The sequence below is a fragment of the Marmota monax genome, unplaced genomic scaffold (assembly GCF_021218885.2).
Source record: "Marmota monax isolate L192 unplaced genomic scaffold, Marmota_monax_Labrador192_F-V1.1 WCK01_AAM20220418_F8-fsc00017, whole genome shotgun sequence".
Classification (NCBI taxonomy): domain Eukaryota; kingdom Metazoa; phylum Chordata; class Mammalia; order Rodentia; family Sciuridae; genus Marmota; species Marmota monax.
Genome location: NW_026695241.1, coordinates 23,979,078 through 24,123,256, shown reverse-complemented (window position 1 = coordinate 24,123,256; position 144,179 = coordinate 23,979,078). Strand labels below are relative to the sequence as shown.

Below are 144,179 nucleotides of genomic sequence, written 5' to 3'. Positions count from 1 at the left end.
TACAAAATATTTGGAATTCCTCAAATTATAATTTACAAAGGAGATCTATAGAAAGCCATATAATACGATAAAAGATAAAAGTAGTAAGAGACACAGAGCATGGATTTAATATAAAATTCAACAGGAATTTGTAGCAATGTAATAAATAGCTCCAAAATATAGAAAACCAATCTTGAGAGACAAAAGACATAGAAAATTCCAGAAGTCACTTGCAGGTATTAAGATACTTCTCTGGGTATTGATAAAAATCAGATAAAAACATATGGGAAAAGGTTTTGGTAATCTATTTGAATTAACCCTCCCTTCCCTTCTTAATGGGCAATTCTGGTGGGAGGTCAGAAGATCAGAATGCCAATAGGAATGTAGACAATAAGGACTGTCCTTGAATTTTTAGAAGGGAAAGGATTCTATTGGGAATTGTACTAGAGGTCATTAGCGTTACATTCTGGCCACAAAGTTTTGCCCATGACTTGAGACTTTCTGTGAGCCTAAATTAAAGGCGATGGACTAATTAAACTGGCAGAAAAATTTCAAGGCAACACAGTATTCAGATGGTGGCATGAGTATTACTAGCCGCTTTTTGCCAGGTTTACTGTGATAATTGGGAACAGAGAACAGAAGAGATTTTTTTAAACTTGGATTTTGGCATGAAAAGCACATGTAAGATTAGAGTCAAAGAAGCTGTAGATGTTGAAGAGATTACCACCGCTAAAGAGAAGCTATGTACTTGGCACAAAAACTAGGAAAGGTATCTTTCAAGGTATGTCAGAATACACAAAACCACACCCATAACAGGCTCATGGGGATAAAAATGAAAATTCATTTAGTAAAAATTGGGGCACTGTGCTCAAATAGGGTTGCCTAGAAAATTCCTTCCTCAGGATTCATTTCACCATGCTAGATTACCCAGGCACCCAGAGACTGCTGTGGCCATGGTCAAGGAGGCCTAAATACTGCTCGAGCTGGTGGCTGACCTAAGTATCATCCATGTGGTGCTGGTTCTGCAGGAATGCAGGATACTAGAGTGAGGGGCTCATGGAGGCTTCCACCAAGATTTCTTTTATTATTATTATTATTACTATTATTATTATTATTATTTAGTTGTAGATGGACACAATACCTTTATGGTATTTATTTTATTTTTATGTGGTGCTGAGGATTGAACCCAGGGCCTCATGCATGCTAGGCAAGCACTCTAGCACTAAGCTATACCCTCAACTCCTTCCACCAAGATTTCAAAGAAAGGCCTGAGAAGCCAGGCAGGCAGAGAAGGGTTAGAATCTCTGTGGCAGTCCCTGAGAAGGTGATATATGAAGCTGTGAGAAAGAAGCCCAATCTACAGTAGTAAATCCTTATTTATCATTAATTTACCTTGAATGTAAGTGAATTGAATTTCTCCAATTTAAGGACAAAGTCACTGAATGGATTTTAAAAAACATATATCCAGATATATGCTGCCTAAAAGAAACTCACTTCACCTACAGAGACATACATACGATGACAGAAGAGATGATAGAAAAAACAGTTCCATGTAAATGGAAACTGAAAATGAGCAAGAGTAGAGTAGTAGCTTAATGGTAGAACATTGGCCTGGCAGGCATGACCCTAGGGTAAATCCCCAGCACCCCCCCCCAAAAAAAAAATAACAGAAATAGCTCTCGTTATATCAGACAAAATAGACTAACCAAAAACCGTGAAGGAAATAAATAATAATATTGTATAATGATAAGGGGGTTAATATAGCAAGAAGACAATTGTAAATATATAGGCACCTAATATGGTGCACATTAATATATAAAGCAAATACTAAAACATCTAAAAGGAGAGATAATCTACAATACAAAAGTAGTAGGGGACTTTGGGCTGAGGCTGTAGCTTAGTGGCAGAGCACTTGCCTAGCATGTGTGCGGCACTGGGTTTGATTCTTAGAACCATATAAAAATAAACAAATAAGGGCATTCTATCAATCTACAAAAAAAAATTTAAAAATAGTAGGGGATTTTAACAGATGAACAGGTATGGAAAATGTGGCATATATACACAATAGACTATTTTTCAGCCATGAAAAAGTACAAAATCTTGTCATTTCCTGCCAACATGGATGAAACTAGAGAGCATGTTAAGTAAAACAAGCTAGACAGAGAAAGATCATGTGATCTCACTCATAATGTGAAATCTTAAAAAGCTGAGCTTACAGAATACTAAACAGAATAATGTTTGCCTGAGGTCATGAAAGGAAGAGAAAAGAGATACAGGATGTGGAGAAAGATTGCTTAATGGGTACAAACTCATAGCCAGAAAGGAATAAAGTGTTGATGTTGTATGCATAGAGGATGATTATATCTGTTTTAGTCAGCTTTTTCACCACTGTGATGAACGGACCCAACCACAACAACCATAAAGGAGGAAAACTTATATAAGGGATCATGGTTTCAGAGGTTTTAGTCCATAGAAGGCTGGCGCCACTCCTTGGGGCTCAAAGTGAGGCTGAACATCATGGTAGGAAAATTTGGTAGAAGGAAGCAGCTCACATGATGATCAGAAAGCAGAGAGAAAAGTCTCCACTTGCCAGATAAAAAATACATACCCTATAGTCACACCCCACCTGCCCCTAGTGCCACTCAATTAATCCCATCAGGGATTAGTTCACTGATTATGTTAAGGTTATGGCCCAGTCATTAATGTCTCCTCCAAACCTTCTTGAATTGTCTCACACGTGAGCTTTTGGGGGGACAGCTCACATCCAAACCCTAACAATACCTAACACTACAGTGTTATATAATCCAAAGGAGCTAGAAGAAATATCCTAAATACTGTTATCACAAAGAAACGAGAAATGTTTGAGACAATGGATAATCTAATTAACTTGAGTTAATCAACACATGTATAAAGATATCAAAATATCATAGTGTACCCATACAGATGTACAATATTATCAGTCAATTAAAAAATTCACTTATATGAAGTACCTAATATAGTTTCAGAAAATTGATTGGTGGTTGGCAGGAATGCGGGGGGGGGGGGGGGGGAGATGAGAAAAGGGGAGTTTAATGACCATAGCACTTCAGTTTGAAATGACTAAAAAGTTTTGGAGATGGATGGTGGTACTAGTTGCATAACAATTTCTATTTAATGCCCATGAATGTAAAAAATTGTTAAGATAGTAAATTATTATGTATATTTTACCACAATTTAAGAGATACATACAGATTGAAAAGAAGTAAAACATTTTAGTCAAAACTATCATGATCATAAATGTAGAAAATCCTAAGGAATGTACAAACTAGGCAATTAGAATAACTGAATTTAGCAAGTCAGTAAGATATAGGCCCATTACACAAAAACCAAGTGTATGTCTATGTACTAGATACAAACCAAAATTAATTTTAAACACCTTTCACAATAGCATTAAAAATAAATTATGCAAAGGGATAAATTTCACAAAATGTGTACAAGAGATGTACTTTAAAAATGCAAAGTTTTCCTGAGAAAAATTAAGCGCTAAACCAACTGAGAAATATATCACATCTGTGATTAAACTATTCAAATGTCAGTTCTCCAAACTGATCTATAGGTAAATCCCAAGCAAATAGAGGACCACAATCCTTAATATACAAGATTACCTTCATAAACTTAGTATAGAAAAATTCAAATAAAACAAAAGTATTAACAATAAAGGAAAAGATGGCTGAACTGAACTACATTAAAATTAAGAACTTCTGTTCACTTTTAGGTCACAATTAATAAAAAAGGCAAGCCAGAGTAGGAAAAGACATTTGAACATGTCTACCCAAAATATACAAAGAACTTTTGGCGCTCTAAAAGAAAAAAGATGAAGCAACTGAAAAAAAAAAAAAATGTGCAGAAGACTTGAACACCTGTCACAAAAATGGATATCCTAATGGCTATTACATAAATCATATAAAAAGATTCTCAACATCAATAATTACCAGAAAATATAAATTGCAACCTCAATAAGAAACCACAAATCACCCATGGAGATTACTAAATTTTCTCTGACAGTATAGTCAACATTGCTGTGGTTATATGTAACTCTTATACTTTTGCTAGTTGAAGCATAAACTAGTATAAAACTTTGAAAAACATTTTGATATCATCAGCTAAAGTTTAATAAATGTATGCTTATGGTCCTACAATTTCAATAAAAAAATAAAATGAGCACATGTAAAATACATTTGTTTCCTACAGATATTGTTATGGTTTGGATGTGAGGTGTCCCCCAAAAGCTCATGTGTGAGACAATGCAAGGTTTAGAGGAGAAATGAGTGGGTTATGAGAGTCTTGACCCAATGGTGAATTAATCCTCCCATGGGATTAACTAAGTGAAGGTAGGCAGTGTGTGGCTAGAAGAGGTGGATCCCTTTTGGATATAGATTTTGTATCTGGCCAGTAAAGTCTTTCTCTGCTTCTGATCATCATGTGAGCTGCTTCCCTCTGCCACACTCTTCTGTCATGAAGTTCTGCCTCACCTGGAGGCCCAGGGAATGGAGACGTCTGAAACCTTGAGTCCCCAAATAAATTTTTTCTCCTCTAAAGTTGATTTTGTCAGGTCTTTTAGTCACAGCAGTGAAAAAGTTGACTTAAACAGCTCCATACCATAACATAACAAAGTACAACAAACTGAGTGATTGCCTTAAAAACAACAAGTTTGTCATCTCAAAGTTTTGGAGGCAGGAAGTTCAAACTTAAGGTGTCAGTGGGCCAGGCTTCTTCTGAAACCTGTAGGAGAATCCTTCTTTGCTTTTTTAGCTTTTGGTGATTTGCAAGCAATCTTAGGCATTTCTTGGCTAGTAGATGTATAATTCCAATATTCCATCTACTCATGGCAACTTCCTTTTGGCTCTTCACAAGGCGTTCTTTTCATAAAGGCAACAGTAATATCAGATTAGGAGCCTACCATAACTCTAGCATTACCTCTTCTTAACATGTAAGATTTGCAACAATCATACTTCCAAATAAAGCCATATTCTGAGATACTGGGAGTTAGGAATTTTACATCATCTTGGAGTATACAATTCAGTCCATAACATACACCAAAAAGTATATACAATTTTCATGAGTTAAGAATATTCTTGTATGTCATGTTAGAAGTTCATAAAAGAGACTATTCATAAAAGCAATTTTAGTAACAGCCATAGCTAAACAGTTCAAATATCCATCATCATCAGATTCTAAAAGTTATATTTAAGCAATGGATTATTTCACAGATATTAAACAACTACAATATGGAACAATTTTGTTGAACTTCACAAGCATACTGTTGAACCAAAGCCATACATGAAATGCACATGCTGATTCCATTTACATTAAATACAAAATAGACAATCAAAACATTTACTTGCATTGCATGGTTACAAAAGAAAACTGTAAAACCAAATGGTTCCCAAAAAGGTGTCCTCTTATGGAAGGACAAGTATTGTGATTAGAAAGGAACATAAAGGAGATCTAGGGTGCTGGCAATGTTCAATTTCTGTACCCACATAACTCACCATAAGTACAGTGAATTTTACTCCATTATTTTGGGCATTTTTCACATTTCTGTATCTGCTATTTTACTATAGTGTATTTGAAAGGAGTTTTGCTAGAAAAAGTTGGAAAAACACTTAAATCAAGACAAACAGGAAGAGATAAAGACAGCGGAATCACATTTTTGGCAGCTCCGTGGCATGAAACTAAGAAAGCAGACAGGCAGCTTCTCTGCAAGGTGTGTGAACAAAAAACGGGGCAGTATTTTTCTGGAACCTAAAACTGGACACTCAAAGCAGACTGGGGATACAGGAGCTTGGATATAAAAACTTAAGGAAAAAATCCCCAATAGCACAGCTGCTGCCACAACCGGGCTGGAAGCTCCAGCCAGAGAAGTCCCGCCATGAGCACAGAAGAGAGATAAGGTAATTAAAGGAAACCATATTTTGGGGACATCCGAAGCATGTCTGGGTATACAGCATTTAGAGACAAGGACACTGCCCAACAAACCTGAAGGACTCACTGCATGATATCTATGTGTGGGGGAAAAAGCCATCATCTCTCCAAGCAGCGTGCAGAGGACAAAGGAATCATTTTGCAGCTGCAGTGAGGAGGGCTGATTCCTGAAGAAGCTGATTCCTGGCAAACCTGTTTGGCACCAAATACAGGCCCAGTAAACACATGCTGCACAACACAGAGTGTGCTTGATTAACCAGAAGAAAATCAAACCTGGAGAGAAGTTTACAGAGGGGACAACTGGTCCTGGAAACCCACCCAGCTCTACCCTTCCCCCTCCAATCTAATAGCTAGTGGGACTGGCTGGAATAAACACATTTAGCCAGGAACTCAGAAGGGCAGGGACAGGACAAATTGTTTGGAGACTGAACCAGAGACCAGGAAACATGGAGTCTGCAGGTAACACAGGGGACTAAGAATTGGCTACCCTACCACACAAATGGAACCCAGGGGAGATCCCTCAGGTAAAGTCTTCCAACTTGGACCAGCAAGTACTGGGCACTGGTGGTAAACTGATTTAAAATCTCCAGACCAATTAGCAATCAGCAAAGAGCCTGGAACCCGACTAAACCTAAACTCCACCTCTAGGAACTCTACCTACAGGATTACCACTCTCACTCTAAAAATACAGAAAGTGGAGCATCACACTCCAGAAGACCCCACCTAAAACTGTTGAGAAGCTGAGGATATTTTGATCTCCAATGGAAAGAATTCTTTAACTTTCATCAAGATTTTTTTTTCTTTTTTCCTAGTTCTTTTTCACTGTTTAATTGTGACCTTAATGGTACATGGACATTTATACAGTTTCCTATTTTTTTTCTTCTCATCTCTAGCATTTTTGAAGCCAGTTATTTTACATAGATGAGCTTTTTCTGAACTAGCAAGTTTGATTAGTATATTTTAGTTTTGTTTGTATTCTCTTATTTTTAACTTTTTAACATTATATATATATATAGATTAATACATATATAGATTAATATATATATATATACACATTTCTGCTATTTCCCTTGATTCTTTTTGTCTGTTAACAGCCAATTTCTTTTGTTCTCTTTCACTCTTCCTTTAAATCTTTTTTTACTTCTGTCTTCTCTCCTCCTCCCTCATAATCATCACATATTATATCCCTTCTGTTTTCTTCCTGTCTACTAATATAAACCCTTTTGTAAACTTGCTGTTTTTATTAAAAGGCAATAACTAATCATATAATTTGTTTATTGTAAGAATTAATATTGAAGACATCATAGTAAGAATTATTTGGTTTAATGCTGTAAATTGTTTGCATTGGTTGTTTTTATTATATGTCACCCCCTAACATTGAGGTACTAAAAACCTTCAGGGAGATTGTAAGTACACAGGGTAGAAACTCTACTGCCTCAGATCCATACTGTTAGATGGGTAGACACACAACTAATATGAAAAAGCAAGGGAACAAGTCACCCCCAAGCACACCAAGATACTCCAATAACATAATTCATCAACACCAAAGTGAAAGAAATGTCAGGAGTTTAGAATGTAAATACACTGATCTGCAAAGTAAAGGATGATGGAAAAGAGCAAATAAAGCTGGCAAAAGATCACTTCAGTAAAGAGATACAGTCTCTGGGAAAAAAAAAAAAGAAAAGAAATCCTTGAAATGAAGGAAAGATGATGTTAAGATAGGAAAGGCAGCAGAACACATCAGACACTAGTATGGCAATATGTAAAACAGTGGATGTGTAACCAATGTGATTCTACAATCTGTATACGGGGTAAAAATGAGAGTTCATAACCCACTTGAATCAAATGTATGAAATATGATATGTCAAGAACTATGTAATGTTTTGAACAACCAATAATAAAAATTTAAAAATAAATAAATAAATAAATAAAAAGAAACCATGAACAGAACTTCCCAGAATTATGGGATAATATACAAAGACCAAATTTAAGATTTATTAGGATAGATGAAGGCACAAAAGGAACGCACAATCTTTTTTCTTCTTCTTCTTCTTTTAAAATTTTTAGTTGTAGATGGACATAATACCTTTATCTATTTATTTTTTTAATGTGGTGCGGAGGATCGAACTCAGGGCCTCACACACACTAGGCGAGCACTCTACCACTGAGCCACAACCCCAGCCAGGAATGCACAATCTTTTCAATGAAATAATATCAGAAAATTTCCCAGATCTAAAGAATGAAATGGAAAATAATATACAAGAGGCTTACAGAACCCCAGATGTGCAAAATTACAACAGACCTACATCAAGGCACATTATAATGAAAATGCCTTACACAAAGAATAAGCATAGAATTTTAAAGGCTATAAGAGAAAAATATCAGATTACATATGGGGGAAACCAATATGAATCTCAGCTAATTTCTCAACCCAGACCCTCAAAGCTGGAGGGTCCTAGAATAACATGAAAGAAAATGGACGCCAACCAAGAATCCTATATCCAGCAAAATTAAGCTTCAGATTTGAAGATGAAATAAAAACCTTCCATGATAAACAAAAGAATTTGCACCCAGAAAGCCTGCATTTGAGAATATTCTCAACAAAATATGCCAAAAAAAAGTGAAAACCAGTGAAGGAGGAACTACACTAAAAGAAGGAGAAATTAATTCAAATTAAAACTAGAAATGAGCCAAAATGACCATGAACACAAATCATATCTCAATAATAACCTTGAATATAATAGCCTAAACTCATCAATCAAAAGACGTAGACTGACAGATTGGATTAAAAAACAAGACCCAACAATATGCTGTCTCCAAGAGATTCACCTCATAGACAAAGACACCCACAGACTGAAGGTTAAATGATGGGACAAAAACCATATCATTCATATGGATCACATAAACAAGCAGGCGTTCTCATCTTCATATTAGATAAAGTAGACTTCAAGCCAAAGTTAATCAGAAGGAACAAAGAAGGACATTTCATATTACTTAAGAGAATTATACATCAACAAAACATAATAATCATAAATATGTATGCCCCAAACCATAGAGCATGTATGTACATCAAACAAACCCTTCTCAGGTTCAAGAATGAAATAGACTACAACACAATAATACTGGGTAATTTTAACATGCCTCTATCACCACTGGATAGATAGATCCTCCAAGCAAAAACTAAATAAGCCATAGAAGTAAAAAAAAAAATTCAATTGACAATAACAGACTTAACAGATATATATATATAGAATATTTCATCCATGAGTAACTGAATACTTTCTTCTCAGCAGCATACAGATCCTTCTCTAATATAGACCATGTTATATAAGGTATCACATACATTGGCATACAACTACAATATTACCTTAATATTTTCAGTATCAGTAGGGTTATTTTGAGAGTTCCCTTTCCATTAATTTTTTTTGTCCTTGTTTTTTTCTTGATTAGACATCTTTGATTTTTATCAAATTTTAGCTGTATATTCTGTATTAGCTATATTATCTTCCCTATTTCTTGTTTCTGCTCCCACTTATTTTTAATTCGTATCACATAATTTGAAAATAATTTATTAATTCTAGCTTCTTTCTGTAAAAGTACTTTAAGTTATAAATGTTCACCTAAGTACTCTTTCATTCCAAAGATCCCAATATTTTAAGCTTTTATTATAACTTAGTACAAAGCACTTTTTATTTATTTTTATTGTGCCTTCTTCCTTGACCTCTGAGATATTTATAAGTGTGCCATTTAATTTTGAAATTGTTGATGTGTGGGGATGAGGTTTTATAAATCTTAAGGTGATTGATTTCTAATGTAATAAATTATGAAGGAAACAGTCTGCATGATTTCAAATTTTAAAAAGTAATGGAAAAAAAGAAAGAATGACAAATAAGGAGTTAATATCTTTATGTTAAAAGTTCACACCTAAGTAGAAAATAAACAAAATGAAAGTTTATATAACATGCTGCCTTTCATGTAAGGGAAATAAGAAAATATCTACTCATTTGTGCAAATAGAAATACAGTAGACACTTGTTAGGTTGTCAGCTATGAGTCACAGTAATGAAATCCATGATAAAAGCTACTTGTGATATAAAAAGGAATTAATTTTGAGGCTGGGCGTGGTGGCACATGCCTGTAATCCCAGTGGCTCGATAGGCAGAGGCAGGAAAATAGCAGTTCAAAGCCAGCCTCAGCAAAAGTGAGGCACTAAGCAACTCAGTGAGACCCTGTCTCTGATACAAGTCCAAGATTGGGAAGTCCCAATGGTTTGGGTTTCTGTCGAGGGGGGCATATCATAGTGGGATCACGTTTCAAAATGGGTACTCACGCCTCAAGCCAGGTAACAGAGAGAAAGAAGAGACCAGCATCCCACAATCTCTTTCAAGGGTAAGCCAATGACTTAAGGACCTTCTACTATACTTCACCTGTTAAGGGCCCACAGTACTTCCCAATACAGTTACCTTGAAGACCAAGCCTTTATGTATGGCCCTTTGGAGAACATACTTTCAAACCACAGCAGTTACCTTGAGACTGTAAGTGGGAATGAGTTGGAAAAGATAGAAGATGTAAAGAAAAGGGTATATATATAAAATGTTTTGGACAGTTCTGACATTTAAAACTACAGTAACATTTCACACATCCCAAAACAATACAACAAGACAAAAAAAATCAGAATAAAGGGAGAAAAAAATCTAAAATAAGATTCAAAACAAAAAACTGAACTGAACCATCTAATAAATGAAGACCACAACCAAACACTGACAAGGAAAAAGGAATCTAAGTAATTTTTTAACACAGAACAGAACCGTATCTTCAGAATAAAGGACAAAAAAAAAAACCCACTAAGCCCATGTTTAACTCTCATTAATGGCTCTTTTTGCAGTGCAGACATATAAATTAGCAATTCTAAAATTACTGTGCAATTCTAGGATTAAGCAATTAAACATACTGTAGATAATGGTAGCCAGAATTCTTATCAATGTGGCAGAAGCTTACTAATATAAAAGAGAACAGAGTGAACCTCATGATTATGGATCAGAAGTACAGGCATCAGTGTGAAGTGATGATGGCTTTTAATCTAGACAGAAGAGACATGATGTGGATATACGTGTATATGTATATTCTCTTACACATGTGTGTATTTGTGTGTGCTTTTCCCCCCTTCCTGTCAGATGAGAGGGCCTAGAAGCAATGAAAACCCAATGGCAAAAAGCACACCTAGCTCACATCATGATTTCCAAATGCCATTCTCTAAAAGGAACAGGAACCCTCAAAGAAATGTCTGATTTCAAGGTTGGGATCAACCAGGAATATCTTACTATGATAAAAAGCAAAGAAAACAATCAATGAATGATAAGGTCATATCAAAAGGACACAGGAATTGACTTAAAGGGGCTCTTATTAGCCCAATCTGGGACAATTTGCGCATGAATATAAATAATGAATATAAAGTAATATATTCCATTGAATAAATAAATATCCAGAAGTCCATAATGAAATTAATAAGTAGTGAAGAAATTAGAGCTCTTACTTATGGCAGAAAGACAATAAACGTAAATAAAAATGAAATTAGAAAATTATTTGGGCACCATAACAGTAACAAATGACACAGGCAAGAACTATCAGTGGAGGCTAATTAAAGGATAGAAGTTTGAAGAATAACAATTACAGAGCCTTAAAAAAAATTCCCCACAAGATACCTACAACTTACATAAGGAAGAATAATTTTAAAGTAACTTGATAGGCACTACTACCTTAACCGAGTGATCAACAATAAAATGATCAGAAATAGGACAAATTGACAGCATTTGCTCCCATAAGCATCTGAGGTAAATTTAATTATGAAGAATATATTACACAAACCCAGAGAAATATCCAACAAAATAATTGGCCTGAATTCTTAAATATCAAGGCCATGAAAAATAAGGAAGATAAAAGAACTATTCCAGATTAAAGGAAACTAACAACTAAAGAGACATGACAACTAAATCCAATGCACAATTCAGGATTCTGTTTTAGTATAAATGGCATTACTGGCACCACTGACAAGATGTGGTAAGATTGACAGACCACTTTTACTTTGACAACTATACTTGATAAATGTCTTTGATTTGACAAAATGCATACTAAAGTACTTAGGCATGACTAAGTACTTAGGAAAATGGCATGACTGCTACTGAATCTAAAAAAAAGTATGTGTATATAATACATATTACACACACACTCAGAGTAGCAAGTGAAAACAAGAGTTAGAGCTAGGGAATGAAAGGAAAGGATAAAATATGGAAAATGTTATCATAAGGGGATTTGGGGTACATGGTATATATAGGAATTCTTTGTACTATTCTCACAACTTCCCTGTACATCTAAAATTTTACCAAAATAAAAAGCTAAAAAAACAAAAACCTCACAGAAAACCAGACATTCATAAAAGTAGAAAACAAAGAAGAGAAATTTTTCCATAACTTTAGATAATAAAACAGTATTTGCTGCTTATTGAGCACTAAAAATATAAGTAACAATTCTCAGTGGTAGGGGATTAACCTGATACTTTCATAGTTTGCTTCTTGATTACTCCAGACCTTTTGAGAAAAACAACTTGGTGAGGGCAGGTGACTGGAAATAGCTATTCACACGCTGGAAGCATGTTGGCTCTGACTCATCTGGCACCTTTCACTGATGGAGGAGGCCACCTCTTCAGAGGCTGCCCCATGGGGGCGGCCGCTGGAGGCAACAGAGTTGGACAAGTCATTTTGCATATCTAGATCCCTCCCAGTAGACAGATGAAGAATGAGATATCCCTAAGATAATTAAGACAGAAAGCATAGACTCAACTCTTCACAAGAGCAAGGTGAGAATTTCAAGAAATTACAGACTTCATAGTACATTAAAAGTTATACATTAAAGTGATTTGGAAAAAAAAAAAGTGATATGGCCAAGTAGGAGGGAGATTTGGCAATATAGATTTAGAGCAATAAAAATATAGAGTCGAGTGATATTTAGAACATCCAATAATTTGATATTGAAATTTTTCCTAAAAATATAAATGTAAACATTGAGAAGGCATTATACGCAAATATAATCACTAAAGTATCCCAATAGAACACAAGAAAAGTGTAAGAAACCTGAGACACAATCACTAAGAGGAATTATTCAGTCACTAAAATAGATGTTGTGGAGCTGAGGTTGTGGCTCAATGGTAGCGTGCTTGCCTAGCATGCATGAGGCACTGGGTTCAATTCTCAGTACCACATACAAAAAAATAAATAAATAAATAAAGGCCCATTAACAACTAAAAAATAACTTTTTTAATATTGTTGTAGTTGGACACAATACCTTTGTTTCACTGATTTTTTTTTTTTTATGTGGTGCTGAGGATTGAACCCAGGGCCTCACATGTGCTAGGTGACCGTGCTACCGCTGAGCCACAACCCCAGCCCAACTAAACAATAATTTTAAAAAATAGATGTTATATAAAAACTAAGTAAACATAAGGAAATTCTTAGAACAGGCATAATAACATGATAAAGTAAATATATGAACAGAATAATTACAAACTGGTTTAAAAAGTTATCTATGTATAGAGAAAGGAGTCAAAATTCAGAAGACTCTTGTAGCAGCTATAGTATGATGATATCAATTAAATTTTTCCTTTCTTTTATCTCCCAAATTACTTTAATACTGAGGAATATGCAACTAATACAAGAAAATTTAACATTAATCCTTTATGTCCTCAAAAGTGCAGCTGAAAATTTTCACAAATAGCTAAGAAGGAAAAAGCCATGAACAAACAAATACCTTTATTTTGTCTTTAAAGGTGTATACTCCAGTACACATGAGAGTAAGCAGGCTGCTTAAGTCCAGATCATAAAAGGTTACAAAAGATACTTAGGAAATAGTCATATAGAAAGCAAGATGGGGATAACATCCTTTCTTAAACAAGTACATTCCACACTAATCAGAGAGCTGTGGACCAAGTATCTTAAAGCTCAAGAGCCTACCATAGTACTGAGGTATAATAATTGATACGAGGAGTCTTGCAAGCTTCCCTTTTGTCCAATTCTCATTGAAGTCTCATCCGTTTCTCAGGGGGACCTTTTGTGGTCACTGTCTGTTGGACATTCTTTGTGGTTTCCTTCTCCTCTGATTTTACAGTTTCTGGTATAGGTTCTGCCTCTTTCTTTGTTTGATCCACTGGACATCAAATGCAGATTTTTTTTTTTTAGAGGAATGAAGATGAAAGAATGAGATAAATTTAGACAATGGTTAATATGAACACTCTTTCAAATTCACTTTATTAAAAAATATTTTCTTTAGTTGTAGATTAACACAATGTTTATTTTTCATTTATTTTGATGTGGTGCTGAGAATTGAACCCAGTACCTCACACATGCCAGACAAGCACTCTACCCCTGAGCCACAACCCCAGTCCTCAAATTCACTTTTAACTGCATATCTCAATTTCCACATTTACCTGTTTCCTCAGGCAGCTGTACTGAATAAGCTCCGGTTATAAACCTAATAACCTATTATTAACTCAAGGAAATGTACAAAACTAGAGAAGAATACATGGCATTTAAATCAGATATCATGTATGTATGAGATATAATTAAGATACATAATTATTCCATCAGTTCCACTGATAGTTTAATTCCTGTTTTCAGTGAAAAAACCACCTCAAATAACCTCAACTTCTTCATACCTCCTCAATATCTACTCCTTCCACTTAATTCATCTTTTAAATACTAGTATTGCTATCACAGATACAATATCTACTGGCAATTCAGCAGATCTTAAACGTTAGGAGTGAAAAACTACAATGGGAGAGTCTAAGAAAAAATAACCATGGCACATTTCACATGCATTAAACACGTTGTTTGGTCTATTTCAAGTTTAGTAAGAGTATCAGATGACCCATACCTGGAACAGGCTTTTCTCCAGACTTTTGCTATAATTTAAAAAACAGGGAGGGGGAGAAAAGAAAGAAGAAACAGAATAGTAAGGTTAGCAAAGTTTTCTTCTTGACTTTACAAATCTTATTAAAATGACACCTCCATCCAAATTTGCATTATAAATGATTTCATGAAGAAATATTGCTGTTCGTGTTCCATAAAAAATAAATCTGTCATTTTCTACTTCTCGAGAATACCCCATTCCAGAAAAGACAAATATAAAACTAAAACAGAATAAAACAACCATAAAAACCCTTGAACATCTAACAAAGCCCTCTGCTTCCACTTGCAGGTTACAATGCTTTACAATAGTAGTTAAGTAGAATCCAATGAGAAAAATAATGGAGACTTCAAGACTCCAGAGGCTTATTTGCTTGGAGGACATAAACTATAAAAAGAATAAAGTTTGGATGCAAGCATGGGAACTAAGGAGAGAAAAGAGGTATTTTCCTATGAGTGTAAGGCATGCAGCAAGTGATCCATTAAAAAATCAAAGTGCATAGCAAGGGCCTAAGCAACTCAGCAAGACCCTGTCTCTAAATAAAATATATAAAAGGGTTAGGGATGTGGCTTACAGATTAAGCACCCCTGGGCTCAATCCCCAGTACCAAAACAAAAACAAAAACAACTGAAGTGCAGGGAAAAGTGATGGGGACATCAGAGGTCAGGAACAAGAAATTCTTTAACTTGATTAGGTTCCATTGTCCAATACACAAATTAAATGCTCTAAAATACCTTCTTCCTCTTCAAGGCTCACAGCTTACTACTCCCTCTAAGCCAGTGACACTTACATCCTATGTTTAAAAGCAAAATGCCAAAACAATAAAGTGCCAACACTACTTCCAATCTCCTTGCAAACTTACACCTTTCATTCACACATGCATATGCACATACACATTTAAAGTATCTCAAAAGAAAAAAATAATTTCTTCATTTCTAAAGTTAATACCTTCATCTGTTTTCCAGATTTCTTTCTGAATTTAGATATCCTCCTACCTATTCCCATGACTCATATTCTGGTGTCACATGCTCTAGATTCATGATGTCAACTACCAAAATGCCCACTCCAATGGAAAATACTGTGAACATCTACACTCGACAAGACCAAAAGCTGAGCTCTATATTTTTACTCACTATGCAGAAAAGGGTTACTATGGAAAGCCTGAAACTGCCATCCTGAGAAAACCCTGATTTGCAAGGTTGGCCCTTGGCTAGTATATCTAGGAACTTTAATTTTGGGAGGGTTCCCACCATCCTCTACCTGTTAACAGTAGCTGGCTGTGCCTAGACTATTTGTATAATGTAATTTATGCTGAATATCTACTTTCCTTCAGAAACTGTGGAATTTTGGTATGTGCTATACAAAGGGAATGTCCATGCTGAACTCATCTCCTTCCCTACCACAAAACAACAAAAAAACCTCAGGTGCTGAGTCTCTAATGGATTTCCCAGGGCAGAAATATACATTTTGCTGCATTTTTATTGTTGAAAAAGGAGTACATTTTGCATAACCTCTCATGGGAAGGAAAAAGTACAAGGAAGCCTATACATGGAATCCTATACACTCTACCTATGTCTTTTTCCTTTGTGATCTGGCTGTATATCCTTACCATATCACAGTAATAAATATCAGCCATTGAATACAACTATATGACAAGTCCTGTGAATCATTCTAGCAAATCTCCAAAATAAGGGAGTGAGCAGAGGAATCCCACACACAGCCACATATCACCTATCTTGTGAATATATGAAGACTTAAACATTGCTCAAGTACTTTGGGGAAAAAATAATTTTTATCACTTTAAATGTATAGAAGGAAATGTTTAGAGTAACACTGAAAGGAGTGAAAAAAATTGAGATGGGAAAATTTTCATATAGCTACTCTGAAGCATCTGAACACTACAAGACATTGAAATAACATCATCACTCACCCAACTTACACTGACTAATGTTTTCTAGTGAATACTGCTGGACAAACTAGAAGAATATGTTGAGGTGAGCAAAAAAGATGGGAGTGCCTTTCTTATCAAATGTAATGAGGACTTGGGATAAACCTCAATGAAGTAAGATCCTATTGTGTTCTAGCAGACTCTCAAAAAAAATTACTGAAAATATATTCAGTACTATTCTAACTCCAGCAATAACAATAATTCAAATTCAGAAAAAGGAGACAGCAAAGAAGCAGTCCAGGCTTCAATATTCTCCTGTTCACCCCCTGATAAATCAATATCCCTGGGTACCAGAAACCCAGCTGTTAAAAACAATGGATAAGGAGAAGTTAAATTCTGAGCTACAAGTATTTTAGAAAAGACACTGTGTAGAGAATCAGATGTGACTGCGAGCTTGAAAACATAACGCTTACTGTCCTTGATGGAGCCTGCCTGCAAACGGGATGTTCTGTCAAGGTCTAGATAAGGTAATGGCAAGCATACTTGCACACAAGATGTTTGCTGTCTTTGATGGAGCCTGCCCACAAAAGGGATGTTCCATCAGGTTTAGATAAGGTAACAGCAAAAATGCTTGAAAATGAGATGTTTGCTGTCCTTGGCAGGGCTTTCCCGAAAACGGGATGTTCTGTCAAGTGAGCTAGGAGGGTGCTAAGAAAATTTTTATCTATTCTTAACAAAGAGCAGAGCTCAGAATGCTCTGGCCCAAGAGTAGATTAAGCCATTAAGCAAGTCACTTCTGATTAGAAAGTTACTTCTGTATACTATGTTTAGCTAGCCTAAAGACCTGATTTATTGCTGTTGGAAGGCTGCCTTCTTTGTTCACAATACTATAAAAAGACTGCTGTATAAAATAAAGGAGATTTTTTTTCTTCTGCTTCTTCTGCTTGTTTTTCTTTGCTCATGCTGACCTGCGAGTGAGTTATTTGAGGCAACACTGTGGGTAAACAGGAGTTCAAATGAGCTAAAAGTGGTCCTAGGATTATTTGCATCTCTAGGTTTAAGCAAGAAAGTTTTTGGTAGTTCTAGAGATAGCCATCATTTTCCTATTTTTGTTACATATTCTTTTGGGGGGAGTTAGCCATTGACCCCTGCATAGTTAAAAGAAATGTGGGGTTCAAGAAAATGACAACATAGTGTGTATGCTGTCAAACCTTTTAAAAGAAAAATGTAATGTAAATAACTTACTGAAATAATATGAGGACTGGAGTTTGCTTGAAAATAACTGGGAAGAAGTGGAAAAAAATGAACCATGTTTGATAAATGTTGAAGCAAGGCAATAGGTACATGGGAATTTCTATCCCCCCCCCCCCCACCTTTTTTTATGGTACCAGGGATTGAAGCTAAGGCCTCATGCATGCTAGGCAAACACTCTACCACTGAGCAATATCCCCAGTTCCTTGCTTTTCATTATTCTATTTTTGTATATTTTTGAAATTTTCATGTTCTATAAGATTATGCTTTTTTTGTTTGAAGAGCTAAGTCTATGTCTAGCTCATCAGGACAGAATAGCATAAATGATTCAAGGCAGGACTCTCAGCCAGAAAAATAGAGTATTCACTCATCAGAGTACCTCAGAACCCAAACACAGAAGTTGCTGAATATTCTGAAGGTTATTCAATGTAAACAAAATCCTAACAACTATATTTCAACAAAAATCTACTGTTTTTCCTATATTCTGAATTCTGGTTAACAAGCAATACCTAGTCTAATTCTAGGCCTCAAACACCAGAATCATCTTTAATGCCAATCTTACCAAACCCACCCTCCAAATTTAAGATATCCTAACTGAAATATCTCTTGAATCTGTCTCTTCTCTATCCCATGTCCACAGAATAAATTTAGACTTTCTTCAATCTAAATTCCCTGACTCCAAACTTCAGCCTCCTAAGCATCCCCTACATTGTTATTAGTTATCTTTCTATAATACAAAGTGAAGATGATCATCCTCTTATCCTTGGAGGAAATACTTGCCAAGAACCTCAGTGGGTGCCTGAAACTATAGTAGTACCAAACCTATATATACTATGTTTTCCCTACAAATACCTATGATAAAGTTTAACTTAATAAGAGATTAACAACAATAAGTAATAATAAAATAGAACAATTAAAACAATATATTATAATAAAAGTTACATGAATGTGGCTTCTTTCTAAAAATCTTACTGTACCATACTCACAATTCTTTGATGTGAGATGATGCCTATATTATATGAAGTGAGGTGAATGACATAAACAATTTAACATAGTATTAGACTACTATTGGCCTTCTCATGATATGTCTCCTTAAATCAGGTTAAATACTGCTGTAATCAAGTTCTTCACTAGCAAACAGCCTCTCCAATAATTTTTATATTCTTTAATCCAAATTCCTAAATCTGTGTAAACATCCCTTACTTCCAGTAAATGGCTAAGTATCACTAATTTCAGGAGATCCTTTGCTGAAGTCTTCATATAGACTCAGTGCTTTCTTGTGCAACACAATGTTCATCAGAATGTGTTTAGTGTTCTAATGTTCCACTTACAAATTTAATGGCTTTTGCATCTTAATTAAGCACTTAAACACTGCTGTTTTAATTACAGTTGGAGTTTTGACAGCAAATCTAACATAAATTTCTCTTTTCCTTCCTCACATTATCACAGATAGAAGATCTATTATTACCATACATCTTAGCAATCACAGCATATAATTATCTTTAAGTTGAGAACTTTTATCTTTTCGCTTGAAGTAAGCACTTTACAGCTTACTTTAGTATATGCAAACTATCAGCATAACTATTCTTGTGCTTTGGAGACATTAAGTAAAATAAGGGTTACATTAACACAAGCACTGTGATGAAACAACTGATAACCAAGTCAGCTACTAAGTGACTAATGGGTAAGTAGCACACACAGTGTGTATCTACTGGACAAAGGAATGATCATTTACCAGGAGGGACACAGCAGAATGGCATAAGATTTCATCACACTACTCAGCACAGGATGCAATTTAAAACTTGCAAATTATTTATCTGTATAATTTTCCACTTAATATTTTCAGACCATGGTTGAAATAGCTGAAACTGCAGAAAGCAAAATCATATATACGGGGACTACTATATATTACTCTCCTGTAACTACTTTTAAAAATTCCATTAGGTATCTATTGCCGTAATAGGAATATTAGCTGGTCACTAAAAGTGACCTTGAAGATAGGGAAGAGAAATATTCTAATACACTAGTACTTTGGAGTATGCACTTAAAATGTATACATTAAAGGGCTTGGGATGCAACTGAGTTAGAGTGCATGTATACACAAGGCTCTGACTTTGATGTACAGAACTATCAATATGTATTTGTGTATATAAACGTATATATGTGTGTTTGCATATGTATACACACACACAATATTTAACACTGATTTGACTTATCTCCAATGATAATAGCTATTATTTTAATACTTCAAGTACCTCTGAATGCAGCTGGAAGCCTGCTATGTTTATGGAGGTGGTAATGAGTTATAGGTTTAAAATAGTGAATCCTGTTCTTCAGGAATAAACCCAAATTTCTTTGCATGGCATACAAAATCATTCTCAATTTTACCTTCATTTTTGATGTCTCATCTTCCATTATTATTCCCTTTCTTCCTCAAAGCATTTTTCAGTTTCTCAGCACATGTTTACTAATACTCTTCACCTTTCTGTTTTTCTATTACTATTTTTTAGATCAGCATTACTCAAAAGAAATGAGGGAAACATCAGTGTTCACAGCAGCTCAATTCACAATAGCTAAACTATGAAACCAATCTAGGTGCTTTTCAACAGATGAATGGTTAAAGAAATTGTGGAATATATGCACAACAGAATAGTATTCATCTTTAAAGAAGAATGAAATTATGGCATTTGCCAGTAAATGGATAGAACTGGAGAATATCATACTAAGCAAAACCACCCAAAGAATCAAAAGCTGAATATTTCTCTGTTATATAGATGTTAATTCACAATAAGGGGGAGCAGGGGAAATAGAGGTATTTTGGACTAGATAGAGAGGAGTGAAGGGAGGGAAGGGGGCACAAGGGTAGGATTGATAGAATAAATTGGACATTATTACCCTATGTGCACATATGATTACATGACCTGTGTAACTTTACATCTGTAAACCAGATGAATGAGAAGTTATACTACATTTATGTATGATGTATCAAAATATATTCTAGTGTCATGTATAACTAATTAGATCAAAAGAAATGAGTTACAAATGCAAGTTATATCTGTAATTTTAAATTTCTTTTTAATATATATACTGTTTTAGTTGTAGATGGGCACAATACCTTTATTTTATTATTTGTGTGGTGCTGAGGATCGCCTAGTGCCTCATACATGCTAGGCAAGCATTCTACCATGGGGTCACAATCCCAGCCCAATTTTAAATTTCTTAGTCACATTTTTAAAAAGAAACAAGATTATTATATTTCATTTGATGAAATACATCTAAAAAATTTGTTTTGGTTTGTCTTTAAAATCTAGTACATTTTACATTTATATCACAATTCAATCTGGACTAGCTGTGTTTCCAATGCTCAATACATGTGCCCAGTGGCTACTGTACTGAACACTGAACATCCAGGTGTTCCTCCCTCAGTCTATTTGGCAAATACTCACTGAATAAATGGCCAACCACAACTAACCTCTTAAATCCTATAGTGGTTGCTCATCACCTGGCATACAGCTATAATTCATTCATTTACTTCCTCAACAAACATTGTTCCATTTTCAAATATAATTCACCAGATTTTTCTAAACAGGCTTTCTTGTCCTATATTCCAATTTGCATCCTCTGCTCCCTTCACTACCACATAACCATTCCAATAACACATGTTTCTCACTATAAAAGGTCTGCAAAAGAGGAAGGGGAGATCTACTCTAAAGTCATCCCATAGTATGAAACACTTCATTTAATTTAAAACTACCTTTGAAAATCCTTTAAATAGCTTCAAGGAACAACAGTATACACTATCGTAGATATACACAATCCTATAAAGTTCCATAAGAACAAAGACTAACCATGAAAATGACATATTCATATAATCCATCTCTTAACCACTTCATTTTAAAAGTTCATTTAGTGGGACGGCAGATGGATTTACTATTGTAACCACAATAGTAATATATATACCACACTGTGGAATTCATATAACTTAAATACCAATATGGTGTAACTCAGTTAGTATTCCCACTTACCCCTTTACTAGACCAAACCCTCTATCACAAACGTTCTATTAGTTTTGGGGGAATATCAAGGATTGAACTCAGGGGCACTCAACCACTGAGCCACATCCCCAGCCCTATTTTGTATTTCAGTTAGAGACAGGATCTCACTGAGTTGCTTAGCACCTGGCTTTATTTTTTTTTTAAATATTTTTTTAGTTGGTGGTGAACCTTTAATTTATTTATTTCTATATGGTGCTGAGAATCGAACCAAGGGCCTCACACATGCTAGGCAAGCACTCTGTCACTGAGCCACAACCCTAGCCCTAACACTTTTTTGTTTGTTTGTTTGTTTTCAGTTGTAGATGGACACAATACCTTTATTTATTTATCTTTATATGGTGCTGAGGATCGAACCCAGGGCCTCACACATGCTAGGCAAGCGCTATACCACTGAGCCACAACTCCAGTCCTGCACTTTGCTTTTTCTGAGGATGACTTTGAACTCAAAATCCTCCTGTCTCAGCCTCCCAAGCTGCTGGGATTACAAGTGTGCACCACCTTGCCCCACCTATTATTTTTTGTTACAAAAGAATTCCATCATTTAAGGAGCTTAATATCTACTATAACAGGCTAGAAAGTCAGCTTGTAGAGTGAAAAGAATATGAGTTTTATATTCTAATTTTGTCACTTTTTGAATTAGAGTATTATCTACATGCCAGCCTCATAGTTTGCAAGATTTAGTAAGGAACACAACTCCTTTTATTCATTTCTTCCATTTAGTCTTCTGATACCTTCCCTTTGATTCAGAGGTAATTTTTTAACTACTCAGGAAAACCAGTCATTTTAGGTCATACTTGAAACAGTTGTCAATTTAAAATAAACATGTATGTCACCAAAAAAAATGTCAAATTAAAATTAGCCACACATAGTCATTACCTGCACAAACTTGGGTGGAAATTTCTGTCTAAGATCTACAAGTAAAGCATCCACACGCTGTCTCTGAAAAATAGAGCTTGGTTCTTCTTTCCTTTTGGCTTTAGGCTTGACTTTATCTATTAAAATATGAAATCCAAATCAAAACATTGCCTAATCAGTTTGTTGTGTCATCTTACAAATCTTGACCCACTTAGAAATATTTGAACTTCATTGTTGTGGTGGGGGAGGGGTATTAGAGATTAAACCCAGGACTGCTTCACCCATCCCCAACCCTTTTTATTTTTTATTCTGAGACAGAGGCTCAATAGGTTGCTTAGGCCCTTGCTAAATTGCTGAGATTGCCCTGACACTTGTGATCCTCCTGCCTCAGCCTCCTGAGTGACTGGGATTATAGGCATCCACCACCACACAAGGCTCAAACATCATTATTTTCAATGGCTGCTATACCAACACAATTCCCCATATATGCTAAACACAGCACATAATAATGAATTTTTCTTCTTTTTTGGCAAAAATACTGAGGATATTGAACCCAGGTGTGTTCTTCCTCTGAGCTGCATTCCCAGTTGTTTTAGTCAGTATGTATGTATGTATATATGTATGTACTTATTTATTGCTGCTGTAACTAAAGGACCTGACCATCAAAACTGTAGAGGAGGAACAGTTTATTTGAGGGCTCACAGTGTTAGAGGCCTTAGTCCATAGAAGGCCAGTTCCATTCCTGGGGGCTTGATAAAATGCAGAACATCATGGTGGAAGAGTGTGGCAGGGGGAAGCAACTCACATGATGATCAGAAAGCAGAGAAAGAGTTCTCCACTTGCCAGATACAAATGTATATCCCAAAGCCACACCCCAATTCCCCCTTCCTCCAGCCTCACCCTACCACTCAATCCCTATCAATTTGATTGGGTTAAGACTCTCAAATCCAATCATTTCTCCTTGGAACCTTCTTGCACTGTCTTTTATGTAAGCTTTTGGGGGACACCTGATATCCAAACCATAATACCAGTCCTTTTATTTTTCCATTTTGAGACAGGGTCTTACAAAGATGGCAAGGCTTACCTTAAATTTGCTATCCTCCTGCCTCAGTATTCCAAGTAACTAGGATTACTGGAGTTCATCACCATGCCTAGCAAATGATGTTCAATTCTAAAACTTAAGAAGCTGACATACATATCTTTTAAAGATACGCAGTTTCAGTATATAAACATGGGTAGACTGTTTTAAGCTTTAATTACCTAAATTACAATCCAGATTATTGGTCTGAAATTGTTTTTGTATATTGTTAGCATATTGTGTGATCTTTTTCCAAAAAATCTTCTAGCAGCAAATGGAATAAGCATGTTTCACAAACTTAAGTTACCATGCTCAATTATAAAGACTGTGATCCACTGAACAAAACAAAAACAGATCACAAAAACAAGGAGAAAAAAAAAAAAGAACCTAAGAGAAATTGTAAAGTTATTCACATATGAGATTTGCACTGGTAGCAGGAAGGATATTGGGGAACTATCTCTTAATGAAGGATTCCAGATAAGTATTAGTCCAAACTTTCTTAAGGTAAGGTAAAATAGCCCATGGGACAACTAAGACAAACTTTCCAACATCAAATGTTGTTGCCTACAGCTACTATTAGGAATTAAAATAACTATATCTGAAAACCATTCCAAAGGTCTGAATTCTATATAATGGCTACCTTTCCCATAGTAATGTATTATGAGTTGTCATGCTCAGAGAAGGAAAAGCCAGATATAAAAACACATTTCTGGGAATAGGTTTTCCTGGTAAAATATGGTGGAAAAGTGTTATAGTTTGAATATGAGATGTCCCCAACAGCTCCTGGGTTAATGCAGGAATATTCTGAGATAAAATGATTAGATTATGAAAGCTATAACCTAACTGGTCCATCATAGTTTGAGTAGACTAACCTTGTGTTAACTGTAGGCTGATAGGACTTGACTTGAGGAGGTGGGTCACTGAGGGAGTACTCTAGAAAGGTTCATCTTCCTTGCAGCTCCTCTCCACTCTTTGCTTCTCTGCAGCCATGAGGTAAACAATTATCCTCCGCTACTGCCCTCCAGCCATAATATTCTGCCCCACATTGGGTCTGGAGTAATGAAGTCTGCTGACCATGGCCTAAATCTCTAAAACTGTGAGCTAAAAATAAAGTTTTCCTCCCGTAAGTTGTTCTTGTTGGGTATTTTGGTCACAGCAACACAAAGCTGACTAACACAAGAACAGTAATAGGTAAGCAACCATGGGAACTAGGGAACCTAATACTATGACAGATGATAACATAGAATCATCAGAAAACAGCCTGGTCATCTGGAAATAGAGATCTAAAGGCAACACCTCTATTCCCCACTTTGAAGAGTGGAAGATAAAGGGTTCCAAATTCCAAGATGACTCAATAGTTAGGTAAGTAGGAAACATCTTTGCTTTCCTTCATCACTGTTTCTCCTCTTTATGCTCCAAATATTTCAAAACCTTGAATCACCTTCACAAAGATTATCAGCTATCTATCAGAATAAATTATGTTTCTATATGAAACTTTTTATTACCACATGTAGTATATGAATCACAACTGTAACAATGTCACTACCCTTTAAGTAAAGCACACCTGAAAAACGTTAATAGTCATCATCCTAAAGAAAACAGCTTCTGTATTTCCAGAGACTCTGAAGGTTGAGGCTAGAGAATCACAAGTTCAAAACCAGCTTCAGCAATTTAGACCCTGTCTCAAGATAAAAATAAAAAGGGCTAGGGATGTAGCTCAGTTGTAGAACACCCCTGGGTTCAAACCTAGCACCACACACAAAAAAAAAAAAAAGTTTCATCCTTAGAGGCTCAAAAACCATTTTAGAAGGACTTAGGTGTTCTACGTACCTTGCTCTTCATGATCTTTGAAGTGCCACCAATATCCTTTAGAAGGATGATATCGACAGTATGACATAGCTTCATCAAAAGCTGACTGGATGCCATGCACTGCAGTAAGCTTGTAATAAGAAAACAAATTCTAAATTTCTTACTAGGTCAACCAAATTTCCAAAAGTAAATAGTCACAAAATGTTACATATGCAAAGATAGCAACTGTGTACTTTTTAGAACTTAATTAAATTAGTATATAACTAGAGCTATACTGTATTGGTTCCAGGACTTCTCAGATACCAAATTCATATATACTCAAATTCTTTATATAAAATGAATTATAACCTACATACACATTCCTATATACTTTAACTCATTTTTAGAATACTTATCAGAATGTTATAATGTTATGTAAATAGTTATTATAATGTATTATTAGGGAAATAATGACAAGAAAATAATCTGTATGTGTTCAGCACAGGTGTATTTCTTTTTTTTTAATGTATTTTCATTGTACAGTGGTTAAATCCATGGATGTGAAACTGTGAATACAGAAGGCCAACTGTGTGTATTAGTATTGATTTGGCCTAAAGTAAACAATGTTCAAGACATTCCAATAGTACTTTATACCACTTACACAAAAGAGCTCCTACTTGATTCTTAGAAACAGGGCAGCTAAACTGAAAGTTTTCTTTTGTGTTAAGAACACTTACCACTCTGGAGTTTATAACTGATCCCAAGTCTGGTGCCTGATAGATCACTCCAGCAATGATATAGTAATCAGCTAGTGGGATAACTAAAGCATAAGGGAAAAAAAAATGTTTATGAACCAGCTATGAGCACAAACTGCTAGATTTTCACAAAAAAGAACAACTAAAATTTGACATTTGCCATATTGCATCTTAAGCAAGGTTTGGCAATTCCTGTTTTTGTAAATAAAGTGGTACTGGAAAACAGACATAACCATTCATTACATATTACCTATGGCTGCTTTGGCAATAGCTGCAAATCTGGCTGGGCGTGGTGGCGCATACCTGTGATCCCAGTGGCTCAGGAGGCTGAAACAGGACTACCATGAGTTCAGAGCCAGCCTCAGCAACAGCGAGGCGCTAAGCAACTCAGTGAGAGCCTATCTCTAAATAAAATACAAAATAGGGATGGAGATGTGGCTCACTGGTTGAGTTCCCCTGAGTTCAATCCCCAGTTCAAAAAAAAAAAAGTTGAAAATCTGTCAGAGTCTAAGGCCTACAAAGCCTAAAAAAGTTACTCTTGGCCAGGTAGTATAGGCCTATAATCATAGCAACTCAAGCGACAGAGGCAGAAAGATTTTAAGTTTAAGGCCAGCCTTGACAACTCAGACTCTGTCTCAAAATAAAAAAGGCCAAGGATGTAATTTCAGTGGTAAAGCGCTCTTGGGTTCAATCCCCAGTACAAAATAAAAAATAATTTACTCTCTGGCTCTTCACAGAAAAAAAATATGTCGACTCTTACACAACAGCAGTGCTTGTCAAATAAATACATCTGAATCACATTAAATCAGTTTAATGTGCATCTGGATCTCTTTAAAATGAGATGCTGATTTGGTAGGCATATTGCATTTCTAACAAGTTTCCAAGTACTGCTGATGCTCTGGTCATTCAACCTAACTTTTGGGAGTAAAACCTTTAAAGCAAAAGATTACCCCAGGGCTGAGTCCTAAGGAATATGACAGCTGCTATTTAGCCAGATGCCATTCTATGCAGCTTCTATATTCTGAATTCTTTCATATGGTCTTGACTTTCTTCCAAGGTTCTCTGATTCTCTGTAACGCCTGCATTTTGAAACTAAATTGGATTCTGGAACCACAACCTCTTTAGCAAGTCATTCTCTGAAATCAATACTAAGAGTTATTTCTAAATGTCTTGATGAGGGTATCTAATTGGGAGTTATAGCTGAGACAGCACTACCTGGCCTCTTATTCGATTAGTGTCCTTGGGCATGTTGCAAAAGCCCCAGCATGGCTTTTTAAACATTTCCTAAAAGAGAGTTATGCCTGCTTTACCAGCCTACTCAGAAAAAATGTACAGTGAGTATGCAGGCACCTGATTTCCTTCTGGGAGTCTGGAATTCTGTAGAGGATGCCTATTTGATGAATCCTCAAAAAAATATTCTGGGTCCAGAGTCTCAAATGGGTTTCTCTGAGCAGACACAAACATGTGACTACATCTCACTGGTGAATGGAGAGCACACTTAGTGTGGTTCCTCACAAGAGGGAAAGCACAGAAAATTTGCACACAGATTCATATAGACTCTCCCTTATCTTTTTTCATTACTAATCTGGTTGTGCATTCTTATTTATGTTTATATATATATATATACACACACACACACATATATATTCATATATAATATGAATATATATTCATATTCTTATGTTATGACTGTGTAGTCATAACAAATCTTAGCCATGAGTACAATCACAAGCTGAGTCTGATGGGTCTACCTAGCAACATACTGAAAATTATGTGATCCTGGGGACTCAGCAAACAGAACTCAATCCAAAAAATAAGAAATAAATAATGGTATTTTTAAAGAAAACAATGCCTGAAGTTTACATATCTTACCTTGAGCAGGGGACTGCCGCTGTTGCTTCCGAATGATGAAAAGAATGGGCTCCTGAGCATGTAAAAGGATATACTCGACTCCAACCATCTGACTAAAACAGAGAGAAACCCAGAGATCTCTGAATGCCTACAATTTTGTAGAACAATCTAAAAGTGCAGCAACATTTTAAATAGGATTAAAACTGCCTATGTTTGATGTTAAAACCTGGCAGTCAAATAGAACTGGCTGCTTTTCCAGAGAGGTGATATAAAGTTAGATTGTTTTGTTTTGTTTTGTTTTTGGTACCAGGGATTGAACGCAAGGGTGCTTAACCTCTGAGCCACATCCCTAGTCCTTTCTAATTTTTTGAGACAGGGTCTCACTGAGTTGCTTAGGGCCTTGCTAAGTTGCTGAAGCTGGCTTTGAAATTGCAATCTTCCTGCCTCAGCCCTGATCCCAAGACCGACTACAGGCATGTGCCACTACACCTGGCAAGATTTATTTTTAAGCAACAAAATTTTTCTACAAAAAATCACCATAAGGGACTGGGGTTGTGGCTCAGTGGTAGAGTGCTTGAGGCACTGAGTTTGATCCTCAGCACCACATAAACGTAAAATAAAGATACTGTGTCCACTTAAAAAAAAACTAAAAATAAATATTTTTTTAAAAATCAGCATGAATTTAAATCTGAGTAATTCAGGCAGAAAAGTGAGCTGAAAGTATCTTTTTCAAAAAGGCATTCAAAATACTATGGTGCTTCCTAATCAAGAACTATAAATATATATAAAAAATAAACATGAAGACCCAACTGTACATTTTATCCAAAACACCAAAGATCTTATCCTCACCCCAACACATTTTTTTGACCTGCAACAAAAAGCCATTCAAAATGCCATAGAAATTAATTTCCTAAAACCTACCCCCACCGTATTTTGGGGACAAATGCAGAATTATTATATATAGTTTCAGAAATGTTTTAATAGCAATAAATTCTTGATTATTTTGCATCCTAAGACTAAAGAATCTTGCTTGTGTTTAACTAAAATTATATTTTTATTTGTCATACAGAGAAAAAACTATTACAAACCAGAAAACATTAAATTAGATTTAAAGGGGACAATAATCACAATTGTATGATTGAGAAGAAGCTGCATTGCTAAAAACACTCAGAGCAACATTTAAACTTGTTATTATTTTAAGTAAACATTATGTTATTTAGAAGAGTTATAAGTTACAAGAGACTTCTAATAATTTCCTTGAATGTCATATTTATAACAAACGCACACAAAATTTCAGTTTCTTTACCAAATCTTGTACTTCATGATCCACAACTTAAAAGAATGTGTACTACAAAAATCTCTAGTCCGCAAAGATGTTACCTTCTTAAAATAACTTACTTCAGGTGTTCTAATGTTAGCCTCTGCATTTTGACCACTTCATTATTACATGTCCTGTCATAAAAAGGATTACTTCTTTCTGAAAAGTAATCCAGGACACTACCACTGTTCAAAATGGGGATCCAAGAGCTGTCAACCCAAGAGATTCCCAGGAGATTATCTACAGGGGGGAAAAAAATAATAATAAAGAATTAGAAAAGCAGAAGAATCTAATCCGAGACATCCTTATGCATCTAATATAGCAGGCACCATGAATAAAAGAATAACATGAATACTAATCTATGTACTAAACAGAAGAGAGAAATATGCAAGAAAACAATGACAACACAAAATAAAGTGTTAGAATATCTAAGTATTAGAATTAGGGTATGAATAATTTGAAAGCACCAAGGAAGGATAAGAATACCTAGGGAATACCTAGATTTTTCATTGAGGGGAGGTGGGTTTTAGCTCTTTTATATTAAAGAACAGAGAATCACATGGAGGAAAAGGTACAAGCAAAGAACACAGGAAGGTATGAAAATATATGCATATGTTTAATATATTTTTACTTTACATAGTATATACATGAATACGTAAAATATGTTTAAAGAGTAATTTGATTAAGTGAGGGAATATTAAGATTAGAGATCCAGAAAGTTCTTTTAAAATTGGAAATCCTGGGGCTGGGGTTGTAGCTCAGTGATAGAGTGCTTGCCTAGAATGTGTGAGGCCCTGTATTTGTTCCTCAACACTACATAAAAATAAATAAAAGTTATTGTGACCATCTACAACTAAAATATATATTTTTTAAAAAGAGAGAGAGAGAGAGAGAATTTTTTAATATTTATTTTTTAGTTTTCAGTGGACATAACATCTTTGTTTCTATGTGGTGCTAAGGATTGAACCCGGGCCGCACGCATGCCAGGCGAGCGTGCTACCACTTGAGCCACATCCCCAGTCCCTATATATATATTTTAATTGGAAATCCTGCCAGGCACGGTGGCATATCCCTGTAATCCCAGTTTTACTCGGAATGCTGAGGTAAGAGGATCACAAGTTTTGAGGCCTAGGTAACCTAGATCCTGTCTCAAAGTGAAAAACGAAAAAAAAAAAAAAAAAAAAGGGCTGGGCATGCAGCTCAGTGGTAAAGCACCCCCAGGTTCAACCTCCAATACCCTCCCCTCCAAAAGGTAAATTTTGAGTTTTTATTTGTTGGCATATAATTCAAAAATTTCAAACACATTCACAGCCAACAGTTTGAGATCTCTCAATAGGAACAAATAAGTTTAGGAGCTATTATTATAGACAAGATGATAACGTGTCAAAATTAGGGGGCAAATGATTAGGTAAAATTCCCTTCTTATAATCACATCGTTTCATATTTCAGAGTAGAATTAATTAAATTTTAAAAAGACATAGTAAATAGACACCTTGAATGAATGACTTTTTATTGTCTACTGACTATGATAAATAGGCCTAAATCGTGAATATCAAAATACCTATATAACCTGGGTATGGTGGCACACACCTGTAATCCCAGCGCTTGGAGGCTGAGGCAGGAGGATCCCAAGTTCAAAGTCAGCCTCAGCAACTTAGCGAGGCCCTAAGCAACTCGGTGAGACCCTATCTCAAAATAAAATATAAAAAGGGCTGGAGATGTGGCTCAGTGGTTAAGTACCCATGGGTTCAATCCCTGGTACCAAAAAAAAAAAAAAAAAAAATCTATATAATACTAGTTGAAAAACTTCAGCATCCCCTATATTGCAATTGCTTCTGGTATCTTTAAAGAAGTCAGAAGAAATTCAAGGTGACAAGCAATGCTGAGCAAAATAAATCAAATGAAAAAAAGTTCAAATATTTATTTTAAGTAAAAATGTAAACTATGCTTTGTGTGATCTAAAACATAGGTGGAGACAAACAGATGAAGTATGCTGATGACCAAATAATTAGTATGTTCATCATCAATATATCATGCCATAACTAAATATACAACAGAACAAGAAATAACATTTTCTGAAAATGATGTTTTTTCTAATGCAAGGCAATTTAGGATAATCATTAGCTTTAAATTCAATGGTTCAATTATTAAGTTTATTTATAACAAAATTACTTACACATTTCTTTTAATTTCCAAGGAAAATTGTCTCTTTTTCTCCCTAAAAATGTTTCTTGTGTGTCTTTACTTTTCTAAGCATTGCCACTGTCTTCTCTACCAGGCTCTCATCATTTTAAATCCTTACCTATTAATTCTCCATAATTGTTGGTAGGTAGGATCTATAATTATACATACTAGACTATATATGTAAAACACTTAGCACACTGTAATAGCCCAATAAATTTCAAATATGTTGATGGTGGTGGCAGCTTTTTCTCTGTCCTTAACAGCAATTTTTGCACGTTTTTGTTATTAATACCTGTAACTCGGAAATACAAATGTGCTTCCATTAAACTCTTTTGAGTTTTTACTCATCAGCAACTTTCACAGGACCTGATTCACAGTAATGAGCAAATGCTTATTAGTTCACGACTGAGGGCCAAGGACAAGTATGATGTGCTTTAGTAATCATACATCTTTTTCAACTCATTAACACAGACTCCAATATTCAAGAATGTTTATCTTCAAAATGGTTGATATTAAGAATACGGGCTACAGCTAGAAAACCACATAATTATCTATTTCTACTTGGAAAGTATCTGTGACTACAGCCTTATAAAGACTGCAACCACTTCTTACTACCTTCATTGTTACACTCTACTTTAAAACTACCTCCTAATTGCCACATATTGCAGAAGTGGCCTACTAACGGATTTCTCTAATTCTACTCTTGACCTCCTTCAATGCTTTCAGCAGCCAAAGTGATTTTTTTTAGGAGAAAGAAAAAAAAAGAAGAAGTCGTTAGAACAGGTCATCCCTCTAGTGAAACCCTTCCATGACTCTCCATTTCACTCAGAGGAAAAGCCAAAGACCTTACCCCAGTCTGACACCCCTCTAATCCAATCTCCTTCCCACATCATCTCTATTTCACCCCTAGCTATACCAACCTTCTTGCTGTTCCTCTAATACACGATACACTTCTATCTTAGAGCCTTTACTATGACCCTAACAAATCTAAATAAAAAGTAAAACATCACAAAAGCCAAACATCTGAATATAGTCGTATGGAATAAACGTTTCTCTCATCAGCAAAACAGCCTTTTGACATAGCTCAAGTACAGCATTCTAACAAACTGAAAGTAACCAAAGTAGGCATTTGAAATGATCACTTACAATGAAAGACAAACAGGTAAAAAACATGATCCAGAAATGCTGACGATCACTAAAGAACTATCAGTAAGTCTTCTAGACCTCAATTTGATTAACATAGAAAAAGGCGCCTCTCAGCCTCACAAGCATTTCAAAAATCAAGTATAAACCAAAAAAAAAAAAAAAAAAGTCTTCCTGCTACCCAAGATCAAGGAAGCAATTAAGAGGTCACATCTCCATATGTTTACTCACTAATAGAACAAATATTTGAATGCCTCTACTGTTCAGCTGTGAAAAAGAAACAACCCTGCCCTCAATAACTAGTGGGTGTTCAATGGAAGGTATTACAAACCCAAAAATAAAATTTACCACAGAAACACTTCCCATCCAGACACACATGGGGTATGACCTAAAGAATAAAGTGGCCCAACAAAAACGTACATGAGAGAAAAGACAGTCATTTTAACAAATGGTGCTGGGAAATCTGGTTATCCATATGTAGAAGAATAAGACTAAACCTTTATCTCTCACCGAGCACAAAAATCAACCCAAAATGGATCAAAGACCTAGGAAGTAGACCAGAAACCATGCCGCTTCTAGAAGAAAACACAGGGTCAATAACTCAGCATACAGGAACAGGCAACAACTTTCCCATAGGAAAAATAATGCTAAGAGTTAATAAGTGGGATGGCATCAAATTAAAACACTTTCACAGCAAAAGAAACAATTATGAATGTTAATAGAGAACCTACAGAATGGGAAAGTCTTTTCTAGCTACTTTTCTGATAGAGGATTAACATCTAGAATATATAAAGACCTCAACACCAAAAAAAAAAAAAAAAAATTACTAAATGGGCAAATAAAAATTTCTCAAAAGAAACATAAATGGCCAACAAATATATGAGAAAATGTTCAATCTCATTAGCAATTTGGGAAATGTAAATCAAAATTACATTGAGATTTAACTTCACACCAGTCGGAAGGGCAGTCATCAAGAATACAAATAATAAATGCTGGAGAGTATGTGGAGGAAAAGGGACACATTTATACTGTTGGTGGGACTGTAAATTAGTACAACCACTATAAAAATCAGTACGGAGATTCCTGAAAACACTAGACAGGGAACCACCAAATGACCCAGCTATACCACTCCTGGATATTTATTCTAAAGAGTTAAAGTCATTCTACTATAGTGCTACACGCATACCCATGTTATAGCAGCACAATTCATAATAGCTATAAACTCTAGAACCATGCTATATGTCCGTCGATAGATAAATGCATAAAGAAAACGTGGTTTGTATACACAGTGGAGTTTTATTCAGCCATAAATGGTGAAGGCGATCCCCCACTCACTGTCTTGACAGGGTCACAGTGAGAAAAAGAGCTAGCAAAGTGGCTCTCCCACTGTCTTGTCAGGGTCACAGTGAGGATGAATGCTGACAAAGCCGCGCTGGTTGGTGGGAAACCAAAACCATGAGACCCTTTTTTTTTTTTTTTTTTTTTTAATGTAACTGGGACTTTTCATTTTCATGCTTATGTTCCTGACAGGAGGCATGAGCATGTTAAATGCCAAACAAATTAAATTTCAGATGGCTGAAAAATAACAGGTAGTTCATGCCTTGGAGGCTGTTCTACTACCCCTCAGCATATCAAGGACAAAGTAGAAGGCTGTTCTTCTATCTCAGTACATTGAGGACAAATCTGATAATGGACAACAATCATCCTCTGAAAGGTCATGAGAATTTTAGGCATCACATTGATTATATCAACTAGAACCCAAGCCCATATTTCCGGCCTCTTAGAAAACCTAATCATTATGCTTATTTTACAAAGCTCACCACATGTAGTCTCATTTTTGATTAAGGAAAGTTATATTATACACTTAGGAAAGTTAAAACATATAAAGATATATTCTTCTCTTTTTATAAACCTTTTTTTTACTTTACATAAGGATTTATGATGAGCACAGTTAATATTGGTGGAAAGTGGATTGATGTTTAGAACTTACTTTCTATTGAGAAAGATTATAAAGATATGAGAACTGGTGCACCTTGACTGAGAAACAAAGAAACTCTTTGAGAAAGCAGCTCAACCAGTTTTATGAGAATAAATTTAGGAATTAAAATAGCTTTATAAGACACAGTTTCAGAATAATGATAGAAATATTATTTTATTTAGATTCTTAAGTTTAGAAATTCTTAAGTTTTTAGTTGTATGGGTTTCTGATATGTTTTAAAAAATGATTTATAAACTTTAGGATGTTTTAAGTATAAGATTTAAGGGGACTTCTTTAGATGGGAATTTTAGATAAAGTACAAGTGTACTTTAAACTTAAAGGTTAATGATTGGTTAGGAGACTTAGAGTCTGGTTGAGTAGTTTGGCATTAGTTAATAAGAAAATAGCATATCTTGGGGAAAATAGTAAATCTTGGGAAAATCTGAAAAATGTAAATTAGTGACGTATTTTATTAATGATTCTGTACTTTTAATAATTAAATAACTAAAGATCATATCCTGGAAAAATGTAAATTAATGTTACATTTTTCTTGTACTCCCAATCATGGTTAAGGAAATGTCATGTCTTGGCAAAGTTTTAAATTATATAATCAATGACGTATTCTGAATCTATAATGATGAGAAAAATTGTAATAAAAGATGACCCAGAGAAAGCTGCATTAGAGCTCTCTCTCTGGAGATTGCTCCAATGGAACGACTCCTGTCTCATCTTTTCGCGGACGCCACTCATCCTTCAGGACTCCCTGGACCCCACTAGGACAGGACCCCAGCACATAAAGAAAAATAAAATTATGTCATTTGCAGGAAAATAGATGGAACTAAATATCATCATGTTAAGCCAAATAAGGTGAAGGGGTCGTATGTTCTCTCTCATATGTGGAAGCAAAAGAGGAAAAAGGAAAAGAGGGGAGAGAATCTCATGAAAATCGGGAGATCAGTAGAACAGAGGAAGTTAACAAGAGAGTAAGAGGCGGGGAGGCAGGAGGAAGTGTCGAGGAGTCATATTAGCCAAATTATATTGTTATAATCTGTGCATAACGAATATGTAACAACAAATCCCACCATTATGTACAATTATAATGCACCGATAAAAAGAACTGGGGGGAAAATAAGGTGACCTCAGGACAAGCCCCCAAGATATCAATCATATCAAGTCGGCTGATTATACCATTCCCCTCTGCCCAGAGGCCACCTCTTCGCCCCGATATAACAGCCCCAGTATTGCTGCAGAGATAGAAGTGTAGAACAGTACAGCAGTTCTGAAGGCTCAAAGCCTACGGTTGCTTCAAATTCCTCCCCTTCAACGCTTTTAAGAGACTCGTCAAGAACTGAGGGAAAACTCTTGTTATCTTTTCGCCAGATTAGAGCCTTGGGTCGTCCATAAAAATGATCCAAAAGAACCTGAGGGACCTGACCAAGGAATCTAAACTTTCCCTGCGAGCTACAAACCCCCAAATCAGTCCACAATCAGGGAAAAAAGTATAACGGGATAAATCACCTCGGATATCCACCGCCGCCATACTAGCAAAAGCACTCCAACGCTCCTTCCGGCGCAGAGTAAGCGTAAGAACTGTTACGACAAAATGTGAGGGTTGAATATTTTACGGATGGTGAGGAGGGACTTAAGACTAGGAGCGCGAAGCCGAGAAGAGAGGGCAAAGCAGCGACTAGGCCAGGAGATAGGCGGGGTTGGAAGGTGGGAGCCGGGCTGGGAGGAAGGGGGCGTGGCTCAGTGGTAGTAGCCGCGAGCCCAGAGCAAGGGGCGGTAGAAGGTTAGGTAGGAGCCGGCGGTCGGAGGGGACCGGGAACTGAGGGGCGGGGCTGGGAGCCGGGAGCAGGCCGGGTAAAGGGCGCCTAAAGGCTGGCAGGCAGCTGCAGCAGCGACAAACTGGAAGGTGAGGGCAAGGCCAAAGGAAGGAGACCAAGAAGGGGGGACTGACTACTGGAAAAATAATTGGGAGACTTTCATGGAAAAGGAGGTTGAAGCGGGGCCAGCCCCAGGTTCATCAGCGAGAAATTCGAAAATTTACTCTTGATCTCCCATGACTGTCAAAAAGACAAATTCTGATGCTGCAGAGTTAGAAGTGGGAGCCACTCTAGTTTCAAAAGCTCCTGACATATATCCAATGAGCTATTAGATTTAAGAGCTACTGGACGTTCTCTTTTTAACCATGCTCCAAATATGGAGCTGGTACTGGATTTAGGATTTGAGAGTCGTCGGCTTTTATGTGACTAAACCCCCTAAACCAATCTGAGACCAAAACCACAGGGTCGGAAGTCAACCATTAAGATTAAGAAGGAATACCCAGAGCAATGGTGCAATGCCTGTGTTTCAAGTTTCCTGAAACAGGTCGCAAGATTTCAGACAGGGAAATATTCTGTGGTATGAGGAAAGCCTCCGAAAAGACTCAAGCTCCAGTGTGGCTCTGTGAAAGCAAAATGATGGAGATGCAAAAGGCACAGAGACTGAGAAGAGGATCCCAAAATCTGAAGGAGGGATCTGGGATGAGTGCCTATATCTTCAAAACAGGGATTGTGAAAGATCCTTCATAACCCAAGGAGAGGCCCATGAATTTAATTGGGATTTTCTACCTAATAGACGGGGAATTCAATTTTTTTAAAATAGTTTTTTTTTATTTCTCGAAACACATTTATTCAGGCAGAGCCTTAATTTTCTACCAACTCACATTATAAACTCAAGATTCATTATGTTCTTTCTGTTACTGCTAAAATACTTTAAGTTTCAGTCAGTGAAAGACACTATATCTACAATATATATTGCTTCGAATATCTACATATATCAAATATAACATGCATAGGTTATGGAAACAATGCTATATAAATGAATGTCTCAATTTTATACAGACACAATGAGAGACATGTGGGACATATGCTAACATTTTTATCTAAAATATTCATCGTATACCACATTTTGGTTTTAGATTTGCACGTTACAGGGAAACAAAATAAAAGCGACAAATCTGGAATGAAAAAAAAAGGGAGGGTGGATTCCATTCTCCATGAATCGAAGAGAAAAAATTTTTTAAAAAATGTGGTATAATATTATTTGTTCATTCTAATTAAATTTAATAGTAAAATATACAAAACATAATCACAGACAAAAATGCATAATTACTTGTTTTCTGAACTACAAAAGGAAACATTGCTTTGCAATACAAACCTATGTGGAAAGAACATCCTCAGTAAAAATAAACCCTTACCAGAGATTACCTGTGGGCAGAAAGAAAAAGTAATAGAACTGGGCAGAAGTACACTAGTGGTCCCAGTTTTATCTTCAGTGTTTCCTTGGTTGATCTCAGTGATGCTTACATGGCTATACTATCATCTTTGCTTTTCATATTACTGAAAATTTAATCAACTTTAAGTAAAAGTACAAAATGTATTTTATTTAAGAAAAAGTACAAACATGAGCATATTTAATATGTATGTCAAATATTATTATAATATTTTACATAATACATATCATGATCATTTATGTTCACTCCAAACCTTTGAACACTTCTTACTCATTTATCTTTCATCCTTTTAAATTTGTATCAAAATATTTTTTTTAACTAGAAGAAAATAGAAATAAATCTTAATCTAATTTTGGGTTAATGAAAGCTTTTTTAAAATTTTTTTTAATCCTAATTTGTTATATGTGACAGAAGAATGCTTTACAATTCACATTACACATATAGAACACATTTTTTCATATCTCTAATTGTATATAAAGTATATTCACACCAACCGTGTCTTCATACATATGCTTAGGGAAATGATGTCCATTTTATTCCTCCATATTTTTTACACCCCTTGCCCCCTTCATTCCCCTCCCTCCCCTTTGCCCTATCTAGAGTTCACCTAATCTTCACATGCTTCCCCTCCCAACCCCATTATGAATCAGCCTCCTTATATCAGAGAAAACATTCAGCATTTGGTTTGGAGGGATTGGCTAACTTCATTTAGCATTATATTCTCCAACTCCATCCATTAACTGCAAATGCCATGATTTTATTCTCTTTTAATGATGAGTAATGTTCCATTGTGTGTTAATACCAAAGTTTTCCTATCCATTTATCTACTGACAGGCATCTAGTTTGGTTCCACAGTTTAGCTATTGTGAATTGTGCGGCAGTAAACAATGATGTGGCCATGTCCCTGTAGTATGCTGTTTTTAAGTCCTTTGGATATAGACCAAGGAGTGGTATAGCTGGGTCAAATGGTGATGCCATTCCAAATTTTCCAAGGAATCTCCATACTGCTTTCCAGATTGGCTACACCATTCTGCAGTCCCATCCGCAATTTGTGAATGTGCCTTTTCCCTCACATCCTCACCAACATTTATTGTTTGTATTCTTAAGAGCTGCCATTCTTACTGAAGTGAGATGAAATCTTAGGGTAGTTTTGACTTGCATTTCTCTAATGGCTAGAGATGTCGAACATTTTTTTCATATATATGTTAATTGATTGTAATATCACCTTCTGAGAAGTGTCTGTTCAGTTCCTTGGCCCATTTATTGATTGAGTTATTTGTTTTTTTGGTATTTAGCTTTTTGAGTTCTTTATATACCCTAGAAATTAGTGCTCTTTCTGATGTGCAAGTGGTAAAAATTTGCTCCCAAGATGTAGGCTCTCTAGTCACCTCACTGATTGTTTCTTTCGCTGAGAAGAAACTTTTCAGTTTGAATCCATCCTGTTTATTAATTCTTGCCTTTTAATTCTTGCACTATAGGAGTCTTATTAAGGAAATAGGGACCTAATCCGACATGATGGAGATTGGGGCCTACTTTTTCTTCTATTAGACACAGGGTCTCTGGTTTAATTCCTAGGTCCTGGATCGACTTTGAACTGAGTTTTGTACATGGTGAGAGATAGGGGTTTAATTTCATTTTGTTGCATACAGACTTCCAGTTCTCCCAGCACCATTTGTTGAAGGGCCTATCTTTTCTCCAATGTATGTTTTTGGCACCTGCTGGGAGCCATTAGCCAAGTAGGTATGACAATTTCTTTGCCAGCGTACCCCATGTTGCTTAGTGGAAGGACTCGTGGAAATAGGACATTTTGCAGTGACATTGCATATCTTAGGTCCTGGTTCTTGGTACTTCCTGGTGGAAAACATTGTTAGTCTTTGTCTTTGCCATCATACTCATTGGCATGTAGGTGACCTTGCTCAAGGACCAGGGCGGATTAGGGTGTTCCCGGTTTAGGATAATTGGGTTTAGGGCGTTCCAGGTTTAAGATTATTCCTGCTGGGAATAGGGCGTATCCTGCTGCCTGAGTTCCCCTTGAGTTCTCACGGGATTCAGACAGTATTTTTTGGGAGATAGAAGCCCAGTGGAGGTGGATTTGGGCAGAGAACGTGGATTTCCCCAGAACATGATTGTAGACGGCTGGTGTGAGTTCGGGAATAAAGAGTGGCTGTTTGAATCTACAAGCTGTGTGGTGGCTCGTGATTGTGTGCCCAGCCAGACTGCGGCATTTGTGCCCAGCCAGACTGTGGCAGGCACCTTTGTCTAATATAAGATAACTGTAATTATGTGGGTTTGTCTCTGTGACCTCTATTCTGTACCATTGGTCTACCAGTCTATGTTGCTGCAATACCATGCTGTTTTTGTTACTATTCCTCTGTAATATAGTTAAAGTCTGGTATACTGATGCCACCTGCTTGATTCTTCTTGCTAAGGATTGCTTTGGCTATTCCATGTCTTTTATTTTTCCAGATGAATTTCATGATGGCTTTTTCTATTTCTATGAGGAATGTCATTGGAATTTTAATTGGACTTGCATTAAATATGTATAGTGCTTTTGGTAGTATGGTCATTTTGATAATATTAATTCTGCCTATCCGAGAACAAAGGAGATCTTTCTATCTTCTAAGGTCTTCTTTAACTTCTTTCTTTAGTGTTCTGTAGTTTTTATTGTAGAAGTCTTTCACCTCTTTCATTAGATTGATTTCCAAGCATTTTTTTTTTTGAGGCTGTTGTAAATGGGGGGTAGTTTTCCTTGTTTCCCTGTCAGAGGATTTGTCACTGATGTACAGAAATGCCTTTAATTTATGGGAGTTGATTTTGTATCTTGCTACTTTGCTGATTTCGTTTATTAGTTCTAGAAGTTTTCTGATGGAATTTTTTGGGTCTTCTAGGTATAGATTCATATCATTGGCAAATAGTGGTAATTTGAGTTCCTCTTTTCCTATCTGTATCCCTTTAATTTCTCTCATCTTTCTAATTGCTCTGGCCAGTGTTTCAAGAACTATGTTAAATAGAAGTGGTGAAAGAGGTAATCCCTGTTTTGTTCCAGTTTTAAGAAAGGAATGCTTTCAGTTTTTCTCTGTTTAGAATGATGTAAGCCTGGGGCTTAGCATGGATAGCTTTTACAATGTTGCGATATGTTCTTGTCTTCCCTAGTTTTTCTAGTGTTTTGTACATGAAGGGTGCTGTATTTTATCGAATGCTTTTTCTTCGTCTATTGAGATGATCATACGGTTCTTATCTTTAAGTCTATTGATGTGATGAATTACATTTATTGATTTCCTTATGTTGAACTAACCTTGCATCCCTGGGATGAACCCCAGTTGATCATGGTGCACTATCTTTTTTATATGTTTTGGTATTTGATTTGCAAGAATTTTATTGAGAATTTTTGCATCTATGTTCATTAGAGATATTCATCTGATGATTTATTTCTTTGATGTGTCTTTGCTTGGTTTTGGAATCAGGGTGACATTGGCCTCATAGAATGAGTTTGGAAGTGCTCCCTCATTTTCTATTTCCTGAAATAAATTGAAGAGTATTGGTATTATTTCTTCTTTAGAGGTCTTTTAGAACTTGGCACTCAGCTGTGTATTCATCTGGTCCTGTGCTTTTCTTGGTTGGTCAGCTTTTGATGGTGTCTTCTATTCTGTCACTTGAAATTGATGTGTTTAAATTGTGTATGTCATCCTGATCAATTTGGGCAAATCATATGACTCTAGAAATTTGTCAATGCCTTTGATATTTTCTATTTTATTGGAGTACAAGTTTTCAGAATAATTTCTAATTATCTTCTGTATTTCTGTAGTGTATGTCGTGATGTTTCCTTTTTCATCATGGATGTTAGTAATTTGAGTTTTCTCTCTCCTTCCCTTTGTTAGCATAGCTAAGGGTCTGTCAATTTTATTTATTTATTCAAAGAACCAACTTTTTGTTCTGTCAATTTTTTTAATTATTTCAATTTCATTGATTTCAGTTTTAATTTTAATTATTTCCTGTCTTCTGCTGCTTTTGTTGTTAATTATTCTTCTTTTTCTAGGGCTTTGAGATGTAATGTTAAGTCATTTATTTGTTGGCTTTTTCTTCTTTTAAGGAAGGAACTCCATGCAATGAACTTTCCTCTTAGAACTGCCTTCATAATGTTCTGGAGATTTTAATACATTTTATCTGTGTTCTCATTCACCTCTAAGAATCTTTTAATCTCTTTGATGTCTTTTGCAACCCATTGTTCATTCAGTAGAATATTATTTAGTCTCTGGGTGTTGGAGTAGCTTTTATTTTTTATTTTATCATTGATTTCTAATTTCATTCCCTTACAATCTGGTAGAATCCAGGGTAATATCTCTACTTTTTGTATTTGCTAAGAGTAGATTTGTGACATAATATATGGTCTATTATAGAGAAGGATCCATGTGCTGCTGAGAAGAAAGTATATTAGTTCATTGAAGGATGAAATATTCTGTATATGTCAGTTAAGTCTAAGTTGTTGATTGTATTATTGAGATCCATAGTTTCTTTGTTCAGCTTTTGTTTGGACAATCTATCCAGTGGTGAAAGAGATGTGTTAAAGTCACCCAGAATTGTTGTGTTGTGGTCTATTTGATTCTTGAACCTGAGAAGAGTATGTTTGGTGAACGTAGATGCTCTGTTGTTTGGGGCATAGAAGTTTATTATTGTTATGTCTTGTTGATGAATTGTTCCCTTAAGCAGTATGAAATATCTTTCTTTATCATTTTTAATTAACTTTGGCTTGAAGTCTAGTTTGATATGAGGATGGAAACCCCTGCTTTCTTCTGCAGTCCATATGAGTGGTATGAGTTTTTCTCAATCTTTCACCTTCATATTGTTTGGTCTTTTTTTTAAATCAAATTTGCCAGCCTATGTATTTTGATTGGTGAGTTTAGGCCATTAACATTCAGGGTTATTATTGAGACAGATTTGTATTTCCACCCATTTTGTTTATTTTTATTATTTAACTTGATTTGGTTTGTCCTTTGATTCATTTCATTTTTCCTTCAGTGTAAAACCCCCTTTGCTAATTTCATTGTTGTTTTTCAATTCCTCTTCATGGAATATTTTGCTGAGGATGTTCTGTAGTGCAGGCTTTTGAGTTGTAAAATCTTTTAACTTCTATTTATCATGGAAGGTTTTAATTTCATCATCAAATCTAAAGCTTAATTTTTCTGGATATAAGATTCTTGGTTGGCATCCATTTTCTTTAAGAACTTGATATATGTTGTTCCAGGACCTTCTAGCTTTTAGGGTCTGGATTGAAAAATCTGAACATACTCTAATCAGTTTCTCACATATGTAATCTGATTCCTTTCTCTTGTGGCTTTTAATAGTCTCTCCTTATTCTGTATGTTAGGCATTTTCATTATAATGTGCCTGGGTGTGGTTCTGTTGTGATTTTGTACATTTGGTGTCCTGTAAGCTTCTTGAATTTGGTTTTCCAATTCATTCTTCATGTTTGGAAATTTTTCTGATATTATTTCACTGAATAGATTGCTCATTCCTTTTGTTTGGAAATCTATTCCTTCTTCTATCCCAATAACTCTTAAATTTGGTCTTTTTATACTGTCCCATATTTCTTGTATGTTTTGCTCATGGTTTCTTACCATTTTCATTGTGTGGTCTACATTATTTTCAAGATTATATATTTTGTCCTCATTGTCTGAGGTCCTGTCTTCCAAGCAGTCTAATTTGATGGTGATGTGTTCAATTGAACTTTTAATTGGGTTTATTGTTTCTTTCATTTCAAGGATTTCTTTTTAAAAAAAAAAAAAACCTTATCTCCCTATTGAAGTAATTTTTTTCTTCGTGTATTTGTTTATGTAGCTCTTTGTCAATATGATCTTTTGTTGCCTGTATTTACTCTCTTATATCATCTTTTTTTGCAGAACATTTTAATTCTGTACATCTTGAATTCCTTCTCTGTCATATCTTCGGCTATGCTGGCCATGGATTCTAATAATGTGATATCTTGATTTGTTTGGAGCATTTATTCCCTTGTCTTTCATATTGCTTGTGTGTCTTCTTTTCTAGCACTGTGGATCCTAGGCATACCAATTTTACCCTATAGGCTTATTGTGCCCCTGTAGGAATCTAATACCTCTCCTTTGAGGTGAAGGACAATGTTATCAGATCCCAATATAAACAATATACACCCTAAAAGGACAAATGTTTGCTAATAAGATGTTTACAGTTTGTTCACAATGTACAGAAATGGTGAATTCAATTATTATCTCATGGTAGACAAAGAACCAGGGTTGAGGAGTAGGATGATATGCTGAGGAGGTAGGAGGTGAGGACATAGATTTGTTACACCTTAGAAAGTGTGAAAGAGAAATCTAAAGAGGAAGATTAGTAGCAGGAGAAAGGAGAGAAGTACTTTTGGGTAGACAAGTGAGTGGGAAGACAGTAGGGTACATAAAACAAACACATACATCAAGAAAAATTAAAATGTTAAAAATAGCAGAAATTGGTAGGAAAAAAGAAAAAGAAAAAAAATTTTAAAAAAATAAAAAAGAATGTACAACACAACATAATACACTATTCAGTCATCCCAGATCTCAGAATCCTAATTCATGCAAAGTATTTAGTTTTACATATGTTGGGGATGTGAGGGTGGGAGAAATTAGAGGGAAAGGGAAAAAAAGAGAGAGAAAGAAATCTTCAAGGAAGACCCAGGGCTTGTTTTGGTTGGTTATCAGTATCTTTCCTGCTTCCCTTCTCATCCAATAGGTGGGGATATGTTGTTAGCTGGTTTCTCCACCCTCAGGATGATGAACGTAACCAGAGTGTTACTTTCCAGGTTAGCGGCTATTGGGGAGAGTGTGAGTTAGAAACTGGGTACCTGGAAGATGGTGATGAAGGTGATCCAAGATGGAGGCTCCTGCTTTCAGCAGTAGGTGTCAGGTCAGGTGGGGGGAACTTGGCGATGGTGTTGGACAATGAGTTCAGCAGCGAGCTCTGTGGTTTGCAGTGTCGACTGACTTCAGAGCCTATGTGAAGTTCCTGGGCACCAACAGGCTACTGCCCATAGGGGACTATGTCTGCTATTGCAGAGTCCCAAGATGGCGGTGACCAGGGGATGCCCCATGTTGGTAGATGGGGGTCCACACCCAGGGGTGGCAGCAAGAGTTCTTACTTGCAGGAAGATACTGGATGTCCTTCGTGGGAGCGGTGTCTGTGGGAGCGTTGTCTGTGATTTCTGCTCGAGTGAGTGGCCTATAGTTCACAGGTGCTACTGCCACCACCTCTGGTCTCACTTGGGTATCCAGTAGTCCTGTGTGGGTGAGTAGTTGGGATATCTACTCTGCCACTGAGGCCTGGAGCCCTGGATGGGCCCGGTGTTTCCTGCATGGGGGGCAGGAATATTGCTGGCAGAGAAGCCATTCTCACAATTTGAACCCACGGTCACGAAGCGTTGCAGAATGTTGCCTCCCTCTAGCCCGCCATCTTGGAACCTCCTCAATTTTAAAAAATCTTAATGTAATAAAAGTATATTGCTTATATACTTCAATTTTTGTGGGGGAGAGGCATATCAGGGATTGAACTAAGGGGCACTCAACCACGGAGCCACATCCCCAACCCTATTTTGTATTTTATTTAGACACAGGGTCTCACTGAGTTGATTAGTGCCTCACTGTTTGTGAGGCTGGCTTTGAACTCATGATTCTTCTGCCTCAGCATCCTGAGCTGCTGGGATCACAGTCATGCACCACTTCGCCCAGCTTTTATATATATATATAGTAATTGGACACAATAGCTTTATTTATTTATTTTTATGTGGTGCTGAGGATTGAACTCAGGGCCTCACACGTGCTATGTGAGCGCTCTGCCCCTGAACCACAACCACAGCCCACCTCAATTTTTTACCTAGGGTTTTATACCTGAGATTGTATGTATAAAACAGTGCCTTAATGGAAGTATATATATATATATAAAACATAGTTTTGACAGATGGAATTTTCCAGAAGGAAATATCAAGTTTTTTGTTTTGATTTGGTTTCCTTATATTTATATCAGGAGAGAAGGAGATTAGGAAGAAGTGTGACAGAATGTACATCTGTAGATAATAGAATAATCGGTTAACATGATAGCCAAGCCTGATTGCTCAACCATTATCTTGTAGGCCATAGGAGATATGTAATTGAGCTTCAGTTTAGAAATTATGGAGAGCAAGCTGTGCCCTGTTTTGAGTTACCCCATAATTTTCAGGCTGTGGCTAACTCTGAGTTACTCCATTTTGTAAAGCAGTAGTTTGCCACTTTGAGTCTCATTGCCAAGGTAAAATGATGCTACACCTTGTATATACAAGTAAGCAATCATATCTGCCCAGCACAACCATAGACACAATTTGAAAAATATTTTCTTTGTACCAACTTATTAAACTAAATCAGGAGCATGTGGACATGTGGGTGTCCACAATCATATCAGAAACTCTAGACATGAACCTGTCACCAAACACAATGCCTTCACCTAAGACCCATAAAAGGAAAAGCTCCCCTAAGACTGGACACAGAGCACCATGACCCCATCACTTGGTTACTCTTCTCAAGCCTTGCCCAGGAAACTCTCCCCCAATTCTCTGTCTGCTGGCTTCAGCTCGTCATTGTTTCTCCCGCCTGGACCAATGACAAATGAGTAACCCACTCAAAGCAGACACTTTGAAATAGCTATCAGTCCAGACCTTCACCTGATAACTCTGGGGAACTAGTTCATTAAAACCCTTTTCTGGGCCTGGGGGTGTGATTCAGTGGTATAGCGCTTGCCTAGCATGTGTGAGGCACTGGGTTTGATTCTCAGCACTGCATATAAATAAATAAAGTCTATTGACAACTAAAAAAATATTTTAAAAAAGAAACCTTTATTTGCTTTCTGCCCGTGGGCGCCACTGAGAAAGCATCATTAAAGTCTCCCTTCCTACAGCTTCATGTCTGAATCAGACTCCCCTAATGATCCTGAACAGCTGCAGAAGCTATTCAGAGAACTGAACTTTGAAACAACTGATGAGAGTCTGAGAAGCCATTTGGAGCAATGTGGAACACTCACGGGCTGTGTGGTAACAAGAGACCTAAACACCAAGTGCTCCAAGGCCTTTGGTTTGTCATTTGTGCCACTGTGAAGGAAGTGGATGCAGCCATGAATTCAAGACCACACAACGTGGTTGGAAGAGTTGTGGAACCAGAGAGAGCTGTCTCAAGAGAAGATTCTCAAAGACCTGGGGCCCATTTAACTGTGAAAAAAAATCTTTGTTGGTGGCATTAAAGAAGACACTGAAGAACATCACTACAAGATTGTTTTGAACAATATGAGAAAAGCGAAGTTATTGAAATCATGATTGACTGAGACAGTGGAAAGAAGAGGGGCTTTGCTTTTGTAACTTTTGACAACCATGACTCCATGGATAAGGTTGTCATCAGAAATACCATACTGTGAATGGCTACAACAGTGAAGTGAGGAAAGCCCTGTCAAAGCAAGAAATGGCTAATGCTTCATTTAGCCAAAGAAGTCAAAGAAATTCTGGAAACTTTGATGTTGATCGTGGAGGTGGTTTTAGTGGAAATGACAATTTTGGTCGTGGAGAAAACGAGTGGTCATGGTGGCTTTTTTGGTAGCTTGGTAGTGATGGACATGATGGCAGCGGGAATGGCTATAATGGATTTAGTAATAATGAAAGCAATTTTGGAGGTGGTGGAGGCTACAATGATTCGAGCAATTAAAATAGTCATCAAATTTTGGACCCATGAGTGGTGGAAACTTTGGAGACAGAAGCTCTGGACCTTATGGTGGTGGAGGCCAATAACTTGCCAACTGTGAAACCAAGGTGACTGTGGCGTTTCCAGCAGCAGCAATAGCTCTGGCAGTGGCAGAGGTCTTCATACTGCCAGTAAATGAAGCTTAGCAGGAGAGGAGAGCCAGAGAAGTGACAGGGAAGCTACAGGTTACAATAGATTTGTGAATTCAGCCAAGCACAGTAGTGGCAGGGCCAAACTGCTACAAAGAAGATATGGTTTAGACAAAACTCATGTGTATGGGCAAAAAAAAAAAAAAAAAAAAAAAAACTCGAGGATGGTATTTGTGACTTATTGAATAACAGATTATTTTAGTTTCTGTTCTGTGGAAAGTGTGAAGCATTCCAACAAAGGGTTTTAATGTAGAGGATGACTTCTCCTTCTCCTTCTCCTTCTCCTTCTCCTTCTCCTTCTTCTTCTTCTTCTTCTTCTTCTTCTTCCCCTCCTCCTCCCCCCCTCCTCCTCCTTCTCCTCCTCCTCCTTCTTCCCCATGCTGTTTATTGCTAAATGTCTGATCATGATGCTGAATATTTCTTAAAAAACAAAAACCTTATCTGACCACCTACAGTAACTCTTTGCATTCCTGTCTGCTCTCTGCCTTTGCTTTTGGCATAGCATCCTTTAACCAGTTGTTCTCCTTAACACTTTCTTAGTTTTTCTGTAACATTGTGTGAAGTATGACTTCAGTGTTTTTTGAACTTAAGATGGGATAAAAGAACTTGAGATTGCCAGGCTTATGACTATCAAGTGACCTACAAGTTCTAGGTGAATAGCAACTGATTAAAGTGGTATAGCTTGTGAATTTATCATTTAATAAATTCTGACATTGTGGAAAGACACAAATGTGATTGGTCTATGTTAATGGCATAGCTCGCTCATGACAGGAAGATTATTTGAGGAGGATGAATTAGAGGTGTTTATAAGACTCAAAATGGGTAGTCCATTTAGGAAGTTCTTACAAACTAAAGGATGTCTACACTAATTCATAGGGAGAGGAGAGAAAGGGTTTAAAATGTTTATGTGGTAGAAACAAAGAGACAACTAGTGACTAGTAGACAACAATTAATACAGCCAGATGAGAGAGAGGAATTAAAAATGAATCCCAAGAGCCGAGCGCAGTGGCGCACACATGTGATCCCAGTGGCTCAGGAGGCTGAGGCAGGAAGATTGTGAGTTCAAAGCCAGCCTCATCAACTTAGGGAGGCCCTAAGCAACTCAGTGAGACCCTGTCTCTAATTTAAAAAAATACAAGAAGGGACTAGGGATGTGACTCAGTGGTTAAGCACCCCTGAGTTCAATCCTAGTACCAAAAAAATAAATAAATAAAAATAAAAGTTTATCTTTTTGTTATTAGCTTCTAATCATTGGCATTATTTTCAGAGATTATGTTCTATATGATACATATTCTTTGCTATTTATTTATATTTGCTGCATGCCTTATATGAATACATATGCTTAAGGAGTAAATACACTCTTTATGTGTCAGACACAGGATTTGGAAGCATCTGTATTTTCCTGGTCTATAGAATAGTACCCCACAACTGCTCTGTTACCTCCCTGGCTATTCTTATTCTATTTAGGATACTGGCTCCTTTTCCTCTCTTTTATTTACAAATTCAGCAATCCTAAATTCCATGCCTCATCTTTGCCATCTTCCTGCTTTTTACTCTCCAGATGGTCTCATTCACACAGTAGCTACAATGTCCATCTTAGGTTAATATACTTGCAAAGGAGCCTACTCCAGACCGCCCTTCTAAACTCTAGGGAGTTTATGCAAATGCCCATGGGATAGCCCCAGCCTACTATTCTCTTTTATTTTTTTTCAGTTTACTATTCTATGTCTCAGATTGAAGATTTTCACTCCTCCTTGTATTCTTGATCTTAAGTAAGAAACCTTTCCTCTCCCTCTTCCTTACTGACCACATTCTATCCAATGCCAAATCTTACCATCTTTCTCATGCACCTTTCTTGAATTAAGAGTCATCTTTGCATTTCCAAGGCTACTCTTTTAATCCTAACACCCATTCTGTCTTGCCTGACTAGAACATATTGCTAAAGGGTTTTGATTTGGTTTTTTTTCCCCTGGTACTGAGGGTTGAACCCAGAACCTTGTGCATGCTAGGCAAGCACTCTACCATGGAGCTACATCCTCAGCCCCCACCACAGACTTTTTTTTTCTTTTTTTCATTTTATTTTGAGACAGGATTTCACTGAGTTTCCCAGGCTAGCCTATAACTGTATCTGGGATTACAGGTGTACGCCACGATACCCAGTTTAGGATAATGTTTTTTTAGATACTGTTTTCTTGCTCTAAAATGCTACTGACTTTACCTTTTGCTCATAGGATGAATTGTAAGTCAGCTTTACCCCAAACTGAGACAGTTAGGGACCACCATGGAGACTGAAGACAAAAAAGAAGCAGCCTTAGCCCTTGGTCTGTCATCAGTTAAAAGAATTGTATGCAGAAAAACATCTGAGGCCTAACCTATCATTCCTTAAAATTGGCATGTATTTTTTCCTTTTCTTTCCATTTTCCATTCCACATTTTTCAACAATCTTATCACAAGGTTCAGGATGGCCATAAAGCCAGGTGCCCCATAAAAGTGAGAACACTGGAGCCATACTCCAAGAATAAACCAAATAACTACAGATCCATATCTTCCTCAAGGAAGAAATTCCTTGAAAAAAATACCACACTCATGACCAGTGGAAAATTACCAGACCCTATCCTACCTCAGCAACCCAATACAAACACTTGTTCCTTTCCTTGTTTGGGAAGCAGCCTGATCTCTATATATTGGTGCTATCTCCTTTCTCCTTGAGATAAACCCTCCTCCTCCTCCTCAATTAAGCCTTTGCCTGTGTGTTCTTACTTTGAGGCTCTATTTCAATTTTTCTCTTCGTAATTTTATAGGCAATATTTTAAAAACATATTCTATTTCATTTCTATTGGAATCAGTCAAAGGCTCCTGTCTCTGGCATCAAAACGACCACCCTGCACTCTGAACCCCTACAACATCAAGGGTCCCACAGCTTCCAGCCTGCATGAAATGTTTGTGTCTTCAGGCCTGTGGAAATGGTTCTACCTGGAAATTTTAAATGCTGTCCTCTCCCTTTCCTCACTCACAATCTCAGCCTAGTACACAGACAGTGAGTATGCATACACACACATACATGTACACACATTTACCTGGAAAATTCTACTCATATGTAAGGAAGATCAGGATGAGGGGAAAAACTTTAAAAGACTTATTACTTTGCAGATACTGACAATTCATAATTAATGTGATTTTAGTTGGAGAGGAATATGTGAGTAGGGAGAAGGTAGAAAATAGTTCATGTCTGTGGGCAGTCCTCATCATCCTCTCTCTTTTGACTTGTTAAGGAAATTTTCTTAAACCCCCACAACATTATAACATGCTAATTTCCACTTCTTCTCAGACACTTAATTGCCCAGGCATTTAGATGATTTTATCTCCCAATCCACATTCATATTACTTTCTCCTGGGATTAGTTGCCTGGTAACCCTGATCCTAGGCTTTCCTTTCTAGTAATTAAGGTATTTTTTTTTTTTTGTATTCTCCAATCATTATCTCCAGCTGAGTTTTCCTGCAGTGTACACTTATTTATTTCTAAATCTAGGATAGGTAGACATAAAGAAATAATTCTATTTTGTTAGAGTAATATACAGAGTGTGTTTATATAAGACCATTAACTAAGTATTTATTGGTAGAAGAATATTTCTAGGTTTTTGTCCTGTTTCCTGCTAGATGAAAGTGACCTTTTCCTCGAGAATCTCTGTCTTTATGAGAATGACTTTATGTGAATCTGATGTACAATGTGAGCTGATTCTGGACTTTCTTGTGACTGTCAAAAGTAAAATTCAGTGTCATCTTACAGATCAGGATTTTAAAAAGATAAAAAAATTCAGTAACAGCCAAATAAAACTTGATAAAAAAAAATGTTTGAAATGACAGACTTTGTACAATTTCTTTTCTTATGCCATCAGTCTATATCTAAGTTATTCCCAAATTATGTGTAAATGAAGAACATTCATATAATTTTTGTTCGTATACTATACATACATAAAACGTAAAACCATATCATATATGTGCTAGCTTTTTGGCATTTTTAAAAAGATGCTATTTATAAATGTGAAAATATCTTTCTGATTTATGGGCAGATCACTTAAAAAAAACCCAATTTGTTGTCTTTGTCTTCATTTATTTATTCACTCAGCTTTTTGTTTTGATTGGGAACAGAATGGCCATGTAAATCAGTATGGTAATGCAAAGTGAAAAATTATGTAATAGGTGTTATAGATTTAGAGAAGGCTAATCAACTGAAAAGTCCCAGTGAAAGAATGAAATTATGCTTTAAAATACAAATTTAACATGCTTAAATTTGTATTTTAGATGAATGAGACATATTTGTACATGTGTGTACAAAGATTAAAAATTTATATTTTTGCTGTTAATGTATTGCCCCTCTTACAAGAAAACTGAAAACACAAGAGTTTGTCAAATCTCAAAAGCAAGATTAGAAATCACAGTGATATCTGTGATATTTTAATACAGAATGAAAATTTAATTAATTTATTATTATTATTATTATTATTATTATTTTGGTACTGGGGATTGAACCCAGGGGCGCTTAACCACTGAGCCACATCCCCAGCCCTTTTCTTAATATTTTACTTAGAGACAGGGGTCTCACTGAGTTGCTTAGGGTCTTGCTAAGTTGCTGAGGCTGGCTTTGAACTTGCAGTTCTCCTGCCTCAGCCTCTGAGCTGCTGGGATTACAGGCGGGTGTGCACCACTGCACCCAGCTCAGAATGAAAATAAATTCGACTTTGATGTGTGGTTGAAATTAAAATAAGTTAAAATTGAAATTAGTATGAATAAATCCAAAGTGGTATTAAAAATTGTCCTTGCATGTACACAGTCTATAAAGTTTTTTTTTTCTCTATGTAGAAATAGAAAGCCTAAGTAGAGAGATTTTACAAAGTTAAAGTCTCTATCTGGGAATATTAGAATTGCTTATTATTAAAGGAAAGTACTCAAAATACCTGAGTGGATGCTAAGAATTCTTGAAATACAAAAGCTTGACCTGGCCTAATAGTTCCTGATTGAGTAAGACTTAAGGGATCCCTGCCACATGGCACATCAGTATAGCTTGCCCAGGCATACCTCTTGACATAACAGCTGTAAGCAATATAAAGGAATTGACAAACTAGAATTGATGATGCCGTTATCTCAGTTATTAATTTCCCCTGAACTAATATAATACTAGGCATAAAACATCAGTTAAGTTAAAATAATAGCAAAGTTAAAATACAACTGGGTTGAAGACAATATCTGTAAAAATAAAAATTTAAGAGTTAACATTGACATATTAAATACTTAACGATATACCAAGCCCAGTCCTGGGCACCGTAGAAAACGGTTGCATTTGATCCTCCCAACAACCTGATGAGGTATTTATTGTTAAATCATCAACTTACATGCAAAGAAATAGAAGCTTAGGGAAATTAAACTAGTCATGATGACAAACGTGATCCAGGGGACCTTACTCTCCAGAACCTTTACTCTTTCCCATTTTGCTGTTCTGCCTTTAACATTGAACACAACCAAAGTCTGAACTTAGTATTGAAAGCTAAGTGTGATTTTCCTTGGAAAGGAAATGGGTACATTGCTTTGGATGGGGGAATAGCTGTGACAGTCATAAAAGTGGGAGGGATTTGATTCAGAGAAGATGAGTATATTGTGCCATGAGCATACATTGTGACAGTGCTGCAAGTTGATATTGAAGGAGCACATGGGCCCAGCTGGTTACAGATATTATTTGCTTAGAAATTCTGACTTTATCCAGAAGGCATTAGCTAGTCGATAGAGGCCTGCATGGGAGAATGAGAATTCACATGTCAATAAGAAGGGTCGCGAGGAAGCAGTATATTAAGCAACAGTCTCCGACAATCCAGATAAAAGACAAAGTACAATTAAACTAAGGTGGGAACTATCAAAGTAAAGTAACCAAGATATAGTCCTTGGTCCTCCAAATAAAAGAAATTTGCTCTCCACTCACTCAGGCCCACAGGTGGGAACACTTCAGTTTGAACTTGTCTGTCGGGTATGGTGAGTGGTGGAAAAGCAGTGTGGAGATTCCTCAAAATACTCAAAGTGGACCCACAATACGACCCAGCTATCTCATTCCTTGGTATTCATCCAAAAGAACTAAAATCAGCATTCTACAGTGATGCAGGTATACCAACATTTATAGCACTATTCACAATAGCCAAATTATTAAAACTGCTAGGTGTCCCTCAATAGACAAACAGACAAAGAAAAATATATACACACAATAGAGTTTTACTCAGCCATAAAGAAGAATGATTATGTCGCTTGCTGATAAATGAATGGAACCAGAGAATATCATACTGAGTGAAATAAGCCACCTTCAGAAAGTCAAGGGTTGAATATTTTCTCTCAAAAATGTGGAAGCTGAAATCAAATAAGGAATTTAAAAATGGTCAGGGGGAGATCTCATGAAAATAGTAGGAAGAACTGTGGAATAGAAGGGGATCAAGCGGGGAGGGAGAAGGGATAGGAAAGGGGAGGAAACACAGAATGAAACTGACCAAACTATGCTAGGTACATGTATGAATATATCACAGTGAATTCCACTTGCATGTGTAACTATAATGCCCCAATTACAAATATAAATTAATAGAAGAAAGACCAATGAAGTAGAAAAAGCAGACAAGGGAAGAGAGGAGAAGGGGCTATTTCTAAACATTGAAATGGATATGACGTATTCATTTATGAATAAATCAAAATGAACCCTAAAATTATGCATAACTGTAATGCACTAATAAAATTTTAATTGAAAAAGAGGGGGTAACAGGTCAGCAAAAAAAATCTGCCTTGAATTTTTCACATATCACTATTTTCTGCTGTGGGATTTTTAAAATTAATTTAAATAAGAAATCATCACTTGTGACTTTAGAGGAAAGAGTAATTGCAAAGTCATTAGGTTTCCTGAATGAAAAAGTATAATGTATTCTAAGAAAATAAGTGAACCACCATAGGGCCAGTGTATAATTTAAAGCTGTGAAGTGGGTCATTGCTTAGTGTCCCAAATCTAGTCTACATGTAGCACATTCATAATCACACTCCATCTGGCTAAAACTCGTCATGTTATTCTGTATGCCAAGAAAAAATTATTTTAGAAAAGAAGGAAAGGAAAAAGGAGGGTTTTAAAAATATTTGACCTTCCTCAATCCTACGAGGATTCACTGCATCAACTTTCACCACAGGAGACCTAAGTATCAGCACATAGTGTTTAATTTGAGAGCACTGGAAAGTCTCCCCTTGTCTGGCTGGGATGCAGGTTATATCAGAAATCTCTTCAATGTGTCCCCCCAGTCTCCATTCTCATTACCTCTCACTTCGATTTTGTAATAGACTGTCCCTGATAACTGTCCCTGGCTCTGGTTTACTTGCCCCACTGGAATAATAAACAATAAGAGGAAATAAAAGGAGCTTCTTTGGAAGTCAGATGTGTCGAATTGGTAATTGAACCCATGGGAATGCACAAGATCTCCTAGATGCAGTGTAGCCTTTAAAAAAACAACAATCTTTTTTACTACTGACCTAGGGAGAGAGCACATATTGTTCTTTTATTCAATAAATAAGTATGATGAATACTATTATACAGTTACTATAGGATTAAAATATTCTACCTGGGAACTAATGGGGGTAATGGGGTAGAGATTTCAGTAATGACTTCATACAGGAGATCACATTTTAATGGACATGAAAGTGAAGAGGTATTTCCCAGATGTGATGGGGAAGAGACAGAAGAGAGAAGATGGGAGGAGAAAGAAAGAAAGGACAAAGTATGTTGGCACAAAGCATCTTGACATATTCCAAGTTTTGCAAGCATTTCCTGTGTCTGGAAATTAGGAGTAACAGAGAACGATAACGTGAAAGACTCATATGAGATATATAACATGAAGCAAACTAAGCCCAGTAACTGGAGGCCTTGTATTCTTCCATGTAACTATTTTGGACTTTATCCTACAAGCAATGGGTTAAGCATTGGGAAGTTTTACCTAAAAGGTAATAAGACCTTTTTTTTTTGTCATAGGAAGCCCAATCTGGCAGTTTTATAAAGAATGGATCAAAGGGTACAAGTGAATACAGGCACAACTATCTATAGTCAAAGCAAAGAAAGAATTTGGACCTGAATTGGGAAAACAGCAATGAAATGAAGAGGAAAGAGTAGATGTGATGGTTATCAAGGAATTAGAATTTAAAGAACTCGGTGACTGAATGAACATGGGAGTGAGTGAGAAAGTCTAGGATGACTCCCAGTTATTTGGCTTGAGTGAAGGGCAAATCGTATTCACTGAAATAGAGAGCAAGGGAGAAGAGGGGAAGTTGTGAACCTATGAAGGTGAGATAACTATTGAACCTACAAACAGTGAGATCCAGAGGGTAGTTGGAATAAGAACAGATTTTAGGGAAAGCTGTGGACTAGAGTTATGCACAGAAAAAAAAGAAAAAAATCACCTTTCATCTCTGTAGTCCTGCCAATGACTTCACTCATGATCTTGTGATCTCTACATTTGTCCATTAAAATTACCTCCATAGTGATCTTTCCAGTTCATTCTTCACATTTTTCACATTCCAATCAAGGTGATAGTTCTAATATATACTAGAATATATATATATATATATATATATATATATATCTCACATATATTCTAATATATATTATATAATATATACTCATACTCTCTCACTTTAAAACTCTAGTGGCTGCCTACAAGTCTGCAAAACAAAATCTCTACTTCTTGCTTTGGGATGTTTGACAGAGAATAGGGTAGCCTCACTAAAAATGTCTGGTTTTTATTTGATGTCTTACAAGGATTTCACTCTATGATTATTCCAAGGAAATCTTGTTCCTACCCCACATGTCTGTGATCACACCATAGAAAGACATGGATCCTGTGCCTCCAGATTCTTAAAAACTTATTCTCTACTGCCACCGTAAGTCTCAGAAATGCCAGCTACATCTTTGGCCTCCAACCCCAACTGGAGATTCAGGGCCTGTGGCATCTAGATGTGAGCCACCCAGAATAGGTAGTTTTAAGAACTCTAAATGAAATGCAGATAGAGGAAATTCCTTGGCCTCTCACTCCTAGACCTTTTCCTTAAGTCATTACTTCAAATCTTTATTACCTTAGTGATAATTTCAATAGCTAAAAATGACTCAAGTGAATAATGGCTAGCCAGAGTTCTAGGATATGAACCAGAGTTCAGACTGTCAACTGCTAGACCAAACTGTACTTGCAAACATCTTTTTGTTAGGCAACACTTAGATTCTCTGAGAAATTTTTTGTTGTGGTGGTGGCATTAGGTATTGAACCCAAGGGCTCTCTACCACTGAGCTCCATCCCAGCCCTGTTGACTTTTCATTTTTGAGACAGCATCTTGCCAAGTTGCCCAGGAGGGCCTCAAACTTGTGATCTTCCTGCCTTAGCTTTACTGGGATTACAAGTGTGTGCCACCATGCCCAGCTAGACAAAGTTTTTTTTAAAAAAAATCTTTATTCCTTTCCTACTGTTAAAATGTGAAAAATAAATCTGCTTTAGAGATGTGGGTAAATCTTACATTTTGATGATTACAAATCAAGTAGAGCTATAGCAGTATTTTTCCTTAGATGGGGATTTGATTTTCAGTTCATCACCCCTGACTCAGTTCAATCATGTGGAGTAGGCTAGCGTTTCTCAATCATTAAGATGCATGCAAATCACCTGGAGAATTCTGTTAAAATTCAGATTCATATTCAGTAGTTGTATGGTAAGGTTCTAACAAACTCCCAGGTAATGCTAAAGCTGCTGGTCCGAGGAAGCATACCCTCAGTGGCAAAGAATTTGGGTAGATAGGATAGTAGTTAAGTGCTTCTTATGCCTCCAATGGTCTGGTTTTAGATCTGAGTTCAGTTACTTACTGGTTCTAAGTGGGTAAGTTCCCTGGGAAAATTCCTATATTAACTGTACCTCTGCTTCCTCATTTATAAAATTGTTCTATTAATAGTTCTTAAATTATTACATGTAAGATTGAGTTATTGTATGTGACAGTTCTTAGAAGAATGCCTGACACTCAGTAAAAAATTCAATAAATATTAACTATTATTATTTATTATTGATGTTACTGTGGTTATTCTCATGTTTAAAACTGTGATGAAGTCTGAACTCCTGGGGATGGCTTATAATGCCTTTCATGATCTGGCCTCTGTTTTCCTCTCATCTCTTAGCATGATCTGGCCTCTATTTTACACTCATCTCTAAGCACTCTGCTCTCTCCCTAGAAAGTACACTCTCATCCTGATCCCTCTGCCCATGGAGATCTTAATAATACCAGAGATAGGAACTTCTGACCCAATGACAATAGAAATGAAACTGGGAAAAGAATACAAACACATAGAGGGAAGAAGTAGAGGCTTTACTTTGAGGAGAAGAGGACAGCCCTGATTAAGAAAATATTCAGGCTGACCTCTGAAGAAAGGAAGGAGTTAGCCTTTTATCTAGAGCAGAGGTGGGCTATGCTTTGTTAATTTTCCACTGAAGATGTCCTAGCATCACCTTGCATCTGGTCTCTGTGGTTGACTTGAATAAGAATAGGAGAGTTGGAAAAGACACGTTCCACACAGTGTTGAAAGGGGGAGGGAGGAGAGAAAGATTTGAGTGGGTTACAAGTTAAGAATTAAGGCCTGAGAGTTTATTTACCCTTTTGTCTTACTCCCTAGTGATTTTATTCTTCTTATTCTTTTTTTTTAATTTTAATTTTTAGTTGTAGATGGACATAATACCCTTTTTTAAAAAATTTCTTTATGTGGTGCTGAGGATCGAACCCAGTGTCCAATGTATGCAAGGCAAGCGCTCTACCACTGAGCCACACAACCCTAGCCCTCCTTCTTATTCTTAAGGGGTGAAAGGATAGACCAGTTCCCTGTCTTCTCATAGCTTCTTCCTACTGATGTATGGATGTTGATACTATCTGTCCTTGGAGGCTATAAAAATCTCTCTCTCACTGCCTGATCAGATGGGGACAAGTTTGGCACTGCAGGTTTTGGTCTGTGATGGTTCAGAAACTGTGGGTGAGCATCAGCTTGACTTTAAACTGATGAAGTTTGGAAGACACAAATCTTATAAGCATATTGAAGAAGCAGAGATCAAAGATCAAAAATAGAATAATGATGACTAATGGTTCTAAAAGTGGTAGAAGCCAGGCAAGATGAGGTAGCATTTGGCAGATACCTTCCATAGATCCTTTGTAGTTATATTTATGCAGCCATTCAGCTTCCTTGTATGTTTCCTTAATGACAACCTCTACATATCCTGTGTTTACCTAAGTACAACAGGTACAGTTTAGGAGCACGCAAACCCCTCCCTGCTTTATGGTAATGAGAAAGGTTAGCTTCCCCTATTTTTCATCCCAATAATGGCCAAGGAATTTAGTGTAAGCTGTAGATCAACCAGTGCATCTGCTGGTTTTTTTTCCCCCCTATTTTCTCAATGACTTCATAGTGTTACTTTTTGGTAAGTGAAGCTGCTCCAGAGAGCAAGAGATGGGACAGTCCCCTACGGCTCCTGAGGAATCTGTCCTATAGCACACTTACATCAGTGTGTACTGAGGACCCTGGTTTTGTTGGAGATTATTATCTGTGCAGGGATGGCATGTCCGGAAGTTACTCTACCTAATAGCACCATTGTTGCTATCTCTGGCAAACAGCTGAACTATCCTGGAGCCCCAGGGCTTATCTGTGGGAGAAATGACCTACTGGTCTTGGGATGGGTTCTGCTTTGGGGTTAGGACCCCTAAAGATAAACCTGGTTTTCTATATATGACTTTTTTTTCTCCATGTCTTTGGTTATATGGCATTTAAGACTAGGTAGGGAGCCCTTATGTCAGCCTCTTTTCAAATTGGTAAGGTCAGTCAAAGCCCTCTAAGAGTTACTTTTAGAGCCTCATATTGGCTTCTTTTAGGTCTTTCCTCTACCAGCTGTCTCATCTTCAAGGACAGGACAGGATCTTACTGATCCTGTGACTTCCCTTGGAGGAGAGCTCCCTTTCCAATGACTCTCTTCTCTGAAAAACGTGCACTGGTTGGTTCCTGGTCTCTAGGGATCTCAAGATCCCCTGATTAGGAGGTCAGGTAACTCACTGGAGTTATAGGACACTTTTAGAGGGGCCCTGTCATCCCCTAATCACGGAAGTGGTGGTGGAAGGTGAGAATCAACACATTGACTGTATTCTTAGCCCTTTTATCCTTCTTGGGTTTGGTCTCCACGTTTTGGTTGCTGAGCACTCAGAAGGCTAGTTCCATCAATCTTGAAGAGGGAGTAGTATGTTATAATTTTAACTTTTTCAAATTTCATCATTACCCCTTCCATTTAATAAGGGTCAATATCAGTACTGGGAGTCAATATCAGATTCTGTTGTAAAAGTGGTGGCTAACTTCTCAAAATACTGTTCAGGTTGTTCTGTTAGAAGTTGTACTTTTTGCAAAATGTTAACAGGCAACAGTTACAAAGTTTTACTTGTAAAATACAAAATAAAACTAACAAGAGCAAAACAAATCCAGTTTGTACAATAGTTCTGAACCAAGAAACATAATTTTCACAATAATACTCATATTTATCAGACATTTGAAGAAAACCCAATTTGTTTGGAAAAAAACAAATCTAGTTGAAAACTGTGTCGATGATGACATTTTAGAGTTTTTTAAGTAAGTCTGATTGCAAATGTTTTAATGAAAAATCAAAGCTGTAGATAAAAAAGACTTAGAACATCCATGGTTAGAATTTTGAGGAGAGTTTACCAATTGACAAAACAATCTAGTTATTTCCATTGTAGATAGCATTTAACATAACAATTATGACTGATAGCAATATAGCAGGAATATGAAGCTTTCCTTATTATTTTTTTTCAGAAACACTTTGCTACCCCAGTGTAAACTATAATAACTTTGAGTCCAAAGTGGTGGCCCAAGCCTGTAATTCCAATGACTCAGGAGACTAAGGCAGGAGGATCAAAAGTTCAAGGTCAGCCTGAGAAAATTAACAAGACCTTGTTCCAAAATAAAAAATTAAAAAGGGTGAGGGTGTGCCAGGCACAAAACTCAACTCAAAGTAGATCAAGGACCTAGAAATTAAACCAGAGATGCTGTGCCTAATAGAAGGGAAAAAGGGCCCAAATCTTCATCATGTCGGATTAGGCCCCAACTTCCTTAATAAGACTCCTATCATGCAGGAAATAAAATCAAGAATCAATAAATGGGATGGATTCAAACTAAAAAGCTTCTTCTCAGCAGAATAAACAATCAGTGAGGTGAATAGAGAGCCTACAGAATGGGAGCAAATTTTTACCACACGCACATCAGATAGAGCACTAATCTCTAGGATATATAAAGAACTTAAAAATCTTAGTACCAAACTAATAACCCAATCAATAAATGGGCCAAGGAACTGAACAGACACTTCTCAGAAGTCACAATTGATCAACAAATATATGAAAAAATGTTCGACATCTCTAGCAATTAGAGAAATGCAAATCAAAACTACTCTAAGATTTCATCTTGCTCCAATCAGAATGGCAGCTCTTAAGAATACAAACAACAGTAAGTGTTGGTGAGGATGTGAGGGAAAAGGCACACTCATACATTGCTGGTGGGACTGCAAAATGGTGCAGCCAATTTGGAAAGCAGTATAGAGATTCCTTGGAAAACTGGGAATGGAACCACCATTTGACCCAGCTATCCCACTCCTTGATCTACACCCCAAAGAGTTAAAAACAGCAGGGACACAGGGACACAGCCACATCAATGTTTAGAGCAGCACAATTCACAATAGCTAAATTGTGGAACCAACCTAGATGACCTTCAGTAGATGAATGGATAAAGATAATGTTATACACACACACACATACACACACACACAATGGAACATTACTCATCATTAAAAGAGAATAAAATCATGGCATTTGCAGGTAAATGGATGAAGTTGGAGCATATAATGCTAAGTGATTTAAGCCAATCCCCAAAACCAAATGCCGAATGTTTTGTCTGATATAAGAATGCTGATTCATAATGGGGATGTGTGGGGAGGGCATGAGAGGAATAGATGAACTCTAGATAGGGCAAAGGGGAGGGAGCAAGGGGAAGGGAAGGGGTGTGGGTAGGAAGAGATGGATATCATTTCCCCATGTACATGAATAAAGACACGAGTGGTGTGACTCTACTTTGTGTACAACGAGAGACATGAAAAATTGTGCTCTATATGTGTAATATGAATTGAATCACATTCTGCTGTCCTATATAACAAATTAGAATACAAATGTTTTTTTAAAAAGGGTGAGGATGTAGCTCAGTGGTAGAGTGCCCCTGGGTTCAATTCTCAGAACAAAAACAAAAACAAAAAACAAACAAATTAACCCCAAATCCCTGTAACTTTTGTGTATAACTTATCATTAATAAAGTTACTTTTATCTAATTACAAAATATTAAATGCCATAAATAAATCATCATTTAAATTCTTATTTTTTGCATTTTCTTGTCTTAAAAATAAATAAAATGATTTTAAAAATAAGGTAGATATGGTTCTCCAAGTACAATGTTCTTATTTACGATGTACTCCCTAGATAACCAGTACCTAATCTTTTAATTATCAGAGTGGCTTGGAATGAACAGTGTTTGGGCATGTCTAATTTATCTTTGTTCAAAGATGAGGGTCATAATACAATTAGGAACACACAAACATAACCCTGAAAAAGGCTATCATTACTAACAATTTTTGTTTGGAGGACATAAGCTCAATTAAAACATTGTTTGTTTGTTTGTTTTCAATACTGGGATTGAACCAAATTCTTGTACATGCTAGGCAAGCACTTTACCACTGAGATATATCCCCAATCCTTTAAAAATATTTATTTTTAAATGTTTGAGACAGGATCTTACTAAGTTACCCAGGCTGGCCTCGAACTTACAGTCTTCCAACCTCAGCTTCCTGAGCAGCTGGGATTACAAGTATGTACCACCGTGCTCAAAAGAAAAGTGTTTTCTTAAGCACTGCATTTTTAGAAAACCTGTACATTTAACAGACAAAGAAGCTAGTAATATTTAGTACCACTACTACCCAGTATAGTTTTATATATTAACTTAGCTTATTATTAACTCTAATCCTAACCCAAACACACACACACACACACACACACACACAAATGTTCTGACAAGAGTTCTGAAACAAAGAATATTAAAATTAACCTGTTTTTTTTTAGCCATTATCAAGTCAATCATCATAAACACAAAACAAAAGCCAGACTAACAGATCTAAGAACATATGAACCAATTACATTAAGTCAGAGTACACTTTCAGGTACAGAGGAAACAAGAGGGGAGCCAAAGTAAGAGAGGAAAAAGGAGGAAGGTGAGAAAAAAAGGAGTACACGGCAATTAGTTAGGGGACTTGCACCCCCTTCCATGTGGCAGGGAACTTAATTCCCTTAATTCCCTCTAACACGTCAGTAGTAGACTCAAACCCCTTCCAGTCAGCAGACTCACACCTCCCTCTACTTGGCAGGGGACTCAACCTCTGTCACAAACTCACCAACTATTTCAGGGGATCAGGCCTGCTTTCTTGTTGGCAGCTCTCAAAATGATCAACCTTGGTGAGAAACCCCATGAATCAACCAGGAGACAAGAACCCCTCCCAATACTATGGAGATTCCCTTCCACAACAGATATCAGACTCCCCAACTCAAATGGGAGCTAAAAGGTAGGAGAGAGAAAAGTAGAAAGAAGGAGGGGGGAGGGAAAATGAAGTATTGCTTGCAGGGTGGGAGACTGGAGGCTTACCTGTCAGTGACTTTGGAATTAAGAAGGTCCGAGAGGCCATACTTTTGGTGGCAGAGGTCATTGTTCAGGGATCCCAAGTCAAACAGGTCTTCCCCCTAAGCTTATTTCCAAGATCCCACTGGAGTTGATAAATGGGACCAGAGACAGGAACTTTTGACCCAATGACAATAGAAATGAAATTGGACCAGAATACAACAAACACACAATCAGGGCTTTAGTTGGGAAAAAAAAAAGGGGGAGGTCTTCACCTCGAGAAGAAGAGGAACATCCCTGATGGATAGAAAATTCAGACTGGCCCCTGAAAAGAGGAAAGAGCAGCTGAGGTGAGTGAGGGTTTGGAATTTTTGCCCAGGTCCCATGTATGATAATATTTTAAAGGAACTTCTTTCATGTGGAAGATCCTTGGAGACATCTTGGCATCATCTTGCATTTGGTCTCTGTGATTAGCTTTAGAAGGGTTGGGAAAGGCACATTCCAAACAGTGTTGAAAGAGTTGGGGAGGGGAGGGGAGGGAAAAGTCTTAGCAGGCAACAGGTTATGTATTAAGACCTGGGAGTTTATCCGCCTTTTGTCCCTATCTCATTTCTTCTCATTCAAGAAGGAATAACCTTCCTTCTCTTGAGCTAGTCAACTCTTAGATGTCCCTTGAAATTTAGTTGAGAAAACTCAAGTTAGCTGAGTTGAAATTCTTCCCATATCTTCCCCATTACCACTGTGAGTTTGGTTGCTCTCATACACACTCCTATAGCATCCCAAGTACATCTCCGTACTCAGTCCATATCACAGTATATTTCAATGGTCACATTCTCTCTCTTCTTTAAGAAAAATTCCTGTGATAGTAAGCTTCCTGTCAATGTCCATTGTGGAATAAATTAATACATGATGAAATACAGTATTGGTGCTATTTCTGAAATATACTGGTTTGAATTTTTTGATGGACCGCTTCTTTTATGGGTCCTGTATCTGACCTTTAAGGATTGAGGAAGGCTATCGCCCCATCCCTCATTTCAGGGATGCCCACACAGCCACCACTGCCATGACCCTGCCAAGTACCTGAAAGCAATACAGTAGACACTGCAGAAGTTCTTCCATTCTCAGATTCAAGAATGTGACTAAGTAAGGTACAAATGCAAGGTTCAATCATCAGCTAAGTGGCTAGCCCAGCCTGGCAGATTTAGACCTAAAATGAGCCAACTCAATTCAAATTTATGCTAGATACTTTCTGTGGACCATTTTTATTTAACTCTGCATGACTCATTTTTATGGCCTATGAGACCTCTTCTGATCTCACGTTTGTCCACCTCTCTAGCCAAGTCTCATTACTCTATGTTCCAGCCACATGGGCCTGTTTGTTTTCACTTCCTGAAAGATACAGCTACCTTCAGCAGAATCTTCATGCAAGCTAGTTTGTTGACCTTAATTGTATCCTTATCCCACACACTATACACACACACACACACACACACACACACACACACATACACATAGCCTCCAAGCTATCTTTGCCTCCTTTTCACCTTCGGAATGTTAGACCCTTGAGACTAGGACATTTTTTTTTTCACTGCTTTATTTCAAGCACCAAATATAGTGCTGGGGTGTAGCTCAGTGGTAAAGCACTTGCCTAGCATCAAAAAATGAAAAGTAGGGGCTGGGGTTGTAACTCAGTGGTAGAACGCTTGCTTCACACGCTTGAGGCACTGGGTTTGATCCTCAGAGCCACGTAAAAATAAACAGATAAAGTGAAGATATTGTGTCCATTTACAATTTAAACAATTTAAAAAAAAAGAAAAGTAAACCTAACACCAAGAGTAGTGCCAGGGCACATGGTAAGAATTCAATGAATATATGTTGAATGTTGTTGAATTAACTCCTCCTAGGAGGTCTCTGCTTAACAGAAACCTCACAGAAAGGTCTCTGATGCTTGCCCCATCTAAAGGTAGCCTCCCTCCCCGTTCAATTCTCTATGAGTTCCCAGCTGTGTTTGTTTGTACTTCATGACACCTATCACCAATTTTATTAGTATCTATTGGAGAGAACAACACCGGAGAGAAAGTAAACAAAGGAGAATATATAAATAAATAAATAAATATATATATATATATATATATATATATATATATATATATACACTTTCTCTCCGGTGTTCTCTCCAATAGATACTAAGTTCCATGAGGAAAGAAATATGAATTTTGTTTGATGTTTAGCACCTAGTAATTGGTAGATAAACATTTGTTTTTAAGAATTGCTTAGTGAAAATTAACCAGCCAAAGAATGGTGGCACTATTATTCCATTTTATTTGACATGATAAACAAAATCCCCAAAAGGTTTTAAGGGTCCTTTGTAACTTTAAAAATGAAAGAAACAGAATTAACCATAGCAAGTTGGAAAAGGAAAAAGCATTAGATTTCATGTGGTCCATTTTCTTCATTTTGCAGGTAAAGAATTTAGGTACCTAGAAGGGAAACTGATGTGCACAAATAGTCAATAGCAAGATTAGAAGTAATCTAACTCTCAGCCCGGTGTTTTTACTGCATGATGGATTCATCCTGCCAAGAGTAAAATTTTGTTAAATAGCTATCCTGTTGAGTGGACTTTAACGGATGTGCTCAAAGAGAAGCTAGGCTTTGGGCAGTGATTTTCAGTTTTGGTTGTACACTGCAGTACCTAGAGATCTGTAAAACATACTAATGCCAAGGATCCAACCCCAGAGTTTTTCATGTAATTAGGTTAAGTTTCTGATGCCTAGTTACAGTTCTAACTAATTAAATCAGAATCTCTGGGAATGGAGCCTACAGGCCATCATTTCTAAAGCTCCCCAGATGAGCTTAACAGAAAGACAGGGATGCACCTATGTTGATTCACCTAGATATGGAGTGCAGGACCCCTGGCTACCATCAGCCCAGGTTTTCTTCTGTTTTTTTTTTTCTTTCCTGATAATTATCAGTCCTTTTAAGTGTCTCTTGTAAAGAACTATACCCAACTTGTCAAGACATGGCCCACTCTACTGGTATGTTTGAATAATCTAGTATGTAAGGACTTCTGAGAGACTTGGGTTGATTTCTCTATGACACTGCCTGCCCAGTGGAAATTACCAATGGTTAAGAGGAACAAAACATATGAGCTTTGTATAAGAAGCAAAAAGCTACTGAATAAAAAAATCATCTACAAAAGAAGATTCCCTGGTATTTTGACATTTATGCAAATGAGGAACAGGAATTCCCTTTAAAGTCTCAGATTACATTTATTTCAGAATATTTAAGGGATTTTGCAGACTATACCATCTTTTTCTTTTAATAGCCTATGTTATTATCTCCAACTATTTCCAGAGTCCAGGAGAATTTTGACTGCCAGATCTAATCCCCTGGTAGCATCTCCAGGTGTTCTGTTGGGAAAGCAAGGCAGGACATCTAAAGCTACCCAGTAGCTACATCAAAGGCAGACGCAGATAAAAGAATGTAGACTGCTATTTCTTAAGATCAGGTTTTCTCCTTTTATATAGTTGTATTTGGGCTTAGTCACAAAAATTGCATTCACTTCTATTTAAGCTCACACGAAGTTCTCTTGTAGCCAGTTTCTGGGGGTGGTGGTAATAATTAAGAACAATTACACCAAGACTTAATTTTGATAATTTTGTATTGTCAACAAATGACTCACAGTTTTGGCAACTGCAGTTGGTTAGGAAAATTCTATGGAGAAACTGTCGCCTTGGATCATGCTTCCTCAATGAAGGTGATGGAAGCTTTCAGGGGTGAGGAAGGGGTGCAAAAAAAGTGCTCTTTTTAGGTATAAAGCATGGCTATGTTATGCAGTACATAAACAATTCTATTGTTTATCCATAGTATTAAAATTTCAGGGCAACCACATATTGTATAATTCTTTTCATACAAAATCTCCCGAACAGGCAATTCTAAAGAAATTTTAAAAAAAAAAGCAGATAAGTGATCATCTTTGAATGGGGGGAATGGGGATAGGAGGTTTTGAGGGTTTTTTACTAATAAATAAAGTGTTTATTTGAGGGCTAGTGAAAATGCCCTAAACTTGAGTGTAGTGCAGTTTTCATTCTGTATATATACTAAAAGCCATTGATTTGTACACTTTAGATAGGTGAAGTGTATAATTTGTGAATTACTTTTCAATAAAGTTGTTTTTTTTAAAAAAAGCTTTCCTCAAGAAAAAAAAAGGCATGAGCAGGGGAGGGTAGTCAGGGGGAAAATGACTAAGAAGATTCCTGAAATGACCAACAATAATAAAAAAATACTGATAAATACTTCCTTGAACCAAAGAACCAAATTTCACTTTTGATCTCTGTATTCCCAGCCCAAACAGCAGTGGTGACCCATCATCCCTAGTTGGCCTCCGCAGGTTCTGGATTCTGCGAGCCTCTACCAGTAGGTGGAGTCTGGAGTTAGCGTTGCAGCCCACAGTTGGTCTCTGGGTGACTGGACTGTCTTATGGGGATCAGGAATCATGGGAGTCACCCATTAGAAACGGTCTCCAAGGTTTTACCCAGCCAGTACCACACTTCACCTTTATGTATATGTAGAAGAAAGGAAATGTAGTACAGAAGAGGAAGGAGAAGAGGGGGAGAGAGAAGGGGAAGAAAAGAGGGGATGGGAATTGAAATCAAATTCCTTGAATGTATGATTTTGTCAAAAGAAACCAAATACTATGTATAATTTTAATGCTTTAATTAAAAAAAAAAAGAAGGAAACTGTCTCCAAGGACTAAGCATATAGTGCCGTGGTACAGGACCTGGGTTCACTCCCTAGCACCAAAATTAATGAAAAACAAAATGGAAAAGCAAGACCTAAAAACCCATAATCTATCTCCTGATGGTGGATTGCTGGAGGCCACTAGAGGTGTCCTGAGCACAAAACTCTCTAAGCTGGCAATGCAGGCTAAGTCCTCAGGAAGGCAGACTCAGGTGGCCCACAGCACGGCTTTTATTAGGAAGTGCTCTTGGAGTCGACACTTGGGGAAGAGAGTGTAAGGAAGCAGGATTCAGCAGATGACTGAGTTGATTTACAATACAGGCTTGACAATGGTCTGTGAATACTGAAAGCCATTGCATGTACACCAAGAGGGGATCTGGAGCTGAGATGGCCTTTCAGAATTGTCCCAATGAACATCATTCATGCTGGAAGATGAATTTGTGTGGCTCCTCACCGCAGCAACTGTTAGTCAACTTTTCATCACTGTGACCAAAATACCTGATAAGAACAACTTAGAAGAGGAAAAGTTTATTTTGGCTCATGGTTTCAGAGGTTCGGTCCATGGTGGGCTGACTCCATTGCTCTGGGCCCAAGGTGAGGCAGGACATCATGGCAGAAGGGCATGCTAGAGGAGCACTGCTCTGTTCAGAGCAGAGTAGGAAGTAGAGAGAGAGAAGGGGAAGAGACTGTAGGGAAGGGTCACACTTCCAGGGTACACCTCCAGTGACCCACCTCCTCCAATCACCACCCACTTGCCTTTAGTTACCAGCCAGTTAGTCCATTCAAATTAGGATGGCCAGATTAGGTTATAGCTCTCATGATCTAATCATTTTACTTCTGATTTTCCTGCATTAACGTAGGAGCTTTTGAAGGAAATCTCATATGCAGACCATAACAGCTTGTGACCCACTCAACATTTTACAAGGGGTCAGAACCAGTGGATTGAAGAACTGGACTACAGAAAATGACCTCCAAGATGAATTCATCCTTTTAATCTCAGAACCATAATGAACTTTGATGGCATTATTTTTATTAGACAATTAACCACTATCACAAATAACTAGTATCACAAACTTATATTGATATTCTCAGACAAAATACAGGCATCAGCCATCATCAAAGACGCTACCTCCATCAATGTAAGGATGGTTAGCAAATACTATCAACACTGTGCATTTCAGTACCACATTATCTATATGTCATGTTATTTGACATGCAGTCTACTGGGGCTCTGATCTTTGAATTGCTGGCCTACAGAACAATGAGAAATAAATATCCATTCATAAATTACCCAGTCTGAGGTGTTTTGTTACAGCAGCAAGAATGAACTAAGACATAAATTAGTATTAAGAAATAGGGTGTTGCTATAACAAATACCTTAATGTGTAGAAGTAGCTTTGGAACTGGGTAACGAGCAGAAGCTCGAAGAGTTTAGAGGAGAAGACTAAGAAAAGCCTATATGCCTTGAATGGAGCATTGTAGATGATTCTGGTGAGAGGTCAGAAGAAAACTGTACAGAAAGGCTGAATCCTTATAGAGGTTTCTTAAGTGGTAATGATCAGAATGGTGTTAGAAACATGAACCATTCTTACTATGAGGTCTCGGAAATGAGGAACAAGATTAGAAACTGGAGGAAAGGTCATCCTTGTAATAAAGTGGAAAAGATTTTGGCTGGATTGTATTTGTGTCCTTGCAATTTGTGGAGGGCAGAACCTAAGAGCAACAAACTAAACTACATACACTATTTGGCCGATGAAATCTTTAAGCAAAGTGCTCAGGATGGTACACGGCTTCTTTTGACTGCTTATAGTAAATTGCAAAAAGAAAGAAACAAAAGATGGAATATATAATCAAAAGGGAAGAACTTAAAGATTTGGAAAATTTTCAATCTGGCAGTTTTGTAAAGAATTTTAAAGAAAAATGTTCGGAAGAAAATGGTCAAATAATTGTTTTGATAAGAAGACTAGTATGGATAGAAGAAAGCCAGATGCTATAATCAGGACAATAGAAAAAATGACCCTGAAGGTACCTGGGAGAAATCTGTGGCTGTCAACACAAACACCAGAACTTCAGCCTTAAGGACAGGTAGGTTTCAAATGAGTGACCCTGGGCACCCATAGGATCTCAGGACACACTGTCGAAGGCTGCCTCAACTTTCTTCTCCATACATTCAGGCAAAGTTCTCCTCTGTCACCTTAGCTTTTCCTTAAGCAGGTGTAGCTTGGGCTGACCCTCTAGAAGGCACAAACTGTCAACTTGGTGACATCCATGCAGTGCCAGTTCTGCAGATATATAGAGTGCAAGAATGGCGGACATGGTCACCTCCACCTAGATTTCAAAAGATATCCCGTAGACTCGTTGAGCCAAGGTGGTGGGGAACTGCCACAGGAGCAGGACCAACACAAGGAGTCCACACTAAGGCATCACCCAGTGAAGAACTGCAGACAGGCCTATTACCAAGACCTCCAAATCTGTAGAGCCTCCAGCATGCAATACCAGCCTGGGAGACCTGCAGGCCCCAGACTCTAACTCCTGAGAGCTACTGTGCAGTCTGTGCCTAGTGAAGCCATTGGGATGGGGCTGCCTAGATCCTTAGGGGACAAATCCCCACCCTGTGTGTCTCAGAGAAGAACATTGAGTTGAAGATTATTCCAGAGTCTTAAGATTGAATGTTGTTTACCTTGTTGGGTTTTAAATTTACTTGAGACCTATTATACCTTCTTTCCTGTTCCTTCCTTTGGGGATGGAAATGTCTATCCTATACCTGCCCTGATATTGTATTTTGGAAGTACATAACTTACTTGATTACATAGATTCATATCTGGAAAGCAATCTGCCTCAGAATGAATTGTACCCTGAGTATCTCCCACATCTGATTTAGGTGAGACTCTGGGCTTTGAATTTTTGAGTTGGTGCCGATGAGTTAAGAATTTGTGGGCCATTGGGATAAAACAAATGTGTTTTGTTTTGAGAAGGATATGAATTTCGGAGGCCCAGGGCAAAATACTATGGTCTAATCGTGTTTTCCAAAATTCTTAGGTTGAAATTTAATTGCTATTATGATAGATTTAAGAGGTGGGGGGGTCTTAAGGAGGTGATTAGGACTTGAGGGCAGAGACCCCTTAAAAAGATTAATGTCCTCATAAAAGAGGCTTCAGAGAGTGCCTTGGCCCTTTTTGCCTTCCTTTTTGCTCTGTGTAGATCAGCAACAAAGTTATCATCTTGGAAGGAGAGAGCAAAACTTTACCCAGACTCGGAATCTGGAGGTGCCTTGATCTCAGAATTCTCAGCCTCCAGATCTGTGGGAAATAAATTTCTGCTGTTTATAAATTATCCAATATGTGGGGGAGTTTTTCTGTTATAACAGCAAAAGTGGACTAAGACACTTGACAAGCTTTATGAGTTAATCAGATATTTCTTTGCCATTGCATTAATCTCCTGGATATATAAAAAACTCAAAAAAATGTAACACCAAAAATAAATCAATAAATAACCCAACCAACAAATGGGCAAAGAAACTGAACAGGCACTTCACAGAAGCAATACAAATGGCTAACGAATATGTGAAAAAAAATTAATTAGAGAAATACAAATTAAAACTCCACTGAGATTTCATCTCACTCCAATCAGAATGGCAATTATCAAGAATACAAGCAATAGTAAGTGTTGGCAAGGATGTAGGGGAAAAAGCATACTCATCCATTGCTAGTGGGACTGCAAATTGGTGCAAACTGTATGGAAAGCAGTATGGAGATTCCTCAGAAAACTTGGAATGGAATCACCATTTGGCCCAGTTATCCCACTCCTCAGTTTATGCCCCAAAGACTTAAAATCAGCATACTACAGTGATGCAGCCACCTCAATGTTTATAGCAACTCAATTCACAATAACTAGGCTATGGAAACAACCTAGGTGCCTTTCAACAGATGAATGGATAAAGAAAATGTGGTATATATATACACAATGGAATATTACTCTGCCATAAAGAAGAACAAAATTATGGCATTTGCCAGTAAACGGATGGACCTGAAGACTATCATGCTAAGTGAAATAAGCCAGTCCTAAGGAACCAAAGGCTGAATATTTTCTCTGACATGCAAATGCAAATTCATAATAAAGGAAGAAGGGTTAGGGAAGAAAAGAAGTACTTTAGATTAGAAAAAGGGGAATGAAGGGAAGGGAGGGGAATGGAAATAAGAAAGATAGTAGAATGAATCAGATATTACTGTCCTATGTGCACATATGATTACATGACCAATGTAATTCTGCATCATGTACAACCAGATGAATGAGAAGTTATACTCCATATATGTATAATATGTCAAAATACATTCTACCATCATGCATAACTAATTAGAATAAACAAACAAAGGGCTGGAGGCATAGGGGCACAGCTCAGTGGTGGAGCACCTGGCTTACATGTGAAAGATCCTGTGTTCAATCCCCAGTGGAGGAAGAGAAAAAGGAGGAGGAACCAAATTATTATCAAATTGACTGAGCTGTTCTACACTCCCACCTGCACTCTGTGAGATTTTCCATTGCTCCCCATGATTATGTTTGTTTAAAAGACAGACTTTGACTCTGTGACTTGAACTTCCCATTTTCCAGCCACATTTCCTTTTTCTGCTTGTATTCTGCCTCTTAGAAAAAAAAAAAAAAAAAAACGCTCTATGAAAAATTAGTTCACTAAAGCTCATGAAAAAATCCTGTCCCCTCAAAGCCCCCCAAAGCCTTGTTCCCCAGAATGGTGATGTTGAGAAGCAGTAGAAATTTGAAGAAGTGGGATCCAGTGGGAGATCCTTAGGTCACGGGGGTGTGCCTTTGAAGAAGATTACTGGACTCTGGTCTCTTGGTCTCTCTTTTTCTTGCTTCCTGGCCGTGAGGGGAGCAGTTTTGCCTTGCCACACGCTCTCGCCACGATGTACTCCTGCAGGCCCAAAGCAATGGACCAACTGATCATGGACTGAAACCTCTAACACTTCAATCCAAAGGAAACTTTTTTTTTTAGTTGTAAATGGACTCAATACCTTTATTTTATTTACTTATTTTTATGTGGTGCTGAGGATTGAACCCTGTGCCTCATACACATGAGACAAGTGCTCTCTATTGAGCCACAATCCCAGTCCCCAAGAAACCTTTTCTTTCTTTATAAGGTGAATATTTCAGATGTTTGTTATAGTAACAGAAAGGTGACAAACACATAAGGAATGGGGGGAAAGACAAAAAAAAGGGGGGGGGGATTTCCCAGAGATTCTTTGTCAGTTTAATTGTGGTCCCTTCAGAGCCTACACAAGTGTCACAGATAAATGAAGAATTTTCCATTTTCCAGGTTATAAGCAAATCCACTGTCCAGGAACCCACACGTTGATCAAAACCTACAAGTTTAATGAGGTCTTTTCTATATATGTTATATCTGATGAGCAACGAGGCATTCAAGTAGATTTGATCTGTCTGAGCGTAAGTGAGCCTCAAGAACAAAGGCTCCTCGAGGCAAGATATTTGACTGATGTCCAGAGCAGGGTAAAATAGATAGTAGGTGCTCAATACATTTTTGTTGCTTATTCAATGTGAACGTAGTATGTCAAATGTAATTTCTAAATATTTCTATAAGAAAATTGGTGACTACAGGTTTTGAATGTGTAAGGGATAAACACTTTTGACATATCAAACTGTGGTTATAGCTAATGTTTCAAGACCCCCAAATCAAGCATTTGGATTGCTTTCTTTGCCACAGGTTATGTGCACTGGACCAAGCATATGATGGCCGTGTCATGCTTCCAATTACAGAGTTGTAAGAAATTCAAATCAAGATGTTTCAGTTTCTGATTACATCTTTTATGTTAACCAGCCTTCCATTACTGTCATAAAATACCTGAGATAATCAATTTAAAAAAGAGGAAAGATTTATTTGGGATCAAAGTTTTGGAGGTTTAAGCCCATGGTCATTTGGCCCTGTTGCTTTTGGACCTGTGGGGGATAGGACATCATAGCAATAACACATGGTGGAGCAAGCTCATGATAGCCAGGAAGAGCAGAGTAGGAAGGAGCTAAGACCCCAGCATAACCTTCAGGAGTATTTCCCCAGGGACCTAACTTCCTCTTTTTAGGCCCCACCTCTTAAAGTCTCCACAAAGTCCCAGTAGTGATACTCTGAGGAAGAAACCTTTAATATGAGAGCCTTTGGGTCCAAAGTCCAAACCATAAACAATATTGACACCATCAAGCATGGCTGATTTAGTCTTAAAAGAACTGCACTGCAAATTGAAATTTTTGTATTTGTATTCATTCTTTCATTCATCAAAAAATATTTACAATGTAATCTCCTCTGCTACCATTGCACTAGAGGATAGAGAAACAACAGTGAATAAGAAACAAATGGTCTCAAAATTTCAGTCTAGTGAGATACATGGACAAAAACACTGATAATTAGAGCTATGATGGAAGAAGCAGTGTAGTCTGAGAGCTGGGTGAGAGAGCATAAAACACATGGAGGGGAAGGGGGCAAGGCCTCCTGGGGGAAGGGATGTTTAAGCAGAGATGACCAAAGATGGAATAATGAAAGAGGAGGAAGGGTATGAACCAAAACCAGAAGGCATAATAGAACAGGAAAGTGAACATTATCCGGAGTAGCCAGAGCACAGGATATATAAGAAGACTGAAGAGAGGACACTGGAGCATAAATTAGGGGCGGGATCATGGTAAACTACATCGAGGAATTGAGAGCAGAGGGCACTAAAGAAAGACTTTTGAGGAGGCAAGTGATAAGATCAGATTTGAACTGAGAAAGTTATTACCAAAGTCGAAGCCCACAAAGCCTGACCTATGGTAAGTAAGTGTCCGAGTCAAAAGTAATGAACTAAAATGATAGATATTTAGAAGATGGAATTGATAGGTACTTGTAAAGCACAGGGTGAAGCCTGGTGCGGTGGCACATGCCTATTATCCGGGTGGCTCTGGAGGCTGAGGCAAGGAGGATTGAGATTTCAAAGCCGACCTCAGCAATTTAGTGAGGCCCTAAGCAACTTAGTGAGACCCCATCTCTAAATGAAAATATAAAAAAGGGCTGGGGTTGTGGCTCTGTGGTTAAGCACCCCTGGGTCCAATCCCTGGTACCAAAAAAAAAAAAAAAATGGAGAAGCATGGAGTGAGAAGAGGGATAATTATACATATCTACCCTGGCAGTTGGGTGAATGATTGAATGATTTACTGAGGTATAAAGTCTGGTTTAGGGAAGGAGGTGGAATAGTTGTGTTTCATTTTAGCTGTGTTTCACTGAAATGCCAGTGGAATATTCAATTGAAGATGTCAACTGGATGGATAAATCTTTTTTTTGGGGGGGGGGAGGGAGTACCAGGGATTGAACTCAGGGGCACTTAACCACTGAGCCACATCCCCAGCCCTATTTTGTAGTTTATTTAGAGACAGGGTCTCACTGAGTTGCTTAGTGCCTGGTTTTGCTTAAGCTTTGAACTCTGTGTTTCTCCTAAGCCGCTGGGATTATAGGCATGCACCACCACACCCAGCATAGACAGAAAAATCTAAGAAAAATCCATGAATTCCATACATAAACGTCAGAGCTCTGGCAGCCACCGAGCACACAGTGAAACATCTGGGCTGAGTCAATAATAAGAAAATAAATAGATTTGACAAATATTTCTTATTGCCCTACCATGGGTTTGAGTCAATTTAATATTCGATTCTGGCTACCTAGTCTTCCTTGCCAAATGGGGACCTCACAAACCTGGCATTTATGATGAGGCAAATCCTACCTGAGGAGCTCTTCTAGATCTGTTTCATTCCGGTTAACTCACTGTGTCACTAAGAGTCCTCGTAGTAATCCCTACACAGGGCTGCATTTGGGAGAATTGACTTAATGAGGGTGGCGATGAAGATCACGTCTTTGGAAACGAATAAAATCTGGCTTTTTAAGTGTTCAAAATGAACTAATGCTGAAACCCTTTCTTTCTTTGTAACTGCCACAGACACATAATAGTCCTACAACCTTTCCACCATTCTAATTCATCACTGCAAAAATTTAACATTTTTCTAGGAAAGAGCCCAGCCTAGACTAGAATGGTTGTGAGCCCTTGCCTAAACATAAGTCAGGTTGACCCCAATCAATTAAAAATATATTAAACATTTGAGTTTAAATTCTAGTGGCTACCTCTAACATCAAACTCATCTATGTGCCCGCCTCCCCCACCTTTAGAGAGCACTATAGTGCCCATCTAATTTGGTGTTAAACCTCTCTTTCAATTTTAACTAAATAATAACCACCAACAATGCTTCACCTCTTCTGGTTTTTTTTCTTTTTTCTTTTTTTTTTTTTTACTGGATTGGTAAAGAAGGCAATCACAGTAAATCAAAATGAAAAAATTTCAAACAAATTCTCCAAGCTAATAAGCTGTACTTGAACATTAGCACTTATCTGCTTTTTTTTTTTTTTTTTTTTTTTTTTTTTTTGTATGTGCCCCCTAGCTGTCTCAGGCCTCAGTTCCCACAATAACTTTAAGTTGCTCTTGCAAACCCTGTCTCCATTCAGGTCTATCCTTTCTGATTGTGAACCCTATTTCAAGGCTTCCTTCTCTTCTCCTCCATGCCAAGGTGGCTTGATAATGTTACTGCTTTGGCAATTACATAATATCAGCTCAAAACAATTGAGTACCTCTTTGGCTCAGCACAGAAAGTACTTGATGAAGACAGAGCAAATCTATGGACTGCAGTGCAACTTAGTTTCAACTTTGAAAAGAGAAAGTAAATGAAGATTAGAAGGAGAGGATAAGGAAAGAGGCAAAGAATGAAGTAAAGTTATTAATAAATTTTCTCTATGCAGTATACTATGTGCTTTCACATATTTTTCCTCTTAATATTAACCTTTGGTACCCTCCTTTATCCCCATTAGGAAGCCTGAACTTTTTTTTTTATTCTAAAAGTTCAGAGAACCCTGGACTCTTGGTCTTTAACAGGTCAGGTATTTTACATTCCTATATATGATTATCTGTTACATTTAAGAGATTTAAGTGAAAACAAAGCTGTGTGATCATAATAATTCTTTCTTTTTGTCCTACCCACCATTGTTCTCAAATATCTCTCTTTCAGGCTCACACCCTGGTTGAGGTTATCAACAAAACCTCAGCAACCTAAATGTAGGAGGATTTAGGCCAAATGTAAGGAAAGAAAACAAATAATGGATGATTAACTTGACTGGTGACAGATTGTTGCAGAAGTACGAGAATCTGCAGGAATGCATATATAATTTTGCTGATCTGAAGAGATCTTGGATACAAGAGAAGGGAAAGAAAATATGGCCATCTTCAGGAATGCCCTGAGTACAAGCCCACATTCCATTATTACCACTGGGCAACCAAGTGACCTCATACAATTCCAACATTTGTCCTCATCAAGAATGTGACTTGAGGGCTGGGGATATGGCTCAGTTGGTAGAATGTTTACCATGCATGCAGAAGGCCCTGGGTTCTATCCCCAGCACCACAAAAAGAAAGAAAAAAAAAAGAATGTGACTTGAGGCAGATAGAAATATCCACCTTATCCAAGAAAATTCTCTCCTGCTGTGTCTGAAATGACCCATCCGTCCCTTGGTTTCCCAATACCATCATCATATCACCAAAGGTACCATGTTATCCAAGTTAGGGACTCAAATCCAAAGGAATTAGCTAAAAGGCTCTGAGAGGAGACAGTGATGTCAGCAAATGAATAAATGGAATAAGAAGATGCAGGTCTTCATTTCCCCCACAGAGATATCAAATTAACAATGTATAGACGAGAATACCTCCAAGAACTCTAGCAACTGGTTGAGAAGATACAGCACTTCAGGTCATTGTGAATCCAAGACAGGATTCCAGAAAAAACAGCGGAAATTTTGCAGCAATTGGCACATCCATCTTGACCTTTCCTAAATGTGGCATAGTGCTAAGCAATGGGGAAGAAACCCCTTATATCAGGGATCCTCCCCCAAGCATGGAAACAAAAGAATGGACCATGTGTTAAATGTTCTGGCTTACCTGGGGGCCACCCAAAGGACTAGTTGCTGCATCATCTGACTTGGAGTGCTTACAGGACCAGGAAAGAGACTGTAAGCCACTAAAAATAAAGGTGAACAACCAGGAGGCTCTGCTACATGACACCAAGAGGAACAAGATGACAGAAAAGATTTGAGAGATTCTTGAACCTCCAAGAGGGATAACTGGTGAAGGTCTTCCGTTTCATGAAGCCAAAGACTAGGAAAGTTGGCTGTTTTTTTGAAATTCCCAAACATCAGCAAAAAATTACAAGATATACAAAGAAACAGGGAAATATAACCCAATCAAAGGATCAAAATAAAATTCCAGAAAACAATCCTAAAGAAATGCAATCTATGAGCTGCCTGGAAAAGGATTTAAAATAACTGTTAAAAAGATGTTCAGTGATTTAAAGAGAAAATACATAGGCAGCTAAATGGAAGTAGAAAAATGATGCATGGACAAAATGATATCAACAAAGAAACAGAAACTGTATTTTAAAATAGAACCAAAGGGATATTCTGGAGCTTAAAAATGTAATAACTAAACTGAAAAAAAATATTACAGAATCTAACAGCAGACTTATCAGGCAGAAGAAATAATGAACAAACTTTATTACGGGTCATTTGAAGTAATTAAGTCAGAGGAGCACAAACTAAAAAGGATGAGGAAAAGTAGAGAGAGCCTAATGGACTTACAGAACACCATCAAATAGACTAATGTTCTCATTATGGGAATCCTAGAATAAAGACAAAAGGGAAAGTAAGCTTATTCGAAGAAATAATGGCTTATACCTTCCTAAGTCTGAAAGGGAAAAAATGAACATAGAGATTTAAGAAGCTGAAAGAATTCCAACTTGGAAAAATTCAAAGAGTATCACAACAAGACACATTACAACCAAACATCTAAAGTTAAAGACAAAGAAGATATCTTGAAAGCAACAAAAGAATAGCAATGTCACACAAAAAGGAGCCTCTATATGATTAAGCAGTGAGAATTTTCTCAATAGAAACTACAGGTTTAATAGGAGTAGCATAACATGTCCAAAGTATTGAAAGGAAAAAAATCTCAATAAAGAATACTCTTTATATACCAATGGATAATGTTTTGTTGAAACTTTTTTTTGTATGTAAGTTCAAGCGAAATACTTAAATGTCATTTTTATCTTTGTTTTGTCTTTTGTGGGTTTTGCTCAACAGGTAATTATAATCTTTAAAACGAGTTAGGGAGTTTTTTTTATTATTGAGAAAAGATTGCATAAAGTTGTTAATTGTTTTCTAATCAATGGGTCAAATTCAAAAGAAAATCATTTGGCCTAGATACTTCATTGAGGGTAGATTTTAAACTAGTATTTCTATTTACTTAGTGATTATAAACTTATTTCAGTTAACTCTCCACCTGGGTTGGCTTTTACAATTTGTAATTTTTCAAAGAAATGGCCCATTTAATTTCATTTGTTAAATTTCTGAGCACAAAGTTGTTTATATTCTTCCATTATTACACTTTTTGTTAATGTCAAGATCTATAAAGATAAACCCTGTTTCACTCCTAAAAAATAAAAAAATACAGTATTCAGCACAACTTTCCTTCCAAAATGAAGGAAAGGGGCTGGAGTATAGCTTATTGATAGAGTGCTTGCTTAGCATGCATGAGGACCTGGGTTTGATCCCAGAGGCAATAGGTGGGAGGAAAGGCGGGGATGGGGGATGGAGATTGATTGATTGATTGATTAAGACTTTCCAGGGAAACAAAAACAGAGGGAATTTGTTACCAGTAGACCTGCCTACAAGAAAAGCTAAAGGGAGTCCTTCAAGTTGAATGAAAGGCCAATAGGCAGCAACACAAAGCCATATTAAAGTATAAAGTTCTCTGATAAAGGTAAATACCTAGACAGATATAGAAACATATGTTATTGTGATTTTCTGTATAGAACATTAATGACCAAATACAAATCTATGTTAATACGTACACAATGCATAATATATAATTTGTAATATCAGTAACATCTGGGGAGGGTAGAACTGCAAAGATGTAGTATTTTCTTGTGTGCAGCTGAAGTTATGAGCCCTTATAATTTTTTTTTAAATGTCTTTATTTATTTGTTATTTATTTTTATGTGGTGCTTCGGATTGAACCCAGGGCCTCACACCTGCGAGGCAAGTGCTCTACCACTGAGCTACAGCCCCAGACGTTATAAGTTTAGAATGGAATCCTAAAACTTCATGATGTTTTGTTGCAATGGAATATATACAAAAAGATGTGAAAAAGAAATCAGAACATACCACCAACAAAAATAATGAATGAAACACAAAAGAAAATTAAAAAAAAAATAAGAAAGGGAGAAGGAGGGACAAAAATGTCTACAAGACATGTAGGAAACAATGAACAAAATGGAAATTGTAAGTCCTTCCCTGTCGCTATTGACTTTAAGATAAATGGATTAATCACTCCTACCAAAAGACACAGATTGGCTGAATAGACTTAAAAAAAAACACACAAAAAAACAGGATCCAGCCATATGCTCTATGAGAGACTTAAGTTAGATCTAAGGATATACATGTGCTGAAGGTGAAAAGATAGAAAAGACATTAAAGATATTCTATAAAAACAATTACCAAAAGAGTTCAGGGATTATGGGGCTATACTAAAATCACAGAAAATAAGCTTTAAATCAAAATCGTCACAAGAGACAAAAAGATACTATATAATGAATGATACAATGGTTTATTGTTTTCTCTCTGTCTTGTAGATTTGGGTCCCTTCTGTCCTCCTTTACTGTCTTCCTCTGAGTTTCAGTGATTTCTTTGGTTCTGATTCCCTCTCATTTCCTTTTATGTATGTCCTGTGGATATCTTCTTTGTGTTACCTTTGCAAGGACAGACACATCAAAAAATTATAAGATTCCATTTTAATTCATAACCGCTCATAATTTCAGTTGGTCAACTCACCAATACAACGTAATAGTTATATGCACCAGTTCATGCACCAAACATCAACTCTCCTAAATTTACAGAGGAAAAACTTGATAGAATTAAAATGAGAAGTAGACAACAACACAATGGTAGTCAGAAACTTTCAGCACTCGACTCTCGTACTGGATAGAACAACCAGAGCCCCCCCCACACACAAAAAAAAAAAATCAGTAAGGAAATAAAGGACTTGAGTAGGACCTTAGATCAATTGAACCCCACCCAGAACACTGCGTCCCACATCAGAATATAGGCTCTTCTCAGCACACATAGGATATTTCCAGGACAAATTGCATAATAGGCCACAGAAAAAAGTTTGAACAAATTAAAAAGCATTGAATATCTTTTCAATAACAATGGAATGAAACTACAAATCAACAGCACAAAGATAGCAGGTCAAAGCACAAATATGTGGAAATTAAATAACCAATATGTCAAAGAAAGAGTCATCAAGGAAACTAGATATTAACTTGAGAAAAGTGAAAATAAAAATAGAACATACCAAAACTTATGAGATGTGGTGAAAACAGTGGTAAGGGAGCTGCAATAGCTGTAAATGCACACATTAAAAAAGAATAAATATCTCGAATCAACAATCTAACTTTACATCTCACAAAGCCAGAAAAGAGTTTGATCTCCAGCACCCAAACAAACAAATAAGTTAAAGGAACAAGAGAGAGAGAGAAACTACAAAAGGAAGAATAAACTCAAAGTTATCAAAGAAAAAAAATAATCATGATTAGAGATAAATGAAATAGAGAAAAGAAAATTTTAAAAATCAATGAAAGGATATTTTTATTGTTGTGGTTGTTGTGTTTTTGTTGTTTGTTTGTTTGTTTTGGTACCAGGGATTGAACCCATGGGTGCTTAACCACTGAGCCACATCCCCAGCCCTTTTTTATATTTTATTTAGAGACAGGGTCTTACTGAGTTACTTAGGGACTTGTTGAGTTGCTGAAGCTCACTTTGAAACTCAGAATCCTCCTTCCTCAGTCTCCAGAGCTATTCACCCAGAAAAAGTTGTTTGTTTGTTGTTGTTTTTTTAATCAACAAAATTGACAAATCTTTAGCTATATTAAGAAAAAAAGATAAAAGACTCAAATAGCTAACATAAAAAATAAAAGGGAAACCATTTCAAGCAATGCTATGGAGATGAAAAGGATTATAAGATAATGTGTGAACAATTATATGCCAACAAATCAGATAACCAAGAGGAATGGATAATCCCTAAAAAAATCCAATCTACCAAGACTGAGTCAGGCATTAATAAAGAATATGAAAGACCAATAATGAAAAAGGAGATAAAATTAGTAATCAAAACCCTGCTAACAAAAAAAAAAAGACAAGGACCACATGGCCTCACTATGGAATTCTACCAAACATTTGAAGAATTAACAAAAATCCTCCTGAAACTCTTCCAAAAAATTGAAAAATCAGAGAACATCTCCAACCTCATTCTATGAGACTAACAGTACCTTGAGACCAAAGTCAAACAAAGACTACCTGAAAAGAAAATTAGAGACTAAATTCTTATCAAATTCCTTGACTAAATAATGTCAAATTGAATTCAATAGCACATTAAAACAATGATATATCATGAACAAGTGGGATTCATTTCTGAAATGTAAGGATAATTTAGCATATAAAAATAAATCAATGTAAGATACCACATTAAAAGAAGGCGGCGGATAGTGGGGGGTGTGGTGTATTACACTGATAATCAACATACAAAAACCAGTTGTATTTCTGTATACTAATAATAGATGAACAATCAAAAAATAATGAAGAAAACAGTGCCATTTATAATTGTATCAAAAACAGTATGTAGAAATAAAGTGAACCAAGGAGAGAAAAGACTTGTACACTGATAATTACAAACCACTGCGGAGAGAAATTAAAGATATGAATAAATAGAAACATATCCCTTATTCATGAATCTGAAGACTTAATATCACTCAGATGGTCATACCATCCAAAGGAATGTACAGATTCAATGCAAACTCCACCAAAATCCCAATAGTTTCTTTTTTTCAGAAATAGAAAAATTCATCCTAGAATTCATATGGAAACTCAAGGGACCTTGAAAATATCAGAATAATCTTTTTAAAATATATTTTTAATTGTCAGTGGACCTTTATTTTATTTATTTATGTGGGGGCTAAGAATCAAATCCAGTGCCTCACACATGCTAGGCAAGTGCTCTACCACTAAGCAACAACCCCAGCCCCAGAGCAATCTTTTAAAATAACAATAGCAGAGAACTCACTATTTCTGATTTCAAACTACGACAAAATTATGTTTAAGCTATTATAAAGCTACAGTAGCCAAAATGATATGACCCTGGCATAAAGATAGACAAATAAACCAATGGAATAAATCTGAAGCAAATAAAACAAACAAACAAAAAAATGAGCAAAAACGTGAACGGACATTTTTCCAAGGGTCCTGTATAAATGGCCAACAATCATATAAAGAGATGCTCAAGCTGGGTACAGTGGTGCATGCATGAGGATCACATTATAGATAGGAGGATCATGCGTTCAAAGCCAGCTTCAGCAAAAGTGAGGGGCTCAGCAACTCAGTGAGACCCTGCCTCTAAATAAAATACAAAATAGGGCTGGGGATGTGACTCAGTAGTTGAGTGTCCCTGAGTGACACCCTCCCTAAAAAAAAAAAAAAAAAGAGATGCTCAACATCACTAAATCATCAGAGAAATGTCAATCAAAACCTCAATGAGATACAACCTCACACCCATTAAGAAGTCTGGGGATGTGGCTCAAGTGGTAGCATGCTCACCTGGCATGCGTGCGGCCCGGGTTCGATCCTCAGCATAAACACATACAAACAAAGATGTTGTGTCCACCGGAAAAAAACTAAAAAATAAATATTTAAAAAAATTTTCTCTCTCTCTCTCTCTCTTAAAAAAATAACAAATATTGGAAAGAATGTGGAGAAAGTGGAGAAACTGGAGCACTTGTGCACTGTTGGTGGGATTGTAAAATGGTGCAAGCACAATGAAAAACAATGTGGAGTTTCCTCTATAATTTAAAAATAGAACTACTGTGTGATCCAGCACCTCCAGTTCTGGGTATGTACCCTAAAGAATTGAAAGCGGGGTTTCAAAGAGGTATTGGTACACCCATGTTCATAGTACCTAAGAGGTAGAAGCAACACAAGTGTTCGTGGAGAAATGAATGGAGATGAAAAATGTGGTATATACATACAACAGAATAGTATTCAGCTGTTAAAAGGAAAGAAATCCTGTCACTTCTAGCAAAGTGGATGAAACTTAAGGACATTTTATTAAATCAAACAAGCCAATCACAAAAAAAGAAAGAGAACTAGTTACTGTATGATTCCATTATATGAAGTATCTAGACTAGTCAAATTTGAATAAAAACAGAAAGTAGAATGGTGGTTTCCAGGGGCTGGTGGGGGTGGGGAGAGGGGAGTTGTTTTTAATGGGTATAGAAGTTCACATTTGCAAAAAATTCTGGAGATCTGTTTCACAATAATGTGAATATACTTAATAGTAGTGAGCTGTGCACTTAAAAATGGTTAATAAGGTAAATTTCATGTTACGCTTTTTTTCAATTAATTTTTTACTTAAATTATTGATTCTATTATACATGATGGCAGAATGCAATTCATTTCATATTATACATAAAGAGCACAATTTTTTAAGTCACTGATTATATACAAAGTATTTTCACACCATTCATGTCTTCCTACATGTACTTAGGGTAATGATGTCTAACTCATTCCACCATCATTCCTACCCCCTTGTCCCTTCCTTTCCCCTCCTTCCCCTTTGCCCTATTTAAAGTTCCTCCACTCCTCCCATGCTCCGCCCCCGCCCCCCATCATCAGTATGGGTCAGCATCCTCATATCAAAGAAAACATTCAGCCTTTGGTTTTGGGGGATTGGTGCTTCACTTAGTATTATATTCTCCAACTTTATCCATTTACCTGCAAATGCCATGATTTTATTCTCTTTTAATGCTGAGTAATATTCCATTGTCTGTATATACCAAAGTTTCCCTATCCATTCATCTACTGAAGGGCATCTAGGTTGGTTCCATAATTTAATTATTGTGAATTGTGCTACTACAAACATTGATGTGGCTGTGTCCCTGTAGTAGGCTGTTTTTAAGTCCTTTGGGTATAAACTAAGGAGAGGGATAGCTGGGTCAAATGGTGATGCCATTCCAAGTTTTTCAAGAAATCTCCATACTGCTTTTCAGATTGGCCGCACCATTTTGCAGTCCCACTAGAATGTAGGAGTGTGCCTTTTCCCCACATCCTCGCCAACTCTTATTGTTGTTTGTATTCTTAATAGCTGCCATTCTGACTGGAGTGAGATGAAATCTTAGAGTAGTTTTGATTTGCATTTTTCTAATTGCTATAGATGCTGAACATTTTTTCATATGTTTATTGATTGATTGTATATCCTCTTCTGAGAAGTATCTGTTCAGTTCCTTGGCCCATTATTGATTGGGTTATTTGTTGTTGTTGTTTGTTTTGTTTTGGTGTTAAGGTTTTTGAGTGCTTTATATATCCTAGAGATTAGTGCTTTATCTGATGTGCTTGTGGTAGAAATTTGCTCCCATTCTGTAGGCTCTCTCTTCACTCACTGATTATTTCTTTTACTGAGAATAAGCTTGTTATGCTTTCTTTACCATACTTTTTTTTTTTAAGGCTCCAGGTGTTAGGGGAAGATGGAGTTAATGTTTAATGGGTACAGAGTTTCAATTTTGTAAGATGGAAAGAGTTCTGGGGATGGGCAGTGTTGATGGTTTCACAATGATGTGAATGTACCTAATGCCAGTGAATTGTACACTTAAAAGAGGTTTTAAGATGGTAAATTTTGCTGGGCGCAGTGGTGCATACCTGTAATCCCAGCAGCTCAAAAGAATGAGGCAGAAGGATTTTGAGTTCTAAGCCAGCCTCAGCAAAATCGAGGTGCTGAACAGCTCAGTGAGACCCTGTCTATAAATAAAATACAAAAAAGGGCTGGGGGTGTGGTTCAGTGGTAAAGTGCCCTTGAGTTCAATCCCCGATAACACCCCATTAAAAAAAAAGATGGTAAATTTTGCTTTGCGTATTTTAAGACCAAATAAAAAATAACCTATATAAATTAATCATAAATTCACTTTAATCCTAAATTTGTTCCACTTTTCCTGTAGCACCTTCAGAATCCATTACACAAAATATTTCCAAAGGGATGCCAATGTAAGTAAGTGAAATACTGCAAGAAAGGTAGGGGTATGGGGTAAGTCACAGAATCACAGAAGGCTAAAAAACTAGATTTGAGACTACATAGGCAGGAACAATGCCCCAAATCATTTCATTAAATAAATCATAAACCATTCATATGCCACTACCATCAAATTCTGTCATAAACAATATTGTCAATGCAGTCTGCAGTTCCTTCCCTCAAAAGATTAAAAACCAAGAAAACATATGTGGTAATTGACAGAACAATCCTATGGAAACTTCCTATTATCAGAGTGCCTTCAAAGAAAATTGCAAGGACCCAGTAATTTTTAACATCTTAAAAATGCATTAATAATACTGTTCAATTTTTAAAATGAGAAGTTAAATTTACAGAAAAACAAGAAACCCCAAGAGTATTGAGTTCCAAATTGCTTTCAATGCCCCGAATTTCATCTGACTTTTGTAATAAAAATGCATACTTTTATATATTATTGTGATCATTGGTCAATTTATCTCTTTTTATTTTTCTTTTGATATTATACAAATGCTCTCTGAAGTTCTACTATATGGCTAGGTATAATGAAAAATATAATGCCTACTGCTCTCTTAAAATAGACAGCCTCTATGATGCCCACCACTATTCCCCACCTTCTGGTACTCACACTCTGTGGAGTCTCCTACCAACTTGTACCCAGGTTGGTCTGCATGACCAATACAATTCATCAGAAGTGATGATATGTCAGTTCTAATACTGGGTTGTAGGATTTTGGAGCTCTGAGATCTTACTCTGCAGGAAACCAGGTACCATGTTGTGAAGACAGTCAGGAGCCTATGGTGAGGAATCAAGATGAAGATGTTGCTTCCCCCTCCCAATCCCACTATGAATCAGCCTCCTTATATCAGAGAGAACATTTGGCATTTGTTTTTTGGGGATTGGCTTAAATACTTAGCATTATATTCTCCAACTCCCTCCATTTACCTCCAGATGTCATGATTTTATTCTCTTTTATTGCTGAGTAATATTCCATTGTGTATATGTACCACATTTTCTTTATCCATTCATCTACTGATAGGCATCTAGGTTGGTTCCACAGTTTAGCTATTGTGAATTGTGCTGCTATACTCATCCACGTGGCTGTATCTCTGTAATACGCTGTTTTTAAGTCCTTTGGGTATAGTCCAAGGAGAGGAATAGCTGGGTCAAATGGTGATTCCATTCCCAGTTTTCCAAGGAATCTCCATACTGCTTTCCATATTGGCTGCACCATTTTGCAGTCCCACCAGCAATGTATGAGTGTGCCTTTTCCTCCCACATCCTTGCCAACACTTATTGTTGTTTGTATTCTTAATAACTGCCAGTATGACTGGAGTGAAGCAGATGGCATGACTATACTAGACCTTAAGCTATACTACAGAGCAGTAGTAACAAAAATAGCATGGTACTGGCACCAAAACAGACTGGTAGACCAAGGGTACAGAATAGAAGACACACAGAGACTAACCCACAAAATTACAATTATCTTATATTAGACAAAGGCGCCAAAAACATGCACTGGAGAAAGGATAGCATCTTCAACAAATGGTGCTGGGAAAACTGGAAATCCATATGCAACAAAATCAAATTAAACCCCAATCTCTCACCATGCACAAAATTCATCTCAAAGTGGATCAAGGACCTAGGTATTAAACCAGAGACCCTGCATTTAAAAAGTAGGCCCAAATCTCCATCATATCGGATTAGGCCCCTACTTCCTTAATAAGACTCCTATAGCACAAAAAATAAAATCAATAATTAATAAATGGGATGGATTCAAACTAAAAAGCTTCTTCTCAGCAAAAGAAACAATCAGTGAGGTGAACAGAGAGCCTATAGCTTGGGAGCAAATTTTTTCCACTTGCACATCAGATAGAGCACTAATCTCTAGGATATATAAAGAATTAAAAAAGCTAAAAACCAAAATAACGAATAAACCATTCAATAAATGGGCCAAGGAACTGAACAGACACTTCTAAGAAGGTGATAAACAATCAATCAACAAACACATGAAAAAATGTTCAACATCTCTAGCAATTAAAGAAATGTAAGTCAAACCTACTCTAAGATTTCATCTCACTCCCTCACCTTTTTTTGCTCTATTGTATTTACTTTTTTTTCAGATAGTCCTTCTCCAAGTACTGAGCAAGATGACCACAGATAGTCCCAACCTCAAAGCCTCCCAACTTAATAACCCAGCTGGAAAAATAAACTTTCTCTCAATGTCTGTGTATAAATCTCAGGGAAAACTGTTTCTAGTCGGTTTGTATTGCCCCCCCCATCCTACCCCCACCTCAAACCAATCATTATGATGCAGGAAGAGGGAGTAACAGGATTGGTCTGACCCTGGAATATGTACTAGCAAGTGGGAGATGGCATGGGTGCAGGGAGTGAGCAGACACCAGAGACTGACAGTTCCAGATCACGTGGAAGAGGGGAAGGAAGTGAGCCCCAAGGAAGGGATGCTAGCAGATCCAAATAACTAGCCCCCAAATGTGAGTATAATTGACACTGGCGGTGAGGAGGCTGGCGTGGTAAGAGTGAATAGGGAGAGGCACAGAGACCTTATTTTCTAAATAAGGCCAGGCTGGAGGAGCTCTGTAATTATAGAGTTTGTTGTTGGGGTGATGGAGGGAAATGGGATGGATTAAAATATGAAGCTCATAATGACTACATCTATGTATCCCTCTTTTCCACAGAGAGATATTTGAAGATTAAATGTGAATAAAAATGGATGATGAGAATGCTACAATTTTCTCAGGTAAATCATGAAGTTCAATGCCATTAGAAAACCATCTCCAAGATAGTTTTGATTTGGCTAGGCTGTGACCAAGCCTGAAAAGCTTTGATGGTATAAAAGAAATTGAAATACGTGTGTCACATATGCTCAAGAAAGGGAGCTAAAGGAAGAGACAAAGCAGCATCAGCCATCTGATTAGGAGGTATGCAAGCTGCTGAGTGAATTTGGAAATAAAAGGGGGCCTTAGTCTCCTAAGAGGGGTGGGCAGTGTAAGAGTCAGAGATTCCAAGAAACAGAAAGGAGATCAAGAGTCAGGACAGATACAATGCTTTAAACTCCTAAATCCAGCAGGAGCATTATGCTTTCCTGTTGCTTACTTACCACACGGTTCTTTCCTTCAAAATAGTCCTACCCAGTCTTCTCTAAAACATCTACCAGCATACCTCCGCAGGGAGAAGCTATTCCAGGAGTTGTGTGACCATCCATAGGATGCATTGCCATGAGTCAGAGCTTACCTGTTAGGAATTAAGGAAGAGGTTTTGATGACATGGGACCCAACGACCATGACTCTTAGAAACCTGCTGGGACTCAATCCTCTTTCACCTCTGTGAGGTTCATGAGGAAGCAGCACATTCAAGGGTCACTAAGATGAGAGATCAAATACCATTTTTGCATTCATCTGAATAAATGCTCAATTTATTGAGAGCAGAGGTCTAGGAAGCAAAGTCTTCAAGGGTCTTTCCTTCCCTGTGACATACCAAAATCATCTCACCCTGGGTACTTCCACATTAGACAAGAAATTCAGTCATGCATGGTGGTGCACATCTCTAATCCCAGCTACTGGAGGGAGTGAGGCCAGCCTGAACAAATCAGTGAGACCCTGTCTCAAAATGAAAAATAAAAAGGGCTGGGGGTGTACCTCAGTGGTAGAGCACCCCTGGGTTCAATCCCTAGTACCAGGGGGTAAAAAAGAAAGAAAAATACAAAAGAGAGAAATGAAAGCAATAAAAGTCTGCCCGGCTATGTGTTTAGGGAAAAGAAAACAAGAGGTCAGATTCTAAGAAGAGGCCCTGACTCACCTTACCTATTCCTGATATACAAATAGAAGAGAAAGCTCAACAGGGATTGGTACTGCTCTTGTTAAGTGTGGACCAATTTATTTCCTGGAATCTGACCAACACTGCTGAACACTCCTCTGGGGGAAAAGGTAAAAACTTGGAGAGAACAGGAGATGCAAGAGTTTCCTTTCCTCCAACACTAGCTCCTCCTAACAGGCACCATGGACCAACAGGATCAGCATGCCTGGTAGCTTCTTAGAAATACAGAATCGTGGACTCCAGCCTACACCAATGGAATTAGAGAACATCATTTTTTAATAAGATCTCAAGGCAATTCATACATATGTTGAAGTCTGAGAAGCACCGAATTTCTGACTCCTAAACACATGCTCAGGTTTTCTGTCATTTGGATCTTTGATCATGTCCTAAATTAGTGCTCTGCATATGGTCAATAGATAATTAAAGAAGGTTTGAGAAATTCTCACTGACCCTTATTTACTTCCATTTGAAGGGAAGAGATCATTTTTGAGAAGCTACAACACACTTACCAGTCAGTGGCTCAGACAGAGACAGAAGTGTACTAAAAACAAGCAAATAAAACATTTTCAGATGCACACAGAGCTCTGTCGAGTAGGACAGATGGGCATAGTAATTCTCCTCTCACTCCATCCTTCCGCCCATAATATTTCCCTCCTTCTTCATTCGCATTCTCTTTTATGTGAGCTAGTACTAAGCTCCTGTGTTGAGTCTGCTTTGTACATAGTGTTGTACCACATGGGTTACGTGTCTCTTGCAGCCCTGCCCTCAAAGTAAAACTCTCAGAATAGGATACTATACCACTGAGCCGGGACATGGGGCTGGGAGGGGAAGCAATTGTAGCACATCGATAATTGTCTCACCTTTAATGATGGTGACCATCCGGTCCTGGTAACCCAATGCATGTCTTATTTCTGACAGTACCAAATCCCAGGCCTGGAGTTCATCCAACAATTGTCCTCTGTGTCCCTTTCTACCTGAGGAACTTTGCACACTGGTAATGATGAAGATTCAGAGCACCCAACCCCAATTTCTTCTCTCTGCTCAACCTGATAGATCACTTGGCAAATATTTATGGATTAACTGGAGTTCTGCCACAACATTATAGGATCCAATGATGAAGGATTTAACCAGCAACAAAATTACCACCTGTTGAACACTCACAAGGTGCTTGGCAACCACCCTATAAGGCAAGCACCATCCCTGACTTAATAAGTGGGGAAATTTGAGGTTGTCTAAAGTTGAATAACTTGTCCAGGAAATAGTAAAGATAGAATTCCAGCCCATACCTGCCTGAGTCCAAAGCTTCTTAAACACTGAACCATAGGTTGGCTCAGTGAGAAGAGAATCATTTCCCTCTCTGAGGCTAATGTGAGGATCAAGTGAGATTGAAGACATTAAAGCACTCAGAAAAGTTAGGTACTCAGAAAACATAAGGTATAATTTAGTACCTTAAGAGTGTGTCCAGCTGGGTGTGGTGGCACATGCCTGTAATCCCAGCAGCTTGGGAGGCTGAGGCAGGAGGACTGCAAGTTCAAAGCCAGTCTTAGCAACTTAGCAAGGCCCTAAGGAACTCAGTGAGACCCTGTCTTTAAATAAACTACAAAATAGGGCTGGAGATGTGGCTCAGGGGTTGAGGGCTCCTGAGTTCAAAGCCTAGTACCAAAAAAAAAAAAAAGAATGTGTCCAACCAAAAGCCTTCAATATTTTAAAAACAGCAATACACTTATGAAAAATATTCACCTGAAAAGATAATTCCAGTTAATCTGATATATGTTTTTATTTATCAAATTAGAAAATATTTTTAACAGGTTCATCCTTTATATTGGTAAGAATGCTGCAAACCTGTACATTACTAGTAAAGCACAAGTTAGTTCCACCTTTCCAAAAGAAGCAAATTGGTAATAGGTTTCAAGCCTTTCTTGATTGTCACAGGATGATTCCCAGATCTGCACCCCAAGCTGTACATTGTCACATAGATGCATTCTTTATTAATACTTTGATATGATTTCTACCAATTGTTTATTATGTGCCTGTATTTCTACAGTATTCCTTTAACAAACATCAGTGGTATGAGAAAATACATGTAATTTGTTCCTGACTTTTAAAACTATATATTTTATGTGATTGAATATTCTTTTAAAGTTTATTTATTTATTTATTTTGGTAGTTATAGCTGTTGTTGTTTTTATTGTTGTTTGGTGCTGGAGATTATACACAGGGCATCATTCATGCTAAGCAAGTGGTAGCTCTACCACTAAGCTACCCCCCTAACCCTTAAAGTGTCATTTTAATGGTTGTATAATATTCCCTTGTATGTCTGTGCCACAATGTATGTAGCCAATTTTTTATGTCTAATCAGATTTTACTATTATAGATAACACTGAAATAAAAAATATAGATACTTCATATGGAGTGGTTAATTTGTGCCGAGCACTGTATTAAGCACTTCATCTATAATTATTGATTTAGTCCTCATAATGACCTTGTGAAATTGTGCCATCATTATCTCCATTTTGAACACCAAGTCACAGAGACTTGCCTAAGATCACACTAGTAGTAAGCAGCATATCTGAGACTTTATTCAAGCAAACTGGCCCCAGAATCTATGCTCTTAACTCTCTTTATATTTAAAATTTTGTCCCAATTTTTTCCTTATAAGAAATTATGTCAATTTTTAAGAAACGTGTGTGTGTGTGTGTGTGTGTGTGTGTGTGTGTGTGGTGTGTTTCTGGGGATGGAAACCAGGGCCTCATGTGGGTTAATCAACACTCCACCCTTGAACTGGTATCCTGAAGGAGGGAAGGGCACTTAAATATGCCTGCCTTCTTCACTCCTTACAAAATCAAATCCAAATTCTTCATCCAAAAGCCTCCATATGGGATGGGAATGTAGCTCAGTGATAGAGTGCTTTGCCCAGCATGAGTGAGGCCCTAGGTTCAATCCCCAGTACTGCAAAATAGCTAGATTAAAAATTAAAGTTTCCATAATTCATCAGAACAATTTCCCAGTACTTAGGCCACAAAATCAAACCACTGTGTCCTAAATACACCTGAGATTTCAGACCTCATGATTCCTCTGGGATTTCCTCACTCTGGCTGATATGTCACTCTCTTATATTTTCTTTTGTCCACCTCCTACTTGACTTTCAAGGCCTTCAAAGTTATTTTGTCCATAAAGCCTCCGGATCCTTCTCTACTCAAGAAGCCACCTCCCCCACTCCTCCTCAGGGCTGCAGAGCACTGTCTGTTCCTCCCCAGTGACACTTTCCAATCTACCTGGAGCGGTGATTGGTGGTTGGCTGAGGGTTTCTTGTGGGTAGGGGAGTAACCTGCCTATCTCCGTCTGCCTCTCCCAATCCCCAACAGACAGCTGACACTTGGGGTTGACTGAAAAAAAAATGAAGGAAGGAAGTGAGCCTCCTAAGGAAGGGCACGGAACTGTCTAGTAATGGAAACTGGAACCGCAAACCCGCCAAGCCCGATGACCCACAGTAACAGGTGTTTCCATCTCTGGTGTCTGTGATTCATCTGCACGGCTGCGCACTCACACAGCGTAAGCCTACAGTCTCCTGGAGTACAACGCCCCACACGCAGACGTGCACACCGTGTTCGGGCAGCCCTAGAGACACACCTCAGCGACAACCAGGATCCACGAAAAAGGAAACCCTGCACCCTTAAGATATTAATGCCTTACTGCCAAAAGAAAAAAAAAAAGCCCCAACAAAACAAAAAACCAAGAAGCTATGGTTGTGCCTACTTCTCTTGCTCACTGCTGCATCTTTTGAGTTTTTAAGAAATCTATGCATGCATCTCGTTGCTGCCCTCCTACACACACACACACACACACACACACACACACACACACGCACACGCACCACCCTTCCCCCATTCCTCTCTTTCAGACTAGGCGCGCCTCCGAGGACTGGATTGAATGGGAAAGAGCGGGGCCGTCTTTGTCATTAATTCTCCCCTCCTTGGAGCAAGCCAAGCTTCTTCCGGGTCAGTGGCAATCACCGCCACCCCAAATCAAGCCCCCGGATCCCCCAAACCGATAACCCCGGAGCGCGCGAGGGCCGGGTCGCCACCGGCGGCAGGTTGCGGAGGGGAGGAGGGCGGGGTAGAGGGCGGGCGGCGCGAGTGGGGGAGGGAGGGAGGGAGGGAAGGAGGGAAGCCATCCGAGGGGGAGGAGAGAGCAGCCTCCCGCAGCTGACGGGGAGAATGGGAGTGCGGGGCGACAGACCGCCGCAGGGTGTCACGGCCGCTGAGAAGCCTGAGAGGCGCGGGGCCAGCGCCCGCCGCTTTTAAACCCGGGAGGGCGCGGCGGCGGCGGGCGGATCGCGGCGTGCTCGGGCGGCGGCCGAATGGAGAGGAAGGGCTCGGCGGCCGGGGCCAAGGGGAACCCGAGCCCGCCCGCGGCCGGCGAGGGGCAGCGGCCGTCGCCGCCAGTGTGCGTCCCGGGAGGCAGCGGAGGAGCCCCCGCGCGGGGCCAGGCTGGGGCGGCGGCCGAGCCCGCCGAGCTCATCCGGCGCGCTCACGAGTTCAAGAGCCAAGGGGCGCAGTGCTACAAGGACAAGAAATTCCGCGAAGCCATCGGCAAATACCACCGGGCGTTGCTGGAGCTGAAGGGGCTGCTGCCGCCCCCCGGGGAACGGGAGCGGGACTCGCGCGCAGCCTCCCCGGCCGGGGCCCCCAAGCCTGGTCGCCTCTCAGAGGAGCAGAGCAAGACGGTGGAAGCCATCGAGATCGACTGCTACAACAGCTTGGCAGGTGAGCCGCGCCGCGCCCCCGGCCCCTCCTGCTGCCCTCGGGGTCTGAGGCCCGGTTCCCCGGCCCGGTTCCCCGGCCCTGTCCCTCCTGCGTCCGGACCGCTGCGGCGCACCCGCGGTGCAGCCTCTGGGGCTGTGACCGTGCCGCTCTGGGAAGGAAGGAACCTGGGAGGGAGGCGCTTTGGAAAAAGTGTGACTTTCAAGATGATGCCTCTCAAAGGCCTTAGACATCTCACGTCCTTTTCTTTGCATACATCGCAAATCTCCCATTTAAATGGCTGGACAAACAGAAGGCGACTTAACTGGCCTGGCGACGGCTGCTACTGCTTACCAGTAGACTTGGGTCCAAAATGCAGAAGCGGCGCCCTAGGTGGGGCCCTGCGGCCGCTGTTAACCCAGCGTTTTCTTTTGGGTGGGTCCTAAGGACGGGCCCACGCACCTGTCCACTGTCCTCAGGTATCATTGTCTCCAAAGTTGGCCATCACCCTCCAACCTCAACTAACTGCGTCCCTTTGAGTAAGGTTCTTTTGCAAGTTCTTTGACCCCTGTAGCAAAGGGGAGTTTGACACAATGCCTTTCCAATCTTGAGCAAAATGGATTCCAAAATGCCACTTTCTTCTTTCTGAGCTCCGCTGGAGCTCCGGGTTGCCAGGTGAAGTCAGAAGCCTCAAAGGGAACCCAGTTCACGTTTGGTCTTAAGCTTTGCTGCATTCTTGTTCTCTTCTGGGCTAAGAAGAGATGTACATCCAGAGTTCACTTTGGGGATGAGGTCAAAGTCAGCCATTTACAAAATTTAATTTAGGCACAGAAAATTCTAAGTCCGTAAGACAAAAACAAAAACAAACAAACAAAACAACAATAAAGACTCTGGATCTTCCCAAGGCCTTCTGTGAGAAGGTGAGAGTTGTTGGAAGTGGCAACAGCCTTATATTTGAAGTGCTCTCTCTTCTCCTCCTACCCACTTTGGTAGGATTTTAGCATGGTCAAGCTTCCCTGACTAAATAAATGCCCATTTCTCCTAGTTCCTAACCCTTAAAGTTGCCTAAACTAGCTAGGGACTGTTAGAATAGGGTATATAGGTGTAATGTGACTGGATGTGGCTGGGATGGTGGATGTGTCTGGGGCCAGGCACATGGGAGATGAAAATAAACAACTGCTAAGTCCGCTTGGTTCCCAAGTGCAGACCTGCTGTGTTCCCTTTGCAGTTTCTAGAACTCATTTACCTCTGCCTTCCTATAATGCCATGTATGGTATCATCCTTAATCAGGTAAAACCCAGTCCAAGGAAGCACAGTGTCAAGTAGTTAACAAATTTAAAGGATGAATAGCAATAGTAATCTGTAGCAACTGTTGTAGAAATGGTGACACTGATAGCATACCACTAATAATAGCATCAAAGGATAGCACAGCAAAGATGGAAGTTTTCAATCCATTACAAGATACAGTTTGACTCCTTTTATTTCCCATAAGTCTCTGGCATATTTCCTGCTGCCTGATAAGTAGTTAAAGGACAGAGCGGCTGTAGGTAGAGGGAGAGGTGCTCTGGATCACTAATGCAGTGATTTCAAAGTGGTAATGGAACTTTATATTCAGTTCTAACGTTGTAGAACCACACTTCACCCCATATTTTTGTTTACCAGCCAGTGGTTACATTTCTATGGTGAAACCAAAAATATGTCCTTGGTCAGGCCAGCCCAACAGGCCTGGACTGAGATCTGGACAGCTCCTTCACTTCCATCCCCACCCCTACACACTTTGGGGAACTTCAGTGGTGAGAGAATGGAAAGCAGTGGTAGCAGATTTCTCCATTTGCTGCTTTCTCTGGTGCCCATAAGTCTTCTTCAGTGTCCACCACTTATTATTGTTAATAATTTATTGTATGCACTATTAGGTACCCTACATACATTGACTTTTTAAATCTTTGTAATCTAAAAGAAATACATGATCATCAGGTTTGCCTAGAAAACCCTAAGACTCCAGAGCCCTTCCACTTCATAGGCAATTCTCTTGTCATCACAATGTCAGTATTCTCTGGGCCCTTGTCTTCCATGAGCCCAGTCTCAGGTGAGTTGCTAAGCTCTACACTTCAAAATTTATTTGGGAGCTCTCAGCCCTGGTACCCAGGAGAAAGAACTGCAGTGCCTTGAATTCAAGGTTCTGATAGGGCTACACACTTCCAAATGTTGTCATGTTTCACAGAAGAATCACTTTTTGAGTTTTTAATCTTTAGGAGATGAGCAAAATCTGTATGCTGTGTAGAAATTTAAGCCATTGGGAGGAAGGTTCTGCAGAAAAGTGACTTTGGGGAGGATAGAAGTCTGATGTTGTTTTCCTTGGGGTGATGCTCAAATTGATTACCACTATCTCAGAAGTCCCAGCTAATAGCAAAGTATCCTTCCTTGTAAGTAATACTTACAATATGTGTTTCCTTTTAGAAAATACCAGAAAGTTTAAAGAAGTGAATACAAAATTACTTCTGATCTTACCACCTAGAGAAATCCACTGTGGTGTATTTCCTTCCTGTATTTTTTTTTCTGCACATAAATGTAAAATTGTTTACAAAGCTGAGGCTCTCCTGTATGTACCATCATGTATCCTGCTTTTAATCCCACTTATGTTAGAAGCATTTTCACCTCTTATTAAAATATTTTCCTAGTTTTAGATGGCAACCTAAAAATGTGTGTTTACAGTTATTATTGGATAGAAAGGAAGGAAAGATGATCACTGTTGTTAGAGCCGGAACAGTGCAGCCTGGCCCATGAGATATCTTTCCCCCTGTGTGCCTGCTAAAAGGAAGGGGACCAGCAACTGCAGGCTCATTTTGGCAGAAAGGAATCTGACCCTTCCATCAGGCCTGTGATGCCAGCTGAACAGCCCAATGAGCTCCAGGTGGGAACACACTGAAGCTATTTTCTAAAGGTTCTGTCCTCCTTCCACACAAAGCCATGGATAGAGGGAGAGGCTTAGGGTTTGGAAGGAACTCCAACTAGCCCAGAAGTACCTGAAGAATTAGGCTATGTTGCTAAGGGCATCTGTCCTCCAAACAAGAGGTAGCATGAGGCTTCTGGAGGAAATTTAAATTCAGTGAACCCTTGTACACTGCCTGGAAACCTCCAAAGGAATAGCAAAGTGACAGCTAGAATGTGCTTAGAGATGTTAGCATAGAAACCCATTTGGTTGGCCTGAGGGGACTGTAAGAAACTGCAGACAGTTTTCAAAATTCCCCAGGTCATGGTCTGCTCTAGCTTGGATTTGTTTGGTTGGGAGGAATCCAGCTAGTTGTGCAAGGCCCCTGAATGTGATTTTGCATGTCTTATTTTTAAGAATAACTTCAAGGAAAGAGATGGGGACCATTCTGTTCCTTCAGAATTCCAAATGATCCTGATATGATTATTAGAAAAGATATTCTGATCTGTCTGGAGAGACTTAGGGATCTGTCCTTATCAAGGCCACAGAGGAAGCATGTATTGGCCTGTTGAATGACTCTTGTTGACCTTGAACTAGAAACAGGATTCCTCTGGGGCCTTGGAACCCCTTGAAGGGCAAAGCCTTTTGCTGCACATCTGTTCCTGTGGTGGCCCCATCTGGGGTCTGAGCAAAGGGAGACAATGCATAATGACTTTGTTGGTATCCTCCAGTGATGTTCAAGACTCAAATGCCAGCAGTGGAGACCAATGCCAACCGAGCATGACACTGAAACTAAAGGCTGGGACTTGGGCCTCTATCCCTGGCATGCCTTGTGACCTTGAAAAGCCCCTACCTCTTTATTCTACCTTCCTTTTTTTTTTTTTTTTAATCTATTTAGAGCTATGTCTGAGAGATTTTTGTTTGCTTGTTTATTTTACCAAAGGAGTAGAAAATATCTCTTGGTCTCAGCTGAAGCCCCAGGACAGGGGTATGACAGGGCCTTGAAAGAAGTCCACGGTATGAAAAGGCCTGGGATGGTACCTTCTGAAAAAAGGCTTCATAGACAGATCTTGAAGCCACAGCCCTAGCATCAGGGCAAATCACAGAATTTGCAGGGCACAGTGCAAAATGAAAACATGAGACCCCTTGTTCAATAGGCAGAGAAACCATGTCATTAAAAGTCCCAAAAGATAAGACTTTTTCCTTTCTTTCATGGTTTTTCTCTCTCTCATCTATTTTTTATTTGCTATTTAATATCACTACAAGTAAAGACAATTAAATTTTTAAATTATTGGCATCAATTTTACTATTTGTGTTTTGTGCATGCCAGTTTTAAAGGAAAATATAAGAACACTTGTATGCGGAATCATAAAAAGTACACAATTCATATTTCATAGCTCATACATGCATAAGTAATTTATTCTTACTAGGACAGTGGAAATGCCACACCAAATTAACTTTTTTAAAATTTATCTTCTTTGTGTGCCTACTTTATGGGCATATTTTTTATTTTTTTAATTGCTTTTATTTTTTTTAAATACATGACAGCCAAATGCATCACAATTCTTATTACACATATAGAACACAATTTTTCATAACTCTGTTTGTATAAAAAGCATGTTCACACCAATTTGTGTCTTCATACATGTACTTTGGATAATGATGTCTATCACATTCCACCATCATTGCTAACCCCTCCCTTCCACTCCCTTCTGCCCTATCTAGAGTTCGTCTATTCCTCTATGGGCATATTTTATATGCACACTTTCTGATGAGCAAGCGAAAGAAAAGGAGCTAGGGAGTCATCTTACCCTTTCCTTTTGTGTTGACATTTTTAGCATAAGTGGTTGACTAGTAAGAGAAGTAACAAAAATTGGGAAAGATATGGTGGGGTTCCTTGGGCATTTGTTTCTTAGGACACTTCGGTTTCTTTCTGAATTTGAAGGAATTTCTGATTTTTTTAATATTTATTTTTTAGTTGGACACAATACCTTCATTTATTTATTTTTATGTGTGCTGAGGATCAGGGCCTCTCATGAGATAGGTGAGTGCTCTACCACTAAGCCACAACCCTAGCCGGTAATTTCTGATTTAATGGAAGACTGGGGCCTCCTGGGACTGTCAGCATGTTTATTTCCTTGTTATAGATGTAATACCTTTATCTTGTACTTACACTGAGTCTTGAACTCTCATGTGTCATGAGTCTGCTGGAATTCTGTGTTCATGGGGCATTGTAAATGCATACTTGGATGGGGCTATAGTCACACCTATTTCCTCTGCTTATGCCCATGTTTCACTGTTCCATAATATTTCACATACAAGTTCAGTGATAAAACTATTAATGACTTCAAGAAGGCAACAGAAGTACATTAAACAGTAGAGAGCTCTTCTGAGTATGAGACCCTATACAGCTGCATCTGTGGCCCACTAATGAAGCCAGCCCTCAGTGGGGTACCAGAACGTGAATAAATGTACACATCCCAGGTAGACAAAAATCAGATACAGACTCTGAGGCAGATTTCTAAAAACAATGGGTACTCAACAAAAACTGGTATAGAACCAGAGAATCAAGCATAGGAATTAGATGAATTATAAATGTACAAACTAGGCCTGGTGCAGTGGTGCACACCTGTAATCCCAGCAGCTCCAGAAGCTGAGACAGGAGAATTGTGAGTTCAAAGCCAGCCTCAGCAACAGCAAGGTGCTAAGCAACTCAGTGAGACCCTGACTCTAAATATAAAATAGGGCTGGAGATGTGGCTTAGTGGTCTAGTGTCCCTAAATTCAATCCCTGGTACCAAAAAAACAAAAACAAAAACAAAACACAAATGCACAAACTAATTAATGGAAATGAGGTCTAGAGATGAGCAGTAACCTTGTAGCTGGAAGATAAGTTTTTAGGGTCAGGACTGGTCAAAGGAAGGGGAAAAAGAGGGGCTCTTGCTAAAATGCTCAGCTGGGATCCTGCCACTTGGAAGAGAGAGTTTGGCCAAACGTTGTTGATCCAGGACAGTTTTTTGGATACTATCTTGGCCAATAAATCTTAAGGACCCTGTAAGTGTAGCTTCTAAGACCATCCTCCAAGGTAAGATGTGAGAGTCAAAACTTGGAGAATGCTTTCAGGGAAGGTACTGGGAAGGATATTTTGAATTTAGACTTTGGCTGAGTTTCTGAAATTTCTTAGTCCACCTCCAATGGCAAGAAGTTAAGTGGCTTTTAGCCAGAAACTCTTTAGGACAACTCAAAATCAGACTCCCTACAGCCAAAATAACCAAGAGCAACGCATCCAAGATAAAGATTTGGCTGAAATGCAGACAGAGAGAATGATCAAGATGTGGAGAAGCATAGAGCTGCTCCTAGAGCTTCCCAAGTTTAGAGTGACCTCCAGATACAAGTTCTCTCTTTCCGGCTATTCTCTTTCATCACCCGTCTGTGCCTACTACAGACAGCTAGGGTGAAAACAACGTATTTCAAACAACCTACCAGAGGATTCCCAATTCCATCTGGGATGTCAGACGTCCATGTTTGGTACAGAGTTTTCCATTTTCACCCAAAAAGATTAGTGTGGCTCAGTCCTAACCACTGAGCAGCAAACACGTGCTCTAGCACAAACAGTGGGTGGGATCAGACATAAAAAGACCAAAAATAATACTACAGAAGATTAAAGCAGTTGAACCTTCCCGGTGAGATTGAACTGCCTTGACATCACACATTAGCAGTGTAAAGGTCATTACCCGTCTCTTGTTCACATGTGAAGTTTCATGTCAGCATCAAAATGAGACTATCTTCAGTAGGACACAAAACCAACAGTTCCCAGCTTTGTTTTGTTGTTTTGTTTTTAAAGAAAGCAGGATTTTAAGAGCCAAGAAGAGTTGATTTGATCTAGAAAAGTCCCAGGTTGGAATAGATCCATATGGACCTTCCCTTCAGCTGTCTGCCTACAGGACTTTAAAAAGAGCATCCCAATCTCATATAGGGTGTACCCAGAGAAACCTTGTGACACCACTGCTTCCCTTTCATGTCTTTTCTATATGGAAAGAACAAAAGTGCAACGTGGTGTTAACTAGTAGCTCAAGAGTTATGAAAGTCAAAATTATGATGGAAGATCTGGGTATAACCCCAAATCTTAAGCAGGTGCATGAATTTCCTTGTCAACATTGCCAGCTTGTCATCCATCATGAGCTAGGCAATTCTGACAACAGGGGTACTCACCACCACCTAACATGAACATTTGACAACCACCATTGTCAAAATAATAACCCTAAGCATAATAAAAGTAACAGTAATGACAGAGAAGACTACTACGATGAGCTGGCACATAATAGATATTTCACCAATGTATTTACAATGAATGAAAATGCCTATCCCAGCATCTATCTCATGTTCAGGAGCCAATAAATCAGTCATTCCACTAATATTTGTTGAACACCTACTAGGTCCTGGGTTTGGGGGCTGGATAGAGAGCAGTGAAAATGATGGGCAAGGTCCCTGCCTTCAGTGAACTTGCATATTTATAATTTCAGTTCATCTTCTTCTCTTATATCTTTGTAAGAGAAAACTCAGTCTTAGGGCTGGGATTGTGGCTCAGTGGTAGAGCACTTGCCTAGCACGCAGGAAGCACTGGGTTCGATCCTCAGCACCACATAAAAATAAAGATATGTGTCCACCTATAATAAATATTTGGGAAAAAATCACTAATTTTAAAAAAACCCTCAGTCTTGGAACAGTCAAATCATTTGCCCATGTTCACATAGTATCCTGTGACAAACTGGAGTTTCTTATCTGCTAGGTCTATAATTCCAAAACCTGCAATTTTAGCCACTCACCCTACAGCTCCTTCCTTAGGAACTAAAATTTTCCTCCTTGAAATTTCTCTTGATCCATATTCTCCCTTGGAAGTAACACGGAATACATCTCCTTCCTTTTACAAGGACAAGCCTTGACATTTTGAGGACAGCTTCCTTGCCCATCCTCTAATCATTTCTTCTGGAGATTAAACATCCCTTTACTGTACTTGTGCCTTGTGGGTTAGGATTCCCAGTTCATGGCCATCCTGGGTGGAAGTGTCCTGCATTCTGGAAACAGGTCATGGTGTCCCTAGCTCCTCCCCTGTCACTAAAAAGGTGACCTGAATTTGTGTGGATAAAGAAGAAGAAGGAGCCCATGAATCAGACACTTAATGGGCATAGAAACTGCAGAAGCCCCCCACCCCACCCCCCGCACCTTTACCTCTTCCCATCCCCCCTTGCTCCGGAATGTGTGGATTCCAGTTGGGAGGGCTTGAGAAATCTAAGTGGAACTGTGACCAGTAGGCATTCATTTCAGCATTAACCAAAGCACCCCTGAGGAAATGCAAGGGATGTGTTCTTTGAAGGTTGAAATGTCCCCCATTCTCTTCAAACATCCCATTCTTTAAGAACACATCAGAAGTATGGCTTAGTGTAAAGGGACCTGGATGATAAGTTCTGTCTCTGACTTGCTATGCATCTCTGGCCTAAGAATTTTACCTCTTGGGTCATGGATTTCTAATTTATAAAAGCGCAGGGTTGGATTCCAAGATCTCCAAGGTCCTTTCCAGCTCTTAAAAGATAAATTCTCCATCTTATTCTTTGCTGAACACTGTGGCCATTACAACATTACATAGAATGGAGTAGTTCTATGTGTGCTTATAGAGACCAGTCTCCAAAAACTAAGAGAACTTAAAAAGGCCGAGGGTAGAACAGTGTTTGATCTGACTTCCTTTATATAAAATTTAAAAAGAGAATATATATATATATATATATATATGTATATATATATATATATATATATGCTATTACAGTATTTACATTAGAGAAGATTATCTGAATCATACCAGGGAAGCAGTTAATAGGTTACCTTTGAAAAACGAAGCTAGGCAAAGAACTGCAGTGAGACTTTATCTTTTTATTTTAAATCTTTCTGTCATGTTTGACTTTTCTCGCTATATTCCATATGACTTGAACTTTTTTAATAGAAGTGATGGACATGGGTTATCTGTGTAGAGAAATTATGAGTGCTTTTGCTTTATTTTTATTTATTTGAAGAAAATCTAACTAATAAATGCAGTTTTTGCTGCTATTCTGCTACTCTTACCTAAGTCTTGACTATCCTTGTCAATAACACCAAAGATGTCAAACAAAGTTATCCCAGAACTCATAAAAGGACTCATGCCCTTTTCTGCAGTACCCACCACCCCGATCCACATTCAGAGCTAGATCCCAGGAGCATGGTACCCCGTGGAATAGGGGGATGCCCCCTCTTGACTCCATTGCATATTAGCAACAATTTGAATCTCCTGGTGAGGCAGGGTAGAGAGTTGGGTCAGAGCCTGTGCTATAAATGGTCCTGAACATGAACGATGGGTCTCTAGTGTTTGGGAAAGGATGGTATGAGAGTCTATCCCTTGCATCAGCCCCTGTATTATGGAGATTTGACTAAGGTGGTCTCAGAAGGAGCAGCCAGGTCACCCAGAAAGAAACTCATTGATGCATGGATCTTCACTGGACACCTGCCACAGCTCTTCACAGCCCAAACCTAACCCCCTGTTCATCTCAAAACGCAGAGTGGAGGCCAGAGCTTTAGTCCAGGTTCTGCTGCCAAACTGCCCTGTAACTCAGCAAGTCCCATCTCTCTGAGCTTCATCTTCCCCATGGGTCAACACTGGGAGCTGGATCCCATGTTCTCCAAGTCCCCTTTCAGAAGCATTGAACCATCTAGGATTCTGAAAGACTTCTAACCTTTTCCCCCAAGTTGGCCTTTCTCTTAGGAAACAGCCAGATTTCGGGAGAGAAAGAAAAGACAAGCTCTCTTTGATGCCAGTTTTGCTCATATGCTGACAAACAACAATTAAAAGACATCAACTGAGATTTCCAACTCCACCCTTGCAAATTTGGGGCATAAACCAAAATAGGGACCTCACAACCTCCAGTGATGTGGGTTCAGCATGAGGTTTCTATGAGAAGGGGCTGAAATTGAAACAAATTGCTATCTGAGCCCTGGAATCTAAATGGATGACCCCAAATATTACCCATTGCTGCTCTGTTTAAAAATTCCACATTATTTAAAAATTCAGACCTTCTTCTGACCAAGTTGTCATTCAGCATCAGAAACCTGGCAATGTTGGCTATATTAGGCCAGGAAGTCCTGGTGGCAAGGAAAGGAAAACAAGCTTTTGAGAAACGGACAAGCCGGGGCAAGCCTTTTGGGGAACAGGTGCCAGCTAAATTATAATATCTCAGAGAGTGACCTGGGAATCCTGGGGAGCCTGAGCCAGATCTGAGTGTTTGGGTTTGTGATCCTGGGCATGTCGCACACAGCAAGTCAGAACTGAGCTTCTTTCTCTAATGGACCTGCACTCCCTGGTTGTGGAGTCGACTCTTTGACAGTTCTGCAGGAAGGGCTGTATCCCTATGTGTGCCCATGGGGACAGGCAGGAAGAGACAGAACACAGAGGAAAAAATGAGCAGCACACTTATGTCCCAGGAAACCCGAGGGGCCATGTGTCATAATGGAAAATGGTCTTTACTTTGTATGAGAGGATCTGCATTTGAATTCTGGCTTCTCCACCCATTCCTCCATTGATCTGGGACAGGTCCAAATCTCTATCAGCTTCTGTGTCCATTAGAGCATGAGATACACCCCCACCCCCAGGATTGTAGTGGTGATTAAATTAAATGATAAAGGCTCATATGGCTAGCACAGTGCCAGGCACATAGCAGATGCTCAGTAAATGATGATTGTGTATAAATCTGGCTACTGATATGTGTGAAGACAGAGAACGGTATATGGCCGGAAAGAAGAAAGGACCCAGTAAAGGAGGCTGTGGGGAACATGGGAAGCAGTGAGCAAACGGATGAGGCAGGAAAGAGGGACCAGGGAAGTTGCATCTCCTTAAGTGACTTGGGAGGTGTGCCCGGTGTGATCCAAACGCCTTTGGTGTGGTCATTTCCTTCTGGGCCAGGGAGGCTGAGGGAATGAGGCTCCCCCTGAAGCAGATAGGCTCTGACAGAACCTGCCCTCAGGGGCCTGTGTCTCCCTCCATCTTTTCAGGATTCAGGTCAGTCCAGGAAGCATTTAGTAACTGCCAGGTTCCAGGTAGGGGTTGTCTCCAGCCTGCGAGTCTGCGTGACTGTGCCTGTTTTCAGTCACTTGCCGTACTCTGCCCCAGGATGTTTCCTGTCCCTTTCTTTGAACTGAACCAGCAGGGAAGGGGCTTCAGGTTCTCTCACAAGTGAGATCTGATTGGAGTCTGAGAGTGGAGAGTAAGGGCTTACGGGGAAGGTACAGGCTGTGATCAGCTGGGTCCCCAGAGGAGCTTCACCAGAAAGCAAGAAAGTGGACAGGAAGGAAGGGGAATGGAGGAAGGCAGAGGCCTGGGGGGGGGGAGTCATGAGGCTGGCACCTTGTGCGTGCCTGGACTGCCTACCCACTGGTGCCAGTTCCCTGAGAAAGTCCTGGCTTCACCAGGCCTCCTGGGAGTGAGACCGCAGTTAATGTCCCTTGAGCCCCCAAATGGGTGCTCCTCCACCTAAATGTCCCCAGTCCTCTCGTGATCCCAGATGTCCTCAGAGCAGTGCCCCATGAACAGGCAGTGTGTTTTCTGACTTCAGACTCTTCAGAATTGTTTTTCCTACCTCTTCCCCTGCCCCCTTAAACCCGGTAAGGTTTTTTATAGTTTCCAGTTACAAAAGTAAAACACTTGTCATTTAGGTCTGGGGGTGCAGCTCAGTGATGGCATGCATGCCGAGTGACATCCTCAATGCCAGAATGTTATAATTGTAGAAGTCATTGAAAGTAGAAAATGAAAGGCCTGGGGATCTAGCTCAGTTAGTAGAGTGCCTACCTCACATGCGCAAGGCCCTGGGTTCAATCCCCAGCACCACAAAAAAAGAAAAACAGGATAATTAAAACTCCCTTGTCATCTACTACCCCAAGATGACAACTCTTACCTATTTGGGTTTATTTGCTCCCAGTTTTCATGTGTGTGTGTGTGTATGTGTGTGTGTGTGTGAACCTTTATATGAAAAGCATCAGCCAGTCCACTTCAAGGTTTACCTTTCTCCAGTTTATTCAGGAGAGAAGAGGTTTGTCTCCCATATACTGAGAACACTTTGGGGACCATATCCTGGCCTCCTTTTCACCCCTCCACCCTTGTAGGATTTAAAATATGGAGAAGGCTATATGTGGCTTTATGCAAATACTATGCCATTTTATATAAAGAACTTTAGCATCCACAGATTTGGGGATACTGGAGCCAATCCTATGTGGATCCTAGTGGTGACTGGTTAACAGTTAAAATGATGGATGAAAAAGGCTAATCTAAAATCCTAGAAACTAAAGGCATTTATTGATAGTCCTTAAAGGGTGTTGGGATCCATTCAAGGGAGCTATAACGCCAAAGCCTGAGGTTGGTTCAGGTCTCTGCCTCCTGTCATGTGACACTGTTCAACACAGAAGGCGCCTGCCTGGTTGCCATGGCAGCATACTTAGAAGTTATCCCCTGTACATCTCCTAACTCTCACTCTTGATCTTGACGTGATAGACAGAGGGCGAAGGCAGGAGTGGGGATAAGGTGTGACAGGTCGTCACCCAGGCTCACTGTACCTGAGAGTCAACCGAGGACACCGCTGTCACCTCATTTCGCATTCCATGGTCACCCCCACACCAGGCTGTAGAGTTCCTCCAGGTTTAACCTGAGGCTCAGGGGTTCAGGTAGTAGAAATTCTTATTCCTAAAACTCCTCTGGTCATTAGACAACCAGGAATTTCTTTTCAGCCACTTACCTTTTCTGTCAGGTTCCTGCTACCTGCCAAGCTATTGACCCTTTTTCCCTCCTGCCCCCCTCTCTACTTCTCAGGTTTCCCCACTCTCAAATTCCTCTCCTTCCTTATGCAGAGCAATCTTCACTATTTTTCGTATCTACCTAATTTGCCACTAGTGACCTCTAAGCTTCACCGTACCCACCTGAAGCAACTGAACAGAGTGTTCTCCTTGAAAAATATGATTTCTTCCATAGGAGGAACTCTGATTCCAGCTATTACAAATTCTTCTCCCTGAGACAGACAGAACACACACACACACACACAGCATTCAAGTTGTACTGCACGAACTTTGACACCCTTCATTTTCTCTGGCGATATTTTCCATAGAAAACATTTTTCAGTGTAGTTAATTTTTGGCAGTGTGATTGTTGTGGTTCTTCTGTGTTCCGTTACATCAGAGTCCCACTATTTATCTCAGCAGTCACTGATGACACTTAGGTGATTTCTGACACTCTGCTACACATGGGGCTACCACAGAGGGGCACGGGTAGCTCTTTCTTCTCTTCACAGGAGCACCTACAACTAACTTATTCCCAAATTATCTGATGACATGATAGAAGGAGTCGGGAGAGGCAATAGGAACAAGAGATATGTCACCAGGGTCCCTGAGGATGAGTAGGAGAGGTGATCAAAATGGGAGGAAAAAAAAAAAAGCATTCTTTGATGTCCAAAAACAAAGAAAGAAAGAAACAGGATATCACTTTGGCTTCTGAGATTCCCCTCATTCTTGGCTCAGCATTTCTAATAATGGGCAAGACATGACCTTGGCCAGAGTTGACAAGAAAAAGATAATATTGGGCACAGTTTTCTTCTGAATATTTCTGGTTCTATGATCCTTATCACATTCCAAATGGCCTAACTGCACTCTGGGAAGTTCCACTTCCAAACCCCAGAAGGGATATTAATAAAGACTCCAGAAAACAGGAGTCCTGTCCCTTTCCCCATGGCTCCTTCTCCATCACCCCAAGATCAAGAGTGAAAGTTAGGAGGCAAAGATGGGATAACTTCTAATTGTGCTGCCATAGCAACCAGGCACCCTCTGGAACAGTGTCACATGACTGACACCAAAGACAGGAGACAACCTCAGGCTTTGACATTGCTGCAACTTGAGCAGATTCTAATGGCCCTTGAAGGAACTCTCAATATGTGCCTTTGGCTTATAGGATTGTATTTAGACTGTCTTTCCACCCCTGCTTCTTCACCCTCGACTTTAACAGTTCTACGGTCATCTCTGTGGATCCACAGAGAATTGGCTCCAGTTTCCCCAGCAGGTACCAAAATCTGTGGATGCTCACGTTCTTTTTATAAAATGATATTTGCATAAAATCTACACATACACATCTATACTTTAAATCATCTCTAGACTACTTATGAGACCTAATACAATGCAAAGAGTTGTTACACTGTATTATTAAGGGAATAATGACAAGAAAAAAGTATGTACATGTTCAATGCAAAAGTAGTTCTTTTCCCCTGAATATGTTTGATTCAGGGTTGGTAGAATCCATGGGTACAGAACCTGCAGACATGGAAGGCTGACTGTACTCACCAGCAGAGAGAGGATAAGAATATAAACTCCTTGAAGATATCAATATGATTGAATGTTTTCCATTTTCCTTGTGAAATCCTGGGTACAGGCCATGGAGAGTGAATCTTTTTTTTTTTTTTTCTGGTAGCAGGGATTGAACCCAGGGATGCTTATCCACTGAGCCACATCCCCAGCCCAATTCAGTGTTTCATTTAGAGTTAGGGTCTCACTGAGTTGCTTAGTGCCTCGCTGTCGCTGAGGCCGGCTTTGAACTCGCGATCCTCCTGCCTCAGCCTCCCAAGCCACTGGGATTACAGGCCTGCACCACTGCGCTCGGCTGAGAGTGAATCTTGATTGACTGAGTTTACTGACAGCATTGACCAGAATCATGGAACGATGGTGAGAGGGAAGCACATGCTCTGGTAGGGACCTCATTGCTGCGGCATCCATGTGAAGGATTCAGAAGGTGGGAAAACAAAGAACAGCCTGGTAATGGTGGAAGGAGTGATTCCCAAAGACGGCGTTGCTAAAGCAAAGAAAACAAAAGTAATGTTTGGCAGTGTGTTAGACACCAGCAAGTCAAGGTTTCCGCCCTTTACATTTCCTCTGTTGGAGTGACTTGAAGTTAAATAACCCTGGCTCGCTCTCTACAAGTTGAGAATGCAAGTCACTTAGCTTCCCAAGTCTCAGCTTCTGGAAACAGGACTAATAATACCTACTTCTTAGAGCTTCCATGAAAGTCAAGTGAGCTGTAAAACACTACGTATGTCAGGTATTGCTACCTTCTCAGCATGATCACTACAATAGATACTCGGTGTAGATTTAAAGATACCCTAGATTTGCTTGTCTGGAAGAGCAAAGAATTTTTATTTGTTCTTTTTAGTTATACATAACAATAGAATATATTTTGACATATCAGACATACATGGAGTATAACTTCCCATTTTTGTGATTATACATTATGTGGAGTGACACTGGTCATGTATTCATATATGAACACAGGAAAGTTATATCCTATTTAGTCTATTGTCTTTCCCATTCCCATCCCCCTACTTTCTCCCCAGTTTCCCCTGTCTAATCTGATGAACCCCCACTCCTTTCCCCACCTATTGTGAGTCAGCATCCTCATATCAGAGAGAACATTCAGCCTTTAGATTTTGGGGATTGGCTTATTTCACTTAGCATGATAGTTTCCAGTTCTATTGATTTGCCTGCAGATGCCATAATTTCATTCTTCTTTATGGTTGAGTAATATTCCATTGTGTACATGTACCACATTTTCTTTATCCATTCATCTGTTGAAGGGCACTTAGGTTGGCTCCATAGCTTAGCTATTGTGCTGCTGTAAACATTGATGTGGCTGCATCACTAGAGTATGTTAATTTTAAGGCCTTTGGATATATGCCAAGGAGTGGGATAGCTGGGTCAAATGATGGTTCTATTCCAAGTTTTCTGAGTAATCTCCACACTGCTTTCCAAAGTGGTTGCACCAATTTTCTGTCCCACCAATGGTGTATGAGTGTGCCTTTTCCCCCACGTCCTCACCAACATTTACTGTTACTTGTATTCTTGATAATTGCCATTCTGACTGGAGTGAGATTAAATATCAGTATAGTTTTAATTTTCATTTCTTTAATTGCTATAAATGTTGAACATTCCTTCATGTATTTGTTGATTAATCGTATTTCTTCTGTGATATGTCTGTTCAGTTCCTTATTCCATTTGTGGACTGAGTTATTTGGGGGGTTTTCTTGTTGTTTTGGTGTTAAATTTTTTGAGTTCTTGGTATATCCTGGAGATTAATGCTCTATCTGAGGTGCAGATGGCAAAGATTTTCTCCCATTCTTTGGGCTCTCTCTCCACATTCTTGATTGTTTCCTTTGCCATGAAGAAATTTTTTAGTTTGATTCCATCTTATTTATTCATTCTTGATTTTACTTCTTGTGCTTTAGGAGTCTTGTTGAGGAATTTAGTTCCTAAGGCGACATGATGGAGATTTGGGTCTACTTTTTCTTCTAGTTGGCGCAGGGTCTCTGGTCTAATGCCTACATCCTTGATCCACTTAAGAATTGAATTTTGTGCAGGGTGAGAGATACGGGTCTAATTTCATTTTGTTACATATGTATTTCCAGTTTTCCCAGCACCATTTGTTGAAAAGACTTTATTCCCATGTATATTTATGGTGCCTTTGTCTAGTAGGAAATAACTGTATTTATGTGGGTTTGTGTCTGTGAAGAAGACACTTCATAAGTAACTGCAAAGATGGGCATCTCCTGATTTGAGAATGCAACTATGAAAAATTACTTTTTGTAAAACAGGAAGGGCCCACTTGATGATTACACCTGTGGATATGGCTTTATTAGAAAGAGAGTCCCCAAAATGTTCTGCAAAAGCTTTACCATTTGTCAAGAGTGTGCTACAATTCCCATGAATTTTAAAAAAAGAAATAGAGGAAAATTCCCTGATCTTGATCGAGAAAATATACAAGCAAACTAAAACTAACTTTATGGTGAGAGACTGAATGTTTTCCTTTATAATTGCTCTCCTAGGATACTATGGACATTAACTCAGTTCCTGCATTTTTGTTTACTTGTTTTTTGTTTCCTTTTTTATGTATTCTTGGGCATTTTTGCTATGAAAATAAAAGCTACAAATGACTGTTCCTATTCATGATAATTTATAATTATGAATATTTATAATTTATTCATAATTCATAAAGTTTGAAACAGCCTAGATGTCCTTCAACAAGTAAATGGTTAAACAAACTGTGGCACATCCATGCTAATGGAATACTACTCAGCAATAAAAAGAACCACTGATAAATGAACAACTTGGATGAATCTCAAGGAAATTATGCTGAATGATAAAGACAATCCCAAAAGATTTCATACTATATGGTTCCATGTGTATTATTTTAAAATTACAAACATTTAGAAGTGCAGAAGAGCAGGTTAGCAGTTATCAAGGGTTAAAGAAGAGGTGGTGGGACAGGTAGTTATAAGATAACTGGAGGGATTCTTAGAGCGATGAAACTCTTCTGTAACTTGACTTTGGAGGTAGAGAAAGGCAACTACTCATAAAATTGTATATAACTGAACATATGTATACAAATAAGTACTAATAAAGCTAGGGAAATTTGAATGAGATCTATGGATTGGATCATGATCAGGATGCTGCATTATCTTTTTTTATAAGAGGTTACCATTGAGGAAACTGGATAAAGTGTAAGGAAATCTCTGTATTTTTTCTTACAACTGTATGTGAATCTTTAATTATCTCAATAAAAATTTCGAGTAAAAAAATATAATCATTTGGGAGTTAGTTTTGCAAGCACCAGGTAAGGTAGGGGTTGTTTCAGGAAGAAACCAGAAACGTGTCCTCTCAGCTCTAATGTATAACAGTAGCCTCTCAGTGGAATTGGAGAGGCTGGTGGTTTTAGAACGTGAAAGAAAGATCCAGTAGCAGTGGAAACTCCACACTTGGTTTTGTTTACTGGTTTGTTGCTTTTCTGTATGGGATACAGAGAAGGAATTGGGTAGAAGGTTCTGGAGGGTTGTTAGGAAGCTTCCAGATGAGAAATATTTACATGTAGAGTGAGTACAGTTTGTCACCATTAGGAGATCACACTTGAGTCTCCCAACAAGCAGGATCGGTGCCTGGGGGATGTCTCATGCAGGAATGGAGTTAATGACCCTGGTAATCTAGGAGAGCAGAATTTCTCAGCATTGAGAGCATAATCTTAGGTATCAGGTGGCTTACCTTCAATCCTAACGTTGACACTTATTAGCTTTGTGATCTTGGGCAAGTGACCTAAATTCCTTGGGCCTCTTTCACCCATCTAAAAAAAAAAATGGATAAAATACTAGAACCTACCTTGTAAGTTCATGTCAGGGTTAAATGAGTTGGTGCTTAGAACAGGGCTTGTCCGTTTGCACTTACTACGCTCTTACTCCTCTTACCTTACTGGGAGAGAGGATGGACACCACCCACTGGTGTAGGCCTAGATTCTCCTGAGCGTACCATGGACGGCTCATCCTTCTCCCCCTACCCCATCTCCCTGAACTGAGCCCCTGTCCCACAGTGAGAAATCTCAAACCACTAAGAAGAGAAATATCCAAAGTGTCACAATCGGAGAGACTGAGGACGTTGGTTTGCCTGGATGTGTGGATTTTCTAGTTTTAGGACTTACTTGGCCATGTGACTTGGGACCCCTGGGGGTTCATCCCAGTGACTGGGCTGGACTCTCCCTTTTGAACCAGCTGGGTGGTTCCTAAGAAACACATACCTCGAGCTCTAGGGTGTAGGTGAGCCGCCCACCTGCAGGGGCCACTGAGGACTTACCAAGTGTGGATTACTAAGCTTCACCTGAGCCCTTCAGAGTATGTGTCTCTGCAGGTGGAGCCGGGAAACTCCACGTGGTACACCCACGCCATGGTGACTTGAGGAGAAACTCCCTCATCTGGGGGTTCTCCAGATGTGAGGATCTGGTGCTGATGCAACACTGAATTTTTTTCATCCTTCCAACATGCTGTGCAGGAAAACGCAGTAGCGACCATTATTACTTTTTTTTTTTTCAACCTTTCCACACTGAGATCCTGAGAGGTGAGGTGTTTTAACCTAGGAACCCAGGTGAATTGCTGGGCTGGGGACATTATCTTTAGTCAACTAGCTCTGAGGCACCTACACCAGCCTGTCAACTTCTCTGCTAAAAATACCTCCCTCTTCCCCTCATAGGCTCTCTTGTGCCCTACAGAGTCAGGAAAAGGCCTAGTCATATATATATATATATATATATATATATATATATATATATATATATATATATATATATTTTTTTTTTTTTTTTTTTTTTTCCTGCTACATCTGACTTTCAGAGCTCCTAGCTCTCCTGAATTGTCAGGACTCCAGGAGAGCCAGAGACTTTTGGTCCTTTCCCCACCCCACCCCACCCATTAATCTGTCAGTGAGACTTGACTGCAGAATCCATTTATGGAGAAGGACGGGCCTAGGGCAGGCAGCAATAGTGTCTGCAGTTTAGAGGTGTGAGGGGTGGGGGTTGACTCAGGGGCTAATCTGTAAGAGAAGAAAATAAGCCCAGCCCCCAGCCCCTAGCCCCTCTTTCTGACTTACTTCCAAGCTGTGCTTGTAATGTTCTCTGCATTTACCCAGCCCAGTGTGGAAAATGCACCATTGGAAGGAAAACTGAAAGTAAAAACAAGCATCAAACCTAGATTTGAGAAGCATTTGGAGCAAGTAAGTGTTCATGTACATCTAGACCAGGAAACAAAAATGAGAAATCACTGAACTGGGAATGCAAGGGTTTTGTGTATGTGGAAGAGAAAATCAGCATTTTCATGGAAAGGTGAAATTGTGACCCCTATCTGACCTATATCTGACCTATTTTAGAAAATTTGCCGTAAGTCAGCCATAACTTGGTGTTCACATCATACATTGTGTATAGAACTCAAGATGGAAATTTCCTCTAATTCATGAGCACATGGCTGTGTAAACCACAGTTAATAAGTGTCTTCCTCAAGAACCAGTATTTATGAGAATCAGTTTTTTGTGTTAGCACTGGGAAGGCGTATAACATGCATTGATCATCTCATTTCATCATCACAAGAGCTACCACAAAATAGGTGTTATTATCTTCATGGGACACAGGAAGAACGAGACCCAGGGAGCTTAAGCAACATGCCCCAGGGCCTGTGCTGGTAGGTGGTGGAGCTGGCATTCCAACCCAGGCCTGATCTCCAGCCAGGGCACCCCAGAGCTGGCAAAAATACCGTGTGCCTACTTGGTTTGGTTACAATCTGTTCCAGGTGTTAAATATTCTGAATGTCTCTGTCCAGATCCCAGTCTTCTTCCCCTTTACGACTGTGTCATTGCTCTCATTGAAATAAATCTGACCAGAACTCAAGTCACTTGACAAACTTGGGAAGTAGAATGGCCACTTCCTAGGCCTGACCCCCAGAATGACCAGCAAGGTGTATTCGTTTCCTAAGGCGACTCTAATAACGAACACGAACTGAGTGGCTTGAAATAACAGGAACTATCTCACAATTCTGGAAGGTAAGAGTCCAAAGTCAGGGGGTCAGCAGAAATAGTTCCTTCTGAGAGCTGTGAAGAAGAGCAGATCCCCTGGTTCTCTCTGAGTGCCTGATAATCAAGCCTCAGATATCCCTGTGTGTCACCTCTCCTCTGGGCAGGTCTGTCTCTGTGGCCAAATTTCTTTATAAAAAGGACACAGTCATATTGGATTAGGACCTACTCTAGTAGGTGACTTCCTTTTCACTTGGTTATCTCTGTAAAGACCCCCATCTCCCCGCAAAAGGTCACATTCTCAGATACTAAGGGTCAGGACTCCAATGCACTTTGGGGAGGACACAAAGTGGACCCAGAGTAGCAAGACGGCCTTGAAGAGTAGGTTCCTCCACCTCACTCCCAGCCCTAGGTGGGTCCCTCCTTCCTTCCCATCCAGCCCCTGCTTCCCTCTCTTGAGCAGGTAAAGGCAAATTAGAGCGAGTGAGTCAGCCCTAAGAAGAAAGCCAGTGACTCCATGAACTTTTTCTTCCTCTCATCTGGATTCCCTTCATCTCATGCCAGCGGGTGGCATTTTGCCCGGGCAGTCACTATGCCCTGCATGTACCAGGAAAAAACAGAAACAAAACAGGTGCCAGGGTGAGGAGAACCTAAGAGGCTGTAGCCAGAGGTCTTGTGCGCTTGTTTTGGAGAATTCTGAATGAAAGCTCTTCCCTGTCTGTGTGTGTGGCTGACTTTTTATGACCATAGATCCTTTTGTGGGGCTAAGAAAGTCTGCAAGCTCTTTTCACATAATCACACCCCAACCACCCAAATTGGGAGTAAAGGAAGAATCTTCCTGGGGGGAGAATAGTGGTTAGACATTTACAGCCCCCAATTTTGGTCCTCCAAATTCACCTTTCTCTTGTAAGTTGCCACCATCACCACCAGTCTCAAGGAAGGCTGTGTCCCTTCTCACATTTCTTCCCAAGCGTGGATGGAGTTTGTCTTCCTTCTCCATGACTTGCGGGTCACAGCATTTATTCAGACCCAGAGACCAGAAGATGAATAGCATTTTTTTTTTCAAAAGTGCTTCCAGAGATGGTCATCTGGGAGCCAAGGCTATTGTGACACGTGCACTGCAGGCTTATCTCCTGCCCTGTAACTCACCAAGTGACTGCATCTTTGAATCCAGATATGTATTCAAAATTCCAACCAAGTTTACTCTCCTGTTCCCAGAAACAAGCTCACTCTCCAGTTGAGCTGCCTCACCAATTCCACCAATTTCCTTCAGGAAAAATTTCGCTCGAGAGCCTTCCCTTGCAAGACCACATCAGATCCTCATCCAAGCTCTGGGCGAAAAAAATCCACCAAGCAGGAGGGGAACGGTCTCACAGAAGCCCTCTGAACCACTGTCTTCCCAGTTCTGATGTCACTCCAACTGACAATGTGACACCTTAACTGATAAAGAGAGTGGAATTCCTTTTGAAGAGGAACCAAAGAAACAACTGTATTCTTAGGTTAAGTGGCAGATGTTTGTATTTATATGCTGTTAGATCTAAAGGGGTGGAAGAGATTGTTTAGTGAAGTGTAGGCTCCTCATTTTGCCAACAGGAAATCAAGGCTCAGAAAGGGAAAGTGTTTTGAGTAATGTTGGCTAGTGGCAAAGGTGCAAACGAGAATCCAGCTCTTTCTTCTTTATGGATACGTAATATTCCATTGTATATATGTACCACATTTCCTTTACCCATTCATCCGTTGAAGGATACCTGGGTTCTTGACTATTGTGAGTCAAGCTCTTATAATCATTGATGTGGATGCATCACTATAGTGTGCTGTTTTTAAGTCCTTTGGCTAACCCCAAACAAGGGAGGTTGGGGAGGGGAATAACAGAAATCCATTGGATTAGACAAAGGGAAATGAAGGGAAGGGGAAGAGGAAACATAGTAGAATTAATTGGACATAACTTTCCTAGCCTTATATTTGAATATATGACCAGGATAACTCCACATCACATACAACCATAAGAATAGGATCCTGGGCTGGGGATATAGCTCAGTTGGTAGAGTGCTTGCCTCACAGGCCCAAGGCCCTGGGTTCAATCCCCAGCGTCACTCACACACACACACACACACACACACACACACAAATAGTGGGATCCTAGTAGAATAAATCATATTCTTTGTACGTATAGTTTGCCAAAATACATTCTACTGTCGTGTATCACTAAAAAGAACAACAACAAAAAAAGAATGCAGGTCCTCTCTTCCCAGTCCAGGACTCTAAAAGATTGATCCATGCTATACAGCAGAGGATGGAGGCCTCATTTCAGAAATAGACACCAGGTTGCAACCATGTGGAAGGACCCTTCTTGGTTGTCAGTAAATCCAAAATGACAAGAAAAAAGGGCTCTGACTTTGCAAATGTGTGCCACAGAGGGGGAGTGAGTCGGGGCTTCTCTGAATGCCACTTAGGTCCATCCATTCCTTTCAGCCTCCATTTGAGTTACCCAGCATCTTCATCCCAGTCCACTCTTGCCTTAGGAGAAAGTCCCAGATCCCCAGCTTAGACGGGAAGTGTCTGAGTGTCCTGGTTTCTTGCTTTTCCAGCTCCGCCTTCTCTCATCCTTCCCCTCCGGCTCTCTGCTGCAGCCTGGTGTGGCTTCTCAGAGTTCCTCTATTAGGCCATGTCGGTGCAGTCGCTCATGCTCTCTCCTCTTTCTCTCCTTTGTCCATTTCACCTAGGCTTGTGATTCTCCAATGGGCGATTTTACCTCCCCAGGGGATACCTGGCAATGTCTGGAGACACTTGGTTGTCATAACTGGCATCTAGTGAGAGACCAAGGGTGCTGCCAGCACCCTTTCAATGCCCAAATCATCCTCCCATCACAAAAGATGATCCAGCCCCAAACAGGGCAAAGATTGAGAAGCAATCTTTAAATCAGTTGAAATACCACTTCCTCCAAGAAGACCTCCCCTGATGCTTTAGATAAAACCGAGGGTCCTTCCCCTCTCGGTGTGCTTCTACTATGTCCCTCTCCTTCACAGCACTTAGCTTCCAGGTGAACATTTTGAGATAATGTAACATCTGCCTTCCCCATCTGCTGAAGGGTTCCCTTCAGCTCTTGGGGGCCAGAGGAGGGAAAAGGCTTTCCCATTTCGAGCCCTCTCTGCTTCCTTTCCCCACTCAGAGGACAGAGTAGGCTGTTGGTCATCATCTGCTCCCACTGTCCAGTTGGTACCCAGCACAGTTAGGCATCTTTTTTTTCCTGTTAGCCTGAGGACACTGAGGATGATAGAGCACAGATAACCTTTCTTTCTCCCCAGGGGTTATGAGGGTTTCCAGGGGTCCCAAATGCAGGCCACAGACACCCCAGTGGTCAAATGCATAATCTTGGGAGACTGACAGAAACGGGCTGATATTATAACTCCACCACCCTCTAGCCGGGTGACCTTCAGCAAGTTGCTGAATTTCTCTGGAACTCCATTTTGTCATCTATGAAAGAAACATAAAAATAGAACCCGTTTCATGGAGTTGTGAAGATTCAAAGGCATAGAGTATGTGAAATACTGAGCTCCAGCACCAGCACTGGGTATGGGATTAATCACTGTGAGGAGGACATGCTGAGGGACAATGCCACTTATTTTGAGAGCCCTCTGCAACTAGGCACTGGTTAATAGCCACAGGGATGGGGTTGGAAGAATCTGGAGGCAGACTGCCAACTTCTTCTTATGTCCCTCACCTCTCAAATGTGCCTAGGAACACCCCCCATCTTCCCTAGCCCATGGACTGGTTCTATCTACCAATAGCTCCCCACCCAAAGCCCAGGTGCCTCCATGTCACCTGTAGGTAGGGCTGAGGCTAGACTGTCTCTCCCTCCTCCACACCCACACCCTCTTAAGAGCCCTTACCTGGCGCCATGGCCTCTTATCTGGATTCTGCCTCCCAGCCCAGCCTTTCTCTGGACCATTTCTTGGTCTTGCTGGGCCGGGCCTGTGATATCAGCAAGGGCCCCACACCCTGAAAACCACCCTGGCCCTGCCTCCAACCAGGTGTGAACCCTGGTCACAGCCAGGCATCCCGGTTTCCCACGGGCTTCCCTGCAAGGTACCAGAAACATGTTCAACAAACAAATCCCAGGAATGGTTGCTAGGTTCCCTTCAGCCCTTGGGGACCAGTGGAGGAAAAGACTTTCCCATTTCGAGCCCTCTCTGCTTCCTTTCCCCACTCTTAGACATTCCAAACTGTTTTTTAAAAGAAACAAAGGTCTGTTTCCTACACAGACCAGGGCAGCAAACAGAAGCGGGAGTTTGGAGATAGAGGGCTGGACCGGAAGAGGCTGCTGGGCCTGATCAGAGGGGATATCAGGGCAGGGGGAGGCCGCACACAGGAAATCCTTTGGCTCTGGGAGCAGATGTTGGAGCCAAGTCTGGCACAGGTAGCAGTCCATGGTGTTCACACCCTGGAACCTTTCTACAGAACCCCCTCCCTATCTGCAGAGCTCCAAGACCATGGGGCTGGGGAGGAGGATGGCCCCCACTGCTGGGAGACCAAGAAGGGGAGCTTGTGGCATCAGCTTCAGGTGAAGGAGCCCTGATGCTCCCGCAGACCCTGGGCTGAGCACCCTGCTGCTTCTGGAGTTGACTGGTTTGGCTTTCTGCTCTGCAGCCTGTGAAACCAGACAGGTCAGTTTCTAGATCTCAGCTGATTCTCTTTCCCTTCCTGGTTCTCCTACCTGTAACTTGAGAGTTGGTGCGGTTTCCCTCCTCCTCCTCCTTCTGCCAAAGGAGGTTTTTCTTTTCACAAAATGTTCAAGGAAAGGTCCACTCTCTTAAAAATAAGCTTGGTGATTCTGACACCTGGGAAGTTATTTAAGGCACTGCAACAACTGCAGTTAGACCCCATAAGAGAAAAATCAGCCTTTGCCTCTACCCTAAGGACACTTTTTCTCATTGAGTTCAGAGAAGGAAACTGGCATCAGCATCTGCCCTCACCCTACTCCCTGCCAAGTCAGGTCTTGGGGGAAGTAACAGTTTTGTCCCCAATGTCTCTTTTTAAAATTTATTTTGAAAAAGTAGAAAGTGCCCTCTTTGTCCACTTGGTACCCAGCACAGTTAGGCATCTCCAAAGTGTATAGCACGCCTCTTTCCCTGTAGTCAGTGCTACTAAATATATGAGTGATCTAAGGGAGGCAGAGGTGGCTCAGCAGGGCCAGAGTGACGTACTTAGGGCCCCAAATTTCAAACACTCTCCAAGGTTGTTCAGTCCCCCTCCAGGGACATCCTCACCTTGGTCCCATCCCTGTGGCTCACCTTGCAGGAGCTAGCCGCTAGTCCAGCAGATGGTCCCTGCTCCCTGGAACTGCAGAGACAAATAAGTGATAAAGGGAAAAATAAAGACTTCCCTTGGGGGATGTCCAAGGCAGAATTATAGTAATATTAACCAATAACTGAGTGCTCATTTTGTGCCAAGCCCTGTGCTACATATACTTTATGGTCCTGGTTTTATATAATCCCCTAACAACTCTATAAGGAAGAACTTAGGCTCTGAAGCCAAACAGCTTAGTTTTAATCTCATCCTCGCCTCTTTCACACTGTGTGCCCTTGGGAAATTTCTCCAGCTTTCTGAGCCTCAGCGTCCTTTTAAATGGAAATAATGATAGTACCTACAGCATAGTGTTCTGAGGTTTCCATCAGGTAAGAAGTGGCAGAAAGTAAACATTCACCAAATATTAGCTGTGGTTGTTATTATTACTATTTTTATCGCCTACAGTAGCTTATTCCTAGGGCTGCTCCAACAAGTCCCACAAACCAGGTAGCACAAAGTAATAAAAATATATCGGACTGTCAGTCCTGGGGGCTAAGAGTCTATAATCATGGTGTTGGTGAGTTGGTTCTTTCAAAGGATTGTGGTAGAATCTGTCCCATGCCTCTTAGCTTCCGGTAACCTCAGGTATTCCTTGGCTTGAGGGTGGCTGTCTTCTACCTTTGCTTCTTAATATTTTCTTTCCTCTGTGTGTGTCTGTCTCAGTGTCCAGATTTCTGCTTTAATAAGCACACCAGTCATGTTGGATTTGGGTCTACCCTAATGATTGCCTCTTAACTTGATTATCTCTGGAAAGACCCTATTCCCCCCCCCCCCAAAAAAAAGGTCACATTGTCAAGTATGGAGGGTCAGGACTCCAACGTGTCTTTTAGGAGAGGAGAGGCATCACTCAGCTCCTGATGCAAGGCTATATCACTGGCTCAAGGTCACATAGCTTGTTGGTGATGAAACTGGTCCCACAACCCAGGATGATTAGAAGTCGTGTTGAGGGCTTAACCCCCAGTGGAAAGCCCAGAGCATCTAACCTCCTCTGGAGAGAAGGAACTGAGGACAGACCCACAGACTGCTGCTGTCATGTTGATGGCACGTTCCCTCTCTTCTCCCTGCCTCCACAGCCTGCCTGCTCCAGGCTGAGCTGGTAAACTACGAGCGAGTCAAGGAGTACTGCCTCAAAGTGCTGAAGAAGGAAGGGGAGAACTTCAAGGCCCTCTACCGGTCTGGTGTGGCCTTCTACCACCTTGGGGACTATGACAAAGCACTCTACTACCTGAAGGAAGCAAGAACCCGACAACCAACAGGTAAGGCTTACCGCTTTCCATCAGCCCGCTCTGGTAGCTCCTGGGGCCTTCTCATTGCAGCACCCAGGCTAGCGGGGCCTGGTGGGGACAGAGATGCAAATCAGGGGTCAGGTGAATGGTAAGATCTGGAACGAGGAGAGCACACAGCTGTGCATTCACCTGGGGCCTGGGTTCCAGGGAGCAGGGGCACCTCTCTCTCCAAATAGACTGCAGAATGTTTTGCCTTGTCCAACTCAGAATGTCAAATTCTGACCATATACTCCCATTTGGGGTGGGTCCTGGGAACGGAGATGAGAAGACATGCTCCCTTCTCCTGAAGAGCTCACATCTGGTTGGCAAGTGAGTGTGACCTCTATCGTTCGTGGAGATCATGTACATTAGCTCACCCAATCATTCATTCATTCACTCCCTCATTTCACAGACATTTACAGAGAGCATACAGTGGGCCGGCAACTATTCTAGCAGGAGGGTAGTCGTAGCTCAAGGAATTCGCATTAGAGTGGAGAAAGATGGACAGTTTGTGAATGGACAAATAGATGATAGAGTTTTTAGTAGTGGCAAATCCTCTGAAGAAACTAAAGCAGAGAAAAAGAAGTGCTATTTTCGGCCAGGTGATCAGAAAGAGCCTCTCTGAGGATGTAACATTCAATCGATTTCTTTGATTTGATGTTACCATCATTATTAACATATAGTACTATTTTTTTTAATCCTCCTTCCATGAAGTCTTTAAGAACCTTAGGATCTGTTTGCAAATGTCCATATAAATACTTTTCTAAGAACACCTCTTTATTTTTATGTGATATTGGTTTGTTTTCTGTATATAAATTGTGTTCTAGCAACTATACTGTTAGCAACCTGAGAACTAAGAACTGGACTCGAGAATTTTCTTGATCACCTACTCTGTGCCAGTACTGTTCTGGATACTGCCTGGCACTTTGGAGCATGATACAGTATTCATTTCTATTTCTGGATATAGATATCCTGGTAACCCTGTAACTATTTTGCTCTGATGTATGCAGAGCTGAGCAGTTGTTCCATGTCACGCCCTGCTCACTAATTTGAGGACTGGAATTGAGGGGAAATGTCCCAGTTGTGGAAAGGTGGTTGTCTGACTTATAAAGACAAAACTAAGTGAAACAAAGTCATTATAAACTCTTCAAGTTAAAAAAAAAAAGCACATTCAACTAATATTTATTGATCATTGTATTAAGCACTTTCAGACTTGTCTATCTTGGTCCTCATGTCAACTTTGTGAGGATAATATTCTTTTTTTTTTTGGTGAGGGGGTACCAGGGATTGAACTCAGGGCCACTCGGCCACTGAGCACAACCCCAGCCCTATTTTATATTTTATTTAGAGACAGGTCTCACTTGGTTACTTAGGAACTCACTTTTGCTGAGGCTGGCTTTGAACTTGCAATCCTCCTGCCTCAGCCTCCCAACCTGCTGGAATTACAGATGTGCACCACCGCACACAGCATGAGAATAGTATTCTACTCCATAGGAGAGCCAGGCTTTGGAATTAGGCACACCATTTACTATGCGTCTCCTTAGGTATCTTACTTGATCTCTCCAGGTCCCAGTCTTCCCAGTCCCAGTGAGGATAAGGATAAAAATCTTTGCAGAAGTGTAGTGATGATTAAATGAGAAAATGAATGTTTAAAGCTGGCACAAACTGGGCCCAGAGGCACATGCCTGTATTCCAGCTACTCCAGAGGCTGAGGCAGGAGGATCATGAGTTTGAGGCCAGCCTGGGTAACTCAGCGAGACCTTGTCTCAAAATACAATTTTTAAAAAGGACTGAGGGTATAGCTCAGTGGTAGAGTGCTTGCCTAGCTTGTGCAAGGCCCTGCGTTGATCCCCAGGCCTGGGAAAAAAATAAAAATCCAGTGATAAATGAACTAGCAAGCAAAAGCAGCACAAAGCAGGCATTCAAAAATGAAGGTTGTTTCTTGCAAGTGAGACATTAGGATCCGAGGAGTTGGTAATTTATCTAAGGTTAATCTCCAAGTGGAGTTGCAGCTAACTGCTGATTTGGGAGGGACTGGGATGTCTGCTGCATAGAAATGGAAGAGAAATTCTCCTCTCCTCTCCCTCCTGACTGACCCTTGGGGTCACAGCGAGCTATCTACATTTGCAAGGAGAGGTAGTGAAAGAGAAGGCCAACATCTGGTTCCCCTCTCAGCCGCCACCATGGAAAGGCCAAGGGACCTTGGCTGAGTGAGTCACCTGCCCTGTTCCTGAGTTGCAGGCCCAGCTTTGCCCTATTTGGTGTAGATGCAGTTGTGCCCTCCTGGCTGTCCCCTCAGGTATGTTTCTCTCCTCGCAGACACCAACGTGATTCGGTATATCCAGCTGACGGAGATGAAGCTCAGCAGATGCTCCCAGAGGGAGAAAGAAGCCATGTAACTACCAAGCCTCTCCAGAGACACCCACGCCTGACTGGAGACTTCCAGGCACCCGCTGGTGGAGAGCCCCACCCTAGATTCTGTCCCTTTACCCCCACTTCTTCCAGCTCCCCTTCTTCCTCCCATTGTTCCTCAACTCTGTCTGCGTCCAGTGTGAAAAGAAGGTGAGATGCACATTTGGAATCTGGTGGGCTGCCCAGACACACAGACTCCTCTTCACTGGCAGGTCAGCTACTGAGAGGGGCCTAACGTCTGCTGGGGGGGGAGTCTCACAGGCTGGGAATGCTGGGAAGGCAGCAGGCACGGAGCCCACGGTCTGGAACCTGCTATGTCCTCCTGATGGACCAGGACACCTTAAGGCAACTGTGACAAATCTAGGGCTGAAGCAAACACCAGAAGCACAGGTGGAGCCAATATTAAAGACTGGACTTGTAACTGGACGCCCGCCCCTAGCCCCCTGTCACCTTAGCCCCTGCCACCCTCCCCATCACTTGGCTTGGCTTGTGCTTCCTTCTCTCTGCCAGGATTCACATGCCATTGAGGCCCACGCTCAGTGCCCTCTGGTGACCACACATACCATTCCCCCAACTCCCAGCCAGTAGGCAGCTGGGACAGCACAAGGGCAGAGCATGTTGGGGACAGGGGAGGGACAGATGATGGGTAAGGGAAAGAGCATTGTGTAGGCTGGGGGATCCCACTGTGGGTTCCTTAAGTGTAAATAAAAACAAACTTTCAGGCAGGGGTTCCTGTCACCCTGTGGGGATCCACTCCCTCCCTCCCTCACCTCCTCCCCCAATCCTCCCTCAGAGCTGCTTACAACTGGGCAGGATGGGCTTCCCCCAAAGTGCAGGGCCATTTGTCCAGAGCCGTATGCCACGTTGACTGCGGCCTTTGTGCTTTACAGAGTGGGCTGGGATCATGGAGACTGCCCTGGGGCCTGGCTTCGAGGGAACCTGTAAGGCCTCTTTTTGATGAAATGATCTGGACTCCATATCTAACGCATAAAATGTGTTCAACAAATATTTGTTGAATGAATAAATTATAACTGCAGACTGACTCTCCTGCCTTAAAATAATTTTATCCCAGCCTAGTCTCCTGGTACCCCTGCTCTTTATGCTATGCCATGTTGCTGCAGTCAAACAAGAAACATTGACTGAGGGCTTGCTGTTTGCTCATTGTAGTGCAATATGCCCTGGGACACAGGATGTGGTCCCAGTCTTCAAAGAGTTTGGAAGAGTTGAGAAATGCATATGAGATTACTACCAATGACACCTTTAATTTATATGATGCTTCAATGTTTTCAGAGCACTTTGGTGTATTTTTCGTGTGATTAGTGAGATACTATTGTACAAAATTAAGATATATACTGATGCAATAATGTGAATAGTTAGGATTTATTAAATGCACTATCCTCAGATCTTTACATGGACAATCTCATTTCTTTCATACAGTTATTCTGTGAGATACTATTCCCATGTGATGGATAAGAAAACTGAAAACCAGAAAATTAACTACCCTAAGGTTGCATGGCCTTAAGGGACAAAGGCTAGGATTTGAACCAGATCTGACTCGAGAGCTCTAGCTAATAATTATCCTGTACTTAGTTGACTCTGTACATAGTATGTTAGGGAGTTACAACTGTTTCAGACCTGGACAATAAGCATTAGGTTGAAATTATTTCACCATGTCAATTGTGGTACATGGGCCCCCTCTTGTATTTACCCAAGGCAGAAAAAGATCAGTGATCAGAATCCCTAGAGGTCAGAGCAGTGACAGACCAGCAAAGACAGCGGAGATCCAACAGTTTTTTCATATAGTGTCCATTCTACTTACTTATGAAGCCAGCACGTATCTAAGTAACCCACCCAGCATCCCCACCCCATCCCCAGTTCTGGGAAAGGATTACAATTATAGGTACAGACGAAAAGGAAATGCAAAGTTAATTATGGGTTATGTATTTAAGCAGAGGCTCTGTCACTGCAAGATCCAATCACTGCCCAGGGGCCCAAAAGCCAGCAACACAGGTTATATTCACATAGCTCCCCAAAGACTTTCAAAGGGAGCTGCGGAAGGTGCTAGAAATATCCAGGGGTCCACAATTGCTTACCTGTAGCTCACCCTCTGGAGAAGGGGAAAAGAAAAAGCCATTCTAGCTGCCACATTTTCTGCTCCTGTTCCCCCACCCCATCACATCCTTCTCTCTATCCCTCTTTCTCCAAAATGGCTTCAACATGACCCCCAACCCAAAACTACCCTCAGGCTGAGCATTAGCTACGCACAAAGCTCCCCCTTTCCCAAGTCTTCAACTTGGGAAAGTTCATGAGTTGGCTAACTGTTTGTTGGAATATGAAGGATAAAGATGAGGTCAGAGGTGGCCTGCAGAACCAGTTCAAATTGGCAGGGTCTTTCTTTATTCTTCCTGCATCTGAAAGGACTCTGAGTAACTATTTCCAACGTGGAGGTAGGAGAGAAGTCTTGCTTAAATGTGTGCATTGGGACAGGACTGGACAGATAGGGACAAGACGGTTACCATCCCAAAGAGAACACTTAGAAACCAGAACTAGGTGAGGACGACCTCTCAGAAGCTCACACAAGTGTATAAGCCATTGGCATGTCTGTTGACTTAGATTACATATGCTTAGTGGAACTCCATTCACTGTGACCCGAACTTGAACAATCCTCCACCCCCCGAAAAAAGCTGCCTGGGTGATTGGTTGATGTTTAGGGTGGTAGGACTGAATTTTCAATGCATTTGTCCAACAGAGAGCTGTTAATCAAAATCAGGTTCATTTAACCTTATTAACTCTTCAGCTTTCTTCTCTCCACCCCACTTAAAAACAGGGACTGTGGTTTAATTATACACTTTTCGGATGTCACTGTTGAACTCTATAGACAGAGCACTAATCATGGGTCTGACCTGCATCATCATCTTCTGCCTGGACTTTTGTGATAGACTTTTTGAGGAAAAAAAAAATCATACTTTTTGTTTAATTATGAAAGTCTCACACAGGTATTGTAGAAAATTTAGGGGGAAAAAGAAAAAGAAAAAAAATGACAAAATTCAACTCATAATTCTACCACCCAAGAACTATATCTTTTGTTCTTTTTGGTATAAATGTATGCACACACACAGGCACAGGTTTTTTTGTTTGTTTTGTTTTTTATGAAAAAATACTGGATCACACTGTATATACTCTTTAATAACTTACTTTTCAAAATGCATATTTATATTTTAGAATAGGTAATACATATAGAGAAACAAAATTCAAAAAGTACAAAAAGCTCTATAGTCGGGAGTAACTCTTCCTTCCCTGTCTGCCAACATCTAGTTTGCCTCTAATTTCTTGAATATCCTTTCAGAGATACACATTTTTGAACATACATATATACTTTTATCACACACAGTGGTAGCTTATTGGACACACTTTTTTTTTGCTCCTTTTATTATTTCACTGAATATATTCTGAACATTTTTTATGTATGTCTTCCAGACTTTGGAAATAGCATCTTCATTGTATGGATGAACCCTCATTTTGTAATCAACACCCAAATTTCATTTGTTCCCAGGCTTTCTTGTAAATAATGGTGCAACAGACAACCCTGTAGCTAAAATTTGCACACCCCTATGACTATTTCCTTAGGTTATATCCAAGAAGGAAATTGCTTGGCTATTTTTAAGAATTTTGATACATATTGCCAATTGCCCCCCAGGAAGTGTGTACCAAAGCACTGTCCTATTTGCAATCTCTGGAGTGTCCTGTTTCCTGCAACCTAACACTGGGTATTATCACTAATCAAATCTCTACCAATTTGACAGGCAAAATAATAGTATGTCAATCTTATTTTAGCTTTCATTATTAGTGAATAACATTTTCATATGCTTATTGACCATTTGTACTTCTTTCTTTGTGAATTTTCTATTTATTTGATATTGGTATGTTTATTATCGATTTGTAATTTGAAGAATATTATTTTGTCAAGAAATGCTGCAAATATGCTATCCAAGTGCTTTGCTTTCAAATTTTGTTTATGGTGCTTTTTGACATACATAAATTCTTAATTCTGCAATTAATTTGTTCCTCTGTTGCTGGCTTCTCCTGCCTCCAGTTTTTTCTCTCATTTCTACCAGAGTGACCCTTCTCAGATGTAATCTGATCGTGTCGTTCCAGAGCTTAAAGATTTTTCATGGCTTCTCATCACCTTTAGGAAACGGCAAATTCCTTAACATATAACTAACTCCTTAACATTTCTTTCATGTATTTGCTCCCTCTGACTTTCCCAGGCTCACCTCCTGGCCCTCTTTTCAAGGTATCCTACATTTTACTGTCACATAGTCCTGAACCATTGAGCTTTTGGGACTTTTTATGCTGTTCCCTCTGCCTCCTTGTCATTTCTCACTCCTTCCATCCTCTCTTTGCCTTGCTAATTCCTGTAAGTCTTGATCTGGGTTCACTGGTCCCAAAGCAACACCAGCCTACCTCTGCCCAGCATGTGCTTCAAATGATTGGAATTTCCTAGTTGGATTCATCTCTCCCACCATACGGATGCCCCCCAAGGCAGGAACTATGGTTGATTGATCTTTGCAGTCAGAATGTCCAGCACAGGGGCTGGGGTTGTATGTAGCTCAGTGGTAGAGCACCTGCCTAGCACATGTGAGACAGTGGGTTCAATCCTTAGCACCACATAAAAATAAATAAATAAAACCAAGGTATTGTGTCCATCTATCACTAAACAAAAATTTAAACAAAAACAATGTCCAGTCCAGTGCCTGGCACATTATAGGTACTCAAAAGCTATTGAACATTGAGCCTGCCACAGATGAATAATGGATTCAACAGCAAATGTCACTTGTGGTAAATGCAGGGCTGGACTAGATCTGTACTTCTGAGAAATGAAGAAGTCCTAGGAGGCCTGGTTCAGCAGAGAAGCCATGTGCTCCAGCCCTGTGCCTCCAAATCATCACAATCACTTGCAAGAGCTTTTTAAAAATATATTGTCTCAGGCTCTGCTCCAATCCCAATAAATCAGGCTCACGGGGATAATGCTCAAGATATTAAAGCTTTTTAAAACGTTTTGAAGTGTTTCTGATGACCCGAATGCTGAGGAGCCACCACGGAGGTAGACCAGAAGACTCATTTTAGAGCACTCAGCTCTAAATTTCAAACCATATGACCTTTTGGAAGGACTTTTGTTTGAATCCAAGATGTATCATCTAGGAGTGATTGTGACCCTGGGAAAGTGGCTTAATTGTTCTGACCCTCATTTTCCTAACCTGCACATGGAAACAATGTTATATCCCTAAAAAGGATATGGAAAGGGTTAAGAATTAACTTGGGGGTGGTGGTGGGGGACTGGGGTTGTGGCCCAGAGGTAGAGTGCTTGCCTAGCACGTGTGAAGCACTGGGTTAGATTCTTAACACCACATAAAATAAATAAATAAAATATTTTATATCCATCTACAACTAAAAAAAATTTTAAAAAAAGAAGTAACTGTCTGATCTGGGGTTGTGGCTCAGTGGTAGAGCACTTGCCTAGCGTGTGTGAGGCACTGGGTTCGATCCTCAGCACCATATAAAAATAAAGAAAATGAAACTATTGTGTCCATCTGCAACCAAAAAAAAAAATTAAAAACAAGAAGTAACTGTCTCCCGACTCAGTACTTGCTACAGAGCAAGCACAGAATAGATCTGCATTTCCTTCCCCCAGTGCCTCAGCCTCAGTTTCCTCACTTACAGAGGGGCTACTAATCCCTACATGCTTGTCTTTCATATCCCCACGCTCTCCACTCTAGGAGGAAGGGACTTCCCAACAAGCCCTTGGATTGCTCTCTTGTCAAACAAACAGGACAAATGCTTGGGAGTTGTGTAAGGGACAGAGGAAGTCCTGCACTCCACCCCAGGACCTCCCCAGGCATAGCAGACACTTTGCAGCAATCAATGGGAATCATTCTGATGGTTTTTAGAACCTACTGTCCTCCCGTCACATCCAAAGAGCAACAAGGGTTTCTTCCAGACAGTTCACCCTGAAGCCAGCAGTCTCTGAGCTACAAGAAGGCAATTGTCTGGAAACAGAGTGGTCATTTCCCACTCTCCTTCCAGCGCCCTTGGTATCCTCATCACATGCCTCAGGGCAGGAAAGACAAGACTGGTTGTGAGGTCAAATATCTGATACGCAGCTTCTTTGATTAAGATGCCCCATTCCCCACTCCCATGACTGCACCAGCCCAGGGCAGCAGCAGAGGCGGGGGAAATGCCTTCAGTCCATCAGTCGTGGCATAGTTCAAATTACGGAGTCAGCATGAAAAGTCCCACTCTAAATGGACTGAAATTGGATTCTATTAAAAACCACACTCAGCGAGGCTCTTGGCTATTAATATTTGCTAAGACATGGAGGAGGGAGAGGAGGCGGAGGCCCCTGAAAAAGGCTGAGGATCTCAGCTTCTGTTGAATTACTTGTCTGGAAGGGAGCCTACATCTGAAATGTGGACTTGCCCTGTTTTAGAGTCTCACAGAAAATATCAAGGCTGGAGAGAAGCTTGAAGTTCAATAGTTCCATCCTCCTCTGTTATAGATGATGGATCAGATCCAGAGAAGGCTAATGATTTATTCAAGGTCATACAGCCTATAAGTAAGTACAAGAGTCAGAACTGGAACTCAAGTCGGTTTCCTGACATTAAATTTAATCCTCTTTCCACTGACCCAAACGTACTTACAAAGCACCTAACTTAAAAAAAAATTATTCATATATGCACGTGTGCATATATACACATGTATATATATAAATACTGTAAAAATATTCTCTTCTAAAGAAAGAAGAAGCATCATACTCATTTATTCCTTCATTCAAGTTATCTTTGCTATCGCTTTCCTAGGGGGTTCAATGATTAACAGTATTTTCTCTGCTGGAGGGGCTTACAATCTGCAGAGGAGAAAGAAAAGTAAATAGGAAGGACCAATTCTATATAAGAAATGTTACAAAAACATCATGGGCACAGATGAAAGGGAGCATCTGTACCAATCCTGGAGGATCAGGGAAGATTTCCCAGAGACAGAGCCAGGTGAGTAGAGCAAGAGTAGCTAGAGATGGGTAAGCTTCAGAAGAGGACCAATGACAATATTCTGTTACTCCCTTTCCTGGATATAAGATACAAAGGTGTGCCTCATCATAAATTGTCTTTCTGGTATTTTTCCTGGTTTTTCTATGCCTGGGCTTAAGCAATGCCACCTTCATAGACCCAAGGACTGAGAAATCACCTAAGACCCTGCACATTCTACCTGACTAAACCCCCTCTTGGCTACCATATAGGGACAAGTGCCTATGCATGTTTTCTCGAGTGCAATCAAAAGGGCTTTAAGATGTTTGATTTTCATACAGGGAAAATCCTACACCAGGTTTCACAAATGTCGATCCAGAGGCACAATTTAGCAAAAGAAATATCAAACTGCTGAGCGTGGTAGCACATACCTATAATCCCAGCAACTTGGGAGTTTTGAGGCAGGAGGATCACAAGTTTGGGGCTCAAAGCAACTTAGTAAGACTTTATCTCAAAATGAAAACTAAAAGGGCTGGGGATGAAGTTCAGTGGTAGAGCACCCCTGGGTTAAATCCCCAGCACCAAAAAAGAAGAAGGAGGAGGAGGGGGAGGGGGAGGGGGAAGGGGAGGGGAGGAGGGGGAAGGGGAGGGGAGGAGGAGGAGGAGGAGGAGGAGGAGGAGGAGGAGGAAGAGAAAAAGAAGAAAACTAATGATCTTGAAGGTACAAAACATTGTTGAAGGAGATTAAAAGAAGTCTAAATAAATGGAAATATAACTTGTGATAATTGCAAGACTTACTATTATCAAGATGTAAATACTTCCTAAATTGATCTACAGATTCAACATAGTTTCTGTCAAAACTCAAACTGATTTTTTTTTCTTTGCAGAAATTGACATACTGATCTTAAACTTCATATAAAAATTAAAGGAATTAATTAAAGGTATTCTGGAATACCTACACTACACACACACACACACACACACACACACAAATCCAGAAAAAGAATAGAGGACCCACATTTCCTGATTTCAAAACTTCAAAACTTACTACAAAGCTACAGTAACCAAGACAGTGATACTAGCATAAAGTATAGCAATAGATCAACAGAATAGAAATGAGAGTACAAAAATAAATTCTTGCATTTACAGTAAATTGATTTTCTACAAGAGTATTAAGACAATTCAATGAGGAAAAAAGAATCTTTTCAACAAATTATGCTGGGACAACTGGATAGTCGTGTGCCAAAAAAATGAAGTTAGAACCTGGTGCAGTGGTGCACACCTGCAATCCCAGCAACTTTGGAGGCTGAAGCGGGAGGATTGCAAGTTCAAGTCCGTTTTCAGCAACTCAGTGAGACCCTCAGCAACCTAGCAAGACTTTGTCTCAAAATAAAATTATTTTGAAAATCTGGGAATATAGCTCAGTAGTAAAAAGAAGACGAAGAAGTTAGATCCCCTGCTTCACACTCTATACAAAAATCTACTTAAAATATATCAAAGGCCCTAAATGTAAGAACTGAAATTGTAAAATTCTTCATGACACTGGATTAGGTGACGGTTTCTTATATATGACACCAAAACACTAGCAACAAAAGAAAAAATGACAAATTTGACTTTATATCCATTAAAATTAAAAATGTGCTTCAAAAGACACTTTCAAGAAATGATAACCCAAAGAATGAAAAAAAATGCAATTATGTAACCGATAAAAGACTGTCTATTATGACGTAATAACAAGAAGACAATCTAATTTAAAAACAGGCAAAGAATCTGAACACACATTTCTCCAAAGAAGATATGCAAATGCCAAAAAACAACATTAACAGATGATCAACATCATTAGCCATTAGAGAAATGCAAATCAAAGCTATGATGAAACACCACTTCACAGCCATTAGGATGGCTATCATCAGATAGACAGATAACAAGGGTTGTTGAAGATGTAGAGAACATGAAGCCCTCATACACTGATGTGGGTAACATGATATGGCCCAGCAGCTGCTGGAGAAAACAGTTTGGCAGTTCCTCAAACAGTTAATCATAGAAACTTTATGACCCAGCAATTCTACTCTAAGTATATGCCCACGAAACCTGAATCCATATGTCCACACAAAAACTTACACACTAAGCTGGGTGTGGTGGTGCATGCCTGCAATCCCAGCTGCTCAGGAGGTTGAGGCAGGAAGATTATAAATTTGAGGGCAACCTGGGCAATTTAGCAAGACCCTAACTCAAAGAATAAATAGAGTGCGGGATGTAGCTCAGTGGTAGAGCATTTGCCTAGCACTCACAAGGCCCAGGGTTCAATCCCCAATACGGCGGGGGTGGGGGGGGGGGCGGAGAGGAGGAGAAGGAGAAGGTGACAAATGGAAACAACCCGAATGCCCATCAAATGATGAATGGATAAATAAAATGTAGTATATCCACACATTATTCTCAATAAAAGAAATGTGGTACATATACACAATGGAATATTACTCAGCAAAAAAAGAGAATAAAATCATTGCATTTGCAGGTAAATGGATGCAGCTGGAGAAGATAATGCTAAGTGAAGTTAGCCAATCCCCAAAAAACAAATGCTGAATGTTTTCTCTGATATAAGGAGGCGGCTGATTCATGGTGGGGTAGGGAGGGGGAGCATGGGAGGAATAGATGAACTCTAGATAGGGCAGAGAGGTTGGAGGGGAAGGGAGGGGGCATGGGGTTAGTAATGATGGTGGAATGTGATGGACATTATTATCCAAAATACATGTATAAAGACACTAATTGGTGTGAATATATTTTGTATACAACCAGATATGAAAAATTGTGCTCTTTCTATAATAAGAATTGTAATGCATTCCACTGTCATATATAAATTAAAAATTAATTAAAAAAAAAGAAATGAGTTACCAGTGCATGCTAAAAACCAACCTTGAAAACACTATGCTAAGTGAAAGAAGTGAGTCACAAAGTATCACCTGTGGCATGATTCCACTTACATAAAATTTCCAGAGTAGGTAAATTATAGAGACAGAAGGTAGATTAGTGGTTGCCTGGAGGAAGGGTTCAAAGAGATGAAAGGAATGGGAAGTGATAGCCAAGGGAAGCAAAAGTTTCTTGTTGAGGTACTGAAAAAATGACTGTGATGATCAATGCACAACTGTGAATATCTTAAGTCAATGAAATGTACATTATAAATGTGTACACTGTATCACATTAAAACTATTAAAATATTTTATTTCACCCAGTATATCTAAACCCATTCCACTTTAGCATATAATCCACATAAAAACTATTAACTCTATGACCTACCTTCTTCTTTTCATAACGCAGTGTGTAATTCGTACTTAACAGCACATCTCCCTTTGGATCAGCCACATAGGAATTGCTCAGCTGTTACATTTGGCTAGTGAATGCCAACCTGGAGAGCAAAGTTGTTGCCCTTCAAGGAAGATCCTATGAGGACTGAACAGTCACCAAATTGGTAGAGCCTTCCTGGTTCTTTAAATCCTGCTCCTTCTGGAAGTTTCACCTGCCCCACCCCCAAACCCTCCTGAGGCAGCTGTTGCTGAGTCAAGGCAGGGTGAAGAAGACCACAGCAGGGAGGAGAACCCTGCTCTGTGGGCCTCCTCTGATGGCCGCAAGCTAGCCCACACATCCTTTATCAAAGTTCAACACTATGAGTTGTTTGTCTTGTTTATGGAAATGGGGATTATAACAGTAGCATTCTCCGAGTATTACCACAAAAATGAAATGTGATCATGTATGTAAATGCTTTGGCTGGTGTCTGGGACAGTAAGCATTTTTTAGTATAAGTGAATTATTGAACAATAATAGTAATGATGATATCATTCATTTTGTCTCCCAGTTGTTTTTTTAAATATTTTTTTAGATGTTGATGAATCTTTATTTTATTCATTTATTTTTACGTGGTGCTGAGGATTGAACCCAGTGCCTCACACATGCTAGGCAAGCACTCTACCACTGAGCCACAACCCCAGCCCTGTCTCCCAGTTTTAGCAGAGTGCACATAGTAGATGGTCAGGAACCACAGCACTCCACCCAGGAACCTTAAGATATCCATAGCAGTTGGCTCTCTAGCTGACCCCTGACTACTTCCAGGGACTCCTATGTCTAAGACAGTCCATTCTGGTTTTTAGGTAGTTCCACTTATTGGAAAGGACTCTCTTACACTGGGCTGGAATCTGTCTTTCAGTAGCTTCCATTCACAACCTGCCTTTGACCTTGTCTAGGCAAGATCATCTTCTCTTCCATATGACATTGTGGCAAATATTTAAAGAAAGCCATCTGAGCTCTCTTTATGATCTGTTTTCCCAGCCTGTATATTATTTGTGTCTTCCACTTTTCTGCTCCTAATAGGTTTGCCAGCTCTGAGCCTTCTTTTTCAGTCTATTACTGTCCCTCTAACAATGTGGCACATTGAAACCATAAAAAGGCCTTCATTTTCTCCCTCCTTTTGGACTGCACAGGTGCCTAGCTTTTAAATTTTTTTTACCCAATCATTTCACAGTGGGCATATATATGACTCTGATTATAGTTATACCATTGACTTAAAATTTTTATATGGTATTATTGAATGATAATCATGTACATTAGTTCCCCACCAACAATATCACCATTCACAATTTCTTTTTTTACTATTTTTTATTTTTAGTTAATACATGACAGAAGAATATATTTTGACATATCATACATACATGGAATATAACATCCAATTTTTGTGGTTGTACAAAACCATCCACAATTTCAATCTCTGCTATTTCAGTTATCTGTGATCAACTGTGGTCTGAAAATATTAAATGTAAAATTCCAAAAATAAACAATTCACAAGTTTTAAATTGTGCATTGTTCTGAGTAGTGTGACAAAATCTCACAGTCCTGTTCCCATCTACCCAGGATGTAAATCATCCTCTTTGTCTAGTGTATCCACACTGTATACATTTCCCACCCATCTCAGTTATCAGATCAACTATCATGGTATCACAGTGCTTTTATGCAAGAAGCCTTTATTTTACTTAATAATGATCCCAAAGCACAATAGCAGTGATGCTGGCAATTTAGATTTGCCAAAGAGAAATGGTAAAGTGCTTCCTTTAAGCAAAAAAGTCGAAGTACATAGGATATTTTGAGAAAGGCCATATTCACATAATTTTATTATAGCATATTATAATAATTCTTATATTTTATTATTGGTTATTGTTGTTAATGTCTCACTGTGACTAATTTATAAATTAAACTTTATCATATATATACATATGCACGAGAGTCCCACAAAAAAATAGGAGACTCCAAGAGCTAGATCACATGAAAAAAACAGTTATGTAGGGTTCAGTACTATCTGTAGTTTCCGGCATCTGCTGTGAGTCCTGGAACATATTTCCTGAATAAAGGGGAACAACTGTACTATAAATGCATATATCTCAGGTGTTAAATGAATATATTTGCACCAACATACCAATTATAAGTTAGAAAATTCTCTTATGCTGTCATCCCAACTGATCTCCTACCCAAGCCTCTAAAAACAACTCAATTCTGACTTTTTAGCCCCAGAGATTAGTTTTGCAAAAACAATTTTTTTCAAAATTCATATAAATGAAATAATATAGAATTATAACTTCTATACCTTAATGCAAAATTTTATTTCTATTAAATTAATATTAAATTTACCCATTGATTTCAGTCTTTCCTTATGATCCGAGGTGGGCATTTTGGTTCTGATTCCGCCACTCATATGTGCTTATTTCCTCAGCTTCACACCATCTACAGATTTAGCAATAATCCTTTGTGTCCTTAATCTGACGTAAGACAAGAACAGAAATGGAGTTCCAGGTTACTTAACTAGAAACCTCCTTTCCATTTTCAAGTTTAGCAGATGAGAGCCATTATGGAAGCACTGACCAAAAGGAGGCACAGGAATATGATTTACATTGATGGAGGGAACCAAGTTCTGTTCGGGTTACTTTACAGGGTATGGGAAATGGCTTCCCTCCACCCTTCTAGCTTCTTTGGCAGAGCTATGAATTAAATTGACATAAGGCAAATTAACATGAGAAAAATCATTTTAATTATCTACATATGCACTAGAGTCCCACAAAAAAAAATAGGAGACTCCAAGAGCTAGATCATTGTAACTTATATAACATCCTGAGTGACAGAAAGGAATAGGGGCTTGGGGCTTCTGCAGGGCAGTGGAGGAAATTTAAGGAGCAGGGGTGAGTAAATGTCACTTCATTATGCAAGTAAGAGAGAGAAATGTCTAGGAGCAGCCTCTTTCTGGTGTAGGTACCTTCAACTAATGAAAATGTCCTTTATAGATGTGAAATCCTTTTACAGAAGGCAGCTGTTCAGAGCTACCTTGTATTTGCAGTTTCTTAAAATAACCAGCTAATAAACAATATGGCAAAGAGGTCCATTGTGGGGTGGCATGGTCTGGTCTGCTGTTATATTTTGGGGTATTGTGTCCTGTGCACCAGAATATTAAAAGAGGGAGGTGGGGACCCTAGGAGAGTATATGCTGGGGAGAAAGCAGGTCTCAGAGAGTCTCAAGTCTAAGAGTCACACCATAAAAGTGACCACTCATGTGGAAGGAGGAAAACACCCCAAGGGAAGAACTGAGGCCTGGTCAGTCTCCAACAGGAGAGGGCCTGGAAAGCTTCTAAGGTCATCTGCGGAATCTTGAGCTAAAAGCTATTGTTTGGTCTGGTTTTATGTTTTGTTTTGTTGTTTTGCTAAGTCCTAATTGGGGTCTGGCAGCTCATAAGGAAAACTGTTTTCCTAGATTTAGAAGCTACTGAAATTGTGAAATCACAGAGAGCACTTAGTCCTTTCCCTCACCCTGACCTCAAAGCAACCAGGCTGTGGGTACAGGGTGAGTTCGGACATGGAGGTGAGAGTGAGAAGGGTGTTTGGAAGATGTTGGTTCTTTCAATATTTCAGGGAAGAACTCAAATAAAGTAAAAGCCACTTTATTGAAATGTTCCTTAAATTTTTGTTTTACATTCCTTTTCTTTCTTTTTTTTTTTTTTTTGGTACTAGGGATTAAACCCAGGGGTGCTTTGCTACTGAGCCACATCCCCAGCCCTTCTTATTTTTGAGACAGGATCTCACTAAATTTCTTAGGGTCTTGCTAAATTGCTGTGTCTGGCCTCAAACTTGTGATCCTCCAACTTCAGCCTCCCAAATTGCTGGGATTACAAGCATGAACCACCATGCCTGGCTTATTTTGATTATTTTTGATCTAGCATTACCTATAATGTTTCTTTGATGCAAACATGGGCTTAGCAATACAGGCTTCCTCTGACAGCAAACTTCAACCTGGACCTGTCTTCTTAAACTGTGGGACCCTGAGCTTGTGACAAACTTCATTCACCTTCCTTTATTTCACCTAGAAAGGGTGAAGATGAGCCATAAATCTGTCAGGGTATCAGAGTCACCCAGGAAGCATTTGAAAGACTATAGATCCAGGAAACAGCGTTTTGTGTTTTTGTTTTTTTAGAAACTGAAATTCTGATCCTTGTTCATAAACTGATACTTGGGAATCGCTGAATTACTTTAAGATCTCTTGTAGTTTTATTTTACTTTTTTTAAATATTTATTTATTTATTTTTAGGTGTAGATGGACACAACATAATACCTTTATTTTTATGTGGTGCTGAGGATGGAACCCGGGCCCCACTCATGCTAGGCAAGCGCTCTACTGCTGAGCCATGTTGAGCCCCAATCCCAGGCCCTGTTTGTTTGCTTTGAGAGGGGTCTTCACTAAGTGGCCCAGGCTGGTCTTGAACTCCTGGGCTCAAGCAATCCTCTTATTTCAGCCTCCCAAGGAGCTGGGACTACAGGCTTGTGCCACAGTCCTTAGCTTAGTTTCAATATTCTAAAAATGTTTCTTAGAAGATACTACTTAACCCCAAGCAGAATTGGTCCTTCCTGGTTCAGATACCTAATTGCATGAATTAATATGCATGAGGATAAAGGTATGGAGATTAAAAACAATTGTATTTGTCCATCAAGCATGGTTACAAGTTCATTGTAGACTGGTACTTAATGGAAACATCTAAAATTGTAGGAAATGAAGAGAGGGTAAAAGCATGTCAGTAGTCCCTCGGGCACAATGGCAGTAAGCAAGGTACTGATACTTCATCCACAGGGGCTCATGAGGTAATTTAAGGTGCCATCAGAGCTGGCATTGAACATGTAGAAGGGTAAAATTCTTCAGCTTTCTCCATTCCCCTTTACTCCTTGCAACTACAGTTGCCTTTTGAGCCATTATGCCCCACTGTTGTAGCCTATGTTTAGCACTAAACCTGCCAGATTTGCATAAGTTTCTAATTAAAAGAATACAAAGTCTCTTTAGAAAAAGGTTGAAGCAAAAGAGAAAAGAGAACCGAGAATGTGTTCTGAAAGCCAGAAACCCTCTTTGTCAATTACTTTGTCAGAACCCTCTCTGTCAATTACTCACTTTGCAAACGTGAGACTGAGGCACAGACCAATGAAAGGTCCAACAAGCATGATGGACATGCTGGACAGAGCAAAAGCCTTCTTAACCTGATTCCCAGTCCTTGTGGTGCTCACTGCACAGAGACCTTTCAGGACAACTAGAGTTTGCTTGAATTGATTTCCTGCATCTCCTTGTAGATGGCAATAGGAAATTTTAAATAAGACTATTAATAGAAGTTTTGCATTAGGGAATGTCTACTGAATCTACTGATTTAGGAACTGTCTGGTGATCAAAGCTTATGATGAATATTGCTGGTGTTACTGTGTGTGTGTGTGTGTGTGTGTATGCTCATGCATGTGCCAAGGCCAGACATATTTGATACATCAAAGGCATATTGATGATGTGGTTTCCTTCTGCTATTGGTCTATATAAAAGATTTTATTCAAAATAAGCCCACTAACATATAAAGTTCATTAAAATTGGAATGTAATCAGGTTCCTTCCTTCACCGGACAGTCTTCTGTCCTGCTGTAAAGAGTCTAAAACTCTCAGCAGTTTTCACACACACCCCTCTAGCAACTTTAATGTACCCATGAATCACCTGGGGATCTTGTTAAAATGTAGATTTTGATTCAGTATGTCTGGAGCAGGGTCCAGGATTCTGCCTAACAAGATCCCAGGTGATACTATGCAGCTGGTCTGTGGATCACACTCTGAATAGGACAGTACCAAGTGGGCTGAGTCCAGAGCAGAGGCAGACAGACTGCAGAGTCAGCTCATTTCCAGCCCTCTATCCAGACATTGGCTCTAACCACATCTTTATCTAGCCACATGTTGTTTATAAATAAACTACAATATTCTTAAGTTTCACTGAGACTTTGGGGCATTTCAGCATTTCAAACATCTTGGGAACCAGAGTAGGGACTTTCACATACTAACTCCACCTCCACACCTCCTAACCTCTAAGTCTTCTTTACACAACCCCAAACCATCCCTTATAATCCATGCCCTCAACCCTGCCATTTACTTCTTATTTTTCTGCCTCTAGAATAATCCAGGCCCATAATGGGAAACATCTGCAATGGCCATGTACCAGAGCTGTGTTTTACTCTCTTTATTTGGTTTGTAAATGTCACCTTATGAGGTAGTTATTATAACCTCCATGTTACTGATGAGGAACTGGAGACCCAGCAGAGTTAAGTAAATTATCCAAAGTCACTCAACTAAGTAGAATAACAAGGTATGAACCCTAGTTGTCCTATTCCAAAGCCCAGTGTGACATGCAAAGTTGTATCCTGGAATGTCAAGGGCTCTCACTGTACCTAGTCCAAACTACTCTGGCTACTTTTGACCTCTCCTTAGCCTGGAATACAACTGCTTTGGGTACTGAATGTGCAGGATGAAAGCCTGACTTTAACTTTGTGCATCTTCAGCACTTGAGAAGTTAGCTGAATTGATCTCTGAGATTCCTAGCCTCCCCTTCCTGAACCTCAGGGCCATCATCACCTGAGATCACTTTACAGTCCCCATTCCACTCACTGCAGGAGCCTCCAACTTCCTTTGTTCTCCACCTGGGCTTCCCTTCTATATCAAAAGGGACCTCCAAGGAAAATCGAACAATTATTAGTGTCTCCATATGTGTGAGGATTTTTAGGGAGTTTGCATTTAAAGTCTTATCATTAACCAAAGGAGAAAAATCTCAGGGAGCTGTGGCCTGGAGGATAAATAGTTATAAAGGGGAAGAGGAGCCAGGCACAGTGGTGGTGCATGCCTATATTCCCAGCTAATCTGAAGGCTGTAGCAGGAGGATCACAAAGTCAAGGCCAGCCTGTTTCAAAAATATAATTTTAAAAAGGGCTGGAGATGTAGCTCAGTGATAAACTCTTGCGTAGCATGTGTGAGGCCCTGGGTTCAGTCCATAGCACCACAAAATAAAAGGGGTTGGGGGGAGACGGATATTCAAGGCAGCAGGATTTATTCTTATATGTGGTAGTGACTCAATAAATGATGGTGAAACAATGAAGAGGAAAGGGGTACTTTTATTTAAATTCACTGGGAACCTAAAGAGAGAATTCCCTGCAGAAGCTCTGGCCTCTCTTTCTGCCTTTAATTCAACTCTAAAAAAAAAAAAAAAAAAACAGAGTTAGTAGTTTTTATTTTTTAAATATATACTTAGAGTGTCTTCTCTTCTATCTCCTCTCCTAGCCATATGAGTTCATTTTTGCCTTTAATTAGGTATTTTAAAAGTAAAAATAATAACTCTACCAGGTGCCACTTAAAGAGGAAATCTGTGACTTCCCAACCAAAAACCTCTTGTTACAAGGGAACGCGTTGGAGTTGCCTCCTTTACCCACCCATGGGCTCATTGGTCTTTTCAGACCTGTACATAGTTTCTCCTTCTGGAACTGCTGCTTAGCCATTGGGATCTGGCCTTTAACTTCTGGAGCACTGTCTGGAATGGGAACCCAAACCCAGAGCTTTTGATGGGAGGGCTACATGTCTGGTGTGTGACACGGAAGCTCCACCCTTTCTTGTCTAGTCTCCAACCCCTTCGCTACTCTAAGCTATGGGGAGTTGTGGCTGCTCTTCTGAGAGTGAGCAAGCAAGAAGGCAGCAGCAGGATCAGCTTGGGGTGCAGTTCACACAGCTGACAAGGCCTAGAATTGGCTGATGCTTTTGCACCATTGAAGAGAAGTAATAGAATAGAATAGAATAGAATGGAATGTAGAAGAGTGAGAAATGGGAAACGGGTGTGGGAGGCTGCCCTGCCCATGAGATGAGCATCCTGTCTCCCTCTGCCTTGAGTAAGGGGGGTGTTTGGTCTGGCACCACACTCCATGCACTGTGAAAGAAAGTGGCACCTTCGCTCAGCAAAGAAGTTTGCTCTAGCACTGGACTTGGGTGTTTTCCAATAGGATTGGACAACCCCCTTGGAAACCTTATCCCCTGCCTTATTTGGTGAAGAACATTCCATCAAAACTCCTTTCTATGTTCCCTCTATAAAAATAAAGAGATTCCGGGTGCAGGCTCTCTTGCCTTCCAGCATGGAAGAGGACCCTTGAGGTCACAGAGCAGTCCCACCCTTGATCTGAGAAACTCATGTCTGTGCGTTGCGTGATTTCTTTGCTGTTTTCTTTTTTATTTTTTTTTCTTCTTTGCTGTTTTCTTAGCTTAATGTTGTAGCCAGCTCCTTTGAACCCAGCTCATCTCGTCAGCGCGGTTCGTTGGCAAAACCCTAGGAAGTGGTGATCATGAGTATGGGCCAAGGAATAAGGGCCCCATCTAGAGTTCCTTATCATCCACTGAAACATCCCATTACCTCTTAGGGCCGGCACCAGAGCCATTTGAATGGCGAGTGTCTGATAAGAACCTAAGAACAAAGAGCACTTCTGCTCAGGCTCAGAGGTGAGGCCCACTGACGGGAGAATGATAGCAGGGTAAGGGTGATAGCATGGACATTCAGCAAGAAAACTGTGAGCTTTTACATGGGCAAGTAAGTGTGGGATAAGAACATGGGTCAAGTGTTGAAGCCAAGTCTTTTAGCCCGCATATCATCTTGCTAGAAGAACGAAAGGGAGGTTCTCATCCACAAAACACTTGGTCAGTGACCTGGATAAGACCTAGCTTATTCGCAAGAAGTAAAGTCAAGAATCGATAAATGGGATGGAATCAAACTAAAAAGCTTCTTCACAGCAAAGGAAACAATCCAGAATGTGAACAGAGAGTCTACAGAATGGGAGAAAAATCTGTGTTACCTGTACCTCAGATACAGCATTAATCTCTGTAAAGAA

General features: G+C 39.3%; 2 protein-coding genes across 3 annotated transcripts; one reads left to right on the top strand and one right to left on the bottom strand.

Annotated features, from left to right (window-relative positions):
• Positions 1-13,727: 13,727 nt before the first annotated feature.
• On the bottom strand, positions 13,728-36,689 carry Med6 (mediator complex subunit 6). Of its 2 annotated transcripts, XM_046440998.2 has the most exons (8): positions 36,560-36,687; positions 29,817-29,976; positions 28,440-28,531; positions 26,550-26,632; positions 25,855-25,963; positions 22,968-23,083; positions 14,865-14,892; positions 13,728-14,138 (listed from the first exon to the last, which is right to left on the bottom strand). In XM_046440998.2, the coding sequence occupies exons 1-8, from the start codon at positions 36,579-36,581 to the stop codon at positions 14,008-14,010; spliced, it is 741 nt and encodes a 246-aa protein (XP_046296954.1). In that variant the 5' UTR covers positions 36,582-36,687; the 3' UTR covers positions 13,728-14,007. The 2 variants fall into 2 exon arrangements, with proteins under 2 accessions (XP_046296954.1, XP_046296955.1); XM_046440999.2 differs by lacking the exon at positions 22,968-23,083 and having other exon boundaries at positions 36,560-36,689.
• Positions 36,690-95,013: 58,324 nt separating this feature from the next.
• On the top strand, positions 95,014-126,339 carry Ttc9 (tetratricopeptide repeat domain 9). Its single transcript, XM_046440996.2, has 3 exons — positions 95,014-95,591; positions 122,327-122,509; positions 124,838-126,339. The coding sequence occupies exons 1-3, from the start codon at positions 95,186-95,188 to the stop codon at positions 124,915-124,917; spliced, it is 669 nt and encodes a 222-aa protein (XP_046296952.1). The 5' UTR covers positions 95,014-95,185; the 3' UTR covers positions 124,918-126,339.
• The last annotated feature ends 17,840 nt before the right edge of the window (positions 126,340-144,179 follow it).

Bases quoted from the DNA above. Each gene is read 5' to 3' on its own strand.
- Med6 (XM_046440998.2), bottom strand. From the start codon at position 36,581: ATGGCGGCGGTGGATATCCGAG. The intron at 28,532-29,816 runs GTAAGTTATTTT...TCTCTGTTTTAG, and splicing joins CTAACATTAGAACACCTGAA to TCAGATGGTTGGAGTCGAGT. The intron at 14,893-22,967 runs GTAATGACTATG...TTTAAATTATAG, and splicing joins TTCCACCCAAGTTTGTGCAG to CAAAAGTCTGGAGAAAAGCC.
- Ttc9 (XM_046440996.2), top strand. From the start codon at position 95,186: ATGGAGAGGAAGGGCTCGGCGGCCGGGGCCAAGGGGAACCCGAGCCCG. The intron at 95,592-122,326 runs GTGAGCCGCGCC...CTGCCTCCACAG, and splicing joins CTGCTACAACAGCTTGGCAG to CCTGCCTGCTCCAGGCTGAG. The intron at 122,510-124,837 runs GTAAGGCTTACC...CTCTCCTCGCAG, and splicing joins AAGAACCCGACAACCAACAG to ACACCAACGTGATTCGGTAT.